The sequence below is a fragment of the Leopardus geoffroyi genome, chromosome D1 (genome assembly GCF_018350155.1).
Source record: "Leopardus geoffroyi isolate Oge1 chromosome D1, O.geoffroyi_Oge1_pat1.0, whole genome shotgun sequence".
In the NCBI taxonomy this organism is placed as follows: domain Eukaryota; kingdom Metazoa; phylum Chordata; class Mammalia; order Carnivora; family Felidae; genus Leopardus; species Leopardus geoffroyi.
The window spans coordinates 105239907-105380909 of NC_059329.1; the positions used below are offsets into that span (position 1 = coordinate 105239907).

The 141003-nt window shown below is 52.9% G+C and overlaps 2 protein-coding genes and 2 long non-coding RNA genes across 9 annotated transcripts; 3 read left to right on the plus strand and 1 right to left on the minus strand.

Annotated features, from left to right (window-relative positions):
• Positions 1–11758: 11758 nt before the first annotated feature.
• Positions 11759–52440, plus strand: CD6 (CD6 molecule). Of its 6 annotated transcripts, none has more exons than XM_045485422.1 (13): positions 11763–12025; positions 39545–39613; positions 40704–41051; positions 41845–42156; positions 42890–43192; positions 44379–44444; positions 46573–46713; positions 47052–47150; positions 48211–48333; positions 50000–50071; positions 50169–50423; positions 50727–50834; positions 51347–52440. In XM_045485422.1, exons 1-13 carry the CDS (start codon positions 11965–11967, stop codon positions 51409–51411), a joined length of 2022 nt encoding a protein of 673 aa, XP_045341378.1. In that variant the 5' UTR covers positions 11763–11964; the 3' UTR covers positions 51412–52440. The 6 variants fall into 6 exon arrangements, with proteins under 6 accessions (XP_045341381.1, XP_045341382.1, XP_045341380.1 ...); XM_045485423.1 differs by having other exon boundaries at positions 50727–50816; XM_045485424.1 differs by lacking the exon at positions 48211–48333 and having other exon boundaries at positions 11762–12025.
• Positions 52441–69769: 17329 nt separating this feature from the next.
• Positions 69770–117355, minus strand: LOC123601777. Its single transcript, XR_006714253.1, has 2 exons — positions 117259–117355; positions 69770–70323 (listed from the first exon to the last, which is right to left on the minus strand). It is a non-coding gene; the product is annotated as an uncharacterized LOC123601777 (long non-coding RNA).
• Positions 72692–77043, plus strand: LOC123601776. The gene is made up of 3 exons (XR_006714252.1): positions 72692–73133; positions 73349–73418; positions 76436–77043. It is a non-coding gene; the product is annotated as an uncharacterized LOC123601776 (long non-coding RNA).
• Positions 117356–119757: 2402 nt separating the features above from the next.
• On the plus strand, positions 119758–139129 carry CD5 (CD5 molecule). Its single transcript, XM_045485429.1, has 11 exons — positions 119758–119977; positions 129060–129098; positions 131336–131647; positions 132157–132219; positions 132473–132805; positions 134841–135131; positions 135779–135904; positions 136640–136693; positions 137598–137717; positions 138302–138393; positions 138731–139129. The coding sequence occupies exons 1-10, from the start codon at positions 119926–119928 to the stop codon at positions 138388–138390; spliced, it is 1479 nt and encodes a 492-aa protein (XP_045341385.1). The 5' UTR covers positions 119758–119925; the 3' UTR covers positions 138391–138393; positions 138731–139129.
• The last annotated feature ends 1874 nt before the right edge of the window (positions 139130–141003 follow it).

The following is a 141003-nucleotide window of genomic DNA, read 5'->3' on the forward strand; positions in this document are numbered from 1 at the left end:
GATCATGATCTGAGCCAAGTCGGACATTTAACTAACTGAGCCACCCAGGCACCCAAGGGACAGACTTTGTGAGGGCCTCTGGAGGGAGTGCGTCCCTACCAACGTCTTGATGTCAGACTCCTGGCCTCCTGAACCGTGAGAGCATACATTTCTGTTGGCTGTCACCTGATTTGTGGTCCTTTGTTAACAGTAGCCCCAGGAAACGAAAACAGAGGACATACATCATCAGTGAGTGTTTCTCAACATCTAATGTTCTAATCTAAGGTTCAAGTTGCCACATGGAGAATTTATGAAAGGGGTTGCTGATGTTGGATGAGGGTGATCTCATTTACAGGTCACCCGAAGCCGGAAAAATTAGTAAAAACTTTGGCCACTGGACTCCAGACCCCAGAAGATGTCCACGGGGCAGTGGACAGATCTGAAGGTCAGGCTGTCTTCATGGGACACTGCAGCCCCATGTGGAAAGGGCCAGGATGACGTGGCTTAGCTAGCAGGACAAAAAAAAAAAAAAAAAAAAAAAAAAAAACCTTGGGGATTTCATCAACAGATTCAGGATGAGTCAACATTTTTGGGGCCACGGTGTAACAGTGGCTGTCAAGGTAATGAGATTATAGGGCTTTGTTCTCTTTTCCTAAATTTCCGGGGTTCCTCTAATGTAGTTCTGAGGCTTTCTTTGATTGTGACACAAAGGTCAAATTTGGTATCACCTCTGCTCCAGGTTGGGTTCAGCAGAACATTGGGTCCAGTAGTTTCCACACTTAAAAATTCAATGGGGAGCGACCAGGAGGAGGAAGGGGCTTGAAATCCTGCCCACGGGAGACAAGAGACAACGGGGAGGAATGTCCCGGTTGCCGAATGTCTACAAGGCTGCCCCTCAAAGAAGGCTGACGTGTCTGGGGCAACACTTTAGCAAAGAGCTAGGATTTCATGGTGATAGGTTTCAGCTCTGAGCACCATGGCCCTTTCCTTAGAACCAGCAGTTTACAAAGTCAGGTCCATGGACGCCCCTATGGGTCCCCGAGGCCACTGCCAGGATCTAGAGGGTCAAAACGATTCTCATACTAACATTAAGACAACATTCGCTTCTTTACTGTCATAATCTGCCTCGTACAAAAGCCTTGATGGCTATAACTGCAGTGGCATAAAGTTGTCCTAGAAGTCACAGAATTCTCCAACCCCGTGCTCAGAGGACAAGCGGGAGACGCATTGCTAGCTTTACTTAAGAATGTCCTCAACGAAGCAGCTAAAATTACTAACGTTATCAAATCACAACTCTTGCGTGCACAATTTTTTAGTATTCTGGGTGACAAGAGGAGAATATATAAAGCCCTACTGCTGAATCCCACGGTGCAGTGGCCACTGCTGGGAAGAGTCTCGTGTCATCTGACTTGCCAGTGAGCTGGCTGGGTCGTCATTTTTTGGGGTTTGTTTTGTGGGTTTTTTTTTTTGTCATGGAATGCCATCTTTACTTGAAAACTCTGGTTATTCAGACTGGAGAATTTGGCAGATAATTTTTTGAAACTGAGCAAAGGAAGCCTGTCACTTCCAAAAAAAACAAATGGCAGTATTTGCTGCCAGTCGTGAATTTGGAGCTCTCAAGTGAAATTTCGTATTTGAGAGAAACTCTTATCTACCACTGCGCTCTTGACAGCTTCCCACTACTTAAAGTTTTCCGAGGAGATCAGAGACGACATTAACGGAGGCGACTTTTTCCTATCATATAATGCCACATGTCAACATTTGGAAGATCTGCATAACTTTTGTGAGCCAGCATGCTCCAGAATGATCGATGCATGTTATCACACAAACATGCATGCATGAAAGATCCACTCAAAGTGCCAGGTAGGTCAATGGATTTTAATTTAACAGCGGATTAAAGTTCATCAACACAATTTTAGATCCCATACTCCAGCTAACCTTTAGAAAACATCACTCGTCAAACTTTGTTGCAGTATCGGCGAAGGATATCTAAATTATCTTTAAAAGGTATAAAAATATTTTTAAAAAATAAAAGGTATAAAAGTACTCCTTCTTTTTCCAACTGCGTATTATGAGGCCAGATTTCTTTTTTCTTTTTTTATTATTTTTTTTTTAATTTTTTTTTCAACGTTTATTTATTTTTGGGACAGAGAGAGACAGAGCATGAACGGGGGAGGGGCAGAGAGAGAGGGAGACACAGAATCGGAAACAGGCTCCAGGCTCTGAGCCATCAGCCCAGAGCCTGACGCGGGGCTCGAACCCACGGACCGCGAGATCGTGACCTGACTGAAGTCGGACGCTTAACCGACTCCGCCACCCAGGCGCCCCTCTTTTTTCCATATACAGTGTGCTTCGACCAAAACAACACATTTCAACAGACTGAATGAAAAAGCTGATATGAGAGTCCAAACATCTTTTTTTTTTTTTTTTTCTCAACGTTTTTATTTATTTTTGGGACAGAGAGAGACAGAGCATGAACGGGGGAGGGGCAGAGAGAGAGGGAGACACAGAATCGGAAACAGGCTCCAGGCTCTGAGCCACCAGCCCAGAGCCCGATGCGGGGCTCGAACCCACGGACCGCGAGATCGTGACCTGGCTGAAGTCGGACGCTTAACCGACTGCGCCACCCAGGCGCCCCAAACATCTTCTATAAAGTCAGACATTAAAGAGATTTCAAAACTACTCTCCCCCCCCCCCAATTTTTTTTGGTTTGGAATATATGGTAATTTTTCATTGAAAGTATTATTTACATTGACATGTGATGAGCTCATTGTTGCTACTTTTAAGTGACTTAAATAAATGTTTAGAATTTGTCAGTTTAATTTCTTTTTTTTTTAATGTTTATTTATTTCTGAGACAGAGAGAGACAGAGCATGAGTGAGGGAGGGGCAGAGAGAGAGGGAGACACAGAATCAGAAGCAGGCTCCAGGCTCCGAGCCATCAGCACAGAGCCCGACGCGGGGCTCGAACTCACAAACCATGAGATCACGACCTGAGCTGAAGTCGGTCTCTCAACCAACTGAGCCACCCAGGCACCCCTATCAGTTTAATTTCTAATACGGTAAGTATCAATAGATACAACCCACGTAAACAAAAGTTCTTTGGGTCTTTGATAATTTTTAAGAATATAGAGGAGCCTGGAAGGGGAGCCTGGGTGGATCAGTCAGTTAACTGTCTGACTCTTGATTTTTGGCTCAGGTCATGATCTCACTGTTTGTGAGATTGAGCCCAGTGTTGGGCTCTGTGCTGACAGCGCGGAGCCCTCTTGGGATTCTCTCTCTCCCTCCCTCTCTGCCCTTCTCCCACCTCTCTTTCTCAAAAATAAATAAATAAACAAACAAACATTTAAAAAAAAATTGGAGGTGCCTGGATGGCTCAGTCTGTTAAGCATCTGATTCTTGGTCTCAGCTCAGGTTATGATCTCAGGGTCCTGAATTCAACCCCCTTATTGGGTTTCATGCTGGGCATGAAGCCCACATAAAAAAAAAAAAAAAAAAACAAAAAAAACCATAAAGGAGACTTGAGACCAACAAGGTTGAGAACTGTTGCCCCCTGTGTGCTAGAAGGTGGGAGACACGCGCCCCCCCCCCCCCCACCAAAGATTCAGGTGGCTGCCATATTAGGCAAGATTTTAGGTGTCCAAAGGTCTGGGGCATGCCGGGACACTGCCTCTATGGCAAAGACCAAGACTTTGCACCTGCAGCCCCTCCCACCAAGAACAGGGCCCAGTACGCAGTGGGCCTTTTGGGAACTTGGAACATAGACCATCCTTGGCAATTCTGTTCCCACCCGTTTATCATGTGACATGAGGGGCTTCCAGTTCTGAGTGGGGTCCAGAGCAAAAGAAGACTTTGTGGCAGTTACAGGCAGTGGCACAGGCTGCTGTGCCCCGCCCCGGCCCCCGGCTGTGAGACCTGAACAGTCCAATCATGCCAGAGACACCAAGATGGATACGGATGCTGTGTGTGTAGTCTCTGGAAGGCTATAAAGGGGGAGACCTTGCAACACAAGCCTCTAGAGCCCTGGAGAAAAGTGGTCTGACTCCAGCAGAGAACCACTTGTCATCTGAAAACCATCTCCTAGGGGCATCTGGGTGGTGCAGTCAGTTAAGCATCTGACTCTTGGCTTAGGATCAGGTCATGATCTCATGGTTCGTGGGTTCAAGCCCCGTGTCAGGCTCTGCATTGACAGTGCAAAGCTTCCTTGGGGTTCTCTCTCTCCCCCTCTCTCTGCCCTCCCCCTGCAAAATAAATAAACTTAAAAAAGAAAACAATAAAAAACCATCTCCTGCTGGGCTACCAGGCCCTGATAGAGACTTGTGTCTGATGATGGGTGGCCAATGACGAGGCGACCTAAGTGCTGGTCATCAGCTGGAGACTGTAAGATCTGTGGGGCGGGCAGCAGGGATTCACTGCACGCAACAGCTTCAGGCCCAAACAGGCCCAGAAGGTGCAATGATGTTCCAAGAACAGATGGCCCCGACCTCTGTGGCTTCCATGTTTCTCTTTGAACTCATACCTCTGGCCTGTATGGAGCTGCCATTGATGGAAGAGAAAAAGCTCAGCCCTGGTTCACAAACGGGACAGCAGAGCAGGCCGTTAGTGAGCAGAAATGGGAATCTTGCCGGTGGGCAGAGATATGAAAGTACCTTTGGTCATCCGCTGCCTGTGGAAGGAAGTGGCTGAAGGCATGGGTGTGCGTGAACCCCTGGGCAGGGCCTGTGGACAGGTCTGGGGGAGCGGGCGCCCGTGTCTTACGTGAATGCCCAGCACAGAAGGTCTACCCAAAGGAGGCTCCAGCAATCCGGTGGGCGTGATGCCTTTTCCGGGAGGTGTTAGCCAGCTTCTCCGCTTCTGTCCTTCAGCGCTGGTGCATTGGGAGGCGGGAATGGGGGCTGGACCTGGGGTGGACTGTTCTGAGAACCATCACAGAAGTCTGACATTCAGTACCACTCGCTATAGTGGGGCCAACCCACTTTTCCTTGACTTTCCCTTCTTCTCCTTTGTCATCCCTCCACATTCCTCTCTGTTCCCTGGGATCACATTCCCTAATAACCCATCTGCAACCAAGGCTCATCTGAGGAGGGGGGGGGGCAGGCTAAGCCCCTATTTACAACTATAACCCCTTCCTGGCTCTCCTAGTCCCCCTGATTCAGCTCGACTTCTTTTCTCCATATAATTGACTTATTTGCTATGTCCGTTGTCTATAATGGGACTCTCCCACCAAGAACAGCAATGTTTGCCCGTTTTGCTCAAGGCTGTGTCCCCAGTACCCAGAACACACGACATCCGTGCTGAATGCGTGACCAAGTGATGTGGGTTACTATGTGTACATTTAAGGACCGGATGTATGGACTGTGGTACAGAATGCTGGGCCTCAGAAAAGACGAGGACTGGCCGTGGACCTGCTTCGGGGATTGTCTCAGGACTCCGGAGACTGAGGAGGGGGCTTGCCTTGAGCTGGGGCAGGACTGGTCCAAATTCAGAGCCCCATAGAGCCAGAACCTTCCTGGCAGAGATGCTGTGTTTCAGCCAAAGCATTCATGCTTAGACCACTCCCCGCCCCCCCCCCCCTCCGCCCTCTCCATCGCAACAAGGCTGACCTGTCCAAGGCTAAGAGCTCAGGGTCTTGGGTTGGACAGACCTGAGTCGGGAGCCTAGCTCTACACCACTCCTTAACTGCGGGTCCTTGAGCAAACTGCCTAACTTCAGTTTCCTGATCTGCACAGGTGTATTAAGGACAGTACCCGTTTCATTGTGCTGCTGCGAGAACCGGGGTGTGTGTGGTGGGGGGTCCCATGTGAAACACTGGACACAAGACGATGAGCTCACTAAGTGCCCGTCAGCATGAGGCTTCCCCCCTGCGCCACATGGCGGGGATGAAGTTTGAGGGCCTCCCTTCCTTCGGGCCAGAAAGGCAGACTTACTTCCCTCAATAATGTTGCTTATTCTACTCTGTTGGGCCAAGGTCAGGAGAGAGACACAGTGTGGATGGAAGATGCCAGGGGCACTAGGTGTCCCTGCAAACGGAGTTCAAAGGGTCTTGGCTCCAGGGTGCCCGGCCCGCTCTGTCGGTAGAGCACGTGACTCTTGATCCCGGGGCCGTAAGTTCGAGCCCCGTGTTGGGCATGGACTTTACTTTAAATCAATACATCAATAAATCAATACATAAAATCTTAAAAAAAAAAAAAAAAGGTCTTGGCTCCAAGAGTTATAAATAAAAACGAACTCATTGAGCTGGGTATCCAGCTGGGTTCATTTCCTAGGGTTCTGTTCAGAGCTTCACGTCCGTGACACGTTCCTGAGGTACGTCACATCAATTCCCAGGGATGCTCCCACCACGACGTCCTGCCTCAACTTACCCCATGCCCTCTGCCAGGAAACCTGCCATCCTTCCGTTCGTCCTGCTTGTCTTATTTCGTTTCTTTTCCTTCCCTTTCCTGCACGTCTTTCTATCAGGCTCTTCAAGTCATTCCATGTTATTGTTCCGCTGGCTTAACATGCACGTTTAATTGAACAAAATCAAAAGCTAGTCGATGTTTTATGGGTCCGCCACATAACAGATCTTTCCAACTCTGCACACTCCTTCCTCGTTCATGCCATTATCTTCTGGTTCTCTGTTTTTATCTCGTGTTTCCTAACCCCACAAATTAGACGTTATTGTAATTGTTACATACCACCCATGCTTATTTAATTTGCCTCCGTGTTGACATATTTCTTTCCTCACCATTCTTACTTGAAACGTATACTTTCCTTCTCGGATTCTTTTCTTTTCTTTTCTTTTTTTTAATTAAAATTAAAAAAAAAATTGTTAATGTTTATTTTTGAGAGAGCAGGAGAGGGGGAGGAGCAGAGAGAGAGGGCGACACAGAATCCGAAGCAGGCTCCAGGTTCTGAGCTGTCAGCACAGAGCCGGATGCGGGGCTCAAACTCCCAAACCGCGAGATCATGTTTGAGGTGAAGTCGGATGCTTAACTGAGCCACCCGGGCACCCCTTGGACTATTCTCCTTGTTCTTGAAGATTGCCCTTTAAAATGTCCCTAGCTGGGGGTCTGTTAGTTGTAAATGCCCTCAAGGTTTATCTGAAAATGATTCTGTTCAGCCTCATTTTTGTTTGAGTCTGTAGCAAAGCCATTTTGGTCTTTTTTTTTTTTTTTAATTGAGGCATAATCGATCTACATCATATTGGTTTCAGGTGTACAAGGTAATGATCTGATGCTTGTATACACTGCAAAATGATCACCACAATAAGCCCTATCGCCATCTGCCACCATCACAAGCTACAAAAAAAAAAAAAAAGCTTTTGTGTTTTCCTTGAGATGAGACCATCCAAGATCCACCCTCCCGGCCACCTTCAAGCCTGCACCATGACACCCCTGCCGTGGTCGCCCTGCTGCACACATCCGGATGACCCGTTTGGTCCACACCTGGAGTCTGTACCTCCTGACCCCTTCATGCATTTGTGCACCTGCAACTGCAGCCCCTAGCAACCACCGCTCTGTTCTCTGCATCTATGAGTTTTGCTTTGTTGGTTTGGTTCGGTGTTTGGATTCCACATATAAGTGAGCTCATGCGGTATCTGTCTTTCCCTGTCTGACTTATTCCACTCAGCGTAATACCCTCGAGGTCCATTCGTTGTTGCAAATGGCAAGATCTCATTCTTTTGTATGGTCCAGTAATATTCCATGGCCTATACATAGTTTTTATTTTTGAGGGGGGTCGAGCAGGGGAGGGACAGAGAGAGAGGGAGAGACTGATGTTCGGAAGCAGGCTCCACTCTGACAGCAGAGAGCCTGATGCGAGGCTCGGACTCACAAACTGTGAGATCATGACCTGAGTTGAAGTAGGGTGCTTGACAGACTGAGCCACCCAGGGGCCCCTATCCCGTTGTGACTTTAATTTGCATCTCCCTGATGACTGGTGATGTTGGCACCTTTTCATGTGCCTGTCGTTCATTCGAATGTCTTCTTTGGAAAAATATCTATTCACATACCCTGCCCATTTTTTAATCAGATTTTTTTTTTTTTTTTGGCTATTGAGTTGTATGAGTTCTTTACATATTTTGGATATTAACCCCTCATCAGATAGATATGTGATCTGCAAATCTATTCTCCATTCAATCTCCTTCTTGAAACATAGTCAAAATCGACTGTTATTTTCTTAGCACTTAGAGATGTTATTCCATTGTCTTCTGGCTTCCATTGGTACCATGAAAAAGTTAGCAGTCAATCTACTTTGTAGATCATCTTTCTAGATTAATAATTTTGTTACCAGAAGTAATTGGTGTAGATTGATTGATTGATGTTGTGTATGAAAACATTTTCATTCTTTTAAAATTCTTTTTCCTCCTGGTTTTAATGAGAGAGATTTATTTTTATTTAACAGCTGGGGGTTGGAGGGAGCTTCTGGGATCAGAGGGCTATGTATTTCATCAATTCTGAATTCGAGCCATTCACCTTGTTCTGTCCTCTATGTTAACTTCTTTTTTAAAAATTTTTTAGGGGCGCCTGGGTGGCTCAGTCGGTTGAGCGTCCGACTTCAGCCCAGGTCATGATCTCGCGGTCCGTGGGTTCGAGCCCCACATCGGGCTCTGTGCTGACAGCTCGGAGCCCGGAGCCTGTTTCAGATTCTGTGTCTCCCTCTCTCTCTGACGCTCCCCTGTTCATGCTCTGTCTCTCTCTGTCTCAAAAATAAATAAACATTAAATTTTTTTTTTTTAATTTTTTTAATGTTTATTTTTGAGAGAGTGAGAGCGTGAGCAGGGGAGGAGGAGAGAGAGAGGGAGATACAGAATCCAAAGCAGGCTCCAGGCTCCAAGCTGTCACCACAGAGCCCGATGTGGGGCTTGAACTCACGAGCCGTGAGATCATGACTTGAGCTGAAATCGGACACTCAACCAAGCTACCCAGGTGCCCCTGTGTTCTTAACTTCTGTTTCATAATTTCCTTTTTTGTCTCTCTGGGTGGCATTCTCAGTAAGTTCTTCAGGTCTACTGTCTAGCTCACTTGTTCTCTCTTCAGCTATGTTAATCTGCTAGTTAATCTGTCTATTACATTGCTAGTTTTGAAGGTTACATTTTTCATTTATTGTATTTTTTTTTCTCCAAATCTTCCTGGTCACTTAGTGTCTTATCCATAGTCCTTTGTTCCTTCTCTATAGCCTCAATGATCAACTTTATTTTTCTTTAAGTATATGAAACAACCCTATTTGATATTATGTATACCATAATTCCAGCAGCTAAAGTGTTTGAAGGTCTGAGTTTACTGCTTCCTGCTTTGTGCAATTCTCACCTCAAGGGCCTTGTTGTGATGCTTACTTTTAGATGTCAGTTTGACTGATTCATAGGGTGCCCAGATATCTGGCTGACCATTATTCTGGGTGTGTTTGTGAGGGTGTTTCTAGATGAGATTAGCATTTGAATCAGTGCGCTGAGTAAAGCAGATTGCCCTCCCCACTGCGGATGGGCTTTATTCACTGAGGGCTTGAATAGAACAGGAAGGGATAATAGAGAATTGTCTCCCTCTGCCTGTCTTCAGATTAGGATGCCAGTGTTCCTTTGCCTTTCAGCTCAGGCTCCAACTGGAGCTCATACCAATGGCTCTCCTGAGTCTTGGGCCTTTGGACTTAGACTGCAATGGTACCACCAGCTCTCCTGAGTTTCCAGTTTTCCAGCTGAGATCTTGGGGCTTAGTTTCCAAAATCACTTGACACAATTCCTTATAATAAATCTCATATAAATTCCATTAATTCTATTTCTCTGGAAAACCATGACTAATACACTTGTGTCCTATGTTTTATGTCTTCTCTTCTCTTCTCTTCTCTTCTCTTCTCTTGTCTTCTCCTCTCTTCTCCCCTCCCCTCCCCTCCCCTCCCCTCCCCTCCCCTCCCCTTCCCTCCCTTCTCCCTTCCCTTCCTTTCTCTTTTCTTCTCTCTCAGACCCCATTGCAGGCGGCCTTGTGGTTAGGAACATTCAGGGTTAGCATTTCTTTTTCTTCCACTCAGAAGTCAGTGCTGAGCCAAGCACATTCTACGTCGGATCCTTTTGAGAGGTTTCTCTTTCCTGTTCCTCCTAAGTGGGTGTTGTTTTTCATTGTTTTGCTTTAGGTGGGAGATTTCTGATTTTGCTTTTCATTTGCTCAGGCGCTAGGTTTTGTCCCATTAAACTGAAGTTCTTGGCCACCTGGGGTCAGCGGGTACCTCAGGGCACCCTCTGCTTCTGTCGTCAATCATGTCTTTGGATTCGTGCTTTCTTGTCCTGTTGGTCTATCCTTACTTTCTTACCACCTCACCTTTGCATTTCTAAAGGCGTTTAAAAATAGTTCTTGTAGCAGGAGAACTTTCAGTACATGCTGCTTACCGTACTGTCAGAAATGGAAGTCTAGCCTCTCCTCCAGCCCGTTCAGACGTGTCTCTCTTAGGACACTACTCATCAGCAGGAGACCTCTCCTGTGTTCATCTCACCCTGGCCTGTGGTTTGGTCCTCTGGGCTTGTGAACTCTGTTCTCCTTGAAAGCAGGTTCTGCTTTCTTGCGTTCACCTTCCAGAGTTCCCCACACCAAAGTCTCCCTAAGTGTCCGTTAAAGGGAAGTGAACCCAGGAGGTAGAGGTCCCCGTCCCCTGCCTGTGCTACCAGTGACCCTCCACAAGAGGGCAGCGTCAGCTGGTGCCAGGGCCCTTGTCCACCCCGCAGGTCTGGGCCGGGTTTACAGTGGAGGGGCCTGGCTCCCCGTGGCTCCCATACCGGCAACATCAGAGGCGCCTTTGGACCGGGATCCAGTGAGGAAATCCTCCCCATTCCACAGACGGGGAAATGAAGTCAAGCAGGGAGGGGGGGAAGCGTCAGGCCAGGCCAGGTAAATCTGAGATGAGGTCACACGGGGAAGGGCCAAGATAAAACCAGTCTCCTCCGGACTCAGTTTCTTCAAGGGCTCTGCTTATACAACCAAATTAAATCGTCCATTCCTTCCTTCACTCAGCATTTATTCAGCGCCTACAGTATGCCCTGCAGGGAGTGCCCCACAGGGAGGGCAGTGGTGAATGAAACACACAGGTCCCTGCTTCCTTCCTACAGCGTTCACCATAGACCGACTGAACAACTCAGCACCTCCCAGCAGTCCTGGCCCTTTGCTCCTGCTGTTCCTTCTGGCCCTTCCAGACACTTTCCACCATCTCTGCCTGTTGAAATCCTGCTCATCCTTCTTGGACCAGCTCCCCTGCCTGACTCTCACCAGGGAATGAACACCCAGCCCCGTGCCCATAGGTGGGCGCGGGGCGGGGGGGGGGGGGCACTGGAGCCTCCTGTGCCATCTCGGGGGACAGGTCCAGCCTGGGAGGATGTGGGGGACTCCCCATCTCTCAGACCCTTCTCCATTTACAATTCTCCAAAGGGCATCTGGGGCTTTCCCCTCGCAAAAGTGCAGGACCCCACCCTCCTCCTGACCAGCCACAAACACACCCAAGGGAGAGGTAAATGTCGCGATTTTATCCCAGAAGAGCTGGGTTCCGTGGACCGGGACAGGGGGTGGGTCATGTGCTCACTCTTCCCACATGGACCGAGTGATCATCTACTGTGCTTCAGGTCTCCAGAAAGGAAGCGTGTCCGCATTTCCCTTTTCTTTGGGAGACACTTGGAGGAAGTGTGTGTGTGTGTGTCCCTCTCTAGGACTTCTGGGGTTCAGCAGGGCTGGGTGGGCTCACAGGCAGCTGGGCTCTCCCCCTCAGCCCCTGTGATACCAGCCTGGCTTCCTGGAGACCAAAACCACAAGTAGAGAGCACAGAGGTGTGAGAAACACACTCACAGGCTGGTTTGGTCGCATGCGTGCAAAGGAGCGCTCTCTCTTGCGGAGAGAAAGTTATACACAGGAGCAGCCAAGGTCCGAGCGAGCGAGCGAGCGAGCGAGCGGGTGTGAGGAGCACCCAGCAGCCACGTCCACCTCCTGGCCCGGGGATGGCGCTTCCCGCTGGCAGGCACGCATAGCAGCCAGAGATGGCCCCGGACATGTGGCTGTTCTCTGCCATCCTTGGATTGCTGTCGGCAGCCCTCTCAGGTAGGGCCCCTTTCCCACCTCCTGCCGCTCATGCTGGGCGACCTGGGTCCTGGCCTCTTGCCTGGCCCCCTTTCCGGTCATTTTCTCAGTCACCTTTCTAGAACCTTTTAGCCGAGACGGTACCAGGGAGGCCCCAGCTACGGCAACAGGGGCTGGGACCTGGAGAGGGCCCAGGATCCCCCTGGGGGAGCTGGGCTGTGCCTGGACGGTGCCAGAAGACTCAGCATGCGCGCGTGCTGTCTTGTCAGCGGGCTCCCAGGGTCTGAGGAGGGAGACGCCTCCCACCATAAGTTTGGGAACTCCCCCATCCCCATTTCTCGGCGGCTCTCAGGGAGAGAGAGAACGGTCCAGAGACAGAATTCAGGGAAGCCAATGGGAATTGAGGACAGCTGGGGGCTTGTGGCTCACATGCAACCAGTAAGGGGTAGTTTAGGGCACAAGTGAATAGGAGAGCTCTCGAGGGCCCCCTCCTGCCCCCTCCTGAGCTCCCCCAGGGTGCCAAGGCAGGGGCGTCAGGCAGGCAGTTTGGGGGCTGGCTGTGTTCATCAGACGCTGTTGGCCTCTGTCGAGTGCGGGGTCCAAGCTGGCGGGAGCTGGGCGGGGGCCCAGAGTTGCTAGAGATCCTGCTCCTGTTGGGACCTTTCGGGGGATGGGGAGACTCATGGAAACAGAATTCTGGGCCAGGGAGCCCGGGTCCGCCTGGCAGTGGAGATACCAAGTGCTTTCACTTTGCTTTCACAAGGGGACCCAGAGAGGCCCCATCAGGAGGGCCACCCAAGCCCAAGCCGACTCGGAGAGCTGAGAGAGGTGGGGAGTTATTTGGCATGGCGGACAACTCCTCTCTCGGCCTCCGTCTAGAGGCATGTGCTCCTGAACTCACCCCGGGTCGGGGAAAGCCATTTAGCTGGAACGCGTGTGCCTTCAGCTCCGTGTGGGGTCGTGTGGTCCCTCTCGCTCTGCCAGGAGCACCCGGAACTCAGCCACCTTCTGCCCCTGAGCTAAGAGCTAAGACCTAAGACGGACAGAGGGTCAGAGTAGGGGCCCCTCCTTGCCCATCTCCACTGTCGCCACCCTCCGTCCTTTTCCATGAGATCCGACCGCCCGCCTAGGCTCAGAATGAAATCTGGGACAGAGAGGGGTGGCTGGCCGGCCCCTGGGCCCCGGGGAACCGGCCTTGAGTGGTGCCAGAAGCAGGTGGGAACCCAGGGCCCCGGGAGAGCCCGGGAGGGTGAAATGAAGGGACTCCTGGAGCCAAGGTCCCTACACCCCAGCCCTTTTTGTCCCCTCCTGACACTCCCGCCCGCCTCACCCCACTCCCAGCACAGATATTTCACTCCGTGTTTCTAAAACCACATTCATATTCCATGGTCTCACTTGTTACTAATACCAGTTTAGTCTTGAAAGGAAACTTGATGTCACGATTCTAAGTGGAAAACCGACATCATGTGCCATAAATAAAAAATGAAGGTAAGCATAAAAATAAATGGGGGTGGAAACCAATGTCTATTACGTGCTAGCAAAAAGTTGAAAGGAGGCAAAGGGCCTTGAGCCTGAAGCCGACACCTGTCCCCCCTGTTAAAGGGGAGATGGGGTGGCGATAGAGATACCCTGGCTCCAAATTGTTACTTTCTTCTTGATCTTTCAGGGGGACTGATAGCACTTGGAATGGGGAATAATTTCCCTGCCGTGTGATTTAATGGCACTAAATGCTGCTTCCTGAAAGCCTCCTAAAGGGTCCCCAGAGGCATATGTCCTACTGCTGACAAATAGGGCCTGGCAGGAAGAACATTGCCGGCAGAAGGAAACGGTGTCCCCAGGAGTAAGGTGGGGAAGGCCAGAGCGAGCTGGTGTAGGGAGGCTGCTCCCCGGGCCTGCCAGAATGTTCTTCCCCGCTCCGCCCAGGTCCAGCAGGCCCAAATCCCAGCAGAGCTGAGCCCTAGGCGGGCAAGATGGACCCCGATCTGCCTGGGGGGGGTTCTCCTTGGCGACATCAGTGTGTTGGGCCGATCAGATTTGGGGAAAGGAAATGAGGGTCTCCAAGGAGAGAAAGAAAAAGAAAGAAAGGAAAACAACAGAGACGAGGGAGGAAAGGATCCTGGCGGAGCGAGTCCCAGGGCCTTCACTCTGACAGCTGCATGGAGCCCCGGAGGGGTTAGCAGGCTGCGTCTGGGGCCGCAGGAGGCCGGAGGCTGGCCCTCCTGGGCCCCAGAAGACCCAGCCATGGCTCTTTCGCGTTCAGCAGGCCTTCCCTCTCCTCTGTCCTCTGCAGTCCTAGCACCAGGCTCCATCCTGGGCCTCACACAGCCATTTCTCTGGCCAGGCTGGCCTGGGTTCTGGGCCCTTCTCTCCTCAGATCTGGGTGCGTGCCGTTCAATGACCAGGGCAGGGACCACGCTTTCCAGTTCTGCTGGTGCTCCCTGGAGGCCTGGGTCCAGGACCAGTTTGTCCACATACCCTCCAGTTTTGTGCCTCAGTTTCCTGATCAGTCATCTGGGGACAAAGAGGGAGAAGGAATGGACTGGAAGCCTTTTTACTGGGGAAGATTGGGTGGGGTCAGGAGGCCAGGGTATTGCCTGGGCCCCGTCTCTGACTCACCCTGTGTTCTTCTCTGATCTGGACTTGGGTTTCTGCGCCAGTGAAACGGGGTGCTTCGGGTGGACGATCCCTAAGGGCTCGGTCAGACCTGACATTTCTGTGTGCAGAGCGATAACATAGAACCAGGCCTCTCCCCCAAGGGCCGTGTCGAGGTTGGTGACTCTAATTCCATCTGGACGGTGGTGGGTTGAGGGCTTCTGTTGTGCATTAAAAAGGCTGTTTGTGGTTACTTTATAAAAAAAAAAAAAAAAAAAAAGTTTCTTAAATTAACAAATTTTTTAACATCGATTTTTTTTCCCTTCGCTTGTAAATTCAATATACAAAAATCACTTTATTTATAAGTCCAGTAATTTTCGACAATGACTCTCAGGGAGCCTTTGATGAATATTTCATCAAATCAGGTTGAACGGAGTAAGCGCCTTAAATAATAAATACCACTCACAAAGGTAGCTAATTAAATTCCCTTAGATCTGTAATGTCTAATATAGCGGCCAGCGGAAGTTGCATTCGAAACGCGGTAGTCTGAGTTGAGAAGGTTGGAAAGGTAACATACACAGCAGATGTCGAAGACGTGTTCAAAAAAAGAACACAAAATACCTCATTAGTACCTTTTATGTGAATTGTATGTTGAGATGATAATTTGCTGGATATGTTAGGTTACATACATTTTATCATTATAATTAGGTTGATCTATTCCTTTTTCACGTTTAAAAAATGTGGCTAATAGGACATTTTAAATGACCCAAGTAGCTTGCATGATGTTTATATCGGATAGCACTGCCTTACCTAATCTAAGCTGCATTTGCACATCTAACGAACTCGATTGTCTTATAAATGCTTCAAACAGCTCTAAGAAACACAACTGTTCCAAGGATTTCAGAGAATACTTACAGATCTAAAACCCTAACTTTTAAACAAAGTGAGTATTAAGTTCTCTGAAATATGCCAATAATGTTCACAGACATTACCAAACTCTCTTAAGTTTTTAACTCAAAATTTCAACTGAAGTCAATGACTCGGTCACACACACGAGAAATTCCAGTGGCCACGTGTTCTTAAACATCACAGGTAACAGGACTTCATGCAGCAACACACGGAAATTGATCCAACCGAAACTTAACGTAAATGTATAATTACTCGGGGTTTCCCCGTCTTTCCATCATCTTTATTTTTCAAATTCTAATCTTCTTGGGCTTCAAAGCCACTTACCAAGGAGAAAAGGATTGTCCCCTAGCAGATAACACGGATTATCCCCCGGAGACTGGAGGGTCTGTCTTAGTGCATTGAGAGGAGGTCAGCTTTCCTATTGTTTTGCTGAAATAGAAGATTAAGATTCTCCTGTGCTGCTGATGCGTGTGAGATGAGCTTTTGGATAGGCTGTGCCCTCCACTTGAGCCGGTCCCTTGACCTGTGACCTCTGGACCCAACTTCTGCAAGCCTAATTCTCTATGTGTCCTGGATCAGATTTAATCCAATCCACCCGATTGGATTAAATCAAACAAATGTGTTTGCTATTCTATTCTTCTTCTTTTTCTTCATTTCCGCCCCCCCCCCCCATTCTTCCCAGCTGGCAAGACAGATGTATAAATAATATATGACTGGCATCTGTGTATTTCCCCTGGCTTAGTCTGGCTCTCTGGTCACAGGTCAATGACCGGTGGGGGACGTTGGCATGACGGTCACCATCGTGGTGATGTGGGATGACGCGGCTCCTAGGGTAAAGTGGCTTATTACAGAGGCATCTAGAATGAGTAAGAAACACTGTCCACTGACTGCCTCACTCAGTCTGCGTTTATTGAGGCCTGCTGGGAGCCAGTCTCATTGCCTGATAGGGAAGCTCAGGCATCACATTGGGCCCCCAGCCGTTGGATTCAAAGGCTGAAGAATCAGCCCTATTCCTGGGGACAAGGGAGGGATTAAGCAGGTGGCCCCAATGGAGGCTTTGGGACAGGGGCTTGGAGGAAAAGACTAGGCCATGTGGATGGCTGTGAAACCTCCGACCCGTACCCATGTTGATGCTCAGCCCTGCACTGAACAGACCCTGGTGGGGGCTGGAATCCCCAAGCCCATCTCCTCTCTACTCACAGTGTCCTCAGACTCTCCATCCCAATCCCTGGCACTGCCTCCTACCCGCCCCCCCCCAAGCCTCCCCCAGAGTCAGGGCTACCAGAGTCCCTCAGAGCAGGACTTCCTGGGGGCCCTCATTCCTGTCCCTTCCCAGGGTTTTCGAAAGCTGCCAATTCACTGATAATTTACTTAATATTTTCAGTGGATATTTTATTTTTGTTTTTATTTTTCGACAGCAGAGATCCCAATGCAGGGCTCAAATTGTCTTTTTGAGATCATTTCCTGAGCTGAAGTTGGATGCTTAAACAACTGAGCCACCCCAGGCACCCCAAAGCTGATGTTTCAAGGTGTAAATACTTTCGTTTTTAGAAAAAAACTTTATCTTGCTCCCTTAAAGATAAAGCCATTGTAAATCACCTTAATGGTGGTAATGGTGAAAATAAACATCATGGAAACAAAATGTCACTAAATTCTAGCCAAATGTGTTGCTGCTTTCCTTGAGCTCAAATGGGAGGGTTTCTAGATGTCAGAGAGGCATTAGGGACTAGCGCCCTGAGAGATTTTCTCCTCCAAGTAGTCAGAAAAGCTGAAAGGGCATAACTGCCTTCATGTAATTTAACACCATGTCAGTGACCACCTAAATCATTTCTCAAGGCTTCAGCTATGGGCCTCACCCTGGTCCGGAGAAAGGACGATGGTGGTGGGCAATCTGTTCCCCTTACGGGACCGCTTACCTTCCTGGTGGACATCCTAGACATGGCGACCCCGTTTCAGGCTGTCCCCAGGCCCCCAGGACAGCCCCTAGACTCCTGGTGAGCCTTGCAGTTGCGAATGGTGCCCAGATTCACATCCCCCCAGTTTACCTCTGGGAACGAGCCCCTGTAGTGTGGGGACAAGGAACCAGGAAGACGGGTGAGCGTAGGATTTTAGAACTCACTCTGGCTCTCGATTGCGGGGGAATCTTGGGCAGGCCCATTCCTTCCTCTGGCCTTAGTTTCTTCAGTGGAAAAATGGGCAAATTGAACACTAAAAACCCAGCCTAAAAACCCTCGTACTCTGTGGCTTTACCGTTTGTGGAGCAGGGCAGCGGAGATCCAGCTGTTAGAAACCAACTGGAGTATGGGCACGACATGGTAACCCCGGCCGGCACCTGCCACGCGGAATCGTGGACCCTGGCCGGAGGCCGGCTTGGCTTCTCGGTCCCGGCTCTGGGTGACCTGGGTTATTTCTCAGCTTCCGTGTGCCGGCAGGCTACAAATAAAAACACCCACCTCACCACATTATGAAATTTAGATAATTGCATCGGAAAATGCCTGAACACAGTAGTGCTTAAAAATGTGAGTTATAAATGTTACACAGCCAGGAGAAGGGTCTTATAAATGCGAGTGCAGGGTTTAGCGGTTAACACGCTGTTTGCACAGTGAGCTCGTTTACCCACATGACAAGCCCAGCGTATAGATGAGGAAATCAGGGTTTATCGAGGCTGAGAGACCGGTCCAAAGTCTGTAGCTAGTAAGTGACAGGACTTGAGCTTAGGGGTCGCAGCTCTGGCTCTTTTCCAGGGAAGAGCGGCCTGGCTTGCCTCCTGGAGGGCTGTCCTCGGGGCTCCTTGCAAATATGAGGTTCTCCCCCAGCTCCCCCATCCCCCCCCCCAGCTTGCAGCCTGAGGGGCCTCTGAGGTTCCGGGGTCTCCTGGAAGGCTTCTCAGGGACAGATGGGGTCAAATGCGGCTGCGCCCTTGTGGGGTCCTGCTGTGCACCCACCCTGCCCGCCTAGGCCAGAAATGAATGAAGGGGAAGCTGAAGAGGCACCGCGAGCCTGGGGACGGTTTGTCTGGCGGGAGGTTCCATCTAGTCACATTTATTGGGCGCCTGCTGCGTGCCAGGCCCTGTACAACACCGAGATGTGAGATACGAAGGTTTGTCCTCGAACACTTTACGTGCTGTGAGGAAGATGATAAAACACACAGGGTCAGCCTGGGGTACGTGTGACAACAGATGCAATCCGTTGACAGCCATAACCACCATTCACTGCAGGGGACTTACTGTTCTGTAAGCATCGGCTGAGCGGATGCTGTCCCGCCCTGACACCGGGTCATTTTATGGTTGGGTCAACTAAGGCTCAGAAGTTTATGTATTTGGTCCCAGGCTGGGGGCGGATGCGGAGTTTAAATACAGGTCCGTAGGTCTCCAAAACCCACATTCTCCGTCACGGGGCTACACTGCCTTCCAGAGCTGGGAGTCTGAGAGGGGGAGGGCCCGAGCCTCCTGGAGACACTTGGTGGCTTCTCAGATGGGCGGTGGCGGTAGGGGCAGGGGGGTGGGGTGGAACCTGGCTGTCCCAAGGGGGCTGGACATACAGAGAAGGGTGGCCCAAACATCCTGGGCACAAAGTGTGCAAAAACTAATGAGGCCTGAGGAAAGCGTAAATGGTCTGTTGTGTTGTGGCAATGTCAGCTTCCTGGTTTTGGTAAGTTACTCTGGTTAGTTACATAATATGTCATCACTGGGGGGAAGCCCGGCGATGGATACACGAGACTCGTCTCCGTGCTATACTGGGTGGGAAACATTCCTTGCAGAAGGACCGATTTGAGCAGAAGCCTGGAGGTGAGGCAGTCAAGGTGAAAGCCCAGGACGGGCTGGCTGTGGGGGGTGGCTGACCAGCCGGCCCTGCTGGTCCTATAGGGAACGTTCTCTTCCTCCTGATTCATCTGGACTGCTGTGTGGTGGGGATTCGATGAGCTGATATTCATGAGAATGCCAAGCCAGCGAGTAGCCCACAGAAAGCACACACATAGACCGTATACACGTTTAAGGATGTTAGCTGGGCAGTCACAAGGGTAACGGCTTCCCAGACAGCACTCTGTAAATTCATAGATCTATTTCCTCATTGCAGCCCTATGAAATAGGAGTTATTACCCCCATTTTACCGATTAAGTGGCTGAGGCTCCGAGAGGCGAAGGGCCTTTTCCTAGATCACACAGCTAATAGATGCACAGCTAGTGGATCTTTAACTTGACCTTGTGACTCCTGATCCATGTTCTTTCCCAGCCCTGGAAAATAGGCAGGGTTTGGGCCACGGACCCCGTCCACTTCAAGATTTCTTCGGGAAAGGTCTCCCCATTCTCTGGAGACTTTTCATCTCACCCACTATCGGCTGGGCGGTCATGGAACCCGGTTAAAAAAAAAAAAAAAAAAAAAAACCTTGAAGCTACTCATGAGTCAGAAGCCACTTCCTGGCCAAGGAGCCACTCTGAGCCTCAGTTTCCCTGGCTGTAAAGCAGGGTCAATGTCAGCTTCCAGAACCCGGGTCTAGGATGAGGCTCCATGAGATGTTGGCTCTGGAGTACTTGGGAAAATATGGGGTTCGTGCGCATGCTGAAGAGTCCCATGGCCATAACTGCTGCTGGGCCAGGGGCCATGACAGGAGCTCATGGGGACGGCAGAAAAAGAAGAAGGAAGCCCCAGTTTCCGCCCACCATTTTGTAGAGTCCTGTGGCCCAACCGCCTTCTGCCAGAAAATGGCAGCTGAGAGAGCCTCTGAGATGCCAGCCTGGACAGGGAGAGAGGGCGGAGGGGTTGTAAGAAGAAGTTGCCAGGCCCTTGGGGGATGCTAGACTGGGATCCCATAAGAGGAAAGTGATCCCCTGGCTTTCCCCTGCGTCTCCACCTATGTTAGAAGGTAGTGGCACACGTTAGAAGGTCTACCCTCTATGTCTTCATGCCTCCCCTCCATCATGGCCAAGCTGAACTGGGCTCTCTAGGCAGTGCTCGCAGATGCCCAGGGGGTCTGTGCATGGGGCCGCAGGCTGTGTGAGTGAGGAAGGGCCTCAGCGCTGGGAGCTTCTCGAGATGTCTTGGGGATCCCACCTGAGCACCCCACTTCCAATCTGGAAGTCAACTGCTGAGGCCTGAGCGAGGGAGGGCACAGAGGTGAAGTCACCGTGTCGCCACAGCTATGTGCAAAGCCAAGCACAAGCTCTGGCCATTTGACAGAAGGACAAACTGATACTAAGAGAGCCCCAGCCATGCAGCCAGTCGCTGAGAGAACTGGGACCCTAGCTACCTTCTGGTCACCAACCCACCCCCACCAGCTGCCTCTTTCTAAGTGGAGCTTAGGGGAAAGGTTTTGATCTACGCTTTTTTTTAATTCTTTTTTGCTAGGGTGCTCACCTCATCTGGGAGGAGTGCGTGAGAGCTGGGCTGGGCGGGGGTGGGGGGTGGGGCAGAGGTGGGAAACCATCCCTGGACCGTGTCACCCCCCACCCCCTGCCGAGTCTGCTCAGGGAGATTCACTTTTCCCTACTTTCCTTGACTAGACTAAAGTCACTTGCCAAATGAATTCAACTCCTTGGAGAAATGTGCCACATTCTCCAGATAGGATTCTAGAAATATCATGACAGTATCTGGGCAGGAAGAAACCCCGGAGGGCTGCCAATCATGTACTCCTGTTTGTCAGAGGAGAAAACCAAGGCGCAGAGTGGCGGGGTGGGGGTGGGGGGGAGACGGGATCAAGGTCACGGAGCGGGAGTGGAAAGTGGGGCCTGCAGTGGGCATAGCGGGGGGTCCTGTGCTCTCCCCAGTTGACATCAATACGAAACTAACCCTCATCCACAGAACTTTTTCAGATTTTGCCAGTTGTGCCAATAACGTCCTTTAAGGCAAAAGAAAACTCCAGTTAGGGGACTGTGCGTTATTCTCATGTCTTTCTGTTCCTTCAACCTAGAATAATTTCTCAGATTTTCTTTCTCTTTCGTGACATTGATCCTTTGGAAGAGTATGGTCCAGTTATTCTGTGATCTGTATCCCAAGTCGTGGTTTGTCTGATGATTCCTTGTGATTAGCCATGCCTTCTATGGCAGAAATAGCACAGAAGTGCCGCGGTGTTATCGTCGGCCTCTCGTGTCAAGGGGCGCGCCCCATCGGCTTGTCCCATCTCGGTGTTCTAATTTTGCCTGCGTGGCTGAGGGGATGTCTGTAGGTAAGGTTGCTCTTTTCTGCTTTGTGACTCATGTGCGTCCTGGGGGCAGATTCTGTGAGAATGTGTAAACACGTTAGCTCCCCTCAAACTTCTACCCTCTAGTTGTGACATTAGTGATGACCTTGGCCTGAATCGGTTACCATCGCTACCGTTTCTCAATGGCGATGTTACGACGCCATCGTTCCCTCTGCAAGTTTAGTCACTGGCTTGGCTTTCTTGGCTCAGGTTCAGGGGGTAGGAGCCAACTGGTTCAGCGCCTCGAAGGCTGGAGCTGAAGAGGCCACGGTGTGGGTCCCTCTGGCTGGGCCTCTGGCGGTGGCCATCTTGCTCCGCCTCAGAGGTTAGAGCTTGGTTCAGTTCCTCTCTGCTTCCGGAGCCGCTTCCCTCCCCGCCTGCAAGTTTTGCCATTCATTTGTAGCTCCCGCTACATGTCGGGCACCGTTTTCAGCCACTGAGGATATAGGACACAGCCTTAGACTTCAAGGAGCTTATATTCTAGAGGGGGGAAAGCAGACAAATGAACAAGCACGTTTCAAAATCAGTATCACATCAGAAAGGAAGTACCTGCAACAAGGGAAATGAAGCAGAGTCCGAAAGACAGAGAGTGACTGGGGTCAGGGTCCAGGTAAGGCCTCTGGGGGCATTTGAGCAGAGATGTGACTCATGAGATTAACCTGGAATCGAGATGGAGAGATCAGGGAGCAGGACCTTCCGGGCGGAGGGAAGGCAGGTGCAAGGGCCCTGAGGTGGACCAGTTGAGGTGCTGGAGGAGATTGCTGAGGGAGTGGGGAGTAGAGAAGATAGAGACGGACAGGCTGCAGATGTCAGGGATCATCAGTCACGCAGGGGCTTGGAATAAACCCGTGGGAAATGGGAAATCTTCAGAGAGTCTTAGGTATAAAAAGACGTGACCTGATCTGCGTTTAGGCATATACAATTATTTAACAAATATGGTTTATGATCAACTCCACACTTAAACCTAAGTCAGTTTGTTTGGACCTTCTGTCACCATCATCCATTTCCAACAAATATTACTTCGGTAAACAGAATATGTCCGTATAAACAAAACACTGAAAACAAAGCGGCTTTAAAGAGCCTGCTATCCAAGCCTGAGTCACTCTCCCCTTGGTGCAAAGTGTTGGGTGTTCAAGGCTGGGCGGCACCAGCCAAGACTTGGAACCCCAAGCACCGAAGGACTGGAGAAGGACTAATTTCCTTTACTGTGGGATTCAGTCCTAGTTAGCACCCACTCTTAAATTGTCTGGGGACACTGGAGGGCCATGCCGTGAGGGAGGGAAGTGCCGTCTGCCGGGCACCCTCAAACCAGCCGTCAGAGGCAAGGGAGCCCCCTCCCTCCAGCGGTCTGGCCCGGTTGGCCCATTTTACCCTGGAGAAACTGAGCCCCCTCCCCACCCGCTGCCCCGTCCCACAGGGACTTCCCCAAGGTCATAATCCTGGCTGGTCTCACTTCTGCCAAATTCCGTTGTCACTTCCACCGGGTTCCAGCCGAAAATGCACACGCGCCGTAAACATTAGTCATCCTTATTGTAAAGATCGTTCTAACAACCGCATGAAAAGAACGGTCACCCCGGCACAAAACTCGGCCTTTCGTTCTTGAAGGAGGCAGGCTGCAAGTCCCTGGAGCGAGGCGCGTGTGTCGTCCCTCGTCAGCGTGACGGTGGGTGCGGGGGGCATCATGCTGCCTCTGGTCAGTGTTTGTCAGGACCGCTGTGAACACGTGGAATCTGGGGTCCGGGAGACGAGCGTTTGATTCCAGGCCCCACCACCTCCTCGGTGGCCCGGGGCGAGGTCCAGAACCTTCTGAGGGGACACGGGCCTATGCCCCAACGCCAGCTCCTCCATTCTTACCCTCGAGATGGACTTTCCACCTTCCCTGAAGATCTTTACGGACCATTTCTAGCCACCTGCACGTGCATGGATGGTCTCGGTTCCAGCCATGTCAACAGAAGCCGTGAAACAGTCCCGGGAGCACTTGCGGGTTTAGGGTCTGGCCCTCTGGAAGTGAAGGAGGGGGCACAACCATGCATCTTGCAAGTTCCCCCCTCCCACCCGCCTCCTGGAATTCCCTAGAAGTCCCAGGGGCCCTCCCCCCGCCCCCAGCCCCTGCCTCTGGAAGGCCACCTTTGTTGCAGGTATGTGTGACTTCGTTTTCTAGAGCTACCAGAAGGCAGCACCACGGATTGGTGCGTGAGCAACAGAAGTGTATCGTGTCACAGCTCGGGAGGCTGCAAGTTCAAGATCAGGGTCTCCTTCTCAGGCGGGGAGGGAGCATCTCTCCCAGGCCTCTCTCCTAGCTTCCGATGGTTCGCTTGGCGTTCTTCGCCATTCTTTGGCTTGTAGAAGCCGTGATCCGATCTCGGCCTTCATCTTAACGTGGCATTCTTCCTACGCGCATACACCCGTGTCCACACTTCCCCTTTTTATGAGGACCCCAGTCCTCCTGGACCAGCCGCCCCTCCCCTCCGCCCCCACCAATGACCTCGTTTTCACTTGACTATCTCTGTGAAGAGCCTATCTCCAAATAAGGTCACATTCTTAGGTACTGAGGTCAGCACTCCAACATATCTTTTTTGGTGAGACACAATTCCATCCATAGCCGTGTGTGCACGCGCGCGTGTGTGTGCGTGTGTGCGTGGGTGGGTGGGTGTGTGTGTGAGAGAGAGAGAGAGGGAGAGACAGAGAGAGAGAGAGTCAGGGGTAGAATTTCCGGGTCATGACCATGGAAATGTTTTTAAAGTCGTGTGGGCTCGGCTCCCGCCAGCGATCTACAGAGTCCCTGCTGACCCCCATTCTCAATACTCAGCATTACCCCACTTCTCAATTGTGGGTGTATGATACCGTTTCCCCGTGGCCTTACTTTGCATTTTTCTGATGACTCTGAGGCTGGATACTTCCCATGAGTTTATGGGTCCCGCGTGTTTCTGCTTCCGTGAAGTGCCTATCCAGGCCGCTTGCCCAGTGTCCCATCGCTTGCCTTTTCCTTATTGATTTATAGACAATCTCCTTTTCTAAGGAGGGTTTCCTTTAAGCGGAGGCGAGGAGAAGGGAAGGGGAGGGGGAGGCTAGGGCACCTTTTGTGGCCTTAGATGTGGAGGACTGACCTGCACAGTTACTCCTTCGGGAGAGAAACAGAAAACCGCTCTGGGTCCTCTGTCTCCTTCTGGAATCCGTGGGGCCGGGTGTGATTCAGAACCGAGACTGTTTGCATTTCTTCTCTACTTTGTCAGGTCTCAGGCAGGGCCCCGTCAGCCACTGGCATCGAATACATTAATATATCTGCAGCAACAATGTGTGATTGTCCACACCACACGGAATAAACAAAGACCTTGCTTCGGTAAAGGTCAGGTGCCACCACCAACAGAGTTACGAAAACACTTTCAGTTTGGGGGTCCCTGGGGCTCCCAGACCATGGTAAGGGAGTGTGCACACAAACCCCAAGCTGGGCCCTCTGGTGCCCCCTTTATCGGCTAATCCCCCTGACTGCTCCAGGGAGGTGACATGACCATCCCCATTCACGTTGGAGAAGCGTCGCCGAGGCGCGGAGAGGCTAAGAAATCCAGATCCTGGTATGAAGAGGAAGAGGGGGACTTGGACCCACATCGGTCTGACTCCAGGGCTCACAGACGTCCAACCCTCTGGTGGTGGCTTCTTGGTTTCTCCGTTCCCCAGGACTCGAGAGTTTAGAAACAAAGTCACAAGCCAGAGGAGTGGATTGGGAGGGCAGAGCACAGCTGGGGGTGAGCAGTGGCTCCGTTGGCTGAGCCAGACCCTCACCCCAAAGCAGTGGGTGCCGGTGGCCGGAGCTTGGGACGCCCACCCCAAAACTCTGCCGAACTTGCCAAGTGCCCATCGTACTCTGGTACTGACCAAACATTCAGCCGGGCCTCTGCGTATCCTGGTTTGAAGCCTAAAGGCTTGGGGAGAGGCGCTGATCAGAGATCTTAGCCGTCACTGGGAGCAGGGGCTTTGAAAGCAGCATGTCTTTCTGGTGTATGAATCGGGGCTGAAGCACCTTGGCAGAGAATGATGGGAAGGCCTGTGAGGCCAGGCCACTGGCCGGGAGAACGAGGCGGGTACAGACAGAGGAATGGGTCGTTGCTGCCCTTGGTGATCTCTCCTCCTGGCCCACTCACCTCTGGAAAGGTGCAGGTTGGGTCTCTCGAGTCCTTGGTCCAAGGCTTGGATGGCTCTCTCTCTCTCTCCCCACCACTTTCTCATCCCTGAGAACTCCTACACATCCTCTAAGACCCCTCCCGACGGTCCCCTGCTCTTTGGAGCCCAAGTTATTCCCTCCCACCTCTACTTCTCCTGGAGCACTTTGCTTTGACCCCTGGGACAGAAATTCTCCCCGACTGTACTGAGCCATGAGTACACGTGTGAGCCCTACCGCGATGTGTGCACAGCCTGGCCAACGGTGAGGAATGAACGAAGGACCGAAAGAATGCACCTTCTTGGCTAAGGGTTAAGATAGGCGGAACCGTGGAAGGACTTTGAACCCCCTCAAAAGCAAGCCTACGTGCGACTTGTGGAGGGAAGCGTGGGGTGACCGTGAGGCCTGGCGGCTAAGACTGTGGGCTCAGACTGGATCTGAAGTGATGTTCTGTCCCCCGCCCCCCGCTCCCCCCAAGACATTCCAGTCCCAGCCTGAAGTCACGTGCTCAGGAAGGGGCCCTGGTTCCTTCCTTAGAGGGATGCCGATGGCTTCCAGCAGCTCTGGGTGCCTGACATCCGGGGGGCCCTTCTCCTAAGGGGGCTTTAGGCCCCCTCAGAAAGGTGTTAGCACCGCCTCTAGGAGCTGGGGGGATTTTCATCCCGTGCCCACACTCAAGCTTCATTCACCCAGAAACTGCTGTTCCAGCCGCTCTCAGAGACTCAAACCAGAGTCCCTCTAGAGAGCCAGTGGGTGGGGACAGGCCCCCTGGAAAGCCCTGTGCAGCCCAGCAGGGTTTCGGCTTCCACTGAAACCCAGAAACCTAGCCCTGAGCTTTGCACAGGGGGCCATGCTCTGGAGGATTTTATTCTTGAATCTCATTCAGCCTTCACACACCAGTCCCTGACCTGCCCCGGGGCCTTGGCTCGTGCCGTACTCCCGACCCAGAATGCCCTTCTGCCTCCTCTCACTGGCTGATGCCGCATGAAGTCATGGAAAGAATAAGTATGGGGAGCAAACCTGCATTTGCATTCTGGGTCTGTCAACTCCAAGCTTTGTGACCTGGGGCTAGTAACTTAACTTCTCCGAGCCTCTTTGTCAGGAAGACGGGTTTCCTCACAGGGTTGTCATGAGGATTCTGTACAATAACGTATGGAAAGCACTCGGCACAGAGGAAGCCCTTGGTAAATGTGCATCTGCTCACCCGGTCCTAGTAAAACGCTCCTTGACCATCAAGGCCTCGCCCAAATCCTCCTCCCCTGCAGGAACTTTCTAGACTCACCCTCCTCAGGGTTCCTTGGGGACACCCTTTGTGCAGCCGGAGAGACAGGATCTAGCCAACTCTTGATGCCTGGGCCTCCCGGCTGGACTCCAAACTGCAGGCCGGCCTGGGGCTCCCTCTCCTCCACCTTTCTACAGTAGAGCCCAGAGAGGGCCTGGCCACGGGCATGACCCTGGAAACGTGGGCGGAGGTAAGGCGAGTTATACAGACTTCTATTAAAAATAACGGGGGGCGCCTGGGTGGCTCAGTGGGCTAAGCATCCGACTTCGGCTCAGGTCATGATCTCATGGTCCGTGAGTTCGAGACCCGTGTCGGGCTCTGTGCTGACAGCTCGGAGCCTGGAGTGTGCTTCGGATTCTGCATGCCCGCTACCCTCGTTTAAGAAATGTTTACATTTAAAAAAAAAAAAAAAAAAAAAACAAGAAATGTTTCCATTTTTGCTACATTTGGCAAAATGATCTGTATTAATAGGAAAGAAAACCAAATAGATACTGTTGAAATACGTATTATTCTTTTCCTTCCTTCCCCAGAGGATTCACACACTCCAAAGTGTGACGTGTATACCATTGTCTTCCATGCTTTCATATTCTTATTACACAAAAATGTATCAATACCCAATGGATGGGCATATGTGCCATATTTTATATAAGTGTTAGCATGCTGGACAGGCTGTTCTAACACTTACTTTTCTCATTCAATATATTATGTTTGCAAGATCTGTCCAAGCGGACAGATAAAGATCTAGTTCATGCTTCTAGCGAAATAATCCAGTCTATGAATATAACACAGTATCTTTAATTATTTCCTGCTGGTGGGCTGTTAGATTACTCCTAATTTTATTTTTTTTGTTTTAACTTTTTTTTATATTTATTTATTTTTTAAGAAATTGGGGCGCCTGGGTGGCGCAGTCGGTTAAGCGTCCGACTTCAGCCAGGTCACGATCTCGCGGTCCGTGAGTTCGAGCCCCGCGTCAGGCTCTGGGCTGATGGCTCAGAGCCTGGAGCCTGTTTCCGATTCTGTGTCTCCCTCTCTCTCTGCCCCTCCCCCGTTCATGCTCTGTCTCTCTCTGTCCCAAAAATAAATAAACGTTGAAAAAAAAAAAGTTTAAAAAAAAAAGAAATAGAGTGAGACAAAGCGTGAGTGGGGGAGGGGCAGAGAGAGAAGGAGACACAGGATCCGAAGCAGGCTCCAGGCTCTGAGCAAGCGGTCAGCACAGAGCCCGATGCGGGGCTCAAACCCACGAACTGTGAGATCATGACCTGAGCTGAAGTTGGACGCTCAACTGACTGAGCCACCCAGGCGCCCCACTCCTAATTTTCTTTCTGCAGTAAAAATCCCTGTGGATGTTTGCATGTGAACATGCCAGATAATTTTTTCTAGGATATGTATGGAAAGGAATAGGTTTGGGGGCCAAGGTCTGAACATCTTCAGCTTTTTGAGGTATTATTGGCCATTTTTCGATCCGTTACATGTGTAACGATGTGACCATCCTGCGTGATGTGTTTATAATCCGCTCTATCCACCTCCTATGCCCATGTGCACACACACACACACACACACATCTATCACATATACACGTTCATACTCGTTGACCCGGCAAGATCTTGAGTACTTAACCAGGGCTGGCGTTGGGTCTCTCTTGTGATCGTACGTCAGTCATACGAGACATTTACATCTGTGAGGTGGGGGAAGCAAGGCTGGCATATAATGAGATTGGCCCAACACGCCCATGGCGTGGAGGCAGCTGGGTTCCAAACCCGGGCAGGGTTGGTTCAAACACCCCTCCACCCGAGACCTACTAGAATCAGAATTCTAGAGGAGGGACCGGACGTCTGCCTCGCGCACTCAGTGGTCTGAATTCTTATGGGGGATCGAGCAGGTGGGACCTGTGAAAGGCCAGTCGGTGCCTCTGGCCTGCTGGGCTCTCTTGGAACCCCATCCCTTCTGTCACCCCTTGGGCTTAGTATGGAGCTGCTCATGACTCTCCATGGGTGGTGGTGTCTCGTCTCACCGGGCGGTGGCGGCCCAGAAGGTGGGGTCTGGCGGAGGCGCCTGTGGGGTCAGGACCACGGGAGCCTTTGGTTTTGGAGGAACTCCTGTTACCATGGCAACCGCAGGCCCCGTCTCGTCTCTAGGACCACCGGATGAACGTCTCTAGGACTTGCAGAGCCAGGGAAGGAGGCAGCAAAATGTGAGTGTGGGGCAGCTCTGCTGAGGTTCATAAGAGGGATGGGGAGGAAGGAGGAAATAACGAAGTCTTTGGGGCGCTGGAACTGTCCCTTTGCAGAGAAGGCTGAAGGGCCCTCAGAGCCATCTTCGTGCCTGGGACGGAACGTGTAATCGATGGCCAGATGCCCCCCCGTATCCACTCAGCACCGGACAAGAGAAAGTAGGCCAAAGCCTCAGGATGGGGGGTCATCACGACAGCTTCCAGATACCACATCCGAGGCATTTCACGTATGTTCTCCCCGCAGCCCTCGAGGCAACCCACGGACCTTCCCAGTGACACGCTCGTGTCCCTGACACCTACTCCCGTCCCGGCACGCGGCGAGCTCAATGGGCGTGAACGGAATTGAACACAGGCCAGCCACAGACTCATTTCTCAGCTCTCGGCACAGCGTCACTCACACAGCCTCGCTCTCTTGAGCAAGAGAGAGAACAGGGGACTTCCAGAAATCTAACGGGCCCCAAAGCGGGTGATGTTGCGTTGTTCCTATGGTTGAGCTTCCCTTTCGGTGGGAATTATGAGCAGCTGTTGGACGTGGCGATGGAGGGGACAGAAATTCCAGCTGGGCATGCAGGGAGGGGGTCACGCAGATGAACATCCTCTGTCGTGTGACGGGGTGACGCCAGAAAGCTAAAAAGGCTGGATGTTCTCTGCCCTGAGGGAGTGGAGTCCTCTGGAGCTCTGAACTCCCATCCATCCTGTGTTGTCTCAGCTTGGGCTGCTAGAGCCAAATGCCACAGACTGGATGGCCCAAAGTACCCACGTGGTCTCACAGTTCTGGAGGCTGGGAAGTCCAAGGTCAAGGTGCCTGCAGGCTCAGTGTCTGGTGAGGAACCTCTTCCTGGTTCATGGCTGCCCCCCCTTCCTGCTGCGTCCTCACGTGGCAGAGGGACAGAGTGCCTGTCTCCTGTTCTTTTTTCCATCAGGAGGTCCCCACCCTCATGACCTCATCTAACCCGAATTGCGTCCCAAGCACCCCACCTCCTGAACCATCACACTGGGGAGTAGGGCTTCAATATACAGATTTGGTGGGTTGGCGGGGGGGGGGGGGGACACAAAGGTCCAGTTCATAGCGTGTGCACTGAGTTTCCTCTGTGTCCCCAAGATTTTCCTAGGTAGAAGAGAAGAGAGTGAAATCAAACAAAAATGCCCGTCAAATAAAATAAAGCCAAAATCCCAAGTCATTGACTTCCCCTTACATTTTCTTTTTAATTAGAAAAATTTTTTCTTTCAGTTCATTTAGTTTGAGAGACAGAGAGACTGAGTGGGGGAGGGGCAGAGAGAGAGAGGGAGAGAGAGAGGGAATCCCAAGCAGACTCCGCACTGTCAGTGAGGAGTCCCATGCAGGACTCGAACCCACGAACCGTGAGATCACGACCTGAGCGGAAACCGAACGTCAGATGCTTAATCGACTGAGCCACCCAGGAGCGCCCTAACTTCTCTATAGGTTCCAAAGGGAGGAACGTCACCCCAACCTTCTTGGACTTAGAGATGCCCAGCGGGTACAGCCTGCTTCTGTTCACCACAGCCACCGACACCAGTGAGCGAGGGCCTCTCCAAGTGAGCCACCAAGCCCCTGGGCCAGCCTCGGTCTCCGTGACAAAGTAAACGCAGCCCGACTGGATGTCACAATCTCCCCCCAAGTCCCTTCGAAGACAGAACACAGCTACCGGCTCTGCCTCCGGTTGCAAGTTACTTGTGTAAACGGGCACCATGCTTCTTTCCAAATTTAATGGAATTGTAGCTTGTTCCTTTATTCTGTCCAGACGTTCGGCGGATCGCTGCCCAGTAACAACCTCCAGGGAATTTCTTGAAAGAGAACCAGTCGCCTAGTCCCGGCCCCCTCCCTCTCCTGGCTGCTTCCCCGATACCCGCCCCACCCCACCCCGGTTCCACTGGTGGTTGGTCTTCTAAGTGTCCCTTTCCTCCTCACAATAGAAACCGGGGTGGGGGTGGGGGGCAGACGGTACCGGACCCAGCCTGGGTCGGGGAGCTGGTGGGGAAGGGGCAGGGGCAGCTCGTGGCTCAGCCGGCAGACTTGTGTCCTCCGTGTTATGAGGGCAGTGGGACAAATGCCATCCCAGGAGCCTCTGCCCCAGGAAGGATGGTCTCTTCACGGTGGCAGCTCACCCTGGGAGTCAGGGCGCCTTTCGGAAATTAACCCCCGGAAGCTGTACCACCATTATGGGGAGAGATTTCATGTCTGAGTTCAGGGCTTGCTGAGCGGTGCAGAGGTGGAAAGAGTTTGGGAGATCCCCTGGCTTGTCAGAGCTCCCTGCCCCACCCCCACTCCACTCCCCCCCCACCACTCCCCTGCCCCCGGCACTGTCTCTGAAGCCGAAACCAGGACCCTGGGTTCCAACCAGTGGAGTAGAGCGGTTGAGAGTGTGGGCTCTGGAACCAGAGAGCCTCGGTCCAAATCCCAGCTCTGACATTTTCTCACTGTGTCATCTTGGGTAAATTACAAAACGTCTTTGTGCCTCAGTGTCCCCACTTTGTGGGCTTGCTGTGGGAATGAAATGAAATTAAATGAGTTCTTCTAAAGTATTGGAAGGGGCGCCTGGGTGGCTCAGTCAGTTAAGCATCTGATTCTTGGTTTTCGCTGGGGTCACGATCTCATGGTTCATGAGTTCAAGCCCCGAATCAGGCTCGGCGCTGACAGCACAGAGCCCTCCTAGGATTCGCTCTCTCTCCCCCTCTCTCTCTGCCCCTCTCCCACTTATGCACGCGTGCTCTCTCTCTCTCTCTCTCAAAATAAATAAATAAACTTAAAAAAAAATAGTTAGTAAGGGCAGGGCTGGGTCTCCTGTCCAAGCCTGTGGATACAAGGCCCATGTTCTCCCCCACATCGTGCTGTCTGATGCAAATAGGATGTGAGCCACATTGGTCATTTTAAATTCTCCTGTAGCCACATTTTAAAAAGTGAAAACAGATGAAGTTAACATAATGATATATTTTACTGAACCCATATGTCCCAAATATCATCTCAACATGCTGTCAATATAAAAAGTTATTAATGAGCTATTTCACAGTCTACTTTTTTTCTTACCAAGTCTTCGAAATATGGCGTATACTTGGCATTTAAAGCCCATCTCAGTCTGGACCCTAAAGTTTCATCAGCAGTACTTGATCTGTATTCAGATTTCATAAAATTCGTTATGGCAAAGGTCGATTCACGTATCTAAGCAGCTCGAACGGTTTTTGAAGTTTTCCAACGACTGGATCGAATATCAGTTTGTAAGATGACGTTTAAACGAATTGCATTAAATAAAATGAAAATTGCAACCATATCGGACAGTGCAGCAAAACACAGTTCTCCATTTTGGACAAAAGGATCTCTAACATCTCCAGATTTCTACTCCTCTTGCCGCATTTGTACATACGAACTCTTTGCATATGATGAACCGCCCCCTGTAATGATAGACTGAGAGCACAGGACACATTTTCCATTTATATCGATAGGATATTGGAAGTCGTACGATGTAGTGGTTTAAGAGTGGCTTCTCAAGCCAGACTGCCCAGGCTCTATGCTTGCCTCTAATGCTGACCAGCTGGGTGGCCGTGGGTGATTTGCTTAACCTCTCTGTGTTGCAGTTCTTTCTGTGATGACACAGGGAGGCTAATAGTTCCCACTTCATAGGATAGTTTCAGGATTCGAATAGGTACTACATGGGATTAAAGCGCATTGATAATACTCATCATCTCTGGGGCATACAGTGAGTGTTCATTAGAGTTGTCTTTGATTATATATTTTATCTAATTATAATGAAAGGATCGAAGGACTAGAAGAGACCAGAAAGCTATCAGTCTGTTGTCTTGCAAGTGAGAAAACAGGTCCGGGGAGTATAAAAGACCCATCCGAGGTGACACAGAAAGCTCATGATAGAAATCAGCCCGGACCCGCCTCCTCTAACACTCAGCCCCGGTGTGACCCCTCCACTCTGCCCCCAACAATCCTGACATTTACCAGAGAAGAAACGGCTTGACCCACGGAGCACACGAGCTCTTTGTTTCACCTCCAGGCGTGAGTGTGGCTCTGGCTGACACGGCCACACTGGCCACGTGGTCTGCCGGACCCTCTCCACAGGCTCGGGTGAGCGGAATGAGTGGACAGCTGGCTTCAAACTCATTGTGGGGGCACCTGGGTGGCTCCGTCGGTTAAGCGTCCAGCTTCAGCTCAGGTCATGATCTCGTGGTTCATGAGTTCAAGCCCCGCGTGTCGGGCTTTGTGCAGACAGCTCTGCCCCTCCCCCACTTGGGCTCACACTCTCTCTCTCTCTCAAAAATAAAGAAACACTAAAAAAACTCATTGTATTAGTACTGCAAGCCAACCACATGTTCTCCCCCCAAAAAAGGCCCGCTTGTTTCTTTGGAGACCTTTAATTTTTAATTTGTCTTAGAAGATTTTAAAAATTTAAAGCAACCGAAAGAGAGAGAAAACAACAAAACTCGCCGTATGGGCATATTTCCTGCTAGTGTTTTTATTTTTCCTATGCTTTTTTTTTTCTGTAGTAGAGATCACATTTCATTTATTTATATCCTTTTAGCATCTCTTCTGGGCAAGGCACTGTGCCAAGTGTCGGGGATATGGAACATCCCTGTCCCTGTGACCCTTAGAATCTAGCGGGCCTGATGGGAATCAACAGCACATCACTAAAACCACCGTAACTGCATGCAACTGGGGCCACGGAGGGGAAAAGTCCAGGGTTCAAGGAGAGGACAGAATGGGGGACCGAACTCAGGCTCCCTCTGGGTCTCAGAAGACCTTCAGAAGCTTAAAGCCGGGCTGGGTGGGGGCGGGGGCCAGAGGGGAGAGCCCAAAGTATTTGTAGTTTTCCCCGCATCATTAAAAACTCTTTGTGAATATCTTTTTGCAAATATTTTTATTGTTGATCCTCCTAACCGATCCGCCAGTTGCTTTTAGACAGTTCAGTTGTCCCCAGTTTGGAGGACTGTAAATTTTTTTCCTATTAGAAACAAGGGAAGGGAAGGCTTTGTCTAAAGTGTGTCGTATATTTCCATGTTCACGGTGAGCCTGCACTGGGGGGTCCTTCTTGCTCCCATCTTACAGAGGGAATTTCCGAGGCTCAGAGAAGTTAAATGATTTGCCTGAATCGCACAGTTAGCAAAGGCCTTGGGGGCACCTGGGTGGCTCGGTCAGTTAAGCCTCCGATTCTTGATTTAGGCTCAGGGCATGATCTCACGGTTCGTGAGTTTGAGCCCCGCATCGGGCTCTGCGCTGGCAGCACGGAGCCTGCCTGGGATTCTCTCTCTCCTTCCCTCTGCCCCTCCCCCACTCACACTCTCTTAAAAGGAAAAAAAAAAAACAACAGAAAAGGGCTCAGGTGGGGAAAGGAATCTAGAACTTTCCAATTCTGACACATGGCCTCTAATCTCTATGGAGTATTCCAGATTATTTCTTTAGGACAGGTTTCCAGAAATGAAATGACCGGATCAAAAGGGCTCTGCTGCTGTTGTTCTCAAGGCCGTTGACGTGGGCTCATGACACTTTGTACTGATGTTAAAAAGAAAACAATGTGCTTGTGGCAGGCGACTCATGCTGCCCTCTGCGCGCTGGTTCTCTCTGTGGGTCCCCTCCACGTACGTGGCTGTAGCCCTCTGCCTCCACCCTGCCTTCCCCCAAACCCCGGCCCTGCAGCATCATCCTCTCGGCAAGCACTTATTATGTCTATGCTTTTCTCGGCACATCTTTGGAGCCTTCAGCTGGTGTTTCTCTCACCCCGTGTGCCAGGCGTGCCCAGGGCAGTGTTCTGGTGACCCCAAAGGGGCCTGACAGCTCCCCTCCCCCACTTGCTCTGACACTGGGCCGGCCAGCTGGGCCTCGGCCTCTCCTTCAGTGTCTACGCCTCTTCCCTTTCCATGTCCCCCAGCTCTCCAAGCCCCGGGAAGTCCCACGGGCCTGGGTGACACAAGAGGAGGACAAGTGTCTCTCAGCCTCCAGGCAAGGTGACTCTTCATTTTTCCTGTCCTCGGTCGCCTACATTTCACGTTCCCTCGGCATCTTCCCCTGGCTACCCTGTCCAGGGTCCTGGCCCGTTCTGCTCGGGGCCGGCCGGAAAAGCTGCTGTCCATCGTCTTGCGCTGGAGGGGTAAGCTTTTCTCCCCCTCCCCGGTCGGAGCCCTCCCCTCCATCTCTCATCCCTGTGGGTCCATACTTTTGCAGAACGGGGAGGGGCGCACAACTCAAGATGATTTTGTGGGGCACACAGCATAACCGAGTTTAGTATCCAATAACACGGAGCCGCGTGGGAAGAAAAAGATTTAATTATTTTAATGATTTTCTCTTCGAGGCTCTGTCATTCTTTCTGAGCCTATCAAAGAGACCGTCTTTATTCGATGATGACGCGTCTTTTAATATTTCTTATGTGGCTTTCCTTTTAGTGCACTTAGTTTCACAGTTCGCTTCCATTTGGGGCACGCCGTACTAAAAGTCCATTTGTGCTCTATATTCGCTAATTGTGCACGTCTACCTCGGTACCTGATTTTATAGAAATGGATTCATACCACACATGGTTTTCTAAATACAGCCTTTTATCTCCTTCTTTCCTTGTTTGCTTTGTCTCTCTCTCCCTATCTTCTCCCACCAGCATAAGGCTCGGCCCCAGGACCAGTTACAAAATGTGAAGGGGCCCACCCAGTGCAATAGGAAAATGCAGAGCCCCTTGTTAAAAAACTGTTAAGAATTTCAAGATGAAGACAGCACTAAACCACATCCAGGGAACCTTCTGAGTTGGGGGCCTGTGAATGCACAGGTCACACGCCCATAAATCTGGCCCTCTCTGTCTTTCCCCCCACACTCTTCCCCATGTCCATATAATCGTACCAGTTCATAAAAGGTGTTTTTTTTTTCTTTTTGGCCATCGCTTTACCAAAGTTGTATCACATTACACCTCCTTCCCTGCATCTTGCTTCCTTACTCAACACAGGATGGAAACCCCTCCAACCGGTGTGTGTCCATTTCATTCTTTATAAAGGCGGCATCAGAGGACATGCTGTAAATGGGCCGTAATTCATTCCATTTCCCCCAACGAATGAGCATTCACTCTGTGTCCAGTGATTAGCCATCCAAGACACGCAATCAACACTTTTATAGTTGAGTATCTTAATGCTGTAGAGCAGATTCCCGGGAAAAGGTAACGGTTCCTTTTCAAATAAATTCACTCCAGCAAAAAGTGAATCAAATGCAAAGAAAAGTGTGAAACGCAGGACCAGACAAAGGCAACAATGATGCCTGGGACGCACCGGTGCTGCATGGGGCCCCGTGTGCCAGCCGAAGCCTGGATGCAAGGAGGGTGGGAGGGAAATTCTTCTTTTGTTCTTACAGGCACAGGACTCAGAGAACACAAAAGCCAGGATCCCTTCTTGGGATTGGGGGCAGGAAAATGCCTGGGACCAGGAAACAAACCCTTGAGAATGAATAAACTGCCTTGGTGACAGCTGTCCTTAAAGCTGGCAGGTCTAGGGGCGCCTGGGTGGCTTAGTCGGTTGAGCGTCCGACTTCTACACAGGTCATGACCTCATGGTTTGTGAGTTTGAGCCCCGCGTCGGGCTCTGTGCTGACAGCTCCGAGCCTGGAGCCTGCTTCGGATTCTGTGTCTCCTTCTCTCTCTGCCCCTCCCCCACGTGTGCTCTGTCTCTGTCTGTCTCTCAAAAATAAATAAATGTAAAAAAACAAAATAAAACCTGGCAGGTTTACTCACTCCTCCATCAGCCAGTCAATCAGCAACCACGGGGTTGGACAGCCTGGGACACAGGGCTGGTTCAGCTTTGAGCCCCGCCCTCCAGGGTTTTCTGGTCTAACAGAAAGCATGTGTGTTTTTGCACACGAGAGTGGTTTCCCAGACCCAGAGAGACACACACAGTCGATCTAGGGCCCTCCACACACACACACACACACACACACACACACAGACGCTTGCACACAAATGGTCACAACCACACACACACCCACCACAATCACAAGCACACACACGCCACAGCCAAGACCCCATTCCCCACCCCGGCCCTGGCACACGTATTGAAAACTGTTACTCTGTGGCACTGGGACCATTGCTGTGGGAACCGGGATTCTGCAGTCCTAACCTCGGGGCGTCTGGATCCTGGTTCTGAATATTCCATTAGCCACAGAGTTTGTGCTCTGAATTCTGAGTCCTTTCCCTCCCCGGGGGTCAGGCCGGGCAGCCAAGCAGGGAGCTGGCAAGGACAGGCAATTCTAGGCCTGATTACTTTCTGTCTGAGTGATGGAGTGGCTCACATGGGTGCCTACAGGAGAGCCGTGTCTGCAGGCCTGAGCGTTGGGTGCGCCTGCGCGCACGACTGGGTACGAGTCCGGAGAAGCTTCTCAGAATATGTAGCAGCCGTGCCTGAGTCTGCAGCCCCTAGATCAGTCAGGCCAGGCCAGGCTGGGCCGGGGTAACAAACATAGGGTGAAATCTTCATGGCTTACCCCAGCAGAGGTTCACTTCTGGGCTTTTTGTTTTTTTGGAGGGTTTGCGTATGTTTTTTCGGAGGGGGCACCAGGATGTGAACCGGAAAAAAGGTTTACTTCTTACACAAAATTCCAGTTGGGTCCGCATTTCCCTCCATCTTGTGGTTGCATCAGGGCCTCCAATACTGGGTCAAAAGAGAAGAAAGAGAAGGGACGAAGGAGGCTCGCTGCCTCTTCCCCACATCGGCCCATCAGCGAGCACACGTCCTTCTGAATGCAGGGGAGAGACCCTGAATGCAGGGGCGCTCCTTTGGGAGCACAGCGGCCCTGGCCACAGCCCTCCCTTTCTGCGTCTGCAAACTGGAATATCCCTGCCCAGCACGGAGCCCATTCCTGGGAGATTGTTCAAATCCAAGCTCTGCTTTGCTCAGCTGGGGTGGGGGTGCCTCGGGCCAATATCAGTCGGGGTCCCAACAGGAAACGGGAGGCGCTTTCAAAATAAGAGACTTTGAAGGGGCTTATTTACAAAAAGACTATTTACAGGGGCGCCTGGGTGGATCAGTTGGTTAAGCATCTTCAGCTCAGGTCACGATCTCAGTTTGTGGGTTCGAGTCCCGCGTCGGGCTCTGCACTGACCGTGTGGAGGCTGCCTGGGATTCTGTCTCCTTCCCTCTCTGCCCCTCCCCTGCTTGTGTGTTCTCTCTCTCTCTCTCTCTCTCTCTCTCAAAAATAAATAAACATTTAAAAACACACAGAAAAACAAAAAGACTATTTACAAAAGATAAGGTAAGCAAGAACCAGAAGTGGCTGAGCTGTTGCCACTCTGGACCCAAGGAGACAAGACCAGGGAGTGGTCAGCGAGACCGGGAAGGAGAGACTCAAGGACAGGAGGAGCCAGGGGAATAAGCACCTACCACTCCACGCTCCTCCCTCCCTCCTACTTCTGCTGGGGCTCCCCGTTGGCTGAGCCAGGCAAAAGCTAAAGGGCCCAGGGAGATGCTGATGTAGCCCAAACAGGTCAGCCCCCAGGGGGCCAAGAGGACAGGGCTCTGGAAGGACAAAGGGGTACCATCTGGGCCAGGCGATTGGTTTCTATTCTTTGGGCCTCCCTTTCCTAATTTGTAAAAAGCAAACGCTAATATCTACCTCACTGCCTGTTTGGAGGAAAATGGAATACTATCTGCGAGGACCTTGCATAACTTCAGCCTCTGGCAAATGTTAGTTTCTCCGCATCTGAAAGCTCTGCAATCTGATGGTCCCGCCCCCAGATGCAAGATTACCCAGAAGCCTGGTGTGAGTTTCTCAAACAGGTTTTCCAAACAACAATGTTCTTCCTGACAATAACTCCCATTTGAGCTTCTTCTGTAGGTCTAGTATTTTATAGGTACTGACTCCTTTTAGCCTCACAGTACCTGCCTAAGTGTTATTGCCAACAAACTGGGACTCTGACCCACAGAGGGTAGTAGCCCATCCACGGTCACTCAGCCAGGAAATGTGTCCCCAAAGCCCCCAGTCACTCCTCCCTGCTCTACTCTGATGTCTGAGCACGTTTGCACAATTCAAAGGGGAAGTGGAAAATGCCCCAGAAGAAAGCTTGAGAATTTCCCTACCCTGAATGGAGGCAACTATGCCCAAGGCCCAGGACCATGTCGTGTCAAGGTCCCCACGTAGCCACAGAAAGTGTCCCCTGTCCTTGAAGGCACCTCTGTGCTCACTCACCCACCATGGCCGCTACTGGTTAATTTCAGGTCACCCGACTCCAACCCCATACGGCCAGCCCAACACCAGCAGCACAGAGACCCAGCCCTTGGAGTCAGGTAAGGAAACAATCTTTCTGGGGTGCACAGCCAGCTTTCTGAGACAAAGCGGGGGATGTCCTGAGTGATGGGGAAAGGAAACAGACTTTTAGGGTATCGGAGAGGCTCCCTGACTTCCTGGCTTAGTGCCTGAGTCCCGCCATCACCTTCCCTCTGAGATCTTAGAACCGCCATCTTTGAAAGGCCACTGATAAAATGTCACATACGCTTGGGGCACCTGGGTGGCTCAGCCCATTAAGCATCCGACTCTCGATCTCAGCTCAGGTCTGGATCTCAAGGTCATGAGTTCAAGCCCCACGCTGGGCAAGGGGCTTACCTTAAAATAAAATGTCACGTATGGGTGGTCAAAATGTTCAGTAAGCATTTTAAGGAGACTTGCTGAGAACAAGCTGAAGAACTCTTAGTGGGGGGGGAGGGGGTTCTGCCAAGTGGGTCCTTGATTAACTCAACACATATTAAGCACCTACTCTGTGCAAAGCTGTGTGCTATCCTGAGGGTGTAGTCCTGGGCAAAAATAGGCAGGTGACTCCCCAAGGACAGTGTCTGGGTTACCACCATCCCAAGCAGCCCATCTTCAACCCCATCACCAACCCCATATCCATCCTCCAGGGCTTCAAGGTCATGATGGCGGCCTCGATGGTAGAACCCTCAGAACAGCAGAGGGGCCTAAGAGTGGAAGCATGGCACCCACAGTACAAGGGCAGGGCCTTGCACTCAGAACTCTGCCCTTCCTTCACACAAGGGTGCCCTGGAGACAGGGGCAACAGAGGGAGGTTTGTGGGGACTGGACCCCTGGTTCTCTGTCACCCTAGATGGAACAAAGACATCCTAACCTCTACAGTCACCCTCAGCCCCCGTCTCCTGACTCTAAGGAGAACCAGGTCAGGCCCCAAAGGGGGATTGGGGATGAACCAGCCCAGCCCCATTCTGCAGATGGGAAGGCTGAGGCCCAGAGCCCAGGAGGGTATAGTCTGAGGTAACACAACAGGTGAGCGGTGGAGCCCCTGGAAGCCGCTGCCCCCCACTGCCATCCCTGGGATCTGCAGAGTCCCAATCGGTGGAGGTCTCAGCTGGCGTCTGGCAATTCCAGGAGAGCCGCTCGGGATCCGCCTGGTGAATGGGAGCAGCCACTGCAGCGGGACGGTGGAGGTCTGGATCCGGCAGTCGTGGGAGCCCGCGTGCGGGGCGTTCTGGAACCACAATGCCACCGAGGCCGCGTGCCGCGCGCTGAGCTGCGGCGGGGCGGGGGCAGCCGTCCAGCCCACCCTGCCGCCCTCGGAGCTGCCGCCTGGTCCAGGCGCGGGGAACGCCAGCGAGGCCCCGAACGCCACACTGGCCCTGGCGCCCGCCGTCCTGTGCAGAGGGCCCGAGTGGCCACTCTGCGACGTGGTGGAGCGTCCGTGCGACAGCGACAGGCCAGCTGAGGTCACCTGCGCAGGTACAAGTAAACCGCCACCTTGGCCCTGCCTGCCCTACCCTCAGGCCTTCAAGCCATTGTCCCTCACTCCTGTCTCCAGCCCTGGCCACTGGACCCAAGGCCCGCCCGCCGGACCCTCCCTTCCCCCACCCTCCCCCACCCCCCGCCGCCCGCCACCGGCCACCCGCCACCAATACAAGCACAGCTGGTTCCCACACTGGAGGACTGAAGCACTGTCTCATTTCCAGTTCTGAGCAAGTCCTCAGATCTGGACTCCGGATCTCTCCCCCTACTGGATCTCCAGCTCCGCCACTGTGGTCCCCAACCTGACCCCTTGGCTCCCCAATCCTAACTGGATCTCTAGCCCTTACCTACTGGTCCCGCCTCTGCTTTCGCTCAGGACCTCTATCTCTGCCCCTACCTCCCATGTGCATAAATATGCCAGGTTCCCTGTGTCCCTTAGCAGCGCGGCTCTCCAGCCCCGACGACCGCCTGCTCTTCGGGCTTCGCCCACCAGGCCTCTAGCCCCACCCACCAGCCTGCAGCTCCGCCCACCCAGTCCGCAAGCCCAGAGATTTCCCCTGTCCCGCCCACCAGGTTACTAGCCCCTCCCACCGGCCCCATAGCCCACCCACAGGTCCTTAGTCCTGCGGAGTCCCCCACGTCTGCCCACTAGGTCCTCAGCCCTGACTGGGTTTTCCAGTCCTGCCCACCGAGCTACCAGCTCGTCTCATCGGATCCACCGCTAGGACCACCCTCCCCGCTCCCTCCCCCGCTCTTCCCAACCACCCACAAACCTCTTCTCCTTCCCCAGAGAACCGCGCGGTGCGGTTGGTGGGCGGCAGCGGTCCGTGCGCCGGCCGCGTGGAGATGCTAGAGAGCGGCCAGTGGGGGTCGGTGTGCGACGACACGTGGGACCTGAAGGACGCCCACGTGGTGTGCCGGCAGCTGAACTGCGGCTGGGCGGTCCAGGCCCTGCCCGGCCTGCACTTCGCGCCCGGCCAAGGACCCATCCACCGGGACCAGGTGAACTGCTCGGGGACCGAGGACCACCTGTGGGACTGCCGTGGGCTGCCAGGAAACGGCTACTGCGGTCACAAGGAGGACGCCGGCGTGCTGTGCTCAGGTGAGCCGGGGCTCATCTACCCGCACTTACTGGGAGCCGGGAGGGATGACCCCTGCCGGAGCGAGGTCGAGTCCTCGCAAATACGGGGACAAGCAAATAAGAGACAGGCAACATCGGAGGGAGAGAGTGACAAGCGCCCTAAGAAAGCAAGCCAGGTGGAGTTTAGAGGGAGCCAGGACTCCAGAGTTGGAGGGTAAGCCTGCCCACCTCCTGGAGGAAGCCACATCGGTGGTGAGACTCTTCCCCCGGGGCCAGCCGGTCACCGGGGAAGAGCAGCAAGGGGAGCCTTACGAAGGAGGCTGTCAGCCTTCCAGATGAGGCCACGAAGCTCTGGTCCAGCCAGTGTTTCTTTCTACTTGTGCGCGGGCATGGGGGCTGGGGAGAAGGGGTCTTGGTAAATAGGGATTCTGACTCAGTAGGTGCGGGCAGGGCTTGAGAGTCTGAGTTTCTGACCAGATCCCACGCCACGCCGATGCCGCAGATCCACAGATCACAGTTTGAGTAGCAGAGCAGCATGGGCCAGTGTAGATGCAGCAGATGACCCCCGGGGGATGTGTGGGCAGATATAGCCGAGGAAGGACGCGGATTCTGGAAACTGGTTGGCTGTAGGGTGTTTGCATCCATGAGCCAGGCCTGCTTGGGGGGGGGGGGGGGCGAGGGGGGTTCAGCCCAAAGGGTCCTGACCTGACTCTGCCCCCACCCCCACCCCACCCCCTGCACCTCTCCTCTGCAGAGCACCAGTCCTGGCGCCTGACTGGGGGCGCCGACTCCTGCGAGGGGCAGGTGGAAGTACATTTCCGTGGGGTCTGGAGCACAGTGTGTGACAGTGAGTGGTACTCCTCGGAGGCCCAGGTGCTCTGCCGGACCTTGGGCTGTGGGACCGTGGCCACAAGACTCCAGGGGCTGCCCCATTCCCTGTCGGGGAAAATGTACTACTCATGCAAAGGGGAGGAGCCCACCCCCTCCGATTGCTTCTGGAGGTTCAACAACCCCTATCTCTGCAGACAGTCGAGGGCAGCCAGAGTCCTCTGCTCAGGTATCCCTCCTCCCCACCCCTACCTCACCTACCCCCGGATGTAGACTAGGATTCCACCCGAATCTGAAGCCTGAGAACTGGCAGGCCAGGGACCACGGCTTGGACTAGGTCAGGAATGACAACTACTGGCCTTCCAGGGACCGTTGCCCTTACCATGCCCAGGGAGACACGGCTAATTAATCAGGGCACTCTTGCCCCCAGATTCCTCGATTCAGCCCCCAGATCGTGACGTCCAATATTTGGTGAGACATTCCTGCATGCTAAGCAATGGTCTCTGTTGACCGGAACTGGCTCAAGGACATGAAACCAACTGCTATCCCAGGGCTGATGGCATAGAAGGATAACAGTGGGAGACACTAACAGTAACATCAGCGACAGAGTCTGGGGCCCCGATCACGTGCCAGGCATTGGGGAGCACCCGGTGCCGCTTATTTCCGCTAAGCCTCATTTCCCCACGAAGAATCGGGCTCTGCCATATTTCGCCAAACCTAAGGCGGCATCGGGAGGTCACGCTTATTATTTTATGTACCATAAAGGACAACAATGCTGCCAAAATAAACTCGTGGCACGCCATCAGTTGTACCAATGGATGCCATCGCCCCAATTTCGGAGGTGTTAAACTGTGACAAAGCCAGAGCGTTAGACCCAGAGAAACATGGCATTAGGCGTCGCGAGAGAGCTCAGACACCTGTCTACGAAGCCTAGCTCCGCCATTTACCCACTGGGGCCGGGGGGGGGGGTTCAGTTCCATGACCGTGTGGTTGCCGATCCTTGCCCTTTCGCAGGGTAGCTGGGAAATCGGGTGATATCCACCGAGGGACTTTGTAAGCCCCATCCCTTACCTGTCAAGCGATTATGATAGTGATCGTAATGTCGGCTTCCCAGCTCCCGAGGCCAATGTGAAGAACGAACCCAGGACTTGACAGAAAAAGAGATTTGGGGTCTGTAGCAGATTTTACAGAAAGAAAGGATCATTCTTTTCTCATCAGCCTCTTACTCTAACCCAAGAAACTTCCCAGCATGAAGTTTCCTTAGTGTGGGGGGTGGGAAAGGCAGGTTTTCTTACCCATATGCACCCCCAAGTTCCAGGTCACTTGTCTGTCTTGCTCAGTTTCTAACACAAGGACTGGCACACGGTAGGTGCTTGGTAATACGTGCTGAGTAAGTGATCGGTGCTTTCTGACAGGCTCCCGAAGTCTGCTCAATCTGTCCACTTCTGAAGCCCCTGCAAGCGTTCAGCCGGTCGCTGTGGGTGAGTGTCGCTGGGTGTGCGGTTTCTCAGGGAGGTGGGTGCACGCCTCCCACGTCCCCTACCTCCAGCCGATGGACTTGCCGCTCCCTCCGCCCCCTCCCTGTCCCCGGGCTCCATTCTGTGGGTGCTTTTGCCCCTCTCCTCTCCCCTCCCTGCCATGTAAGCTCCCCAGCTTTCCCGAATCCTGGTATTTCATGGACAGGAGCTCACTCTCCTGTCGGGCAGGAGAACAGAGCTGGGGAGAGCCAGCGCTGACCTGGTCTGACACGGGCCAGTGGTAGCTCACAGTCAGTGGGTTGATAACATCCCGGGCACCGGTCCAGAGCTTTGCCATCATTAGTTCCCGGCCCTGTAATGCTCCTGGTGTCCCCATCGGGGAGGTCTCATTAGAGCCTTTACACGGAGAAAAAAGCTCGCGCTCACAGGATGAAGGCGCAGCCAGCCGGCGTTTGGCCGGAGTTTGCATCCAAGGCTCTGATCTGAACCAGGCTTGGTCTGCCCGCCAGCTGTGTGTAGCTTGGCTGACTTCCAGGAAGACTCCTGAGGCTCAAAGCCCAGCCGTGTCCCCTGCTAGCTGGGTAATGTTGGGCTGAGTCTCTCTGAGCCTCAGATCCCTTGACTATAAAGTGGGGATGATAATCGCCGTAGCTTTCTCCTGGCTTTGCTGTGAGTCTCCAGTGAATTCATTTTTCTAAAGCACTTAGAACAGGGCAGAGCACACGGTAAGCACTGTCGGAACATTAGGTGTTCTCATGATTATTTAGTTCGGGCACGGAGCCCCTTGGCAACCCCGGGATAGGCAGGGGGTTCACCGGCTGGGTGCTGTCCCCTGCTTCCACTGGAGGAAGGTGGACAGGGACCTGGGGACAGAGTGGAGGGGCACTAAGTCCTGACAGACAACTGGCAATGGATGAAGGCACAGAGAGGGAATGGTACGCTGGGAAGGGTACGGGCTGTAGGGTGAACTCCTGCCAGGACCCCAGACACCCACTCGCATACTCTCTCTCTCTCTCTCTGAGGTCAAGGTGGGAAGCCTCATCAGCCTTCAAAGAGCAAAGAAAGATCCACCTCCAAGGACCACACTCTAGCCCTTGGCCCCACAGTCCTGCCTTCAGCCTGTCCCTCTGGGCCCGAATTCACTGGTCTCTTCATGGCCCCCGCAGCCCAACCTCCCTCTTACATCCACTTCCTGCTGCTAAACCCACCTCCCACCCTGGTTCAAGTCAAGCCCTTTGCAGATGCAGGGGAGGGGAAAAAATGAGAACAGGGAGAGGGTAATTTCTTGGCAGTGGTGAGCAGTCACTATGCCCAGCCAGGGGGTCAGGATGCTCGCATCCCACCAGCCCCCTGTGGTGCTGTCACTACCCTTCATCCAGCCCTGTGGCCTAACACCGAGGAGGAGATGAGTCCCGTCTCTCCTCTCTCGAGGGCTCCAAGCACCTGCCTCATTATAGCCTCTTTGCAGGCTTTGGGTTCTTTTTTAGCAGGTGTGGTACCGAGAGAGGAGTGAAGACAGGAAGTCACATCAGGGCTGTGGAGCTGGGAGGTCCAGAATCACGGCCCTCACCTCTGCCCTCAGGGAGCACGTGTCTGATGGGAACGATGCATCCAGGGCACAGAAAGGACATCTCGCCCTCCTGATGGTCTGTTCGCTGCCAGAGGTGGCTCCACGTCACCTTCTCTGGAAAGCCAGCCTTGGTGTCCACCTCCCACCCTGCCCTACCAGAGAAGGCCCCTTGTAAGGCCTCATGCCTGCCCATACCTCCTTCCCAGTAAGCCTGGCGCCATATTGGATTGATTCAACGTGTTGATCTCCCCACTAGACAGTGGCCCTCAAGGCCTATGATGCCGATGTCGTATTTGTATCCCTAGAGCCTAGTGGGCACACAGTGGGCACTCAATGATTACTGAGCGGGTGGCCAGGGGAAAGGCTCACTCAGCTAATTGTTCATTCAACATTTCTTGGGCACCTCCCAATATAAAGTGTCTAAAAGCAGATGGAGACATTTGGAAAAAAGAAGAGAGGAGGAAGATAAGTCCAAAAGGGAAGTAGGTCGGCTGCAGAGATGCTGGAGAGGCAAGAAGTCTATGTCCGTTCCTCTTTCTGATTTGGGGTTCTTGCTTCCAGAACCTACTATGATCCAGAAAGCAGAAGCCTGGAAATCGCGAGAACTAATGCTTTTCATCCTCTGCATCATTCTGGGAATTCTCCTCCTTGGCTTACTCATCTCCACAGCCTTCATCTTCTTGAAAGTTAAAGGAAAATACGGTAGGTGCAGAGTTCTGGGAGCCACAGGAAAGGCCCAGAGAGGGAAAGCAGCAGGCCTGAGGTGTGGCCTTCTCAGGGGGATGGGGGGCTCAAGGGACTCAGCAGAATGGAGCACCATCCAGCAATGGCCACCCAGCCCAGACCCCTGGGAGCACCTCCCAATGGGCAGGATTTTCCCAGCATGCCTGGCAGAAGTGGTCCATGGGAGGACTAGACTGTGTGTGTGCGTGTGGATTTGAGGGAGAGGTGGGGAGAGAGGCATCTCCATGAGAACAGGACCAGCTAGACTGGGAGAGACCAAAAAGTGACTTATAGCATCTCTGCCTCTCCTCTCTCAGCCCTGCCCATTATGGTGAACGACCAGCACCCACCCACCACCACCCCAGAGGGTATCAATAGCTATCAAGATGTTCCCATCACCATTTCCAAAGAAGAAGGTACGATGTCCACCACCCTGGGAGTGAGGAAGGCTGGGGAGGACAGGAAAGGAATCCTTTTTTGGAGGGTCAGAACTGTGTAGGTCAAAGCAGCACCCCAGTTGGAGATGAGACCTCAGCCAGCCCACTGGTGCCCGTGGGACCTTGAGCATGTCGTGCCTCGATCTGGACAGAGGACCCTCCAAGGCAGTCATTCTAGACTAGGCTTTAGAGTTCTGGAATAATACAGGGCATTTCTCAGAGGAAAGTTCTGCCCTGCTAATTGGCTGGTAGGTTTGTGATGTTATCGCCTCTTTCAATAGCCTCAATCAGCCTTCCTGCAGAGCCCCACCCAGGTTTCCTGGAACATAATTTTATTTCATTTTTCTGAATGAAAAAAAAAAATCAGATCATTCATCCATCTTTTACAACATAGGGATTTATACCTCTTGAAAGTCTTGTAAAGGAACTCGAGTTTCATCGCATTGCATTATGACTGTATTAAATCACCTTTATTTGAAAGCATTCGGTGACCGGAAAAGCAATACAAAACTCAGCCAAATTATATACATATTCTCTCTGCACGGTATCCGTGTATTTGAGAAGAGACTATGAATACAGAACTTAGCACGCAAGTTGGGCCCAGAGCATTCGCTCCCTGAATGTTATGGTCTCGAGGTTAAGCGCCACACTGCCCGCTTCTCTGGGCAAGGTGAGAACCTCCCTGTGCCTCAGTTTCTTCGGCTGTAAAAGAGGGACCGTAATGCACCTACCTCACAGAGTTGTTCTGAGAATCCAGACGAGATCATGTTTTAAATGTTAGAACAGCGCCTGACATGTAGTGACTGCTCCGTGCTTGTGAAATAAACACGTGTTATTAGTTCCCCGTGTTTGAAGTGGGGGGGCGGGGGGGAGCTTGGAAAACCCAGGCTGGATGGGCTTGTACAAGATGGGCTACCCCGTGCTCTCCCTGCCACTCTGTCTCGGGTCCCCCCCCCCCCCCGCCACGCTCTCTGCTGCCTCTCCCTGTGCCTTTCTGCCCACCACTCCCCCGTGCCCCCCAACTCTGCTCTCTCCCCAGTTCCCAAGCTGCCCATCCAGGTCCAGGCCCTACCCCCCAAGGACTCGGACTCCAGCTCGGACTCAGACTATGAGCATTATGACTTCAGCGCCCAGCCTCCCGTGGCCCTGACCACCTTCTACAGTGAGTGCCTGGGCTCCCGAGGGCCCACCCGCCCCTACCAGGGAGAGGGCCCATGTGGCTGGGGACCCTCCGTAGGTTCCATCTGGTGACCCCTGCATGACATGGGTTGAATGCCCCTTCTTACCCACTGGATCCACTGCAGATGGTCCTACACTGAGGCTCCCACAATACTTTGTGACCCTAGAGACCTCTCCATGGCTCCAACTTCCTTCTTTCCCGCATTCGTCTCTGGCCACGTGGGGTCTTAAGACCCGCCCCTCGACATTCACCGGAAGGTGGCTGTGGCTGTGTTAGACAAGCAAGTCCAAGCAAGAGACATTCATTCAGATGGTTTCTCCCACACCCCTTCTGTGTCCCATTCTGCCCATCAACCTGGCACCCTCCCCTCCCTTCATGGGCAAGCCCAGCTTGAACCTCTCAGCCGGCTTTTCCAGCTTTCCTTCCCGCCTGCTGGGGATAGGATGAGGAAAGACAGTGCTTAAGGCAGGGCCCATGCAATGCTGGAGGTTAGAGCACAGAATCCCATGCCTGTTGTGAAGTCCCTTGGGAGCTTGTCAGACATTCCCCGGTTCTCCCCAGGACCCACCATATAAGCGAGGATGAGAGTTTGGCTGTGTGTGATGGAGGTCCCCAAATGACAGCGTCCTCTAAGAAGTCGGCAGGGGCCCAGGCTCCTCCTTTCTTGCCACTGTGCAATCCCTAAGCTGTTGCCCTTGTCCACATGGTCCAGCGTGGCTCACTACAACATCCACATTCTGGGCAGCAGGACGGGAAGGGAAGGTGGGGCATGCCCTACCCTAAAAGGCAGGATGCCAGAGATGCCCACATCACGGCCACCCACATCACCCCGGCTGGAACTTAAGCCCCCCCAGCTGTAAGAGAGGACGACAGACGAAACCTCTGTCCCAAGCAGCTGTGTGTCCAGATAAAGGCCAGAGGGGAGAATGGATATTGGGGACCACCAGTTGTCTGTGCCCCACCCGGCACACCAGGGCCTATGGGGTGGGAGGTGGGTGATTCCACTTCTGCTCTGTGCCACAAATCAGCATTTGGGAGCCACCGGGATGAGGCATCCTTAGAGCCCGGGATTCTGAGCCCAGGCACGTAAGAGGCAAGACCAGGAGTCCAAAATCCTGTGACATTGTGACGGAAATTCAGGGGTACCGGTTCTGAGAGAGCTGACGGCAAGGTTCCAGACCCTCAAGTCCTTAAGACCCAACAAATCCACATCTCTCCAGTTCTGAAACAGGGAACTGGATGTAAGCAAGGCTTCCACTCTGGAAAGTTCTAGGTGCTCCTAGAAGGCACCGCCTGCCCCTTTCCTGCCCACAGTCTCCAGGGCATGAGCGGAGGGCCCAGGACTCTTCCTGTTTCCTTAAGGAGGAGGAGGGGCAGCTGGCAGGCCAGAGAGGCGTGAGGCACTGGGGTCTCTGGCCAGACGCAGCCTGTCCCCGTGCTGGTTAGAGATTGAGGTTTGGGGTCTGGCTGGACAAGAGCCTGGGGTGTGATGGGAAATTCCAAGCCCCTCGGTACCCCTGGGCTTGTCTTCCTCCACTGTTCAGCCTCAGGGCCCCCTCCCAAGTCCCGAGGCCCACCCACCCCTCCTCCGGGCTCCCAGGACCAGGAGGTGGACCTTCACCCCTCCTCACCACCGCTCTGCTTGTAGATTCCCAGCGGCACCGGGTCACGGAGGAGGAGATCCAGCAGAGCAGGTTCCAGATGCCTCCCCTGGAGGAAGGTGAGTCGGTGATACGGGACGTCGGCCCCGACCGAGTTGAAAGCCCCCTTGATACATTGCCGCTTCTTTCCTCACCATCCTCCCTTTCCTGGCCCAGGACTTGAAGAGACGAGTGCCTCCCAGGTCCCATCCGCCAGGGCTGGACACTACGTCGCAGACACGCCCTCCCTGGGCTCTCAGCGCCACCCAGGAAGCAACAGGGGGTCCAGCACGTCCTCCGGGGAGGATTACTGCAACAGCCCCAGTAGCAGGCTACCTCTGTGGACCCCTCAGGTGTTTTCTCCAGAGAGGAGCCCCTTCTTGGAGCAGCCCCCGAACTTGGAGCTGGCTGGCTCCCAGGCTACCTTTTCAGGTAAGCTGGGCCCAGGAAGACTCTGCGTGTACCCCAGCCTCCCATCCCGTAGCCGGCCTGGCTGGAGGAAGCGTGCAGCCAGAAGCCCTGAGCCAGGCTGAGTTCGGGATCCCAGCCCCAGCCCTGCGGCCACTTGCTGCGTGACCTTGGGCAAGCCTCCACCCCTCTCCGGACCTTCATTTTCTTATTCGTGGTCAAGCCAGGGACTTCACTCTTGTGCGTCGGGAGGGCCTCCTAGCCCTGGCAGCTCGTGAGCTGGCTGTCCCCAGGCAGAGAGTGACCGGCTCTGGGGCTTTCCGGCAGGGCCCTCGGCTGACGACAGCTCCAGCACCTCCTCCGGGGAGTGGTACCAGAACTTCCAGCCTCCCTCGACGGACCAGTTTCAGTATCCAAGTGCCAGCGGCAGGGGAGGTGGGTCTCGGAAGGGGGGGGATGGTCAGGGGCAGCGGGTGCACACGTAGGGGGAACTCTGGATCCATCGGATCCATCGGCCCAAGGGGAAAAGAAAGGAAGTAAAATGAGGCGGTGGGGAACATGGATGGGGATGAGACAGAGAAAGACTCAAAGAGTGCCTTGAGAGGAAGTGAGCTCCCCATTAGCGGAGGCATTCAAACAGAAGCAGCCGATGGTCCCTTGGGGGGGACACTGAGGTGGCGGGCGTCTGCCAGCACTCAGTCGCCCAGCTCGTCCTGTGCAAACTTGGGGACTGTAGCCCTACACCGCACAGACGAGGCTCTGCCTTCTGGGCTGACAGGCCAGCAAGGGAGCTGGCCGCGACCAAGAACACACAACGGGAGTCTCGTCACTGCACACCGCCCGGCATCACAGGGGAGGGGGCGGACTCGGACCCGCTCGGCTCCGTCCCATGGGGCAGGAGGGGCGGTGACCAGCCTCCCACTAACCCGAGCCCCCTGGCCACACAGGATCCCCCAGGCCCCAGCCTGGTTCCACTGGCAATGAGGACTATGACGACATCGGGGCATCCTAGGCCGGGCCCACGAGAGGCTCCGGCGACTCCCTTCCGCTGGACTCCTGCTCTACCTGTCCCCGCTCTCCCACCCCGTCCTCCCAGCTCGCCACCCCCCCAGGGGGCTGAGAAGCCTCCCCGGGAGAGATGCAAGGAAAGCCCTCACCTTGCACCGCTCAGTCTCCGTCCATCAAACAGAAGCTGCTGGCCCAGCCCTCCCCCGGCCCCAAACAGCCACAAGGTGGAGGGTGCTGCCTCGGAGAGGTGGTGAGCTCTCCGTCTCAAGGATGAACGAGCCGCCTGGGCCACCTCTCAGCAGGCTGCAAGGAGGGGCTGAGCTGAATGACTCCTGAGGCCCCTTCGGGTCCTCGGGCGTCTACGATGCGTTTGCTTCCCCGGGTTCTCAGACAACTCCGGGCCCAGAGGTGCTGAGAGAACAGAAACAGGCCCCGTCCCAGCGCTGCCCAGGGACGCCCCATGTGCAGGGGCTGCTGGGCTGCTTCGGCAGGTGGATTCTAGGCCTGGGGGTGGCACACCCACTGGCCCAGGTTGGCAAGGACCCGGGCACGGAGTCCAGCCTTCCTGGGAACCGCCAGCTGACCGCGAGCGGGACGACTGCCCCTCCCCCACGACCAAGGTGCTGGCACCCGCAGCCAGCCCTGCCTCTAGAGACCCTCGGAGCCCACCGGGGCACAGCCCTGTTCTGCGGTGACCGTCCCTGGACAGAAGATCCTTATTCTAAGCTTCCCATGGCTTACGACGATGACCCTAGCCCAGCTCCCCCATAGACCCAGAGCTGGGCGCCAGTGCCCACGGCAACAGGAGGGGCCCAGAGGCTGTGCGAAGTACCTCGCGCCCATCTGTCTGCTTGGATTGCTGGGAGCTTCCCCGAGGAGCCCAGGAATACACAGTGTCGCACCCAGAGCCACAAACACGTCCCGGCAGCCTCCAGAGAAAGGCCCGAGGGCTCGGGGCCGGCTGCTGGTGTCCTGTTCCGAGTGTCCTGAGATTAAAGTAATTGCTGAATAAAAATGGGGCATTGAGTGACAAGTCCTTGAACTCTCGCGCGTGCGCACGCGTGTGTGTGTGTGTGTGTGTGTGTGTGGAGGGCGGGACAAGGTGGACACAGACATGCCCGTGAGGGAGGTCAGTGGCTGCGTCCCTCTCTTCTCTGCCCCACTCGGCCGGCGCTGGCTCAGTAGCTCCACGGGTTTCCACGGCAGGGTCATGTGATTGACGCTCAGAGCTGCCGCCCGGCAAAGAATCGCTCCCAGGCCCGGGGGAGTTGAAACGAGCCTGGCATATGCCCGGAGGGGACGGGTTGTGGCGTGGCTTCGTACAGAGGAATCCTTTTCCTCCGTCGGCCCAGAGGCAGCGATTTGGGCCCAGTGGCAAGGGCCAGCGGCTGGCTCTGCCCGGGGCTCAGGTTTCCTCCCAGAGCGGGCATATGGTACAGGAGGCTGGGCTGTGGGTCCTGCCCAGCGGGGCTGAGGGGGGCCTGTTTTCCGTTCACCTGTCCCAGACTTGGAGAGAAAGCGAGCTCTCCCCAGGGCAACTGTCACAGGATGTGGTTCCCGGTGATGGCCCCCTTCTGGCCCTCTGAACCCTCCCCAGCCTTCGGGTTGAGGTGGGGGGGGGGGATTTCTGGGGGAGGAGTCAGGGCCGGGGTGGGCCAGGACAGAGTCCCAGGGTGGTTTGTGAAAGTTTTTTGTTTTTTTGCAGCCTGGGTTCAAATCCCGTCTCCTCCCTGTGTGGCCTCTGGCAAGCCACTCGGCATCTCTGAGCCTTTGCTGTGAAGTTCATCTGGAAAGGGGGCATGGCAGTGATACCACACAGCTGGCGGCAAGGGTTAGAGGCTGAGTTCTTTCTCAGTGGAGGTGAGAGAGCTCCTTAAAAGGAGAGAGAGGGGGAGGAGAAGAGAAGACAGCCACCAATCCCTGGGTCTTAGCACCGTCTCGTTTTCCAGATGAGGATGCTGAGCGCCAGGAGGGAAAGGACTCGCCCAAGGTCACTCAGAGCATTAATAGTCAAGTCACAGTTCAGCCCTATCCCACCTACGCCCCCACCCGGCCCCCGCCGCCACCCAGGACTCAGACAGGGGGCTGTTGACGCCCTCTGAGTTCTGGCTCCTCTCTGACGAGAGCCACCTCCCCATCCCCGGCCCCTTCTCTGCCCACACACACCAGTCTAAGAGAAAGTGGGAAGCTCTGAGACGTGTCTCCCTTGCCCCCTTGTAGCCTGGTGGCACCAGGGTCACACGCATCAGGGGGACTTTCTGATGGCTAGGGTCCAGAACCACAAGGCCTCCTGCGCTGGGTGATGGGGGCTGCTCCCACAGCCGGCCTTCCGCAGCCATCTCCTTGCCTCCGGGGGATGTGGAGGGTTCCTTATGGAGCCAGACTGCGCCCGGAGTGGAGAGGCAGAGATCCAAATGGCATCCAGCTTCGATCCGAAGAGGGGAGGGGGTGGGAGCCTGGCAGGGAAGCGTCCCTAACATAAGCTGGTGTGCTCACCGTCCACTCTTCAGAGACCAACCATTACGATAAGCCTCAGGGATCTGGGAGAGGAAACACCAAGATGTTAAACGGATGTGGCAGCCGCATCCCAATTTCAGAAACGTCGATACAGCGGGAGGGGCTGTCTCCAAGCACGAAGGCACGGCAGGAATTCTTCGGCTCTGCAAGCCAGCGAGAGAATGAGCCCCGGGAATGTTCGGGGGGGGGCCCGGAGAGTCCCTGACCCAGCTGGAGGGAGGCCATCCGGAAAGACCTCGGCAGGGTGGGGATGGGGGTGGGGGGCGCTGCTGCCTGAGCTGGGCTGTAAAGGATGAGTAGGAGTTTGCTGTCTGGGAGAGGAGAGGAAAGGGCATTCCAAGTCAATGCAATGGCATGAGCAGAGACAGCACAGGAAACCAGGTCGCTCACAAGGTAAAGGGCGGTCCCGCCTGATCAGAGGCTGAGGACAGTCAACTCTCACACCAACTCAGTTTTGTTGGTAAGAAAACCGAGGCCCCGACGGGTTAAGTCAAATGCCGGAGTCACACAGCTAAAAAAGCGGCAGGTTTTACGGGCTGTCTAGCTTCAGAGTCTGAGCATTAACCATGGCACTTCCGGTGGAAACCTATTCTTGTCCCCGTGCCCCCTGGAGTCACCCTGCTGGGCGCAGCCAGAGCCCCGGCCCGGCTCTGAGATCTGGAAACCTGCTGGGTACTGGGACTCCGTGCTCATTCCCCGGGCACCTGTGTGGAACCAGGCACAGAGAGGAGGGAGACTGAGCCCTTCCCTTGCGGAGTTGAAGGTCTCTGCGGCAGACACACAGAGACCAGTAGCCACAGTATGTCACCATGGATACGGTGGCGATGGCGATGGCGGGGGGTGAGTGGCATTTGCTACGTGCGAGGCTTAAATCATTTCACGTAATCCTCCTACGAGCTCTTTGAGAAGGTGATATCCTCCCTAATTTACGAAGAAGGAAACAAGGTCCAGAGAGGTTAAGTGACAAGCCGGAGGTCACACAGCTCGGCAGGTAGTACGACTTTTCTACCTAACTCGAAAGCCCCAGTGTGAAACCAACCATTGCACTGCACAGTGAGGGCCCACCATGGCCATATTTAACCCACACAAACTTCAGTGTATCTGCCCGGCAGCAGAAGAGAAAGGAAAGGAACGATGGAGCCCACAGTCCCCCTCAGTGAACAAACACCCGGCGGGAAGGAGGGAGGCGGGAGGGAGGAGCCGGGGGGCCCTCTGTTCCCTCGGACCCTGAGAACAATTCATCACCTGGGCATCCTGCCACATCAGATAAGACTTTAGTTACTAACAACTAAACCTTCGTGCATAGTGGGCCCGAACACAACCCCCCACCCCCCCTTCATCTGGGTCAGCCAGCGCCGGAGGGGGAAACATCTAAATTGGAGACGATGCACGACAGACTCAAATACGGGAGAGCCTTCCTAACAGCGTTTACTTTTCCTCTCCCTTCTTCCAGCCCTCTTTCTTTTTCCCCTTCCTTCGTTTTCTTTCTTTTTTTAAAATTTTTAAATGTTTATTTATTTTTTGAGAGAGAGAGAGAGAGAGAGAGCACGAGCATGAGTGGGGGAGGGGCAGAGAGAAAGAGGGAGACACAGAATTCGAAGCAGGCTCCAGGCTCCGAGCCGGCAGCACAGAGCCCAACGCGGGGCTCGAACTCACGAACCAGGAGATCATGACCTGAGCCGAAGTCAGACGCTTAGCCGACTGAGCCATGCGGGTGCCCCTTCGTTTTCTTTCTTTTAAATAGTCACGTGGTTCAAAACTCCAAACAACATACACATGCATATCATTAAAATCTTGTTACCCACCCATCCGCCCTCCCCCTCCTCCTGCCCCCTTCCCAGGTGAACAGTACTGTTTCTGTGATACAAAGACAAGCAACTGTGAATACCTCTTGCTTCCCCCACGTCCCTGCTTATTAAAAACACAAACAAACAAACAAACAAAAACCAAAACCAAAAATGGCATTCTACCCACGGTCCTAGGCTCCTTGCTTCTTTTCACTTCTTTTTTTTTTTTTTTTTTTTTTTTTTTCAACGTTTATTTATTTATTTTTGGGACAGAGAGAGACAGAGCATGAACGGGGGAGGGGCAGAGAGAGAGGGAGACACAGAATCGGAAACAGGCTCCAGGCTCTGAGCCATCAGCCCAGAGCCTGACGCGGGGCTCGAACTCACGGACCGCGAGATCGTGACCTGGCTGAAGTCGGACGCTTAACCGACTGCGCCACCCAGGCGCCCCTCTTTTCACTTCTTAAAGCATGCGAGAGAATTCTCCCGAGGGATCTTTGAGAGTAACGTTGACCATATTTGAGTTTTGTCCCATGTGCTAGTCAAGCATACGATCTCTATTTCATGGGTGACTCCAACACAGTGCTCCAGGGGGCTGTGCAGACAGAGAGGAAGAAGCCAGTAACTTTGATGGAAAGCTGGGGAAAGCAGGACAGAGGAGAGAACAAATGAATTGGCCATTGAAGGATGAGTAGGAGTTGGATGGACAGAAAAGAGAGTGAAGGGTGTTCCCAGAGGCAACATGTGTGGAGCGTGTTGGCTGAAGTGTGGGGAGCAGGGAGTCTACTGCACATGGGAAGAAACACTGGGGAGCATCTCAGAGGGTCTATAACCTCAGCCAGGGGTTCAGTCGTGGTCATCCAGGCACTGGGGAGTCGTGAGTAGTTTCTAAGGCAGGGAAGTGACCAGATGAGACGGATGCTCTAGAAAGATCACCGTTGTGAGGTGGGGGTGGGTTGGAGGGAGACCAGCTGGGGGGTGGTCACTGAACACTGATGGCCAGGACTGGGGGCTGGAGAAGGGTCCCAGGACGTGGAGAGTGAGCACATACACGGGAGATGACTTTCTGACACCGTACCCCCAGCCACAGTGATAATTATGATGACAGTGACAATAAAACAGCCTCCACTCCTGGGATGCCTGGGTGGCTCAGTCGGTTGAGCAGCTGACTTCAGCTCAGGTCATGATCTCAAGGTTCAAGGGTTCGAGCCCCGCACCGGGGTCTGTGCTGATGGCTCAGAGCCTGCTTCAGATTTTGTGTCTCCCTCTTGATCCTTCCCCCTCTCATTCCCTCTCTCCCTCTCTTTCTCCTTCTCTCTCTCTCTCTCTTTTGTTCTTAAAAATGAATAAACATTAAAAAAAAATTTTTAAAACAGCTTCCATTCCTGAGTACTCTGTCAGGTGCTGTTCTGGGCATTTTCCAGGTACTAACACATTAATGTTCTGCAAGGTATTAATATTTATCTCCATCTCACGGCTAAGGAAACCAAGGCTCGGAAAGATCCAGAGTTTTCGCCAGAGCTGTCCGCTGGTCATGGTGTGGCCGGGCCGTGGCTCCCCCTCCACGTGGCCTCTTGAGGTGGGACGGGCCAAGCTAAAGGCTCATTTCTGTGCTTACTGATCTGAATGCCCAGCCAGAGAGCACCATACCACTTACTTTTCAGGCCTCGCAGCTCATTTGCATCCTCCAGGCATTTGGGGGACCCTGAGGGCTGAACCCAGAAGGAGGCCTGGGCTCGATTATCCTGCCAGAGGCCCGTCCCTGGGCTGCAGCATGTGGCTCTGAGGTCACTCCCAGGGACACGGGCTCTGGCTTCCCTGCCTTGCTGGGATCCGAACTTTTCCACTGGAAACCTCAGCCCCAGAGTGCATCTGCCAAGCCCTGCTCGGGCCCCCATCCTCCCCGCCGCCCCGTCTGCGGTCTCCCCTTCCACCCCTCCCCTGGAGGCGGGCAGAAGTGGCCAGGGCCCCGTGCGGCTGCTTGGCGTGGGCCTCTCTTGGCCGTGGCCCCAGACCCCCCGTCCTGGCTTTGCGAAGATGGGATGGAGTCTCCACAAGGCGGGGGGAGCAGGGGAGACCCATCGGGGAAGGGGTAAGTTCAAAGTCGCCCCAGTGGAAAGTTCATCTCCCACCACATCCTTCAGCTGTTTACCAGTTTGACGCGGTGCTGGCATCCTGACATGAAAAGAGGCTCACCCCTCACCAGCATCGTCGAGGAAGGACCGAAATAGCAACAGAGGAAGACAAAGAACAGAGAGACAAAGGCGGGGAGGAGGGAGAGAGTGCGTGATGAGACAGAGAGGAAAGTAATCCGGAGGCAACGTGGGTCGCAGCTGGCAGACAAAGCTGACTTTATCCACCCCCCCCTCTCCCCTGGAGCAGGGCACTGTCCTCTGTCCCTTAGCCTTGGGCGTCCCTTGGACCTCAAGGGCCTCTCAGGGCAGCAGGATATTTGAATCTCCATTGTCTTCCAGGTGAGAAAAGTGAAGCCCGGAGAAGTCATGGGACTTGTTTGAGGTCACCCAGCTAGGACCCGGATGGAGAAGCCAGTCAGTAGGCTGGAAGGAGAAAGGAAAGACGATGGAAGAGTGGAAGGCCTGGAGAATGAGACGGGACGGGTTGGAGGCCCAGGAAGGATCTCGAAGCATCTTCTCTTGGGGAGGGACTGCCCCCCACCAAGAGGACCCCAGCCCTATCCTGGCTGAAGGCAGGTGTCTCTTCCTGGCTTCTTCTCTCCAGGCTCACCCCCCGCCCCCCACCCCCACAAGTGCAGAAGGAGAGAGGAGGAGTCATCCTCCAGCCATCACTGCCTTCTGAGCAACCCCCTCTGCCTGTGGGGTCTCCTGCCCGCCCCGCCACGGCAGAGGGGGGCCAGGCCCTTCTCGACCCCCTCCAGTCTCTCACAGCGGGGAGAGAAAAATGATCCCCATCTGTACCCGCAAACACATTCTCCCTCATGGACCTGTGAGCCACACTCCACTCGAGCATGAACATGGGGTCCCACTCCCCTCCCCACCCCCCGCCGAGGCCTCCCCTCTGAGGTGTGGCCACCCCTCTCGTGGGCTTTGCTCGGCCCCCCGGGGCCTGGCGTGAAGGCAGGTGGAGGCCTGCTCTCCTCTGAGGAGATGCTAACATAACTGGAGTCAGTAACCCCCAGCTCTTCTGAGTGACTGAGATGTAGCGATACCTTTTGTCACACGTCCACGACAGCCACCCTCTTCTCTGCACCAGTGCCCCGACCTCCCAGGGCTTCCTCCATTTCCCTCACTCCTTCTCCTTCCCGGGAGCCTGCAGGACCACCCCAGCTCATACCCACACCCCTGCTCTGGCCAGAACAGCCTATCCCTGGAGAAGGTCCCTGTGGGGTCTCAGGTGACACAAGACCATCTTGGCCTTCTGTCCCCAGGCCACCTACTCTGGGGATAGTTAGTGCAGGACCCAAAGTAGGCAGGCCATCCTGCTCCTCCAACATCTGGGGAACACTCCAGAGTGTGGGGGAGGGGAGGGGGGTGCAATAGCTGTGAGTCTGAGGCTGCTGAGATACCTTCCTCTGCTTCCAGAAAACTCTCCTATCCACATTCAAGTCTTCCTGCTGCCTTGTTGGGCTGTTTCCTCCATTCTCCACGTTATGAACCATTCGTTCAGATCTGCGCAAGCCTTCCCCCCCACAGCCGCTGACCAGCACCCAGGAGGGAGCCCAATGCCCTCATGCCTGCCCCCCGAGGCTGAGTTTCCGCCCAGCGTGACCCACAGGCTCTAACCCAGCCCCCCAGGCCCGAACCCCCCCGGAGGGGACGAGGAGCCAGGGGCAGAAGGAAGTTGATCGAAACCATCAGCATTTCTTAAACCTCAGTTTTCCGTGGGTCTCCACGGTCTTGTTTTATCGGAGGACCATTTGTTCTCTGGTTGGTTAATGTGGGCGCGTCTCCTTTTATCGCCATTGGCTGCATCGCGCTCCGCAGATACGTCTCATTTGATTGCGATTCTCAGTATCGCGCTCCGCAGATAGTGCGTGTTTTACAGACTGAAGGTTTCCTGGCCGCCCAGCAACAATCAAGTTTCTTCATGTGCACACTTTTCCAAAAGCACTGGCTTCACTTCGTGTCTCTGGGTCACATACTGGTCGTGCTCAGAACATTTCGATTTTTTCATTATTGTTATAGTTGCTATGCTGGCCCGTGATCAGTGATCTTTGATGCGACTGTGGTACCTGGGGGCACCGTGACCCGCGCCGTGCAAGACAGCGAGCCTTATGGATAAATGTACGTGTTCTGACCCCTCCGCCCACCAGCCATTTCGGTCTCCCTCCCTCTCCTTGGGGCCTCCCTGTTCCTTGAGAGGCAACAAGAGTGAAATTTGGGAAATGACTAAGCCCACAACGGCCCAGAAACCTTCAGGTGAGGAAGACTCAGTGCAGCAAACCTGATGGTCTCATTTTAAGAAATTGCCTCCAGTCACCCCAGCCTTCAGCGAACCACCACCCTGATGGGTCAGCAGCCAGCAACATCCAGACAAGACCCTCCACCAGCAAAAAATGATAACTCGCTGGACTCACTGAAAGCTCAGGTGACAGGTAGCAATTTTTAGCAATAGTTTAAATTAAGGTATGTACATTGTTTTTATTTTTAGACATAAGGCCGTGGCACTCTTAATAGACTATAGTATAGTATGAACATAACCTTTATATACACTGGGAAACCAAAAAGTTCATTTGATTCGCTTTATTTCAGCGGTGGTCTGGAACGAACCTATGATATGTCCTACGCATGCCTGCAATTTTTCTATAGATGGATTCACAGTTTTGAAAACGTAAATGTAAAGGAAATAGCCGTTTTGCAAAACATCGACTGTGTGCTTCTCAAAAATACTAACATCACCCAATACAAAGTTCCAAGACATATTTCAGACCAAAGGAGCTGAGGAGAGAACAACTGAATTCAAGCTGTGATCTGGGATTTCCTTTCGCTATAAAGGACATTACTGGGGCAGACGGAGAAATAGGAATGATGTCTACAGTTTAGAAAATAGTGCTGTATCCAGGGACGCTTGGGTGGCTCAGTCGCTAAGCATCTGACTCTTAATTTCAGCTCAGGTCATGATTGCACAGTCATGAGATTGAGCCTCGCGTGGGGCTCTGTGCTGAGTGTGGAGCCTGCTTGAGATTCTCTCTCTCCCTCTGCCCCTGCCCCGCTTGTGTGCGCTCGTGCACCCACACACGCTCTCTCTCTCAAAAAATAAAAATAAAGGAAAACAAAGAGAATCAGCTCCTCTCTACCTTCAAAAAACAATAGTGTTGTATCAGTGTTAACTCCCTGATTTTGATATGTGAACTACGGTTAATGGAAGAAAATATTCTTGCTTTTAGGAAATACACACTAAAATATTGACGTATTTAGGAGTCAAGGGACAGCCTACTTTCAAGTGGTTCATAAAAAAAATTTTCTGTTTGGGAAAGGGGTTAGTTAGGGGGAGGGGGTAATTAAGTTGTAAAATATTAACATTAGGGGATATCCAGCAATGAGCAGTTTCCAGGAATTTCATATGTTTTTTTAAAAAATTTTTTTAATGTTTACTCATTTTTGAAAGACAGAGACAGAACACAAGCAGGGGTGGGGCGGAGAGAGAGGGGGACACAGAATCTGAAGCAGGCTCCAGGTTTCGAGCTGTCAGCACAGAGCCCGACATGGGGTTCGAACTCACAAACCGCGAGATCATGACCTGAGCTGAAGTCGGATGCTCAACCGACTGAGCCACCCAGGCACCCCTATATATATATATTTTTTTTAATGTTTATTTATTTATTTTTGAGAGAGAGAGAGCATATGCACGTGCACACAAGTGGGGGAGGGGCAGAGAGAGAGAGAGAGAGAGAGAGAGAGGGAAAGAGAGAATCCCGAGCAGGCTCCGTGCTGCCAGCACAGGGCCCAACGCAGGACTCGAACCCGTGAACCGTGAGATCGTGACCTGAGCCAAAATCAAGAGTCGGACACTTAACCGATTGAGCCACCCAGGCACCCCTCTTTATATTATTCTTGCAGCTTTTCTCTAAGTCTGAAATTGCTTTAAAATGTAAAACACATTTAAAGGAAGCATTGTGTTGCCAATGTGAGGGGGAAACCAGTATCACTCCCTACAAATTGAAGGTCATTCTTCAAGGGCAACGCCACTCCTCTTGCTAGATACATCAGTCAGCTGAGTCTGAGCCTAAGACCCGCCTGTTCTTGGTTACATGTGGGGATGGGCAACAGAGGGGAGGTGCAGGGACGTCCTCCCGCTGGCCTGAGGTGTTCCTGATGTCCGAGAAAAGCTGGCACAGGGCTGACAAGGGCATCGCTTTCTCAATCTGTGATCTGATGGTATTTAGAGTCCTGTCCTATGGCTATGAGCTCAGGGACACCCATTTCATGACAGTTTAATGGGCGCCCTCAGGGCCCTGGCCCTGAAAGAAGACAGGGTCCCTGCCCTCAGGAAGCTCACTGCGGGACAGAGACACTTATGGGCAGCACTAGAATGGAAAAGTGTCCGGGTAGGGCTCGCTTCTCTGAATCCAGTGCTCCTGAAGTTTCCAGAATCCAGAGGCGGTGACCCCGGGGCCAGCAGGTGCCAACGGAGCAGGCACACAGCAGCGGGCACTGGGAGCTGGAGAAGAAAAGAGAACATCGTCAGTGTGTGAGAAACGAGGTGGCAGGACCCAGCCTCACAGTCTGTCCCGCCCAGGAAGACAGAGCAGATGACGCCGACTCAGTCTTTAGTGTCTTGTTTTGATTCCCCCTCTTACTCCGCACCCACCCTGCTCCCTGCTCAGACGGCAAGTGAGGCTTTCCCCCCATTTTTCTTATGGCATATCTAATTTTTAGAAAGTCACTTTTTATTTTAGGGGCACCTGGGCGGCTCAGTCGGTTGAGCGACTTCGGCTCAGGTCACGATCTCACCGTTCGTGAGTTCGAGCCTCGCATCGGGCTCTGTGCTGACAGCTCGGAGCCTGGAGCCTGCTTCCGATTCTGTGTCCCCCTCTCTCTCTACCCCTCCCCCTTCACGCTCGCTCTCTCTCTCTCTCAAAAATAAAATAAATAGAGACAGACCGTGAGGGGAGAGGGGTAGAGAAAGAGGGAGACACAGAATCCGAAGCAGGCTCCAGGCTCCGAGCTGTCAGCACAGAGCCCGATGCGAGGCTCGAACTCACGAACGGTGAGATCGTGACCTGAGCCGAAGTCAGGCGCTCAACCGACTGAGCGACCCAGGCTTCCCCTAATATATTTGTTGAGTGTCCACTATGAACCATTTTCTCTGCTCATCTCTAGGGATGCGAAGACGAGCAGGATGTGACCCTGACTCTCTAATGGCTCCCACTGCCGATAAATCCTCCTTGAGCATTGAACGAAAGCTCTGGGCCCCTGCCTGGCGTGCCAAGATGGCCACATCACAAGAGGAGGGCCCCAGAAAAAGGAGACACAGACTGCCGCGTCAGCTCCGGGCAGGTAGTGAGTGTTGCCCCCTTTGTTTCCTGGGGTACCCGCAGGACCCAGAGCAGAGTCTGGCCGGACTCAGGACCCACGTCATGAGTTCTCCCCGGGGGCTGGGAAAGGATGGAAAGACGAGGCGCTCCCTGGAGTGTTTGTCAGGCACAACAGGGTCACCTGCCTTTTGAGGAATAGACTCAACAGCTCTTACGGGGCCTCGGCAGGTCTTTGGTTAATTGTCTCTCTGTTTGAAAAGTGGGCTTGCTCGTTCCTTGGACGTGTTTCTATAAATAGATGATGCTGCAACCTGAACATCTGTGTCCCCAAAAGGGTTGTTTTTTTTTTTTAAGTTGTGAATGGTTCGTCACTGTCATCCCTCATTTCTGCCCCAATTTAAAACAATAAAGGGGCTGAGCCTCGCTCCTCTCTCACTCCCTCCGCCCCTCCTGCCCGCCCGCTCCTGCTGTGCACCCCTCCATCATCCTGCCCTCTGGGGACACACCGGTTTCCTGAAGGTCCCAGACCCACGCCGGGGTTGTTCTTCACTGTCACTGAGCCCCATGCTGTAGGAGCCCAGGCCCCACCTGAGGGAGCTAGAAGACCCCCTCCTGCAGGCACGGAGCCCCGCGCGAGCTGGGAGTGATGCCTCTCAACACCAAAGTCGCCTGGGTACCACCCTTCTTTTTATTTTAAAAAAATTTTTTTAACGTTTATTTATTAAAAAAATGTTTTTTTAAATATTTATTTTTGAGAGAGAGACAGAGCCCAAGCAGGGGAGGGGGAGAGAGAGACAGAAACACAGAAACGGAAGCAGGCTCCAGGCTCCGAGCTGCGCGCACAGAGCCCGACGCGGGGCTAGAACCAACGAACCGCAAGATCGTGACCTGAGCCGAAGTCAGACGCTTAACCGACTGAGCCACCCTATAGTAACTTCTTAATTAGGCTTAAAGTAGGCTTAATTAGGCTTAATTAAATTAGGCTTAATTTAGTTAGGCTTAATTGGGCTTAAAAAGACGAAAAGATGCAACGGAATTAGAGAACAAGCCTTTGGGGCGTGGCGATGGGGATCGAACGCACTCCCAAAGCAGAGGGAAGTCATTCTTGCGCCATCCGGGGTTTACAGCAAACGTTCCTCCTCACTCATCCGTTCGGTGCCATCCCCATTCATCCTGCTCCTCCTCCAGCGGCCCTCCCTCTGCACGCTGTTCTGCGGGCGGGATTCAAACCCGGGTCCCCCAGCACCTGCCCGGGCCCCCTGACCCGGCCGCACTCGGGGCTGCGCCCCATGAGGATGGCCTCGTGCGGTCACCATCACGGTCAAGGCACCTGCAGCAGGGAAAACATGGTGGACCCACCTCTAATCTTCCTCTAAGGGGAAAACGCCCACACGAAAACCGGAAAAGAGTCACCCTCGCTGCAAAACACTTATCAGGGCCATCTCAGCAGCTCCCCCCTCCCCAGGGTGGTGATCAGTGGGATCTAAGCATCTCCCGTCTGACAGGCTTCCTCGGGTGGGTGGAGGTGCCTCAAGGCAGTGCCTGAGAGGGCAAGACGAGACAGTTACCCAGGTAAGTCCCGCCCGCCCTTCCAGAAGCATCCAGAAATGGAGCGGTGGGCAGCACAGCAAACCCACCCTACAACCGGCCCCGACTTCATTTCTCTTGTCATCAGGAGACATGGCCAGTTTCCGAGTCAGGAGAGGAGGGACGCTCATGAGGACGCCCGTGAGGACGATCATCCCACCTTGGAAGTGAGGAAATCGATGCTCTGGGGGCCTCAGTCGACCACACTGGCAGAGCTGAGGCCCACCTGGGCTCCCAAGTCCAGAGCTTAGGCTTTGCCCCCTCACAGGCCTTGATCTTGCAGCCTGGAGCCTAACTTTGACCTATAGATGTGCTTTCCTGAGAGACCAGCTCGGTTTTTTAATGTTTTTGAAACGAACTGCCAACATTTGGAAATCAGATTTCCCATTGAATTCCAGATTTCCGGTTTCTTTAGAAAATTTGGAAATGCTGGCAACCCCAGACCTGGAATTTCAACAATCGGCTACAGTCAGCTGAGACTAGAGCCAGAGAGGTGCCCCTTTGAGATGGGACAAGGCTGCCTGTCACCCAGACTAGGACCCTGTTGGCACTGGGTTCGTCACCCCTCCCCCACCCCACTGGCCTTCCACAAAAGCCAGCAGGGCCACCTTTGACCCATGGGGGAGCAGGGCATGCTGGCACCTTGGCTGGGGAAGCCGGGGGAGTCAGAGGGAGATCCTGAACGCCCAGCCCTCCCTTCCTTCTGTGGGAGACCCCAGTGCACAGCCCGCTGGAGTGGGTGGGGCCTGCACAGCATGGCCTGCCTCACTCAGTGTGGCCTGCCCCTGGTCTGCCTGTAACCTCGCCCTCCCTGCAAGCCCAGCATGAAACAAGAGCTCTCCATAGACAGAGACAGAGGGCGTGAAAAGCGCCCACTCTGTCCTGCATGTGCCCGGCCTTCCTGAGGCCTCTACAGGAAGTCGGTGGGCTGGGAACGAACCAGGAGTGGCCTCTAGGGGATGTTGGTGGATGCTCGTCACTGGACAGATCGATTTGTTCAAACCTTTGTTCACCACAAACACTGCAAATGGACGATGCTGGAAAGAACCCCTTCACCAAAATGGCGGCCACCAACCCATGGTGGGGTAGCACCCCACCTCTTTGGGTTAAGAAGCTGCCTCTTCCGGGGTCACTGTCAAAGGTGAGTACTCCTGGGAGGTATTGGCCATTAATACCTGAGTGTGCATTGCTTTCCCAAGCTTGCCAAGTTTTTAGAGATGGTAGAGAACTCAAACACGACTTTGTCCAAATGGCACGTTTTTTTTCAGATGAGAGGCCCGAGTCTCAGAGCCCTGGAGTGGTTTGTCCACGGTTGGGAGCAGAGCCGGAACCACTTCCCCGATTTCCTTCGTCTGTGGTAGGCAAACACCTTCTGCAAATGGCCACATAGTAAATATTCCAGGCTTTGCGGGCCATATGGTCTGTGTCACAACTACTCAACTCTTCCTTCGTGCTGGGAAAGCAGCCAGAGACGAGACGTAGATGAATGAGATTAACTGCGTTCCAATCGAAGTCTATTTATGGGCCCTGAAATTTGAATTTCATACCATTTTTATGTGTCACAAACTATTCTTCTTTTTACTTCTTTTCCATCACATAAAAACGCAGGAGCCCTTCTTAATTTGCAGGCCATGCAAAACCAAGCCCCGGGCCCCGACCGCCCAAGGGCGAGAGTTTGCTTACTCTCCGGTCTCGTGAAAGGTTTCGAGAGAACTGCATCAGACATCCTGGGACCTTTTTTGCTTGTTTTCTAAAACGTTGCATCAAGAGTCTGATGAGGCAGGATGTGATTCATATTTCATATTCAATGTCACATTTTAAATACTGACATGTTAAAAAAAAAAAAAAAACAGTTACCATTCTCCTTTTCAACGAACCTAGTGGAATAGAATGCTGACACCCACCATGCTCCTTTTCTCTTTCCAAATATTTTTATTTTGGTAAAATACACACAAGGCAAGTTTTACCATCTTCTCCATATTTAAGTGCACAGTTCAGTGTATTAAATACATTCAGAACGTGGCACGGCCGTCCCCACCCGCCATGCCCATAGCCTGTGTCATCTTGGAAAACCGAAACTCTGTCCCCCTGAATCACTGGCTCCCCTCGCCCTCTCCAGCCCCAGGCAGCCTCCATTCTACTCTCTGTCTTTATGATTTTGACCACTTCCAGTCCCTCACGGGAGTGGAACATGCAGTAGGATTTGTTTTTTTGCCACTGGCTCATTTCACTTCGCATAATGTCCTCAAGGTCCATCCGGGTCATAGCAGGTGTCAGAAATTCCTTCCTTTGGGGCCACCTGGGTGGCTCAGTTGGTTGAACGTCTGACTTCGGCTCAGGTCACCATCTCACAGTTCGTGGGTTCGAGCCCCGTGTTGGGGCTCTGTGCTGACAGCTCAGAGCCTGGAACCTACTTCAGAGTCTGTGTCTCCCTCTCTTTTGACCCGACCTCCTCACCTGTCTCTCTCTCTCTCTCTCTCTCTCTCTCTCAAAAATAAATAAACATTAAACATTTTTTTTTTTTTAAAGAAAGAAAGAAAAATTCCTTCCTTTGTACTCAGCCTTTTGGGCCAAAATAATATTGTAAGTATAGGCCACATTTTGCTTATCCATTCACATCTGTCAAAGGGTTGCTTTTACACTTTAGCTGTTGTGAACGGTGATGCCAAGAACATGGGTGTTGGAGTACGGCAGAATATACCACCCTAAAATACACCACTTTGGCATAAGGATTATTTTGAGTTAAAGCCACTTGGAAAACAGCGAATGCAAGAAAAACACTCTGGCCTTCTTTCCTTTTCTTGAAAGCAGGAGATGAAATCTCCATGTGAAAGACGTCTTCCTTATAAGACCAGAAGGAAAGTAACTTTCTTATCATCGAGGACCAGAAGTTGAGATGGAGAAAATTCTGTCTGAACAGAATCTGTTAAAATAATTCTCATCTCCCTTTAGCCTCTCGTCTGGTTTAGTTTCTTTCCCACAATTGCCGCTCTTTGTTTAACCTGTTACAAAAGCACGCAGGCTTTTATCCTGTCTTTGGGTCTTCATTCATCACAAGGCCTCCAGTGCTTTTCTCCTGCTAATTAATCCATTTTAAGTCAGTTTCTCAAGCCCCGCCAGAAACCTAACAGAGTTGGAGGTGAAACTTTGCCTCCCCCGGGGCCCCCTGGCTGGCTCAGTCCACAGAATGTGTGACTTTTGATCTTGGGGTTGTAGGTTCCAGCCCCACGTTGGGTGCACAGATTAATAAAAAATAAAATCCTAAAAACACATTCGCCTCCCCCCAGTGTACAGCCATCATCTATTTAAAAACTACAGTTGATGGGGCGCCTGGATGGCTCAGTGGGTTAAGCGTCCGACTTTGGCTCAGGTCATGATCTCACAGTCCATAAGTTCGAGCCCCACATCGGGCTCTGTGCAGACAGCTCAGAGCCTGGAGCCTGCTTCAGATTCTGTGTCTCCCTCTCTCTCTCACCCTCCCCCATTCATGCTCTGTGTCTCTCTGTCTCAAAAATAAATTTGAAAACATTAAGAAAAATAAAAATGAAAAAATAAAAACTACAGTTGACTCTTGAACAATGCGGGGGGCTAGGGGGGCCAAGCCCCCTCCCCACATAGTCAAAAATCCGCATATAACCTTGGACTCCCCCCAAATTTAACTAGTAATAGCTACCGTTGACCAGAAGCTTTGCCAGTAACAGAAATAGCCGATCAACACATATTTTGCATGGTATATGCATTACATACTGTATTCTTATAATAAGGCAAGCTAGAAAACAGAAAATATTACTAAGAAAATCGTAAGAAAGGGAAAATACATCGATAGTACTATTCATATAGCGATAGAAAAAAAATCCGCATATTCGTGGACCCACACTCAGGTCAAACCCGTGTCGTGCCTGAAAGGAGCAATCCAAATGACAGCCCTACCTTAGTTTAAAGCTAGGTTCTCTTTTCTGCTTATTATGGATTTTTGATAAAAAATACAATTGCTGAGAAGTCTGTTTTGCTTGCTGTTTGCTATGAGCATTGTGAGACCTTTCCTGGATGTAACCCGCTGTGTAGTAGAATGGGTTGTAAACCTTCCTAAATGAATATAGTCTGATATGTAATAAAATGAGTAATCGTAGTAATTGTACACAAACTAACTGGCGTCCTTCGCTTCTGTAATCTTGCTTGCTTAACACATTCCTCCCCTTCCCCCTTCCCTCTCCCGCCGAAGGACACAGAGCCTTCCCGCCGAAGGACAGATAAAGGATGCCCAGTCAGAAAACAACAAATGTCCTTGATTTGAAACCTCACCTATGCTGTTTATCCCTGTCTATAAAAACGCTATACCAACCCTGATCGAGGCCTCTTTGCGTCACCGGCAACGAGTGCGCAGAGGTCCAGGTTCGAATCTGTAATAAACGACCCTTGCCGCTTGGCTTTGACTCACGACTCTGGTGGTCTTTTGTGGGAGGTTTTAGAACATCGGGCATTACAGTGCCAGCATCAGTTGTATGCGAGTAAAGCCTCATAATAATCCTCCGACCATGTTTTAAAACAACGATATAGGGGCGCCTGGGTGGCTCAGTCGGTTAAGCGGCCGACTTCGGCTCAGGTCATGATCTCGCGGTCCGTGAGTTCGAGCCCCGCGTCGGGCTCTGTGCTGACGGCTCAGAGCCTGGAGCCTGTTTCAGATTCTGTGTCTCCCTCTCTCTCTGACCCTCCCCCACCCATGTTCTGTCTCTCTCTGTCTCAAAAATAAATAAACGTTAAAAAAAAAAAACGAGGGGCGCCTGGGTGGCGCAGTCGGTTAAGCGTCCGACTTCAGCCAGGTCACGATCTCGCAGTCCGTGAGTTCGAGCCCCGCGTCGGGCTCTGGGCTGATGGCTCAGAGCCTGGAGCCTGTTTCCGATTCTGTGTCTCCCTCTCTCTCTGCCCCTCCCCCGTTCATGCTCTGTCTCTCTCTGTCCCAAAAATAAATAAACATTGAAAAAAAAAATTAAAAAAAAAAAAACGATATACATAAATTAAAACATTAAAACTTTACCACTTCCGCGGTCATGAGGCTCTGATCAAATGTCCCCCCCTCCACCAGGTGGTCATTACAATTATTCTTAGCACACAAATCACAGTAATGTGGGTATTACAATTTTGATAAATGATGATTAGCCACAAAAGGCTAAATGTTATTAGAAAGGCATCTCTCTCGTAATGAGGTGTTTAGATATTTTCTCCTCCTCATTGAGTCGATGCACCCACGGATGGATGTTGTTTATTGCTAAAACCAGACAGACACCAGCATCCCGTTTTTCATTTTTACAGGATGTGCACGCTGGCTGGATGACACTGGAAGGGATTTTTTTTTTTTTTTTTTCTAGTGAGGCCCGTCCATTTTTTCAACTGTGTCCAGCTTAGATGCCAAACATCACAAAGTAATCCAGCGTCAAATTCGTTTTTAATTTTTCGGATTCTGTTGAGGATAAAAACACGAGAACCCAACCTTCTTGCGAAATGATTTATTCTCTCGGGGTCACTTCATTCCTTGTGCTGTTTGCTCTGGCCGACACCCGAGGATGGCTTCCTTTCCACGGAGCATTTATTGGAGGAAAAAAAAAAAAAGCTTAGAATCGTAAACATTTCTCTGTCCCTCCGAGATGTACCCACATCTCCCACCACCCAGGGCTGTCTTTCTCAAGGACCCGAGGACCATCCCTTTGAATGTAATGGTCAGGAAGGACGGGGCCTCTGCCTCCCTGCCTCAGAGTAGAATCCGGGCTTTGATAAAAGCCAGTTAGCAGACTCCGGCTGACCTGATCAGTTGACATTCACCAACCCCCCTACCTGCTCTTGGGAATCTGTCGCTCCCCTGACTCCGGCCCCCTCTCACTGCACCCTCACCCTCTCTCCGGACTCCGCAGTCACGCTGTGTGACTGGCACCTGAGCTCGGTTGATGCTCTGGACTGCCCTCGTTAATGCAGCAGTTAGCATCTCCCTTCCCCCCAGCAAAACTACTGATGCTCTTTGCCAAGGGATCTGAGGCCACATGGGGCCTGAGAACCCTTCCCAGGAGTGCTCAACACCCTCGCGGACACTGGACCCCCATCAGCCCGTCCGGCCAAGTTAAAACAACGGGCTTCGAACCCCCCAACCTCCCACCCTAGGGCAGACTCCCTAGAGAACATGCTGCTGTCCTTCTAAGCTGAGGAAAGTGCGTCCCGTCTGGAGGGGGCAGACAGGACCCTCACACTTGGGGCCTGGAAAGAAACCCGAAAGATGCTTCCAGGTCGTCTGGTGCCAAGATCGCATTGTCCAGCAAAAGTGGAAGCTGGGGGGACCAGGTGACTTTCCTGGGGCTGCAGAGCTAGTCACAGGCCATCACTCTCTTCCCTTTCAAACAAGCCTGGCGGTGGCAAACGGTGCTGCGTGGCCTGGCACGTGACATGTGCCAAATTAATGCTTGCCTAACTGACAGAGGGCGGCTCCGGGCGCCTCACACGCCTCCGTTAACCTCGGCCCATTCTGCAGCCAGCGGCGGGAGGCCTCCGAGACTGTGCTGGGCGTGGAAAGCCCACACCGAGCTGTATATGGTAAAAATGTAAGTTGACACTTCCCTTCTTTTGAAATGTGGCAGTGTCTCTCCCCTGTGGGGATATAAAGCCGTCCTCTCACCGCAGGTTCTGGAAGCCCTGAGGCTCAGTACACATCCCAGGGCCCGGCAGGGCTGAGGGAAATTCAGGGAACATTTAGGGATGATCCTGCCGGCAGGAGCACAGGCTGCTTGGCCCTGAGGAACCCCGGTTGTACAGCTTCTAGCCTTGTGGCCCTCCTTCGGGGCCTCTGGAGTGACAGGCATAATCTGGGCACAGTGAGGGGTCAGGGGCCAGGGTTCCCTGGAGGGGGAACAGTGGCAGAAGCTTCCAAGCTAAAGAAAGTTGATTGGAGAGACCTACTCACTCTGTTTAAAGCTCAAGAAAAAGAAAGAAGAAAGAAAGAAAGAAAGAAAGAAAGCAAGCAAGCAAGCGGGAAGGGAAATATGAAAAGCAAACAACCTTTAGGCACATCAGAGATAATGCCTTGGCGGGGAGGGGCCCCGGCTTCTGGGAAAGGGCCTAGAAATTTCTGTGCACAGAGCCCCATACAGTGGGGGTGGGTGCCAGTTCTGGTGAAAACAGAAAACACCCTCAACACTATCACGAGGAGATGGCTTACTCAGTTACGGCACACCCCACCGTGGAATGTTCTCTGAAGAACAACGTGCAGCTGGATTTACTGGTTTAGAGAGGAGACCTCAGCATATTTTTGAGGGAAAAAAATAAATTTACAAACAGCGTTCTCAGTGAGATCCCATTTATGTAAAGTAGTGTCACACACACACACACACACACACGGGTGTCTGAGAGTTCCTGAAAAATCAGAAAACAGAACCAGGGTCGGCCTCATGTGCAGGACCTGTGCAGGGTCCCACACCCAGAGGGGCGCTAGGCATGCTTTACTGGTCTGCTGCCCCCTTCTTAATTATGTAGCTGGCTCTGCATAGAATAAACTCACTTTTTAAACAATCAACCTTGCGGGGGTATAATTTACATACCACAGAATGCATGCATTTGAAGCGGACAGGTGAACAAATGTTCACAAACGTATTCACGTAACCACGACCACAGGCAAGACAGAGAACATCTCCATCACCCCCAGAAAGTTGCCTCCTGGGGCACTTGTCGGGATGAGCACTGGGTGTTGTATGTTACCGATGAATGCCTGGATTCTACTTCTGAAAGCAAGACTGCACTGTATGTTAACTAATTTGAGAATAAATAAAATAAATAATAAAGAAGGAAAGAAGAAGGAAAGAAAGAAAGAAAGAAAGAAAGAAAGAGGGAGGGAGGGAAGGAAGGAGAAAGAAAGAAAGAAAGAAAGAAAGAGAAAAAGAAAGAAAGAAAGAGAAAAAGAAAGGAAGAAAGAAAGAAAGAAAGAAAGAAAGAAAGAAAGAAAGAAACATCCCTCCTGCCCTGCCTGGTCACGCCCTCCATCCCAGACCCAGGCAACCACCCAGAGGCTTTCTTTCCCTCTGGCTGACTTTGTCATTTCCAGACTCCTATAAAAATAGAATTGTACAATATGCACTCCCGCGTCTGCTTTTCTCCCTCAATGCCATGTTCTGAGGTCCATCCTGCCATAGTGTTATCGCTGTCTGTCCTTTTTATTGTTACAATGACGTGTGGATATATACCAGTTCTGTCCCTCTACCTGTTGATGGGCACGTGGGCAGTTTCCAGCTTGGAGCCGTGATGAGCGGTGCTGCTGGGAACATTCATGGGCAAGCCGTGTCTGGACATAGCTTTCATTTCTCTCGTGTAAACACCCAGAAGCGGAATTATTGTGCTGTCTGTCACGTGAGTGTTTAACTGTATGCAACACCATCAAACTGTCTTCCAAAGTGTGTATTTCCATGTGTATAGTTCCACCAGCGAAAGTCGTTTGTAAACAGCATGTCAAATTTTCAAATACTCTGCTAGATGTCCTCAGGTGCTACAGAGGGTCCAGAAAGTCTCGAAAGCGATTATTTATTGCACTTTTTTTTCACACTGATTGGACACATTGTTTCAAGTTTACAGGCATTTCAGGAGAAAAAGCATCTAGAGGTTGAAGATTGGAAATGTAACTAACAATGTTTTAAAGTAAGTTTATACTGTTTCCTGGGATTGTGAACATCCTGAGCATGCAAAAATCACTAGGGGCCGGCGGGCGGGGGGGGGGGGGGGGGGGTCACCTAGACGTTCTAGACATTCTATAATACCAGCTGTGGTTCACTTCCTGGCCATGAAAGCTACACTCATTTTATAGAAAATTCAGAAAATATAAAAAAGAACAAAAATATAGCCCAAAATCCTCATCATCGACATGCCAGAATTACTTCCTGCGTGTTTTGCTAGACGGCTGTGTGGGCGTTCGATGATGCTAACTGTGCTTTGTTAACTTCCTAAAACAGCTCCTTATTTACAAAAGCATTACCTCCTGCTAGCAAAAATTCAAAAACAAAATACTGGTTGTAAAAGAGAGAGAAGAGGTCTCCCCCAAAGCCAACAACCGGCTGTGCATCTTGCCCACATGTATCACTTCTGTCCAGCCCTTTGCATACACACACGTATAGGAACACTGCGTGCTTTTAAAGACGTATAATTTAAAAATTCATAGGATTTTGGGGCGCCTGGGTGGCGCAGTCGGTTAAGCGTCCGACTTCAGCCAGGTCACGATCTCGCGGTCCGTGAGTTCGAGCCCCGCGTCGGGCTCTGGGCTGATGGCTCAGAGCCTGGAGCCTGTTTCCGATTCTGTGTCTCCCTCTCTCTCTGCCCCTCCCCCGTTCATACTCTGTCTCTCTCTGTCCCAAAAATAAATAAATGTTGAAAAAAAAATTAAAAAAAATAAAAATAAAAATAAAAATTCATAGGATTTTTACATCCTAATGTTTTCTTCACCTAGTAATATGTCATTAAAATTCCTTAGAAAACAAAGTTTTTAATGTCTACTTAAAGTCCACATACAGATGCACCTTAATTTATTCAACTATTATTCAAATGTTGAGCACTTTGGATGAGACCCTTGCTGTGTGTGTGTGTGTGTGTTGTGTGTGTGTGTGTGTGTGTGTGTGTGTGTGTGTGTGTGACAGAGAGAGAGAGAGAGAGAGAGAAAGAGAGAGAGAATGCCATAATAATCATCCTTTTCAGTAAATCTTGCCTGCATCTCTGATTTATTCATCTTGCTTAAGATAAAGTCTCAGAGTTAGAATTTCTAGAATTTCACATATTTTTTAATAATTAAAAAAACCCTATCATCTCTAAAATGTTTTCACCAGTCTCCTCTTCAACAGATCACAACTCAATTGAATTGTTCTAAAACATGTAAACTATTTTTAGAGTGCAAAGTTATGCCTCCTTGTTGACTTAACTTGCAGGTTCACGATGCTCAGGCTGGGTGTTTAAAATCTGCTGATCGTCCGTTACTATCTTTTCCTTTGCAAATCGCTTTTTTGTTCACTTACTTTTCCGTTAAAGTCTCACCTTTTTCTTATGGAACTATGAAAGTATTTCATGTATTTGTGAATCTCCAGCATTTATAACAATGCCTCAACCATCATAAGCACTCAGTAAATGTGAAGCAAATGAATAAATCCCAGGGATATTAGTCTTTTTTCCTACATGTTGCAAATATGTGCTCTCAGTTATCAGCTTAAATTTTTGCTCACGATGCTTTTTGGTTGGGCTTTTTGTTTATATTACCTCTCTTATTTTGAAATAGATTGACTCGTTAGCTATTGCCCAAGTAGAGTCCCTGTGGGCCCTTCAAGCTCTCCCCAGTAATAGTCTCTTAGATAACCAGGATACGTTGTCAACAGTGGGAAAATATCGGTGCAATATCATTAACTTCAATACAGTGTATGACTACTTTTTATTATCATTGTACAATGTCTGACACATAATTAGCTCCACATCGACATTTTAAAATATTGATCGGATGAGAATATGGAGGAATCCTATTTTAATCTAAATGTCTTCGTCTGTGAAAGTCCAAGACTGTTGGACAAAATGCCTCCACTGGTATTTTTCTTTTTTTGATTCCCGTCACCCGTTTCGCCCACCCCCACCCTCACCCCACCCCACCCCACCCCCTCCTCTGGCAACTGTTCTCTGTGTTTATGATCTTGGGGGGGGGTTCTCTTTTTTTTAGATTCCACCTATAAGTGAGATCATACAGTATTTGTCTTTTTCTGCCTGACTCATGTCACTTAGCATAGTGCCCTTAAGGTCCATCCATGTGGTCACAAATGGCCAGATTTCATTCTTTCTTATGGCTGAATAATATTCCATTAGATATATATTCCATTAGATATATAGATATAGATATAGATATATTCAGTATATAATGTATATATATTGAGTACATATATATTCAGTGTATATATATATTCAGTATATATATATATTCAGTATATATATATATATAATTCAGTATATATATATATATATATATATATATATATATACACCATCATTTCTTTATGTTTTCATCCATTGATGACACTTAGATTTTTTCCACATCCTGGCTGTTATAAATAATTCTGCAATACACATACATGGTGGTGCAGGTGCCTTATGACACATAGTGTTTTCATTTTCTTTGGATGTATACCCTACAGCGGGATTTCTGGATCATGGGGTATTTCTATTGTTAATTCTTTGAAGAACCTCCATAGCAGCAGTTTGCCTTCCCATTACATGTTGCAAATACGTGCTTAGTTATCAGATGGCTTACATTTTTGTCCACAATGCGTATTTATTTACAGAACTTTAAAATCTATTTCTATTTTCCCTTTGTGTGTTTTCTTTTTCATTATTGGGTGTTTAGCAAGTCTTTCCTTTGTCCTTAAATCAGATAAACATTGCCCTGTATCACCTTCTTCTTCTCTTTTTGTGGAATACTAAAAGCTTAAGAATTAGAAAGGCGAGCTTTCTTTCACCACTCTCATTCTTGAAAAATGTCCCTGGTAACTCTCATCAGTTTATCCTTTACGTGAACTTGAAAACGAGTTAAGTCCACCCTCCCTCCCATCACACACACATCAGTATTGTTTGGGTTTGGGGAGAATTGCCTTGAGCCTGTAAGTTATGACCCTCGGTCTTTCCATCCAATATTTCAGGATGCCTTTGTGACAACCCTCCCTTCATGTCCTTTGATGTTTGTTGGATCAAACTGGAAGGGATGCAGGAGGTCGTGAAGCCAACTGTAGGTGACGCCCACAGCACCCAGGAGCTCTGCCCTGGCCTCCCGATTTTCAGCCTGTGCAAAGATGACTAATTTAGCAAATATTTTTCAAAGACGGCTCGCAAGTTGGAATGTAAATTGATAGGCGGCTTTTTAAAGCAATTGGGAAATACTTGCCGAGAGTAGAAATGCCCGTGCTTCTGCGCAGGAGACCCACGTGTAGGAGCCGCTAAGAACACCGTGTGGATGAACGTATATGCACAAGCATGTCCTTTAGCATCTGTATCGCAAGAAAAAACTAGAACCAGGTGCCCGCCTTCTAGGAGAACCATTCAGTCAACTCCGGTATGCAGATCAGATAGAATTTGAGGCCGCTTTCAGAAGTGATTCTTTTTATAAATTCCAGCAAATGATGGACAGCAAACAAGGATTACCCATGATACTCTGGGTGGTAGGGCTGGCTGGGATTCTTGTTTCTTTCTATTTAAAAAAAACAAAGTTTTGGGGGCGCCTGGGTGGCTCAGTTGGTTAAGCATCGAACTTCGGCTCTGGTTATGATCTCACGGTTCGTGAGTTCGAGCCCTGCATCGGGCTCTGTGTTGACAGCTCCGAGCCTGGAGCCTGCTTCGGATTCTGTGTCTCCTTCTCTCTCTGCTCCTCCCTGGCTCACGCTCTGTCTCTCTCTCTCTCTCTCTCTCTCTCAAAAATAAAATAAAAACATTTAAAAAAGCCAAAAAACAGTTTTCCAGGGCACCTGGGTGGTTCAGTCAGTTAAGCATCCAACTTGATTTCGACTCAGGTCATGATTTCACAGATCGTGGGTTCAAGCCCCATGTCTGGCTTTGCTCTGACAGTGCAGAGCCTGCTTGGATCCCTCTGTCTCCCTCTCTCTCTCCCTAGCCTGGCTTATACTCTCTTCCTCACTCCCTTAAAATAAATAAATAAACTTAAAAAAAAAATAGTTTTCCACGATGTATTTCTTTCATGATTTTTAAAACCTTTTATTTTTTTTTTGAAGTTTATTCATTTTTGAGAGAGAGAGAGAGGGAGAGACAGAGTGTGAGCAGGGGAGGGGCAGAGAGAGGGAAACACGAATCTGAAGCAGGCTCCAGGCTCCGAGCTGTCAGCACAGAGCCCAACGAGGGGCTTGAACTCATGAACCGTGAGATCGTGACCTGAGCCAAAGTTGGACACTTAACCAACTGAGCCACCCAGGCATCCCTCAAGCCTATTTTAAATGAGCCATTAACGGTTTTCAAAATTAATACACTTCTATCATAACAAATCTATACATGGGGTATCTGGGTGGCTCAGTTGGTTAAGCATCCTAATTCGGCTCAGGTCATGATCTCACAGTTTGTGAGTTGGAGCCCCATGTCGGGCTCTGTGCTGACGGCTCAGAGCCTGGAGCCTGCTTTGGATTCTGTGTCTCCCTCTCTCTCTGCTCCTCTCCTCGCGCTCTGTCTCTCTCTCAAAAAATAAATAAACATTTAAAAAAATCTATACTCATTGAAAGGAAAAAGGCTAAATGCTGCACAAAACTTATAGAAGAAAATGAAAATAATCTAGAATCTTACCGCGGGGAGAGACTCACTTCTAACATTTTGTTGTACAATAACAGAGACATACAGACAGATGGATAGATAAATAAATAGATAGACAAATAGATAGACAGGGGTGTCTGGGTGGCTCAGCAGGGGAGCCTGCTTCGGATTCTGTGTCTCCCTCTCTGTCTGCCCCTCCCCCGCTCACATTCTGTCTCTCTCAAGAATAAGAAACATTAAAATTTTTTTTAAATAGATAGATATTACACACACACACACACACACACACACATACTGTTTTGCAAACTGCTTCTTCCATTCATCAATACATCATGGACATCCTTCCACATCCATAAACGTCAATCTACTTCATTCTTTTTTTAATGGTCTGCATTAAACTGTTCCCACCCAGGCATCTTGTTGGTGAACATGCCATTATTTATCTCACTAATGCCCCTACTGATGCACATGCAGGTTGTTGGCAACGTTTCCCTTAGCAATTAGCGTATCAGTAAGTGAGCTGGACCGGGAGTCAGCCTCCGGGCTAGTTTGTCACATCTACTGCGAATTCACTATCCCCCATCATGTCCTCAGTCTCCTCCTTGGCAACCCGAGGATGTGGAGGACATCAGATGAGTTCTGAGACGCCTCAGCTGCAGCCGTCTGATTTCTTGGGATGGCAGCTGATTTTTCAAGAACACACAGTGCTCAGTGTAATCTCGAATAAATGGCACAACTCAAAATAGGGTTCCTCTCTCAGATGATACTGTGAAGGGCCCCAGATCCCTGCCAGGCTCACTTCCTGATCCAGAGAGTGACTGGAAAGTGACTTCCAAAGCCCATCTTGGGCCACAAACCCTCGGGAATGCAGCCCTGTCTTCAACCAGGCAGAAGCCGTGCGACGGCGATACAGCCCCGTGCTGCCCGCCCCGTCACCCGCAGACCCCTCTCAGCCCCCCTCTTCTTCCCTGCCATCTTTCCCTGAACCTCAAAAACGCACGCATTAGGGTGCCTTGAGTTTGGTGTTTGCAGCAAATCTCTCAATAATCCCCCTGCCAGCATCACCAGACCCTCTCCAGACGCTCTCGAAATGAGCCTCTCCTTTGCAAAGAGCTTCTGATGTTGCGTAGCAAGCACGAGAGTGCGCTTCGACTGGGCACGACCGCGCTGGCCCAACGGCAACAGCGGAACAGCCTAACTGAGCACCTACTACGCGCCAGACACTGTTCTAAGCACAGCTCATGCGTCACTTTATTTCTGAGGCCTGGGCAGTTCCTGAGACCCTTAGGGAAAACCCTCGCCAAGAATCCCAGCTTTACACAGTGTCTCTGACCCTCAAAACCAGGCCTTGACGATAATTAAGGCCTCTTCCGGGAGCATGTGTTTGCTTTGGCCCCTGATGAATTGCTTTCGCCGAATTGTGCTTTGGGGCAGACCTTTCGGCCTTGAGGGAGTTCATGAGAAAGAGCCCCATGAAACTTCCTGTCCACTGCTCATGTTGGCTATGAGAACTTCTTTAAAGGCAGTAGAGATGGCCCTCAGGCCACTGGGTTTACCTCTTTGCTTTGGCCACCAGGAAACTCAGAAGCAAACAAATGGTTCCCCACCTGTCAGATGGACAGACCTTTCAGCACTGGTGGATCATGGGGACAAATTCATCTAATGTTCTAGCCTTCTTTTCCTATCATGCAGGTTTTTCTTTTTCTTTTTTTTTTTTTTTTTTTTTAATTTTTTTTTTCAACGTTTATTTATTTTTGGGACAGAGAGAGACAGAGCATGAACGGGGGAGGGGCAGAGAGAGAGGGAGACACAGAATCGGAAACAGGCTCCAGGCTCTGAGCCATCAGCCCAGAGCCTGACGCGGGGCTCGAACTCACGGACCGTGAGATCGTGACCTGGCTGAAGTCGGACGCTTAACCGACTGCGCCACCCAGGCACCCCTCTTTTTCTTTTTAAAGTTTTTTTTAATGTTTTTATTTATTTTTGAGACAGAGAGAGACAGAGCATGAGCAGGGGATGGACAGAGAGAGAGGGAGACACAGAATCCGAAGCAGGCTCCAGGCTCCGAGCTGTCGGCACAGAGCCCGACGTGGGGCTCGAACTCACAGACTGTGAGATCATGACCTGAGCCGAAGTCGGACGCTCAACCGACTGAGCCACCCAGGCGCCCCATGCAGGTTTTTCTAATTTTTCATCCCATTCCCTTTTATCCACTGCTGCCTCATATTCTTGGGGGAACGAGAAGGGAAGTAACTGAATGTCAGAAGTCAGGGGCAGGACAGAGGACCGGTCACCCGATCATTGACTCAATGATTGGGTCACCCAAGGAGGAGGTCATACGCTGATCGGAGTCACAACTAGTCGATAACTTCAGAACAAAGGGCGTCACCGGCCCTTTCTACGGTTTCTTCAGCCATCCAAACAGACCTGTTCTCCTCGCCCACCAGGTAAAACCACAAAGCCAGGCAATCAAAATTGCCCTTGAAAGGCCACCTGTGGATCCAGAACTCTAAACCAGTGACCTACCTGGTTCTAAGGTGGCTGAGAAAAAAGTCTCAGTTAAAAACACAAAACAGGGGCACCTGGGTGGCTCGGTCGGTTGAGCGTCCGACTTCGGCTCAGGTCGTGATCTCACCGTTCGTGGGTTCGAGCCCCACGTCGGGCTCTGTGCTCACAGCTCGGAGCCTGGAGCCTGCTTCAGATTCTGTCTCCCTCTCTCTCTGCCCCTCCCCGACTCACTCTCTCTCTCTCTCTCTCTCAAAATAAATACACATTAAAAATTCTTTTAAATAAATAAAAAATAAAAATAAAAGCACAAAACAAAAGGAACAACACCCTTTCCCCTCTAAAGCTCCCGCACTTCTGCAGAACAGCAAGTAAGACACTCAACTCAGGGTGCACGTCTGCCCGGCCCCGAACAAACAGCCCCCTCCTGGCGCCCGTTAAGCTGTCCTGCTGGCTGTCTCCCGAACCTGGCATGCCCTCCCTCGGGCCCAGCCACCAGATGAGGCCCCAGAGTGCGCCCCTCCTCGCCCACGAAGCCTCCCCGACCCCTCCAGGCCCCGTGGGCCCTCTCTTTTTCCTTCCATCATCTTTCCACCTATTGTAGGCTCAGCTCAGTTGGGCAGGTCATTGCTTCCAACTCCCAACCTCGAACTCCAGGCAGCCGGGGGCTGGTGGGGGCGGGGGGGGGGGGGTCGCTTTTTTCTGGAACCCAGCAGCAGCTGCCTGATCTTAAAATGCTAGCATGGCTTGAAGTGACTTCATAGAAAGCTACCTGCCTGGCTCATTGCCACCTGTTCTTTGTATCTAAATCTCAAAGCTGTCCTTAAGCCCTGGCCTCGGCAAAGAGGGAGTCGATGCTCCACACTGCAGGGTCTGTCGGGGTCGAGGCTGGGACGAACCCCAACACGCAGCCAAGCATCACAGAACAGCGCTTCTAAAGAAACGCTCCGAACTACCACGTGTCCCCGGCCGCACACTCATTCACTCACGCCACCGACGGGACAGCTGGTGCACCTCTGACCTTGAGCTATGGCTTTGCCCGCTTGGGCTTCTAACTTCTCACCCAGTGAAACGTGGGTAATCATGGCACCCACCTCACATGACTAACTGGCAGTTTACTTCCCTTCTCGGTCTGTTTCCTCAGCTCCCTGGGAGGTGGTGCTTCTAAGTGAGCTGGGGCGTGAGAGGCCCTCAAGGACAGCGCTTGCATCCAGCAATGACGGTGACGGCGGCCATCTGGGACAATGTGGCAGCTCAGTGCCCGGCAGATAGTAAGTGCTCAATAAATCCTAGCTGTTGGTGCTCGGCGGTTATTACTACTTCTAAGTTTTCAAAGCCCTTGAAATGTGTTTTTCACACACTCTCACAGCCCGTTCAGCTGAATTCTGTTTTCTTTGAATAACCAACCCACCGCAGTTTCACCCCCGGGGGAAGAGGATGCTTTTCTTCACTAGTCTTTTATATTTGGTAATGAAACAGGGCTTTGTGATGGAAAATCATTCCTTTAATTTGATTTTCTTTGTTGTCCTTTTTAAAAATGAACTGACGGAGGCTCTTCCGAGTTTTATAGCCACAGTGAGGCCTGCACCGCAGGAGTCCAAAGCAGAGAGAAGCCACCAAAGCCCGCTCTGTGTCCCCCAGAGGCCACTTTGCCCTGAGCCTGGTCCCTCTGGCGCTGCTCCGTGGAACTCTGTTTCCCCACACGGCCCCACTGGGTTCTGCCTCATGTCGCATCCTGTCACATCCCAGGACCTTCCCCGGCTGCCTTACCACCACCCAGCTGTCTTGTTCTTGTTAATTTTTTAAATGTTTCTTTATTTTTTGAGAGAGAGACAGAGCACCCACAGGGAAGGGGCAGAGACACACACACACACACACAGAATCCCAAGCAGGGTCCAGGCTCTGAACTGTCAGCACAGAGCCCGACGTGGGGCTCGAACTCACGAACCGTGAGACCATGACCTGAGCTGAAGTCAGACGCTTAACCGACTGAGCCACCCAGGCGCCCCGAGAGAGAGAATCTTAAGCAGGCTCCACACACAGCACAGAGCCCGACTCTGGGCTTGATCTCACGACCCTGGGCTCATGACCTGAGCTGAAATCAAGAATCAGGCGCTTAACCGACTGAGCCACCCAGCACCCCAGCCTGTCGTTTTTAATGGCTGCTTAATCTGAGCGGCTTTTCAGGCCTTCCATTAGTCACATGTCAGGGGGCACGTTGGTTTTCCTACCCGGTAGGCAAGTCCATTGTGGACATTTAAACACATGGATCTTTCTCTTTTGGATCGCGTCCTTGGATCGCGTCCTTAAAGTTAGCACATTTATTTATTTTTTTTTTTTTTTAATTTTTTTTTTCAACGTTTATTTATTTTTGGAACAGAGAGAGACAGAGCATGAACGGGGGAGGGGCAGAGAGAGAGGGAGACACAGAATCGGAAACAGGCTCCAGGCTCCGAGCCATCAGCCCAGAGCCCGACGCGGGGCTCGAACTCACGGACCGCGAGATCGCGACCTGGCTGAAGTCGGAGGCTTAACCGACTGCGCCACCCAGGCGCCCCTAAAGTTAGCACATTTAAAACAAGAAAGGTAACCACATGTATCCTGATTTAAAGGTAATATAGGGGCACGTGGATGGCTCAGTCGGTTAAGCATCCCACTTTGGCTCAGGTCACGATCTCATGGTCTGTGGGTTCGAGTTCCACGTCGGGCTCTGTACAGACAGCTCAGAGCCTGGAGCCTACTTTGGATTCTGTGTCTCCCTCTCTCTGCCCCTCCCCTGCTTGTACTCTATCTCTCTCTCAAAAGTAAACATTTTTAAAATTTTTTAAAAATAAAGGTCATATACGGTAAAGGGAGATCGGAGCATACCTCCCCAAAGTAAGCCACTTTGGCGTAAGGATCGTTTTGAGCTGAAAGCAATTGTCTCCCCGCCCTGCACTTTTCTGTCTGAAAGCAGGGCATACATTTCCTGTTGTAGAGGTAACATAAATTCCCACCTGTAAAGGTGTCTCCCTCTCCCATACAGGGAAGAGGACGGTGACTCTTAATCACCAGAGACGGGTCTTATCAACGACAAAGCCACCAACTTGACCCCGGATTACAAACCTTACTAAGTAATCCTTATCTTCCATTAGTTTCCCTCATATACTTACCTTCCCATAGCTAACCTCCTTAGAAGACCTTCCTTTTGTCTAGTTACTTCTCCGCAGTTTATCACCTTTTGTCAAAATGGTGTATAAGCTCCTGAGTCTAACTTCTGTGGGTTTTCACCTCTTTCCTGTGAAGCCCTCAGATCCATGCAAAATAAACCTTCTCTCCTATTAATCTTTCTTTTCTCCTGATTCACATGCCCCCGGGACAGAACCTAAGAGGGTAAAGGAAAGTTTTTGTTGTTTTTTTTTTGTTTTTTTTTTTTTACCTCCCCTGCATAGTCTTATGTTGACATTTAGAAGGTGCACAAACATCTAAAAACCAAAACCAAAATTGCCCATAAGGAACCTCTCCACCGCTGAGACAATGAGTGCTCCCACATAGACATCGCTTTTTCTAGCCTTCCCACCCCCTTTCTGCATCAATACACATGAAGTGTGTGTCTATAGAACAGCGTCAACATCAGGGGAGCTGGAGTCGCAGAGACCCGGGCACTACTGCTCCCGTGACATCACCTCCTAGACGTGCGACCTTGGGCGTCTCATCTCACCTTCTTAAAGCTCATGTTCTCATCCGTGAGATGGGGCAGAGAAGATTTGCCTCACAAGGTTGTGAGGATGGTACAAGACAGGACACAGCTTCAAGGGCTGATTAACAGTGCCTGGCACACGGTGAGGGCCCCCTACGAAGGCTGTTTCCCACCCAGGCTCCCTTCAGCCTCATTAAAGTCTTGACGAAAGTGGTTTTGCGCGCATTTGGGCCCTTGATTTATAATCACCAGCTAAAATGAACAAACCATCCCCTAGAGGAAATAACACAAATTTCAGCACCAACTGCTTACACAGAACTGTCCTCCTCCTCTTCTTCCTCCGGGCCCTGCAGGCACCCACAGTTACCATTTCCTGGGGCCTGGGATAGAACCCCCCCAAAACGAGAGGCCCAGGCAGGCCACACTGCAATCATGAAATGTCTCAGGCTCGAGCGGCCGGGTGCTCGAAACTCTCTGGGGCGTTGGTTCCCATTCTACAGGTGTGGACACTGAGGTTCAGAAGGGTGAACTACTTCGACCCGGGTCACGAGGGCAGCGACAGAGCCAGGATTCCACGAGATCTGGCCAGGCACCCTGTCCAATGCCCTCCCCTACCCCACAAAGAGATGAATATCCTCCCAGGAGAGCTTTGAGACAGGAGCTCGGTACAGCCAGTGCACAGAGGTCAGGGCTTGAGAACCCTCATCAACACCCACACTGCCGATCCGGACCGGGGCCCTCCCTGCCAAGACCACAAAAGCCAACACTCAAACACCAGGTCGAACCGCACGTTGGACCGTATCTCATCTTGGGGTGGCTCCAGGCAGGCCCTTGTTCCCACCCAATCCTGCCTCCCTGGAACAGATCTTCCAACCCTGGGGGGATGAGGCGAGGCTAGGCTTTGCTCCCCAGGGATCTGGGCCGAATGGCGGACCCACAGATGGGGACCCCTACTCTGTCCCATCTCCCCAGCCGTGGCCTGATCCCTGGACCCTGGAAGGGTCCTGCCCTGGGGGGCCAGAGACCTGGGTAGGTAGATGCCCTGGGCGCAGTGCTGGCACGAGCAGTCAGTCCCCAGCATGGCCAGCACGACGTCCCCAACACCGTGGAAGGGGAAACAGAAGGGAAAATGCCGTCCGTATGCCCTAAAGCGGCTCGCTTCTGGGTTTAGTTTCTCAGCACCTGAGAGCTTTACAGATGAACACCAAAGAGCCGCAGTGTCTCGTGCGCTTCTCGCTCTCCTACCTGGGGGAGCTGGGTCAAGCCCCAGCCACACATCACCGTCCCCCTTCCCGCTGCAGGAAATGAGCTCTGTCTCTCTACAGGGAGGGAACCACTATTCAATTGAAATTGATTTCCAGGCCTCAGCAACCTCAGGAAATGGCTGGCCTGGCCGTGGCCGCCCCTGGTGGCAAAGTTAGGGGGGGAGGAGGAGGGGAAGGGGGGGAGGAGGGGGAGGAGGGGGAGGAGGGGGAGGGGAGGAGGGGGAGAGGGAAGAGGGGAAGAGGGAGGAGGGGAGAGGAGGAGAGGGAAGGGAGGAGGGAGAGGAGGAGGGGGAGAGGGAAGAGGGGGAGAGGGAGGAGCGGGAGAGGAGGAGAGGGAGGGGAGGAGGGGGAGAGAGAGGAGGGGGAGGAGGAAGGAGAGGAGAGGGAGAGGAGGAGGGGGAGGAAAGGAGGGGGAGGAGAGGAGGAGGAGGAGGAGAGGGAGGGGAGGAGGGGGAAGAGGAGGGAGGAGGGGGAGAGGGAGGAGGGGGAGAGGAGGAGAGGGAGGGGAGGAGGGAGAGGAGGAGGGAGAGAGGGAAGAGGGGGAGAGGGAGGAGCGGGAGAGGAGGAGAGGGAGGGGAGGAGGGGGAGAGGGAGGAGGGGGAAGAGGAAGAAGAGGAGAGGGAGGGGAAGAGGGGGAGGAGAGGAGGGGGAGGGGGAGGAGGAGGGAGAGGAGAGGGAGGGGAGGAGGGGGAGGCGGGGGAGGGGAGGAGGAGGAGGGAGAGGGGGAGGAGGGAGAAGAGGAAGGAGAGGAGGAGGAGGAGGAGGGGGAGGGGAGGAGGGAGGGGAGGAGGGGGAGAGGGGAAAGGACTTTGAAAACCAAATGGGAAAACAGCTGCGAGGCTTGCTGCTGGAGCGAGGGGTTTTCGGAACGGGTTCAGCACTGGGCTGACAGATTTCGAGTCCGGCTCTGACACTTCTACCAGGTTAGCCAGCAAGACTTCAGCTGTACAATTGGGGCAGTCACAACTCTTGGCCCTCAGCTTCCTCTGCGGTGAAATGTCACGGTGACAGCGAGGGAAGCTGGTGGCAAGATTGGATCGGTGGCGGCCTGGAGCCGGTGGGCACAAGGGGTCTTCTGGGGGTGACGGAGACACCGTGAACCTGGATCGTGGCGATGGCGGCACAGCCTTGCAAGTTTGCTGAAGTTTATTGAATTGTGCAGGTAACACAAGTGGGTTCTGTACCACACTCGCCAGACCTCAAAAGAGCGGTTTTTAAAAAGCACCCGGGGATAGAGCGTCCGAAGGTAAGGATTCAGTTCGGAGACCGCGTTCAGAAGTGCCTTGAGACTGTACCGTGCCGTGGAGACGCCGGTCCTGTTGTGGCAATAAGACCGCAGCAGAGTGAGTCTAACCACAGCAGGCCGGGACCCCGCGCGGGGGCTTACGAGCCGGGCCTCCGCTCCTTCGTGTCTAGAACGAGGACAGGAGCAGTTTCGGGGGCTGATGTGCCGATGAAATGAGCGCAAGGTGAAATGAGCGGCTGGCAAATGGCCACGTGCTCAGGAGCTGGCAGCTCGTGACCACCTCATCCTCGCTCTTAGGATCCCAGCCGCTCAGAGGAGGCCCCCCCAGGACCAGGGCTCGAGACAAGTTCCCTTCCTCGCGGTGTCCCTCCTGGAGCTCATGGCCACTTGCCCCGTCCCTTGGGCTTGGGATTAGACTCGGTCCTTCATCCCGAACTTCCTCACGGCCACACATCAGCCCAGAGCCAGGCTCTGCCCACCACAGTACTGTTCCCCAAGGGCTGGCCATGTGGGGTCTCCGGGGGGGGGGGGAGGGGGGTCCCTGGGAGGGGCGGAGGCTGGCTCTGACACCAGGGAGAAGCCTCAGGCCGAGTGGCCTAGAGCCCAGGTAGGCACACAGAAATGTCCCCGTACCTGAGCAGTCGCCCTACAGTCAAGAAAACCGGGGTTCAGAGGGATAGGACACCTGTGAGACAGCGGTAAGCACGGGTCACACCTGCTCTGTTTACACCAAAGCCCAAGTACCCACGCCCAAAAGAGATGGAAAACACGAAGGGAAGGAAAGGAGGGAGTGGGGGCTCCACTCGCCTCCCCCCCATACACTGAGCTGTAGAAATCATTCAGAGAACACTCGTGCGAATGCAGGTTCCCGGGCCCCACCCCCACCGCCACCCCCAGCTAACTGAAACACAGAACTGGCATTTTAAAAAGCATCCCCGGGCAATTCGGATGAAGGTAGAGAACCACCAGCCGCAAATAATACAGGAAAACAGAAATGCAAATAGAGAAAGATCCAGAAGTCAGCAGAGCGCGAGTTCTGTGTGGCAACGGTCATAAAGGCTTTAGAGGCAGGCAGCTGAGATGCTGCAAAGTGCATGGCCGAGCAGAAGCCTTGCACCGGCCCCTCACGCTGGCAGGCGCGCAGATCCCCAAGCGCAAAGGAGGAAACTGAGGCCTGGACTGGGGAAGCCACATGGCTGGCGGCCGACAGCCCTGAGCCGTGGGCCACGTGAAGCCAGTCACCACACCCTTGGGCTGCAAGTTCGAGCCAGTGCAAACCCCAAACCCCAGAGCAGCATCACGAAGACCCCAAAAGTGCTTTTCCTCATCTCGTCGAGGTTTCATTACCCCCACGTGTGACCGGACGCAGGGGAGCAAATACACGATGAGTAAACACCATGCGCCCGGTTAGGCTCATTTGTCAAACGAGCGCTGCCCTGAGGTCCTGGAGGCTGCATGGACGGACTGACCTCATGCCTGCACGGCCCCTGGTGGCTCACACCGTGCTTTTCCAGCGTTAGCCGCATGTGCTCGCAATAAGAATTCACAGTCCCGGTGACAAATGGGGTTGGACCCTAATTTGCAGAATGGGGGCTGAGCTCCTAGCCCCCCCCGGACCCTGATGTCTGTGGTCACGCAGAAATGCTGACTTGGCTGGTCTAGGGTGCAGCCTGGACAGAGGGATTTTTAAGCTCTTGGCAGGGTTCTGGGTACTTGGCCCTGGGCTGCTTGGAGAACACCCTCAACACGCATGTCCCATGGGCCCTGAGGCCCTGGCAAGCCCCCCTGCTCCCGCCCTTCCTTGCCCCCCGCCCCTCCTGTCCTGTCTGTGCCCTGACCACGACAGCGGTCCTTGGGGAAACACATCATCGCTGGATCCCAAAGTGTGCCCCAGTCAATTCTCCGTCTCCTGCTGCAACAATGAAAGTCGAAACCTGCCTCCTCAGGGAGACAAGCAGCATCACAAAGATCTGCGTGGGCCTCTCCCCTCCCCCACTGCACCCAGCGCCCAAGGATGTGGGGCAGCGCAGGGCTTCAGGCCCCGAAAGCAGGTCAGGCCGTCACTCCTCACCACCGGGCGGTGATGGATTTGGCCATGAACTGCCCCAAACACTGGTCGACAGCCCCGTAGTAATTAATGATGTCACCACAAGCCACGTGCTGAACGGTTTCCATGCATTCTGTCAGTTAATCTCCAGCTCGAGGCTGTGAAATAGCCGTCATTGTCAGCCCCCTTTTACAGATGTGGAAACTGAGGCTTGTGCAGGTAAGTGGCAGAATCTGGATTCGAACCCGGGTCAGACAGGCGCCAGGGTGGGCGCTGTTCTTAACAGCTGCACTGCCCCGCCTCTCCCCAGGGTTCCTATCAGCACCCACATCACTGTCCCCCTGCTGAGGAGACGGCAGAGGAGAGAGCTCCAGACAGGAATCAGGACTGCTTGGCCAGGTGCTGGCCGTGTTGTCTCAGAAGGTCAAGGAAAATGACCAAGTCCGTAGCCCACGGGGACCTTACGGCTAGTGCGTGATTAATCCCCTGAGTCAGGGCACTTCGTGGAGTAAAAGGGGCTATTCATGACGACAGTGGGACAATAACGATGGTCAGGACTGTCCAGTGCAAGCAGGGCTTAACGGTCACCCAACATGGAACCGAAGTTGGCTACTCCGCACTTCAGTCCCCTCACAATTAAAGTGAGGATGTTACGGGGCGTCTGGGTGGCTCAGACGGTTAGGCGTCCGACCTTGGCTCAGGTCATGATCTCACAGCTCTTGAGTTCCAGCCCCACGTCGGGCTCTGTGCTGACAGCTCCGAGCCTGGAGCCTGCTTCGGATTCTGTCTCCCCCTCTCTCTCTGCCCCTCCCCTGCTCATGCTGTCTCTCTCCCTCTCTCAAAAATAAATAAACACTAGGGGCGCCTGGGTGGCTCAGTTGGTTAAGCGTCCAACTTCGGCTCAGGTCACGATCTCATGGTCCGTGGGTTCGAGCCCCACGTTGGGCTCTGTGCTGACAGTCCAGAGCCTGGAGCCTGCTTCAGATTCTGTGTCTCCCTCTCTCTCTCTGCTCTTCCCCTGTTCATGCTCTGTCTCTCTCTGTCTCAAAAATAAATAAACATTTAAAAAAAATAAACACTAAAAATGTTGTAAAAAAATAAAGTGAGGATATTATGAGGACCCATTAAAATAATTTGTGTGACCACACTCAATACATTCTAAAACCCTATGTGCAGTGAAGGTGTTTTGTTTTGTTTTGTTTTGTTTTAGTTTGCAAGACAACGCTTGTGTTCGTGAATTTATTGGTGGTCTGCCCGGACGGTGGGAAATCACTGCCCCTAAAGACCTCCCTCCCCCTGGTGGTGTAGTGAAGAGGTCTGGCCACATTCGAGCTGTGGACCAATGACACATGAGCCAAATGTGCTCCGTGTGACAAGTTTTGTTCGGTCAGCGCAAGGTACTGACGTTTTTGAATTTGAACCCCACAGCCCTGCCAGTCCCTGTTGGCTTATTCCTGGCCTGATTCCTGTGGCGTGGCCACCTGCCCAGCCCCTGTGGGCATTTGAGTTTGCCAGCCTGGGACTGGACACATCCAGAAGCCCCTTCCGGTCCTGACGTTCTAGGTCCTTCCTCACCTGGGTCTCTAGCACGGATATAAACTCTAACGGACGCTCTGTAGGTAGGCTGATTGCCGCTGACATCCGACATTACCCTATTGGACAGGCAATGTGCAGCATTAATCAGAATATAAGAAGATCACCCCTCACACCATGCCAAGGGCTTAAGCCAACCGTCAACTGGGAAAAAGAGAATCGCAAAATCAAAGGGTCAGTCATCACATCTCATGTGGGCAGTTTGGTTTTCCACCACTTGAACCACTGCCAACCTCTTCGGGTTAACCGTGAGCCAGACAATGGCGGAGAGAGGGGGAGGGGAGGGGAGCGCCCCTGAGTTCAGTCTCCTGTTTCCCCCCCTGGAGAGTAATGGGCTCCCGGGTGGGCTGAGAGGACGTGGTGACCCCACCGGGCACGGAGCGCGGCACACGAGCCCCCACAGTAGGTAGTTAAGCGGGGTCACTCTCTAGAAAGAGCAGATCCTGGTCAGCAAATCCTCCCCGGTCTTTCGTCGGTGCAGCTTCCTGGAGAAGCAACAAGGCAGCAGGTGAAAACCCTGTATTTGGAGTTTCGATAACGCATTTCAATGTTGCTATGCTTCTTAGCGGCAGCGTGACCTTGAAAGAGCTCCTTGACCCCTTTTGGTGTGTTTGTGCACCTGCTAAAAGGGAATAATGGCCCCTGTCCTGCCCACCTCACGGCCCCCTGAAACCCTACCTGTGAGGTCTGTCACTGGGCCCCGTGTGTGTTAATAGTCACTGTCAGCAGACAAACTCCTCAGGGAGAACCAGACCCTGCACACCTCCTACCCTCTCCACCACTGAGCTAGAGGAGTATCATGTCCAACCTCTCACTTTCCAGCCAGGACTGTCCGCCATTATTATCGACACAGGTTGGCTGGTCCCCGGGGCTCTGATTCTCCTTTGGGGTATTAAGTAAGTACTTTTCATAACAACCACAGACAAGATGCACAAAGAGGTCAGTAGCTGTATCCCTATCTACAGATGAGGCCAAGATTCTAACACAGAGCCAAAAGACACCATCCTTCGTTATTCGTGTCCCGGGATCAGGGATGGACCCAGGGGTTCTTGGGCCTGAAGTTTACACAGTTTGGGAGGGCCCTCTTTGAAAAGGATCCAACAGCACACAAATAAAATTAGGTAAAAGGCCGTGGAAGAATCGGGAGCCAGCCCCGAGGCTGACCTTCCCCAGCTTCTATGGGCTGAGCTGCCTGGAGCGTGGGGAGGGACTCAAGGGCATCAGTGATGGCAACCACACTTCACCCTCTCCGTCCCAGAACCATCTGCACATCGGCCCTCTAATTTCTTCCCACTGGTCCTGTATCACACGCGCATGATTATTTTTTTTATAAAATGTTTTTAACGTTTATTTATTTTTGAGAGACAGAGCACCAGCCGGGGAGGGACAGAGAAAGAGGGAGACACACACAGGATCCAAAGCAGACTCCAGGCTCTGAGCTGGAGCACAGAGCCCGATGTGGGGCTTGAACCCACAAAGTGGGAGATCATGACCCGAGCCGAGGTCGGACGCTTAACCCACTGAGCCACCCAGGCGCCCCTACACGTGCATTATTAAAGATACAGACTCAAGCTCGGGGAGGTCGTCCAGGAAGAACCAGACCCCACATCCCATGTTCTTTCAGCCACACCACACAGCTCCGGAACACATATTTCCCACGTGGTGTGGGTAACAGGCCACGATGAATGGAACACAAAATTTGGGGCAAGTTTCAAGTTCAGCCCATCCATCCCTCACCCGACTCCTACCAGAACTCCTGAATATCACAGACATTCAGCCAGCAACCCCCCCCCCCCACCCCCCACAAAAAAAAGTCCCGGGTCATAACCGTATCAGAGTCATGGAAAATGAGACAATGGAAAACCTCCATCATTCCCAGCAAAGACCTGACCGTGCCCTCACAGGGCTCCACCTCGTCCCCACTGAGGCAGCTTCCGGCAAGTGCCTGTTTGTACGAGCAGCGAGAAACAGAACTTGTGCTGATCTGAATGTCTTACCCCCACTCGCTTGGCTCTCCTGTGACAGACAGCTCGGCTGAGTTTCGCAGCATCCCCGAAACGTGCCAGAGTGGGCTGGGCGAGACTCTCGGAGCTCAGAGTCTGTCATCACATCTTGGTTGCGACCACAGAGGGCTTTTTGTTTTTTGTTGTTTTTTTTTTTTTTTTTTCTTTTAGACGCCAGCTCAAGGGCAGAAGAATTAGTCACGGCTCAGAGGTTGAGGAACGCTACTGTATGGGACCATAACATCACCGTCAGGCCCCACAGCTGGGAGCCCAGAAAACTCCCAGGTACTTTACCAGACCCAGATAGCAACGTCCTGTTTGGGACACAGTCATCTGGTGCTGAAAGTTCTCAACCCATGGTAACAGTGCTTCACACTTTTGAAACTGAAAGATGCATCCAAAAAATCTCGATGGCATACCATGACTCCCCATGCACCCCCCCCCCCCCCACCTGGAGGGGGGTGCTCAGTCCCTTTCATTCACGAAGTGAAACCAAGTTGGTCAGCGTCTGTCAATTTCACTTCCTGTTTCCTGGCTTCCACCAGCGAGTGAGGGGAGGGGGGTACTGGGGGGATGGGTGTCACATCACCCAGGGGCCACACAAGCCCACCTGCCGTGCCCCCAGAAGAAGCACATCCTTGGCCCAGCACTCAAGGACGACCTTCCCTCAGGGGAAGACGGAGAAGGCAGAGAGGCCGACAGACCGTCAGTGCAGCGAGATGGGATGGGGTGGGGGCCACGGGCGCTACAGGATCCAGGCGGGTGGGGAAGTCTGTCCCTGGGGAGTCCGCGAAGAGGTCTCCGACAAGACCGCCAAAAGAAGGATGGCCGATCAATGACGATGACAATGTTAGCGGACACTGGCTTAGCACCTATAACACGCCAAGCACTTTCTAACACGTGGCGTTCATCAGCTCACACAGGCTTCCTTCCCAGGGAGCCTTTGAGACAGCTCCCATGATACGTTTACCTTATGGAGGAGGGAACAGAGGCACCAAGATGTTAAGTCACTGGCCCAAAGTCCCACCTCTGGCATGAGGACAAGTTGACCTGCCAGACAGAGCAGGGATCGGGACGTGGGAAGTCGCAGAGATGAAAGAACATGACATTTAGGGAGCACCACTGACATCTTGTGAATGTGTGCCGATAGGGCAAAGGTCACAACACATGGGTATCCGGCCCACAGAAAATGCTTTGTGAGTGGCCTACGTGGCACTTTTTAAAAAGTATAGGGGCGCCTGGGTGACTCAGTCGGTTAAGCGTCTGTTCCGGTCATGATCTCACGGTTCGTGGGTTCGAGTCCCACGTTGGGCTCGGTACAGTTCAGAGCCCGGAGCCTGCTTCGGATTTCTCTCTGCCCCTCCCCAGCTCAAGCTCTGTCTCTCTCTCTCTCCTTCAAAAATAAATAAAAACATTAAAAAAATTAAAAAGTGTAAAGCAACCTTTGAAAATTGGGAGATTTCACATAAACACCCAGATTTCCCAGGCTGTGTTGAGAAATTGGGACCTGGGAACACGGAGCCCGTATTCTTCTATGACAATGGAGTTGGGATGGTCCCCCTTAGATGGGGTGCGGCCACCCTCCTCCAACCAGTTCACTGCAGCCCCCCCACACACACCCCCTTGTGTCTCCCCTGCCCGGCATTACCTGCGTGCTGACCAAGGGGCTCAAGATCTGGGGAATAAAGATCTGGGAATAAGTCGGGGGGAAGGCAGGGTGCCTGGGTGGCTCAGTCGGTTGAGCATCCGATTTCAGCTCAGGGCATGATCTCACAGTTTGTGGGTTTGAGGAGCCAGCTTTGGATTCTGTGTCTCTCTCTCTCTTTCTCTCTCTGCCCCTCCCCCACTTGTGCTCTCTCTCCCTCTCTCTCTTTCTCCCCCCCCCCCCGTCTCTCTCTCTGCCCCTCCCCCACTTGTGCATGCACGCTCTCTCTCTCTCTCTCTGTCTCTCTCTCTCCTTCCCTCTCTCTCTCAAAAATAAACATTAAATATTTAATGTAAATAAACATTAAATATTCCATGTAAATAAACATTAAAAAAAGTTTAAGTTGGGGGAGACTTAAACCAGATTTCTGACCAGATTTCTGTCATCCAGGGAGCACTCCAGCGGCTCTGGGGAAAAGGGATTGGTCGAGCACCTGATGGGAGGTAAGCAGAGGATTGGTGAGCCTAGTGCTGCCCACGCAGGATCCAGATCGGGAGAGGTGTTAATAGAGGTCCTGCCCCTCCGCTGAACTCCTCCGGGGAGAACCTCTGCAGAGAACCTTTTCTCTGTCTTCTCCCTGGGGGCTCAGGATGTAAGTCTCATTTCGAAAGCAATGTATTCCCATATGGAAGCCTGAGGTCCACAGAGTACCTACCAAAATAACTCAAAGTCAAATGGAGAAATAAGGAAGGTGCTCTGGGGAGCTAAGCCCAAGGGAACTGCAGCATTTAATAAGGTGACTGTCCCCAGGGCTAAAGCAAACCAGCGGCAGAGGCCAGGTCAACTGCATGCTTCACTCCCAAGCCCGAACACCTCTGCTGCCTATGTTTTCAACTCGAAGCAGCATGCAACCAGGGAGCAGGGTCTGGAAAGCCAGGTGTAAACGGAGGAGAGGACCCCAAGTCACTTCCCACAAGGAGGAGGGATGCGGCCGAACCCCACAGTGAGAAAGACAGATTCCGTCCCCGTTTTATAGACACCGTTAATGAGCTCGGTTCCAGGCAGACACGCCGACGGCAGGGTCAGGTAAGAGGTAGAAAAGGAATTCGAGAACTGGGGGATCGATGAGGACATCTTGCTTGGCAGAGGGAAGGTGGTGGCCACTGGGGTCCCATGACAATGTGGGCCATTCTTAGCTGGGTGGCACTGTGTGTAGCATTGAACTTCTCTGTCTCTGTTTCCTCACCTTTAAAAGAAGGACGATGAGAGGTGCCGGGGAGGGGGGGGGGGGCGGCGCTCAGTCGGTCAAGTGTCTGACTTCGGCTCAGGTCACGATCTCATGGTTTGTGAGTTTGAGCCCCATGTCGGGCTATCTGCTGTCAGCGCAAAGCCCGCTTTGGATCCTCTGTCCCCCTCTCTCTCTCTGCCCTTCCTCTGCTCATGCTCTCTCTCTCTCTCTCTCTCTCTCTCCCTCAAAAATAAACAAAATAAAACAAAATGAGGATAGTGATACTTTTCGGGGTGGATGGAGTTAGTGTCCGGGAGAGCCCTTCGTGACTATAAAGTGACCTACAGACCCGAAAGGCACACGGCCCTTGTGACGTACGTCATCGTTGGTACCTGTGGGTTCGTGAATCCCCAGCTCGCTCCGACTCAAGGGAAGGATGCCAAGACAGTCAAGCCCTCCGCCTTTCTTCCTCTCCCTTCCCAAAGTCCCCACCTCTGATGTCCCAAGACCCTAGATCCCCCCCCCCCCCTTTCTGGAGCGGTCCTGTGTGTGCTGTGCATTTGCTACCAGTGTAGACGGAATACGTAACCTCTTCATTGGGACTCACCCAGATGTTCAGACCGCGTCGAGCCAGCCTCGGTGCATAAAGGCAGAAGGTCTGGGGCCTGTGGGAAGAACCCTCCCCTGCACAGAGGGCCTGGTTGTAACAACCCGCCGAACATTTACTCCATCATCCACCGCGCTTTGTTTTCTATTGAAAGCACCCTGTCATCTTTTATGTTTCCACCCAGGAAACAGCGACCACGGAGCAGAAAATCGAGATCCCATTCACCTTGATGGATTCATTTCGATACAACTTCACTCAACAGCTAGCCGCTTCCTGATTTCACATTTCACCATCAAAGACGACAGCCAGGGCCGGGCGGGGAGGGGGGTGGGGGGCGCGGTCTTATCGGCAGCACACCCTGGCCGAACGACAGCTTCCCGCCTGGAGGATTCCGGGACGGCGGCTTTGGACCCCAGCGGCCAACAGAAGCTGAAACGTCCCCACTTGTCCCACCCTGCAGGCTGCCACAGCCAAGCGGGGCAGCAGTGGACGGAGGTCCCGAGAGAACCCAGAATGAGGCACAGTCAGACTGCCCGTTCAAATGAAGGAAGCAAGGCCCAGAGAGGGTACTGGTGTGGCTGCGGTCACACAGCAAGGCCTCAGCAGCCAGTCTCCTCACACTGGCTTAGGTATGTCACCGGGGCAGCACGCATTGCCTCGGGGATGTAGGGATGGGTCTCCACCCCCCACCTTGGGGACCAAGGGATCACATCAGGGGCTCACGCGACCCCAGAACCAGGATCGGAATGAGGTGGTGGTCTGCTATGGGCTTGATGGAGAGGACATGCCCTCCATAGCGTAGTGGGGGGAGGGACGACGACTGTGGACTCTGGGTCCTCCCCAGAGGTTTTCCTGAGCAACTACTTGGCCCCTGATAGGTAACCCAGCACGGCTGAGAGACCGTCCACGGCGGTGGCGACCACGCACTATGTGGCTCGCGTCCAGACCTGTCTAACGTCCCCCGAAGAGAATAGTGATCCGTGCGCTTATCGGACTAACTCGGTGCCGGGCTGTGTGGCTAGGAGGCTGAAACGGACACAGCATCTAGGGCCTCACGCTGCTTAGAGCAAAACCATCGACCCGAAACAAAATCGGTATTCGTGCGGCGGAATGCAACGCGGCAACACAAAGGCACAACCGGCTGCTGCGCTCAGGCCCGTGGATGGATTTCACGGGCAGAACGATGAGTGAAAGAGACCAGACACACTCGGATTCCGTTTACGTGACGCCCCAGGGGAGGCAGAGCTAATTGCTAGTGATGCAAGTCAGGACCGGGCTTGGTTCTTGCTGGGAGGCAGCTGCTGTGGGCAAGAGGCACCGAGCAGCCTTCCAGGGCGGAGGGAAACGCTCCACATCCTGAGCTGGGCAGCGGCCACATGGGCGCGTGCGCGCGCGTGGGTGGGTGTCGTGCCTCACCGTACGTTTTTTTTCAAATGTCTGTTTAGCCATCTGTTTCAGAGCTAACCCGCTATATGCTATATGCTTGATCAAAAGGGAAAAGGCTCAGCCAAAGGCAGTCTTGCCTGAGCCTGGATCCTTCCTGTGAAATAGGACACCAGGGACTCTGCGATGTATGTCCCGGCGGTCAGGGGCGCAGCCGCCCTCCTGCTCCTTCCGGGGAGCAAGTCTGGCGGCGGAACTGCAATGAACACAAGGCCCCTTCCCACGGCAGACGTTTGGAACCTGCCTTCTGAGCTCCAGTGAGGCGACCCGAGCCCAGACGGCACTTGCTGGGAGCCGGGCCACACGAGTCTCGGATCGCTGACAGATCTGGGCCCCCGGGCTCCACGGTGACCTCGTTTTGGAGCGAGCTGGGTCTGGCATTGATGTCCTCGGAAGCTCTTTGCTCTGTGCGGTGGGGGTGGAGGGAGCCCAAAATAGCAACCCCCTCCACAACCCACACAGAGACAGCAGGTGCTTGAAAAAAGAAGTGTCGGGTGAGGAGTGGCTGATGGGCACGGCCAGGGGGGCACCAGGTGGGACTTCGGGCTCCCTTCTCTGAGGCACAAATGAGGGGTAGAGGAGGGCTGGGCAATGGCTTCACATGACCCCTGCCCTCCCCCTCACAACCACGGTGATGACACAGGTACGTCCCCAGCCTGGACCTCTCTTAGGCCCCACATTCAAACCTCCCACGTCCCACTTCCCACTCAGCAACCCCATGTAGGGGCTCGACGCCATCTCCAAAGCAAACCCCTGAGAGTCCCCAGCTCAGAACAGGACTCCTCCAGCCTTCCGGAAGCCCTGGCCAAAACCCCACGGTGTCACTCCTGGCTCCTCTTTCTCTCACGTCCTACGTGCAAGCCACCCAGAAATCCTGCTGATTCCACCTGCAACGAGGAGGCAAACCCTGACCACTTCTATTACCCCCGAGGCGACCAGCCTGGGCCACGCCCCCATCATGTCTCACCTCCTACCCTGCTCCCTGCCTTTACGACCTTCAGGGCATTCTCCCGGCGCCCCAATACCCTGGCCTTTTAACTGTACATCCCTGTGGCCCCATAATCCCACACCTAGAGATCTACCTCGAGGACATCACACTGGGACCGCACAGGGGTACAGTGCCGGAAAATGGGAACCGTCTGAGTGTCCCCGGCAGGGGATGGGAGCAATAAATCATGACTTCCTGAAAACAGTCAGTGGGATCTACGTCTCCTGACTGGGAGAGACAGCCGTGCCACGAAGCGCGAAACCATGTGTTACAAGAGCCCCTTCTTGTTTTCTAAAACGGACACACGTTTGCACAGAAAAGTATCTAGAAAGACGTGTCTCAAGAGCAACAACAGCTGTGGTCTCTAGGTAGCGAGCCCAGGGGTAGCCTACTCTTTTTTTAATTCTCTTCTGTATTCTATGAATAATTTACAATTAGCACATATCAATATCCTTACTAGGTAAGACAGGAAAAAGTGCATCCATTTTAGGGAACCTCCAAAGGCTTCCCCCAAGTGCCCAGCACATCGGCGTCACCTCTGCGGCTGGACCTGGGCACCCACCGGTGCAGGGCGATCCGAGCAGAGACCCTGTCCCGCTGGCCCCCGCTTCTGCTCCCCATGGCGCTAAGCCCCTGCGTGTGACTGAAGAGGGGGAAGCAGAGAGAAAAGAACCACTTCCTGCAGAGCTGGTGGTGGGAGCAGCTCTGGGGGGGTGGGGGGGAGGAGAGTTGTCCACCTTAGGTGAGAACCAGAAGCTCGCTTAGGAAATGCTGAACATGACCCTGGGGGCCGCCCTGATTCACCAGGGCAGTGCAGCTCTCCGGGGATGACCACAGGCCGAGCAGATCATAGGTAAGATGTGGCCGGCAGCACTGTGGGTCCCATGGAGACACTGCGCCCGGCCGTGCCGTAGGGAATATGGTCTGAAGCCAGTGCGAGCCCAAGGCCACAGGCAATGGAAGCCCCCACTGGTCTCCAGAGCCTCCGGATGGGATGCTGTCTGACTCCAAAGAGCACTTGGGCTTGTCCCAGGCAGCCTGGGGGGAAGCTGACCAAACCCCCTCCTGCCACCAGCAAGGGGAAAGCATTCATTCAGGTCGGATCCGAATTGGTGAATTTGACTGTGTTCCATCCACCTTCATAGACAGGGTGCCCAGCCCAGGCCAGGTGCTTGGTGCATACTTATTCAATGAAGGTATGAATGAATGAATGAATGAATGAATAGAATGAGCCATCCACAAAGACATCACTGCTTGGAAAATAAACATCTCAGTTCACGAGCTTCTCAGGGTTGGAAGTGCATCTATGCCGTGAAGAAAAAAGCTGCCTTTAAAGAGGGAGAAGATTAAAAAGAACCCAGACCTGGAGTCACGGGGCCCGGTTACAGGAATGGGGCCAGAGGACTTCACCTACCTCACCGTGGAGGGGGAGTGGGAGTCGGCTTCTGGGAAAAAATGGGGCCTCACCTGGGGCAGTCCCACAGGAGGGAGGTGATGATGACAGAGCAAGGCCCCAGCTTCCTGCCTTTAGCGGGTGAGGGACAGTCCACGGGGCTTCAGGATAATTAAGCCCAAGCCCCATTCTCCGTACGCCATCCACCCAGCATCCAGCCCAGCAGACTCTGGGCTCCTCTGCCTAGACTTGGGAGTGGGGGCTTTCAGGCTTTCTGTGAGCCCTTGCCCGGGGCGGAAGGGGCAGCGATTGAACTCAGGTGGTCCTTCCCTGCGTTGGGAATCAGAGAGGCAGATTCCAGAGAGCTTGGTGCCGTCGGGGAGATGGGCCACCTGGTGCATCGAGATGGCCTCTCCGTGACCGTGAGTGTGCGGCTGTCACAACCCTCCCGCCCCCAACTGTCATCAAGACACCAGTACCTACTTTGGTCACTGCCCCCCACCATCCCCCAGCACACACAGCCTGACCGCGGTCACACTCAGGCCAGCAGGATGGGTACACAGAGTCGCGGACCCCAGCTATGGTAGAGACGCAGAAGAATACAGAAAAGCCAGCCCCAGGCCCCCGAGGGAAACCCACAGAGCCTTCCCCGAATTCTCCTGGCTCCGGTTAACTGTGGGACTCCGGGCGAGTCCCTTCCCCTCTCTGGGACTTTTCCTGGTCAACGCGATCAAGATGTTGGTCTCTGAGGTCCCATCTGATTCTGAGAAGCTGTGAGTGTCCGAGCCTGGACACATGCTTCCTGTGTCCGAGCAAAACAGCCCGTCACAAACTAGCTGGTTACTAAAAGCAGAAAGGTACCTAAACAGGTAGGCAGGTGCCTGGAAACTTAGATACAGGCACTACTGTTAAATTTTTTTTTTTTTTTTTGCCTGAAATATCGCTAAAAATAGTGGACATTTGTGCCATAGGCAAAACATTCCCAAGGGGGTTATCGACCAGTGGAGTCCACAGCTCCCTCCATCCGTTTATTTTTTTTTCTTTTATTGCCTTTTGTCCGTAAATCTAGAATGCATTAATTTTGCCTCCTGCCCGTAATTTCTTGTGCCTGCTGAACCTCCCCTTCGGTGAAAAGCCCGTGGAGGAACAGGATTTTGTCCCCTCCATCTGTGTGGGCCCTGGTGCCCAGCGTGACACTTTAGGCTCTAAAAATGCTATTATTACTGTTGCTGTTTCCAGTTACAGAACATGAAGAAAACTTCACCTCCAACCCAATCTTCTCTCTACAAACGGACAGCCTGAGGACCAGCGCATAAATTTTACTTAGTCTAACACCAGAGCCTCGACAGGGCGAGGACCACGTTATTCGTGCTAATTCTACTTCAATCAATGCGTACGTTCACTGAAATTTAAGCCTAGTGGGATTTTTCAGGGGTGGGAGACTTGACACGTGTATTTGAAAATGAGGGAGGATAAGAAATGTTTGAGAAGAAGAACGTCCTTCCACATACCGAGAGAATGTGTACCTACAGATTTGCAGGCATTAAAACTGTGTGTATCATTTTGGGAAATAGATCAATTGATGGGAAATAAGAAAGAACTCCCCCCTCCCTCAAAAGACCCAAATTTATAAGGAAATTCAAGAACACAGTAGTGTTTCTCATCAGTTGGGGGGAACATGCAGTTTTCTTTTTTAATTTTTTTTTTTATGTTTTTATTTTGTTATTGACAGAGAGAGAGAGAGCAAGCAGGGGAGGGGCAGAGAGAGAGGGAGACACAGACTCGGAAGCAGGCTCCAGGCTCCGAGCTGTCAGCACAGAGCCCCATGCGGGGCTTGAACACACGAACCCGAGAGATCATGACCTGAGCCGAAATCGGACGCTTCACCGACTGAGCCACCCCGGGGCCCCTGTAGTTTTCAAACAGTAGTGGCAACAACTGCTTTTCTTTGGGGGGGGGGGGGGGTGGGAATAAAATGTAAAACCTTTCAAGATGATTTTGAATAATTAAAACCAAACTCAAAACCAATGCAGGTGGGCTAAAGGTGTCGGCATAATAAAACAAAACAATACCGGAAGGAAATATAGAGGAAAATTTTTATAACTTCAGTGTGGAAAAAGTTCTTTCTCGGCACGACCTAAAAACCAGACGCCATAAAGAGAAAGAAAAAGAGTTTTGACCACATAAAAACTTAAAGTTATGAATAGTCTAAGATAGCATAGAACTAAATTGTTGCAAACAAAAGAGCAGGCTGGGACACAATACTTGCCACATGTGTAACAAACAAAGAATTAGTAGCCATTATATTAAAGAGCTCCTAGGAATCAACCGGGAAAAGGCAGACAGCCCAAAAGAAAACCAGGCCAAGCATATGAATAGATAAATAAGCAATGAAGAAATATAAATGTTCACAAAACATATGAAAAAGGGTTCACTTTCCCTGATAATTAAAGACATCAAACTGTAAAACCCAGTAAGACATTTTATACCTGTCATCGCCGTAAGAGTTAAAACAGTCAATAGCATCCAGAGCTGAGGATGTCAGGGGTGATGAGAGTTCCTACCTTGACAGTAATCGTGTATGTTCACCTGTTCTGCTGTCTTAAAGGAACCACTTGGGCATTGTCTTTCAAAATTGTAAATGTTCGGGGCGCCTGGGTGGCGCAGTCGGTTAAGCGTCCGACTTCAGCCAGGTCACGATCTCACGGTCCGTGAGTTCGAGCCCCGCGTCGGGCTCTGGGCTGATGGCTCAGAGCCTGGAGCCTGTTTCCGATTCTGTATCTCCCTCTCTCTCTGCCCCTCCCCCGTTCATGCTCTGTCTCTCTCTGTCCCAAAAATAAATACACGTTGAAAAAAAAAAAATTAAAAAAAAAATTGTAAATGTTCATGTGCACGAAGGAATGTCGCCTCTGGAAATCCATCCTAAAAAATAACTAACACCCGCCTAAAGATGTGTTTGCTGTGCTCTCCTTGTAGCAGGGGACCAGACAGATGTTGATGGAGAGAAGGATAAGAGAAATCATGGCACTTTCCGATGGCAGAGGACCGAGCAGATGTTACTGAGAATGACACAATCCGCGTGTCCTGTCATGGAAAGTCACTCACAATTTATTGGGGAGGAAAAGGAAGCAATTTTATAGTCGTAAGTAGATTGTGACCCCATTTGGTAAAATAAACAAATGAATAAAGATTCAGACCAAACTTCTAGCCCTGGTGACACATGGGCAGCGGGCTTGGTGGAAAATGATAGAGCTGACCATGAATGTTGCTTTTTAAAAATTTAGGGGCTCCTGGGTGGCTCAGCTGAGTGTCCGACTTCAGCTCAGGTCATGATCTCACAGCTTGTGAGTTCGAGCCCCGCATCAGGCTCTGTGCTGACAGCTCAGAGCCTGGAGCCTGCTTCGGATTCTGGGTCTCCCTCTTTCTCTCTGCCCCTCCCCTGCTTGCACTCTGTCTCTCTCTGTCTCTCAAATATAAATAAACACTAAAACAAATTTTTTTTTAAGAAAAATTATGTTGGTGCTCTTTGAATGTGTTTCAGTGGTACGTGTGACTTTGCACATATGTGTACTGTGTGTGTGTGTGTATGTGTGCATGTGTGTGTGAGAGAGAGAGAGAGACAGAGAGAAAGACAGGGCTTATTTATTTATTTTGAGAGAGAAAGCAAGCACAAACGGGGGAGGTGCCGAGAGAAGGAGAGACAGAATCCCAAGCAGGCTCCTCGCCACCAGTGCCGAGCCCGATGGGTGGCTCAGACTCACCAACTGTGAAATCATGACCTGAGCCCAGATCAAGAGTTGGATGCTTAACCGACTGAGCCACTTAGGCGCCCCCAGTTTTTATTTTAGAGATGAGAAAACAGCTCTGGGCTATGTCACAAGCTACGAATGCTATAAAGGAGTTCGCTCCCAGCTTGCGTGAACCAACAGCCAGGGAGGACCCTTTCCCCACAAGTGCCCATCCATCCTCAACCAGACCATGTGAAGTTTGTCTTGGCAGACGGAGGCTGCGGTAGCTAGAGGCGGCAAATGGTGGCACATTGTTTCTTCAAGTGTTGTAGTTAACGTTTCTTTTAAAAAAATTTTTTTTTAATATTTATTTCTGAGACAGAGAGAGACAGAGCATAGTGGGGGAGGGGCAGAGTGAGAGGGAGACACAGAATCCGAAGCAGGCTCCAGGCTCCGAGCTGTCAGCACAGAGCCCGACGTGGGGCTCGAACTCACGGACCCTGAGATTATGACCTGAGCCGAAGTTGGTCGCTCAACCGACGGAGCCACCCAGGCGCCCCTGTATGTAACATTTCTGATCATTCAAGTATTGGAGTCAGTACTTGGTATAGAAATGTTAAGAAGCAGAAAACAAAACAAAACAAAACAAAACAAAAAAAAACAAAAAGCAACCACCAGTAATTACTATCAATATTTTGTAATATTTCTTCCAAAACGTTCACCCTACCTTTTAAAAACATAGTTGATATTACATTGTAGGTTATGATTTTGCATCTTTCCTAGAAAATAACATTGTATCAGAGGCATTTTCTTATGTCATTAAGATCTTCATAAACATCACAATCTGAAAACATATCAATGTTTTAAATAGCGGTGTTTTACCCACTATTTAATTTCACCCTGCTAAAACCTAACCCCCACCCACCCAACCTAACCTACAGGCACCAGAGTGCCTCATCTGAGATAAAATGTATTGAGTATATATTCTACGCCAGGCACAGAGATGACTAAAACACACCATACCACATAACACACAGGCAAAATTATTCTGGGTGGATTAAAGAGCTAAAGGAAAAAAAATCACAGAAAGACTTGAATAAATTTGATGAGAGAATTTATCAAACCTTCGTGAGGGGGAGGACTTTCAAAGCCTAAAGCTATGGAGAAACCACAAAAGAAAAAGATCACGAGATTTGGCTACCTAACATTTTGATACTCTGTAAACAATATGAACAAAAAAGTAAATGTCAGGTAGCAACCTGGGGAAATTATCTGTAACAAAAACAACAAAAGATTAATAGCCGTAATATATAAAGAGCTCATACAAATCAATGCAAAACATCCACTGAGACTCCAGTATATAACTAGGGAAAGGCTTAGATCTGTGCTATCCAATATGGTAGCCACTAACCACATGTGGTTATTTAAATTTAGATTTAAAGTAATTTAGATTTAAATGAAGTCCTTAAGCTAAATTAAATCTAGATTTCGATTGCATTAAATTAAAAACTCAGCTTCTCAGTCAAGGTAGCCACACGTCAAGGGCTCAGTACCCACTTTCGGCTAGTGGCTATCCCACTGGACACTGCAGATAATGTCCATGTCTATCCTCACGCAAAAAAAGTTCGATGGCAAAGCACTTAGACAATTCACAAAAGAAGACATAACAAGTGGCCAACCAACACATGAAAAAAATTCAACTTCGTCAGGAAGAAAAGGAAAGCAAAGTAAACAAAAGTAGTATTTTATGTCATTTGTCTAGAAGTGGAAGCTGTTAATTGAAGAGAAACCATCTGTAAAATAATTTGGTATAGACATTAGGAGTGATAAAAACGCTCACGCCCAGTAATTCAGTTTCCGGGACCGTATCCTAAAAACATAGAAATGCAGGAACCATTTTATGCAGAAAGTTAGTTATCTCTGGGCTCTAGGTAAATTCAGAAAGAGAACCCAACCTGTAAGTCCAGCTTCCAGGAAGTGATTACATCCACTAAAGCCCTCACTCAAGGGGCACCTGGGTGGCTCAGTCGGTTGAACGTTTGACTCTTGATTTCAGCTCAGGTCATGATCTAACGATCACGATCACGATCACGATCACGGGGCTCTGCGCTGACAGCAGGGCGCCTGCCTGGGATTGTTTCGCTTCCTCTCTCTCTCTCCCCCTCCCTGCTCACACACACACACACTCTCTCTCTCTCTCAAAATAAATAAATTAATAAACTTTAAAAGACCCCCACTCGATGGACTGATAGGCATCAATAAAATTTTGCTTTTTTCAAGAGGGTCTGATGACTTGGGAAACACAAGATTTTTTTTTTTTTTAATCCTTCAAAACTGGCCAGCTAGGATAATATCTGTTATAAAAATACAGGGACTATATAGGCACCAAATGCTGACAGATGTCAGAAGTAAACATTACAGTGCGATGGGATTCTGAATATTTTTTATGCTGTTCAGAAATTTCTGACTCGTTAACGAGGATCATTTGCTGCTTTTCTATAGAACTAGAAACATTATTAAAAATCTAGAGGAAGAGACAGAATGTAGTGATTAAGAACACGAACCTCGGGGGGCAGGGGGGCTAGCTCTCCAGCCTCAGACAAGGTCACCTCAGTCTCCTCCTCTGAAATTAACAACAGCCCCTGCCTCAAAAGGTCATGAGAAAATTAAGCGAGCTGTTGCCTGCACGTGCTGGGCAAAGTCTGAGCACACAACAGAACACATAAGCCACTGCTTTTATTAACATGAGAAACGGTTATTCGCACTGCTGCAGGACAGACCAGGACCTAAAATCTTCTATATAACATGCTCTCAGCTGCAGAAACATACACTTTCAACACATGCTTTTACAAATATCCAAAAAGATGAGAAGGAGCTATTCCAGACGAATAGCGGTCACGTCGGGGTGGTGGGATTATGAGTTTTCTTTCTTTGCTAAAGAAGCAAAAAAAAAAAAAATATATATATATATATATATGTGTGTGTGTGTGTGTGTGTGTGTGTGTGTATATATATATATATATATTTACTTTCTGTGCTTCTCAGATTTTCCTCAATGAGCATGCAAATTTTACAATAATAAAAATGCTCTAAGAACAAAGAGCAACACTGAAATAAATACGTTTAACTAGCTATGCTAAGGGGGTCAGATTTAAGATTTAAGCTGGGGGTGGTCAAGTGCACAGAAATGACAGCCTGGGCCAGGGGGCATGGGGGGGGGTCTGCTGCCACTGGAGGGGACCATGGGGGTCTCTGAGTGATGGGATTCTGGGAGGTGATTTAAAGTTGCTTTCTATGTATTTCATGCGTCTTCCAATCTTTGTAGAAGGGGTCTTGAATGTAGGAAGTTTTCTGATCACATAAAAAGCTAGTTAAAAAAAGAAAACCAAGTTCTCTGACCTCAACTGGGGAAGGAAACTGAGTCAGAAAGAGACTGGTGCTGAGGGGTGGGGCTTGAGTGTTAGGAGGGAGGGTGGCACAGGGACCGGGGACACTCGAGAGGGTCCCACGCTGCTGGGTCTGCGGCTGGGGGCTGGACCCTGGACCCTGGAACACCGCACAGCTGCAAACACGCCCAGGTGGTGTCCCCGGGTTACAAGGACTGGGAGATGATCCCTTTTTATTTCCGAAGCTCCCCATAAAACGTCTGTGAGTTTTTCTACTGCGTGAGTTTTTCACTGCATAGGAAAGGAACGTGCATTTCGCAGTCCCGGTAGCTGATCACAGATCTATCACATTTCTGTCACTTAGCCTTCCCGCCCCACCCCCAGCACCTGGGAGTGGCCGTCCCCACCTTGCCCCCATGACCCCTCCAGAGCTGGACCTAGTCATCCCAAAGGCTGCCAAACGCACCCACACGTCCCAGGCCACACACACAGGTGAAGAGTTAAAAAAAAAAAAAAAAAAAAAAACACTTTTAACTTCCAAAAGGGCCACTACTGGAACAGGGTCAAACTCCTTCTCCCGACGTGGGGTCCGGCCGCTCCCTGTTGTGTGAGTCCCTCTCCTGATCCCCGAGCTCCCCAAATTCCACAGGGCCTCCTGCAAAGTGTGGGAGGGCTCTTTGTCAACCACGAGTGGGGACCACCCGGCTTGGTGTCGAATCTGCTGGGCCTGCATGCTTCTGAGACACTGAAGGTAGAATTTGGCTTAAGATGAGTGGGCGGAGAAGCCTGTGCTGGTGCAGAACAAGGTCACAAAAATGCAAGGCAGCCGCACGGTTTTGTGGGACACGCAGGGGCTCCGGGCTCAGAGAATGGCACCGAAGCCTGGTTACCCATCCACGCTGAGCAGTGACCATAAAGTGGAGACGAGATCCGGGCTTGCAGGACTGTGGTGAGCAGAGGATGCCTGGAAAGTGCTCGTAAATATTAACTCCCTCCGCCACTGGTCTCCTGTTGTCATGGCAACGTGGAAGGCAGCGAGGTTGGGAAATAATGGGATGAAAGGGCCCGGGACAACATCAAGTCCCAGATGCCATGTTGCACCGGCTGTGCGGGCCTGTGCTGGCCGCTTGACCTTGGGGGCCTTCTCTGTACAAGGGGGTTCATTTCTCCTCCAAGCCCCAGCGGCTTCTAGAACCATGCCGGGGCTCCTCAGCGCAGGACTCAGGGAGGCGACAGAAATGCAGTCGAGCTGAGCTATCCTCTCTGGCGGAAAGATCGATGCACACAGAGCCCAGCAATAGAGACAGAGCACACAAAGCCTGGGTCCCCAGGCGGTGGTTTGCCAGGTGGGGGAGAAGGTACGTTCTCTGCAGCAAAACCCAGCAAATCAACAAAACACGAAACCACACTTCCATGTTGCAAGGCTTGTCCTGCGCTAGAGGTTCTAGGACCTTATGAGGTGCAAGGGAGGCATCAAGACTCAGACTAAATGTATGGCCTTTTGCTCCGAAAAAGGCGCAAATGCATGCACGTGACATCCAGCAGCTGGTGGGACCCAGAAACGCAAGCCCGGGCCCCGTGGTCAGGACCCTTGCCCCACCCTGGGCTCAGGGTGCCCTAGACAGTCTCCCCAGCCTGGGGCAGCCCCTGGAGGAGGCAGAAACTAGGCGGGAGGCCCAGCAGCTCTCAGTGATACGCCTGGGCAGGGAGCTTCATCCCCTGGCCGCCCTGACCGGGGCCCTGACCGCCCATCCTGAGGCGTCCCTGTCCCAGGACCACCCAAACCCCAGGCAGAGCAAAGACAGATCCTCAGCTGGGCCCCAAAGGCCCCCTCTTTAGATTCACTTACCACTAGAAATCAGTGGGTAGCAGGATCCCGAAAAGCTCGGGCTGAAAGACCCCGCCTCTAGCTGTGTGTCCTACCCCATTCTGGACCTCAGCGTGCTGGGCAAGCCCCCTCTGCTCCCTGATGACCCCAGCAGGCAGCCTCCCTCTTCAGAGACCCAGGCACCAGGAGGAAACGCAGCTGACCCTGGAGCTCTTGTGAAAAATGCTCCTCTGTGTTTTAAATACGCCACTGTCTCCACAAATCCTGCTATCCGATTTGACCCCAGAACTCCATACATCCTATGCCTTTCCCAGAGCCTGCAAAGAAATGAGCTCTCAGGATCACAGAATGTGACTTTTAGCTTTCTTTTATCAAAGAGGGGAAGTCGGAAGGGAGCTGAGAGGAGAAAAGAAGACGGAGGGAGATGAGGCAGGCCAAGTGGGAACCAAGGAGGGCTTCCTGGAGGAGGCAGCCTTGGGCCCAGGCCTGGCTGAGAGGGAGCGTAGGAGGCAGGACCAGCTCCAGCTTCCTTCCGCCCCCGCACACTCCTTCCCGCGCCCCGCCCAGACCTCACCCCTGGGTGCGTGGCCCCGGCAGCGAGCCCCTTTGTGCCTGTCTGGTCAAGGGCTTGGCCAGCCCTGTGCATGGATCAGACCAACCTCCCAGGGGCACAGAGCAGCCCCCTCAAGGGCAGGACCCAGTCCCCAGAGACGCACGCAGCCCAGACAAGGGTCTTCCCTGAAGCCACCACCCCCCAGTGCAAGCCCACAGCCGGGGTCCGGTTTATATGCCACGAGAGCCCATTTTACGTTCCAGCCTAGTGGAGTGGCCCCGTCACAGAATCAGGGAGAAGCACTTCCTGGTCACAGTTCGTGCGCCGGCTCGGTCTGTCCCTGACACTCACAGACACCTTCCCTGTTGGAATATTGGGGGGGGGGGTGGGGGGGGGCGGTGTGCCATCCTGAGCCACCCTCATCAGCGGAGTCGGGGCAGGTGGGGGAGGGGGGCACCGTGCCCGGAGCTTTGCCTCATTTAATCCTCCAGACAATCCAGAAAATACTTTTATTATTCTCACCTTACGGAGGCTACTCAGCTGGCTACTCTATCTTGGGGTTCTCTGTGACCCTCACGTCCCAGGCTTTCCACCCCGGCCCCATCCTGCAGGCGGTGGGGTGCAGATGGGCTCTCTTCGGGCCTGATCCTTCTCGTAGTGTATCCCGAGGCAGCCCCCTACCCTCACTGGGCCCCTACGTCCCTGTGTTTCAGGCCCCAAGGCCCCCAGTGTGGGCTATGAACTAAAAGCAGGGCTCCCCTAGAGACAAGGCCCAGTACAGCAGGGAAGGGAGTATCCCCTTGGGCCCTGGGTCCCTGTAAATTCTTCACTCGGCCCTGTGACTGTGGGTGAGTCACCGCACCTCTCTGAAAAATGGGGCAAATGTTGTATGTGCTGCCTTCCTCCCAGGGTGGTTATGAGATCCACCACGACAATGAATGTGAAAGTTCACCGCTCTGCTCTGTGAGGGCGGCAGTCGGGCGTTGTGGGTCACGGCGCCCACGGCCCTCCCCGGGGAGGGGGCAGGGACCCTCCCCCTGTTTTGCAAACAAAATAAAATCAGGCTCAAAGGAAGGCAGCTTCTCACTCCACGAAGCCAGGGACCTGTTTTGGCTCGGAATCCTTCTCGGGTCTCTATGGGCTCACCAGCTCCCCCCGGCACCCCTCCCTTCCTCATTTCCTCACTGATAGCATGGGGGCGAGCCCCCCCCCCGCCCCCGCCGCTCCCCGCCCTGCCTGACAGGACTGTGAGATGCTGCTGGGAACAGCATGTTATAAAGTGCAATGCCACAAGACAAGCATTAATGTCGTCCAAACCGCTCACCACACCGGCCACCTCAAGGCCACTCTGCACTGAAGAAAGCCTCAGCTCTGTAATAGTGGGCTGGTGTGTTTCACCCCTTCCTTGGTCTCTAGCTCCTCAGAGAAAGGCCTGCTTGCTGGGTGTTGTGCAGGTATCTGTGGGGGGCAGCAGAGCATCAAGCTTTGCGCAACCCAAATGGCCATCCTGGTAGGATGGGTCAATAAATTGTGATATCAGCACGCAGTGGAATACTATACTGCAATGAAGAACACACAGTTGCTATACATGCGCCATAACGTGGATGAATCTCCCAAGCACGATGTTGACTGAAAAAAAAAAAAAGTCGGACACGAACAAGTACACGCTGTGTGATACCGTTGAGATAAAGTTCAGGCACAGGCAAATGCGGTCTGTGATGATAGAAGTCAGGATGGTGGGTGTCTGGGGAGCAGGTGGTGGGGAGCTGGAAGGAGGCACAAGAGGAGGCCTTCTGGATCCTGGTGGGGGTCCGTTTGTTGGCCTGGGTGCTGGTTACCACCCAATGAACAATGCCTGTGTTCAATTTGTAAAGTCACTGAAGCTATGCATTTATGATACATGCACCTTTCTGTGTGTATCCTGTATTTAAATAAAACCTTTTCGAAATTTGACATCTGGGCCCAAGACCTAGCTCTATCATTTGCATATTGTGTGAGCTCTCGCCAGTTAAACTCTCTCTACTCTGACCTCTGCAAAATAGGGATAATGATGGCATCTGCCTCTAATGGTCCCAAATGTCAACTATGTAAACTCCACCTTCATGGTGACCTTATCCAAGCACCAAGTATTAATATTTTTTGTTTAAATCAACTCAACAGTGTCACCTAACTAATTTAAAAGTAAGATTTTATATCACTCTCATAAATCATGGATTTGGTATGCTAATTATCGACTTTCTAGTATATTCTAGTTTATGCTAAACACCTAACTATTAAGATAGTGATGGTCATCTGTGGGCCACCTCAAATCGCCTTCCATATCTAGTGATGGTTGCTTACCCACATCGGAAAAAACCGAGATAATGAGTTATGCAGAGCTCCTAGCACGGGGCAGGCCCTTGGTAAGTGGTAGCCATCATCACCAACATCACCAGCACCAGCACCATTAGGATCACAGGCAGAAGCAGCGAACACCCGCTTCCAGACCCTCTCCTAAGGCCAACTCAACACGGCCCTGACCTCAGCAGAGCTTAAAGAGCTCAGGACATGGAATCCATTCTGAAGTTTGGGGACCTGCTGGGTTGCACGTCCAGGTAAAGGTTCCACGTGGGTACAGAGGGGATGGAGGGCACCCTCCCTCCCTCCCCACCCAGACCAGAACCAGTCTCTCTCCAGAGGCCTGTGTTGACCTGCCTCTTCCTGAAGGCCAAGGCTGAGCACCCCCACACCCCATCCCTCGTCTCTACAACACAGCCAGCTCCTCAGAGCCTCCCACCAATGGGGCCCAGATCACTAGACAAGCAGAAGTCGTCATAGGAGAGCTCTGGATACTCAGCAAGTCATCAAAAATGTGTCAGTGTTATTTCACGTTTGCCCTCCCGGGTGCGCCTGGGACGCGCTCCTTCACGGACTGTCAGAGGGCACCCAGAGTGGCCACCCTCACCCCAAAAGTGGTTGACTACCTATTTGGGTATGCCTCTTGGTAAGCAAAGTCAGCTGATCAGCATTCAGATTTACTAAGCTGGCGTGGAGGTCACCAATTCAATTTTTTTTTAAGTTTTTTTCTATGTTTATTTATTTTTGAGAGAGAGAGAGAGAGCGTGAGTGAGGGAGGGGCAGAGAGAGAGGGAAACACAGAATCCGAAGCAGGCTCCAGGCTGTCAGCACAGAGCCCCACTCGGGGCTCGAACTCATGGACTGTGAGATCATGACCTGAGCAGAAGTCGGACGCTTAACCGACTGAGCCACCCAGATGCCCCACTAATTCGATTTTTTCAAAGGCTTTTGGTATTTAAAATGGCCAGGGGCACCTGGGTGGCTCAGTCGGTTAAGCCCCTGACTTCCACTCAGGTCATGATCTCAGGGTGAGTCTGAGCCGCTCATTAGGCTTTCTGCTGTCAGCACAGAGCTAACTTTGGATCCTCTGTCTACCTCTCTCTCTGCCCCTCCCCTGTGTGTGCACGTTCCTGTTCTCTCTCTCTCTCTCCCTGTCTCTCTCTCTCTCAAAAATAAATAAACATTAAAAAAAAATTAAATAGGGGCGCCTGGGTGGCGCAGTCGGTTAAGCGTCCGACTTCAGCCAGGTCACGATCTCGCGGTCCGTGAGTTCGAGCCCCGCGTCGGGCTCTGGGCTGATGGCTCAGAGCCTGGAGCCTGTTTCCGATTCTGTGTCTCCCTCTCTCTCTGCCCCTCCCCCGTTCATGCTCTGTCTCTCTCTGTCCCAAAAATAAATAAACGTTAAAAAAAAAAATTAAATAAAAAATTAAATAAAAAATAAGATAACATAAAATGGCCATGGGGCGCCTGCTTGATAGGCCAACTCTTGCTTTCAGCTCAGTTCATGATCCCAGGGTCGTGGAATTGAACCCCAAGTCAGGCTCCACACAGAGCCTGCTTGGGATTCTCTCTCTCCCTCAGCCCCTCTCCCCCACTCACACATTCTCTCTCTAAAATAAAAAAATTTTTTTAATTTAAATAAATAAATTGGCCATAATCTTTGATTCAAATAATTCTACTTAAAGGGAGTAAGGATATTTTTTAGAGATGCTTGCACAGAAATGTTCATCACATAGTTACTTTTAATAGTAAACAGAAAAAAATGGCAAACAACGCAAATGTCCAGTTAATAGAGATTAAACACGTATCAAGACTTTTATATCTTGGTTATTATAGGCCATTTCAAAAAATCATGTTATATAAGTCTATGACAAAGGAAGATACTCAAGAAGAGAAACTATATACTAGAAGAGAAAAAACAGGTTACAAATATAAACCTACGTGTGCATGTGTGTGTGTGTGTATCTATTTATCTATCTATATATCTATATATCTTTATGTGCTTGTGTTCATATATATCTTAATATATAGACATATACATATTTTTATAATACAAAAATATTTATCATATATATGATATTAATTTTGAAACAGAGTATAATTATTATTATAATAAAAATAATGTAAATATATGTTCTAATACATTAACAGTGGCATATTAGATGGCAAAATTATGGGCGGTTTTCGTTTTTCTTTATACTCTGTGGTACTTGCTGACTTTTCTCAATAAGCACCCATTGTTTTTATTATTAAGGAAAATGGAAAATGATATTAAAATGTTATATGTGATATACAACCCTACATGGGACTTTCCTCTTTAAAAGTTTTTCTGCAAATCCCTCTTACGTTATTTTTTAATTTGTCACAAAATCATAATACACATCCTTCAATAATAGCTGAACTACACAGAAGTGCATAAAATGAAAACGAAAGCCCAATCCAACCCCCCGCCCCCGTCTCCATTGAATCCCGTCCCCAACAATTAACCTCGGTTCGCATTACTTCGATGAATATTCTGCAAAACCTTTTTCTGGTAGCGTAGAAACATTCTGTCCGGCTATTGAACTCACTCATATTTTTTATCTTATGAAAATAAGATGGCAAGACGCAGATTGTCCTGAAATGAGCGTTTTCACTGAGCAGAATGGCCGTCTCTGCGAGTCATATGCTGTGGTCTAGGTCCCCTTTCTTGCTGGCCGTATCACATTCCAGACTGGAGTTGGGTGGAACTTAGGTGCCCTCGGCCCTGTCTTCCCACGTTTTCATTATCCCTAGGGGACCTAAACACCCTTGTGTATATTGCCTTCCATCCTGGGGAGTGTAGGAGAGCTCTCTAAAAATAACACTGCGTATGAGGTGTTTTTTTTAATGTTGTGGCTTTTGCAACTCTGTCTTTCAAAAAAAAAGGGGGGGGGGCCAGTATCGGTTTTTTTAGGTTCTCGTGAATGACAACCTTTACACAAGATCTCAAGCCTTAACTCACAGCTTAAGAAATCTTGGGGACCATCTGGTGCAGCCCCTTTATGTCATAAATAAACTGAGGCCTGGGGGGAGACAATCCACCCCGGGCACAGAGCCAGTGAGGGGCTGAGTCGGGACTGGCCCCCAGGACCCCCAACTTCGAGACTCTTCTTACTTGTAGTTATGGTAGTTAGTATGCTAACAGGACCCAGAAGCTTCCGTCCTCAGCCTGAAAAACTGATCCCACTGCCAAACTGGCAAACTCCTACTCGCCCTTCAGGTCTCAGCCTGGATGTCACCCCCTCCGGGGAGCCTTCTTTGACTTCCCCAGAGATTGGACTAGGGATATCACCTCCTGCATGCCCCCTCGGGCCAGGCCTTCTGGTGTTCTGTCCCAGCTGCCTGTCGGGTCATGGCCCCACTAGACTAGAAGCTCAGGGCTGAGGGTTGTCAGTCTGTTTCATGCACCCATGCTGAAAGCCCCCCTGTCGTTCTTTCATTCACTTGTTCAAGAAATAGCTTGGTGTCGGGTGCTTGATGCTGAGGAGAGAAGGCTTGGGTTGGAGAATTAAAAAAAAGAGAGACGGGAGAGTTTCCTACAGGTGCCAGAAACTTGAGAAGGCTGAGTGTTGCTTCTCGGGGCCGGAGAGTCGGGTGCTCTAAAGCCGACGACCCTGTGTGCCTTTTCCACGAATGCCCTCAGCCAGTCCTCAACAACCCTCCGGGCAGCTTCTGATCCAACATTTCACGGAAGGGAGGCTCTGAGAGCAGAGGCTGCGGGCCAAGGACACACAGCTGGTCTGCCGGCCTCCTGTGCCCCCCACAATCTCCACTGTAACACAGCAAAACCCTCACAGGGCAGGGGAAGTCCAAGATTCAAGAGAGGCTGTGCCAGGAAAGAGTGGCTCATAGGCCAGGAGACCCGGGGGTCGGGTCCAAACCTCACTGCCAGTTGGCTGTGTGCCTCGGGGAATTCACCGTGCCTCTCTGATCCTCAGTTACTTCATCTGAAAAATGGGCTTGGTTAACACTTGCCCTACTCTCTGTACTCGGTGGTCTTATTTTCTTCAGCAAAACGACGCCCCGTGGTCGAACAAATCCAATCTTACTTACAGGAGCAACAGAAGAGAAACCATGAACGCTGAGTCCCCGAGATATGTGATTCACACCCGCCAGGGGGCCGGGGACTGGGGATGTGTCTCTTGCACACACACCACTGGAACGCCTGCAGCAGACTCGCGTGGGGGTAGGGGGTCAGAGAGAAAGGGGAGGTCGGTTCATTCAAGGTCATCTTCTGGGCCTGCGTGCACAGAGCCCCAGCAAGGAAGTATGAAGAGTCCCTGGGGTCCGCTGGGGTAGACAAGGCCTCAGCTGACCAGCCCTCACACCCAAGAGATTGCACTAGAGTTGGCAAACCCTTCGTGTCTTTGTGATGGAAACTTCTAGAAGCCCTGCCACGTAGGGATCATCCCCTACTCCATCTTAAAAAGGAAGTCTCGAAAGAGGGAAATAAGTTGCCCAAAGATCATTCACCTGGTCAGAAGGGAAAGTCAGCTTCCAGACCCCCAAACCTTCTAGTCCCCACCCTGATATGTTCGTCACGATATAATCAAGGTTCCCGGAGCCACGATTGTGTTTTGCCCTTTACACAGATGATTCTGTTTCATCTTCAAGCCATCATGATGTATAGATGAGGAGTCTAGGTAACTTGCTTGAGTCATACACCCAAGATTTCACTACCAGGAAATGAGCCCAGGAATGTCAGGGAGCAAAACTCAGCTCCCAGGAGAGGCTGGGAAAGATTTGGGGGGAAGGTGCCCTGACCTGTCCCTGCAGGCTGGACAGGCCCTCAAGGGCAGCCCCACCTCCCTGGGACTCAGGGAAGTGCACACACCGAGCCACCTCACAGAGCCAGCACACCCCTCTCCAGCATAACCTCCAATCTTCTGCCCTCTGCCTTTTTGCCAAAAACTCAGCATTTGACACCTTGTCACACAAAAGAAAGAGTCAAACCCTTCAGGTCCCGGGACAGAAAACCAACTGACGCAGCCTGGGGAGTTCCTAGAACAAGAGAACCGGCCTCAGGATCATCGAACCCCATATTTTACAGATAAGTCATCCGAGGCCCTCAGCACCCACCTGGCAATCTGGGGCAATCTGCACGCTGGCACCTGCCCGGGCCAGGGCCCCTTCACCATACCTGCGTGCCCCTCAGTTGCCCATCCAGAACCAGAATCTGATGTTATCATGCCCCACTTTCTCCCTCCTCCAGCCCCAACCCCCCACCAATGATCTGACTGAGCAGGAGCAAAGCCGGCGGGAAAGGATGTACTTCCTGGTGTGGGGGGCGGGGTGTCCTTCTGCAAAGCCTGATCCTCTCAGTGGGACCCCCTTCTCCAAGCTGCCAACTACAGGTTTTCAAGGATTCAGGTCACCGAGTCATTTCACAAATAAATGCTTGGAGAGCTCGTCCCACCATCACCGGGCAGAGGCATCTCCCCTGGCCACCAGGCCATCCCAAGGCCTTTGGCGACCATTGCACAGATTCATTCATTCATTCATTCATTCAACAAACACTGAGGTCCTACTAGGTACCAGGCACATTCCTGGGCCTCCTTCCTCTCCTCCAGCCACCCCTCTCTGCCTCCCAGGGCTCAGCTCCTCCCCCTTCCCCAGGCGACCCCAGTGGCCCCTTTGCACTGGCAAGAGGGCAAATCCTGGGGGCGCTGGGGAGTCACAGAGCCCGGCTGACAGACGCATGCGCACCCCCGGGGGTTACCTGGTGTGGGCCAGGACGGCACAGGCAGGCGCCTCTCTGGCAGAGGCCGAGGAGGTACTGATACCGGGCCCTGAGGGCTGCTAACCCCCTCCCTGCCCCTTCGGCCTCCACGCCCGCCCGCCTGGCTGGGCTGCTTGGAAAACCCAGCCCCAGCTCAGGTGACTTCCTCTTGTGTCATGGAAAGTTCGATGCTGAGAACAGGAAACTCCCACCTGGGATCTGGGGTCTGATGGGGGACTGTGAGCCTGGGAGGCAGGAGGGGCAACTCTCGGGGGCTGGGCACCCAGAGGGAGGGCGAGAGGGGGGCAGGGGAGGTGGCCCACTGGGCTGGGTGGAGGTGCCCTTTCACTGGGATGGGTCAGGAACCGAGCCTCAGGGGCCCCGGAGTTGCCTCCAACTTTCCAGAAACCAACAGAAGGGATTAGAACCCACGGACTTGTCTGTAATGAAGACTCAGGGATCACGTAAAAAGTCAAATTTTCTGTTTGTTTTCTTTGCTTTTGGTACGTGGGGGTGGCGGGGAGTAGCAAAAGTTGTGAAGACGGAGAAACGTGGGTTCAGATCTTAAGTGTGACCTCCTGAGGCCAAGTGCATTGCTTTCTGAGCCTCAGTTTCCTCCTCTGTGAAATGGAAAACTCCACCCACTTCCCCGTGAAGGCCGGGAAGACTAAAAGAGACCACACCCGGGCTCACTTAGATGCTCAGTAAAATCCCTTGTCCCTTTCAAAGTGCAGTTATGTAAGCGGAGTGTGGTAACCCAGGGTGTGAAGGGCCACTTAAGACGTGAAGCCAGTGTGACCAATAAAAACTTTTTCTTTTTCTTTCTTTCTTTTCTTTCTTTCTTTCTTTCTTTCTTTCTTTCTTTCTTTCTTTCAGTTTTATTTTTGAGAGAGAGAGAGCAAGCACAAGCAGGAGAGGGGCAGAGAAAGAGGGAGAGAATCCCAAGCAGACTCCGAGCCATCAGCACAGAGCCCGATGCGGGGCCCAAACTCACGAACCGTGAGATCGTGACCTGAGCCGACACCAAGAGTCGGACGCTCGACTGAGCTCCCCCAGGCGCCCCACCAATAAAAGCTTTCTAAACATGGAGTCTTTAAGAGAAAACTTCTCCAGAGGGGCCCTCAGACTCCTCGGTGGGCAGAGTGGGGCCCATCTCTGTCTCCTTCACCTCTGCGTCCCTGGTGGGGACAAATGAATGAATACAAGTTCTGGGATTTCCAGAGTCACAGGACAGGAAGGAAGGATGTGAGGGCAGGGGGCAGGCCCTGGAAGGGTTAGCTGATGCTAATGCAGAGTCACCTCTGAGGAGAGGAAGGGGTCCCTCTGAATCCTGTATGAGGTGGTCAGTGTGTCCCCCACATCACGACACTCTTGGGGGGTCCTCAGCCTTTGACCCGGACCTCAATTCTTGCCTCCGATGAGCGGATACAAAGCACCTGAAATGCTCCGAGAGGAGACAAGGACGGTGTTGAATGAGGGACGGTGGGGGCGGGGTGGGGGGGGAGCAGGCAGGTGCGGAGCAGCTGCTGGAGCAATCTTAGGGCGCAGAAGGAGGGGGCCCAGCAGGAGCAGGGTGGGACGGGTGTGGAGGGGAGGCCACACTTCTTCACGGTCAACCGTGTTGTGTCTCTGAACCTTGTCAGAGGGCTCAGGTACAAGAAGCCCCAAGGAGCCTGGGTCTGGGTCTACCCCGCCCTGGAGTGCAGAGGGACTGAACCCGGCCCAGGCCCCTGGGGTTGGGGTGGGGGGGGGGGGTGCTGCGGCCCTTCCCTTGCGCCCGGTCCCGCCGCCCCCCTCTCCCCTCCCCCCCAACCCAGATAATTTGCAGAAACCCAGCCACCCTGCCTCTTCCCCAACAGGCCAAAGGTTGACTCCAGCCCTTGCGGGACCCACCTCGCAACATGGAAATGACGCGTACTGACCTAGCGACCGCACACGCACGCACACGCACGCACGCACGCTGACGTGGAGATCACACGCACCGACACGGCGGTCACTCACAGGCACACCCGCGCAGCCTGACGCGAGCCCAGCATCCGTGGAGGGACCCGCTTCTTGCGGGGGAGTCACCTCAAATTCCCACCTCATCCCCAGGAAGGGGAGGCCGAGGGCCTCCTCTGGTTTTTCACCGCTGTGCCTGCGGTCGGAACCGATGTGGGCCCCCCCCTTCCCACCTCCCCTGCTCACCACCTAGCGCAGCTCAGTGCCATTTCAGTGCGACCCCTGCCTCGGGGACTGGTCCCCCGCCCCCTTAGTCCCCCCTCGGGCCTCCCCTCTGTGGGGGCCAGGCCTCCTCCCTCTCCGCAGCCCGGGCCGAGAGCTCCCCAACGCCGTGGCACCCCCGCCAGGCGGTGTGGCCCGCAGCCTGGCCCGGCGTCCTGCGGTCGGGTGGGGGGACGCGGCCCCAGCCCGGCGCGCCTCAGGCAGGAAGCTGGCAGGGGCCAGGGCCGCCATTCGAACTGGGGCAGATGGTTTTGCCAGGAGGAAGTTGACAGTTCAACTTCAAACACGGATGACGCAGGCCCCACGCTGCCTGCTCCCCTGTCCCACCCCTGCCCGCGCCGGCCCGCCCCACCCCTCCTCCCTGAGAGGGAGACCCGGGAACCAGACACCCTTCGCCCACAGGTGCCGAGCTTGGCGAGGCTGAGGCAGGAGGAGGCCGCGCCCATGGGGTCTCAGCAACCACCACTGGCCGCCCTGTACCTGCTGGGGGTGCTGGGTGAGTACCCCGCCTGGGGCATGTACCGGGTACTGGGACTCAGGGGTGCAAGGGAGAAGATGCCGGTTGTTGCTCTGGTCTGACTCAGGCCCACATGGCACCTCTGTGGAGCATCAGGGAGGGCTGAGGCCGCGCTGCTGGTCCCCCCCACCCCATCCCTTCACCGCACGTCCCCCATTCTGCTTCGCTCCCGCACCCTTTCAGGTGGGACCCGTGCCCCATCAGACTCTCAGCCCAGAAATCAAGTCGTCCAGCCCCCATCTGGCCCGAGCGTCCTCTGCAGCTGGACCGCCACCCCCCCCCCCCCAACCTTGAGTGCCCACCTTTTACCTGGATGCACCAGGGACGGGGACTCACGGTTTCCTGGGCAGTTTTGATGATGCTCCGAGCACAGTGGGCCCAGGCAGGGTGGGGGCCGCCTCTGAGAACACAGCTGGGCGTGTGTCAGACATGCACCCTTAGGTGCCAGTCTCCCTCGCTCTGTCCCAGGGGAGCCCCAGCCAGGCCCACCAGCCAGGGCGTGAGCACGCGCTTGGGCCCGCTCTTGGGCCACTGTGAAAGCCCCCCGGGGCCTCTGAGGAGCTGAGGGGTGGGTGAGTCTGGGGCCTCCAGTTTGCTGGGAAGGAGTGGGTGGAAGCTGGTGGTCTCCCCATTTATGAAAAGCAGGGGGTAAACTGGACGAGGTCTGTCCCCCTTCTCAAGGTTTGGGGGTTACCGTGGGGCGAGAGAGATGCTTGCCTACGGGACAGGTGGGAACTGGAGGGGGCTGCGGTTTCCCAGTTTGGAGGGAAAGGACGCGGGGACCGTGGCCTGCCTGAGCAGGGAGCCTCAGGCCCTCCCAGACAGGCTGGGGCGTAGCGTTTGAGTATATGTGTGTGAGTAGGTATGAATGTGTGTATGTGTAAGTAGGGGTGTGTGTGTGTGTGTGTGTGTGTCTTCACGGGCCAGACATGGTCTCCAAATGTAGGTTTACCTCCCCCCGCACACGGACGATGGCCCATGTGCACACACACAGGCTCACATGGCACTTTTTAACATGAAACTGCAAGAGATTCATCCCTTCTGTCCCCAGGGCAGATGTCCCCAGGGAGGTGGGACCCTCCTGAGGAGCTGCTGGGGCTTCCTTGGCCCTGAGGATTCCTAGGATGGACCCCGAGGTCCCTCAGCTGTCCCTGACCTGTGGCCTCTGACCCGACTGGAGCAGGGAGGCTGGCCAGGCTCCCAGCTGGGGCTGGGGGAGGGACCCTGCTCCATGGGTCTCCCATCCGAATGCCATCAAGGGGCCAGGTCCTGGCAGGATCGGGCAGCTCCCTGAGCCCAGTGGAGCCCAGTGGAGCCCAGAGCCAGGGAGACGTAGAGGCAGCCCCATCACAGGGAGTATGGGAACCATCTGGAACCCCAGGAGCTCATGGTTCCCGGTGTGTGTTTGTGTGAACTGGTGGGTAATAAACATTCCCATCGTTTGGTGGGTCACAGCGTACAAAAGACGCGTAAAGCCGTTTTCTTCTGTAAGCTTCACAACAGCCTGTGAGGTAGGCGAGCCCATTGCCCCCATTCTACAGTCAGGAAAACTGAGTTCCGGAAAAGCCGAGAGGCAGGCCTAGGGCACGGCGCTAGTGAGCAGCAGAGCCGACCCCAGCCCAGCGCTCCTGCTGTCACGGAGGCTCCCTGTCCCCGAAGAGCACAGACACCCCAAAGCCACTCCCACAAGTAGGAAAATGGCGGCAAAACACAACTGCCACCTGCGGATATGAGCACCAAGGGCAGGGGACCCCGAGGGCCAGAGCTGGGGCTGGGGGCAAGCAGCACGCATCCCCTTTGAGCCATTCCAGGAGGAGACGCCCCACCACCAGACCCCTGGGGGTGCTGCGTCTCCTGGCTGGCCTTCAAGGTTGTGCCAGCAACTTGGGGACCTTTGGGGCACGAAGATGCCCGCGGTACACCTGGGGTGACAGTGACAGCCGCTCCCTCCTGTCGTTGCCCTTAACCCCAAACTGCCTGGGGCTCACCTAGAAGGGAGAGAAGGGTGGAGGCAGCCCTGAGAGTCCGGCCCAGCCACTAGCACTGAAGCATGGCAAGGTCACGGGCTCTGCCGTTTGAATTCTGGTCCGCCACTTGCCAGCTGGGCGGCCTCGGACCACTCTGTCAGCTTCAGTTTCCTCCTCTGCAAAATGGGAATAATAAAAGAGCAGGGGTCCCATAGAGACTTATCAGGATTAAACAAATCAATGAACGTAGGGCTTTTGGTAGGAAGGTCGGTTAGAGGGTAGTAGGTGCTCAGCAAGCACTGATGGTCGTAGTAATCATGACCATCATCATCATCAGGGTCGAGTCAGCAGGAAACAAGGTGACGGAGGACCTGGGGAAGCAGAGTCTTGCCAGACGCTAGCCTGGCCATCGATCTTTCTCTTCCCCAGTCCCTTTGCACAGACTATTCACGCCTTCGTTTCTCCATCTACGAATATTCATGGAGCATCCAGCATGTATCCAGCTCTGTGTAAACGCACTAGGGACAGCCAGCCCTGGACAAGAGCACCCAAACACTCCCGAGTTTCTAGAGCTCATGCTAACTACAACGAAGGAAACAACAGCTGAGACTCAGTGGCCAAGCAGATGCAGGAAAGAGCCAGCCGGGCCGAGAAAAGAGGGAAGTGTGCCCAGGGGGTGGCAAGGGCACAGGCAATAGTCAGGACAGGCCCAAGAGGGGCTGGGCATCCATGGGAGAGGAGGGGAGAGGGGCTCTAGCTGCGAGCAGGCTGCCCGGTCTGCGGTTCCACGATGTGGAGGCTGAGGGTCTTGCTGGTTCTGGGAGCAAAGAAAACGGCCAGCTTCTTTTCCCAGGGAATAGAGGGACCTGGGGGCTCAGGGGCTGTCCCTGGCCCTTCCGGTCACTCTGCCCAGCGCCAACACCTCAGCAGGGTTTTCCCCACAGGGACCGAGGAGGGACCTCAACTCCGCCTGATAAAATTGATGGGTCACCTACTCCGTGTGTGCGCACGCATTGTGGGTGCGTGTATGAACCCGTGCGAGCGTGCTGTGTGCGTCCTTGTGTGCATATGGGTTGTGTGCACACGCGCGTGTGTGAAGGCCTGTGGGACTTTGGAATAACGCGGACTGGAGTTTGATTTCTATCGGGCCACTCACAGATGACAAGAACACGAGAATCTTAGCCTCCTCATCTCAAAATTGGGGATGACGACCATGCCCACCTTAAGAGACAATGCAATTGTTAAAGTTGGCTCATCCGTTCATTTAGACAGCAAGGATTTATTGAGCACCTACTATATGCCGGCCACTATTCTAAGTGCTGTGGACACAACTGAACAATCGAGATCCCTCCCCTGGTGGATCCAAGATAGTAGTCGGGGTGTGATGGGAAGACCAGTGATGGCCCGGGTGCTGGGAGGTCATGCGTGGGGTGGGGCTGGGGGATTAGGAGTGCTGCGGGGTGGTTGGGGGGGGGGGGGTTGTGCTTACCCAGGGAGGGGGCAGTGCATCTCACAAGGAGATAATATTTGGGCAAATGCTTGTAGGAAGTGAGTGTTCACACTGGGTGGGACTGGTGAGGACGATCCAGGCAGACGGGCCTGTGGGCACCCAGCCTGGTGGGGAGGGGCCGTGCAGGCAGAGAAGAGGAAGTGGGATAAGTACCCTCGAAAGGAATGGTCCCCCTCACCTTCCCAGGTCCGCACACCCTTATCCCGAGCCTCGGGCCAGATCATTTGGGAACTCAGAATCTTCCAGATTGCAGGTCATACCGTGTATGTGCTGGGCACTCGTGGCACGCCAATGAGGTCTCGGGCAACACCCATGTTCCCGTTCAGTGAAACACGAATTCGCACTAAGAGAGACCCATAAAGGCTGCAAATGCCTTCCCGCCAAATGCACCAGAAAAAGACTTCTGGTTTGGGGTTTTGAGGGATGATGAGGGATGATGGCCCTGAATCACTTCCTCCCTAGCTACCACCACCACCATCAACATCACATCCGGTTCCCACAGGGACGCGGAGACACCCTTTTCCCTTGGGGTACAGCTGGGACAGGTGCGGTGGGACAGGGTAGGGAACTGGTGGTGGTTGGCAGAGGCTAAAAGGGTCCTGCACCACCACAGACTCCTATGGAGGTATCTAGAGTGAGCCCTTCCCTCACTGGCCTCAGTTTCCCCTATCTGTACGCCAGGGGTAAGCAGGCTCCCGGTTCTCCCGGTGGCAGATTCCCATAGGGCCTTATCAAGCGAAGATGATGGTATTTCTTGTCCTGACCCCACCATCAGCAAGCCTTGTGCCCTTGGGCAAGTCGCTCGACCTCTCTGAACCTCAGTTTCCCGATCTGAAAAAAAAATGAGAATGAGCATGGGCCCGTCCTCACGGGGCTGTGGGTACAAAAAAACTTTGGGATGTGCGAAGCTCTGAACAAAACGGAGGGCTTGTCGCTGTCACCTTGGAGACGCACGTGTGGCATGAAATTCAGGCAAATTCAGTCGGACAGAGCAGGCCACCAGCGAGAGAGCGATCACAGTGTAGACCGTGCCCGTCGTCCTGCCGGCGATCGGCCGGCATCTGCCGGGTGGGACGGCGCAGGCCCCTTGCGCGGGATTAGAGGCCCGAATCTGCTGTCTCTTCTGCGGGAAGCGTCCCTCAGGCTTCTTCTGGCACAAACCGTGTGACTCTCCACATTCTGCACATAAAAAGACTCCTGATCAAAAACCAACCACTTGGTCTGGTGCTCGATGGAGAAACGGAATTGGGGGCCTTTGTGATCTCTGTTTCCCTGAAGCCTTGATACAGACTCGGGTTAGACACGGCTCCGCTGATTAGCGTCATTTCAGAAAAGGGGGGCTTCTGACCTTCCAAGTCAGCCTCTCATCAGAGGACAAAAGGAAGAAAAATCCAGAACGCCCCCAGAAGGCAGCCCAACGTGTGGTGTTTGCTGTAAATCGGTGAGACGTGTGTGGACTATTCGAGGGAATCATTGTTTATGGCAAAATGGAGCATCGGACCTCCAAGCCCCACGAAGCCCGTCCGCTGGCTGATCCGGGAAACCGGGTGGTGACGGCCCCCTTCAGTGAGGCTGTGGAGAGGAGGTGGGGTCTGCCATGAAGAAAGCTCGCCCTGGGGTCTGCTCGAGGTCAGAGCTCCGTCGACGTTCGCTGTCACTGTGACTATCCATGGTGTCCCAGCCCCTCCCTGGGACCCTGCCGCCATGCCTCCACTGCTTTGCCAGCGTATGGTGGCTGCAAAGACAAATGTGCGTGGGTCCCGGCAGGGCCTGGGAGTGAGCCTGGGGCTGGCCAGCCTGGGCCCAGTCTCAGCTCTGCTGAGTACTGCCGAGTGGAACCGCTAACACGGGCCCACGAACACGCATCTGCAATTCCAACCCCTCCAAAAAAACATTTGTAGATTTCTGGAAAACGCCCTTGGGGCAAATCCTGACCTGAACAAACCGGGGGGCTATTTATAATCTCGCGCGTCCCACCTAGTGTGAAAATTCATGTGCTTTGCTGCAGAGCCCATCATGTGTTTGAAGCGGGGGCCCTCCAGACACGAGGTGACAGTAGGGTGCCTCGCTCTGCAAATGCGGAGATGAAGAGAGGGGCCGGGAGAGCGAAAATGCAGCCTCTCTCTCTCTCTCTCTCTCTCTCTCCGGCTTTCTCAGCCTTGCGCTCTGCCTGGGCTCGGCCACTCCAAGCCCGAAATAGTGGGGCTCCGAGGGAAGGCTGACAGGGGAGGGAAGGGGCCTCTGGAGAATTCTCAGTCCTGGCCCCAGCTGCTCGGCCGTAGTTGTGGATGGCGGATTAGGAAATGACACCACGCATCCATGCCTCCCGTCCCTCATGGTCTCCCGGGGCTCCAGGCTTCTGTTTACAGATTCTGCAGCCATAGAGCCTTGGGCCTTAGGCTGCAGGCGGGGGGCCGGCTAAGCCGCAGCCCCAGAGGGTCTCAGAGAGAACCTGAGCGCAGTCTGCAGGGTCCCAGGGAAGGAGGTTGTTGGTCGGACCCCTGTGGGAAGCAGCTAAAAGAATGAAAAAAAATGTCACGGACAATGATAAACCTGAACCTGTCTCTGGACACACAGAATCTCCGCGTCCGCTTCTGCCTGGCCCCCTGCCAGCCACTGAGATACACCAGGAACTAAAGATTATAGATCAGAGAGGTGTGAACCGAGAGGAAGGTGAGGGATCGTGGAGTCTAACTTCCTCATTTTACAGTGAGGAAGCCAAGTCCAGAGAGGCTGGCCAAGGTCACAGAGCAAGTTCGTGGACAAGCCTCCCCATGGCACGTTTCACTAACTGAACGGAATGTCAAGTCCATTCCCTCTCATCAGGTTTGCACATCCCGAAGCATGCAGGATGTTGGTGAAACATGGGGCAGGCTGTCACAGCCTTCCCTCTGAAGGGAGGGGAGGCAGAGTGGCCCAGCAGTCAAGAGCGCAGAGTCTGTGACAGATGGCCTGGCTTGGAGAACCGGCCCCAACAGTCATCAGCGGCTTGGCAAGTTGGCCAATCTTTCTCCATTTCTTCACGCATAAGATGGGGATCAAAATGATAACGCCTACTGCATAGAGCTATGGTGAAGTTTGAGAGAATTAATGTATACAGATGCCCGGATGAGGGACGAGCCAGGAAATGCTGCCCTACTGAGAACATCAGGCACCCAGAGAGAGACAAAGCCCTGGGCTACCTAGACGCCCTTCCTCAACAGAGCATTTAGGGACTTTACTTGGTTCTCTAGCTTGTTCAGTCTTGCCCAAGAATGTTCTCTAAGCAGGGCCTGGGCCATTCTGTGTGAGATCTGCAAGAATGGTCTGGTCCACCCCCTGCCCGCAGAGGATTCAATGTCTGAGGGTTCCAGCACCTCGGGGTCAGGGGCTCGGGCATGTTCATCTCCGCATCCCCAAATGTGGCACTTCGGAGACACAACTAGGTGACAGAGAGCATGGGTTCGGAAGGCAAACTCACAGTTTGAATCCAGTTGTTGGCAGTGTCTGCCTGGACAGAGCATTTTCCCCTCTCCCAGTATCTACACCATGATTGGATTCAACTCACATCATGGAGCCCGTATGGGAGATTAATAATGACGTCCGTAAGGAACCACCCTGAGTGCTGAGTACACAGTAGGTGCTCAATAATTGTTCGCTTCTGTTAATAATGAATGTTGACTGTGGTGACCTTGGGGATATGACAGTGTCCAGTGGGAGAGAGAAGTGGTGAGACCCCTTTTCTCTGGCTCTCCAAGCATCCCAGACAGGCAGCCATTCCTCCCCGGCAGGCCCGCCGTCCTCCCCAGGCCTGACCAGCTCCACCAACGGTGACACCAGCCCTGAGCATCACGGTGCTGTGACGGCTTTATCACAAGGGGTCTTGCTTGCGGGGAGAGGGCTGGCTGGCTGGGGCATGTCTTCCGTTAAAATGCTACCACCGCCTCCAGAACACTCAGGCAAAAACAGGCTTTTTTAAACACACCTATGTTTCTTTTTCATCTTGACTTATTTTTGAGAAAGAGAGAAAGGATCTGCGGGGAGGGGCGGAGAGAGGAGGACAGAGGATCTCAAGCAGGCTCTGCACCGACAAAGCAGTGAGCCCGACATGGGGCTCAAACTCACAACCGTGAGATCGCGACCTGAGCCCAAGTCAAGAGTCAGACGGTTAACCGACTGAGCCACCCAGGCGCCCAAAACACATTTTTAACACCCGACAGTAATTTCCCCAAAGCAACTTAAACGGAACTATTTGCTCTGTAAAGTGGTGACCCTGGTTCCCAGTCGAGAAAGCAAGTCCGGGAGTCAGGCAGATGGAAATCAAAACACCTACTTCATGCCTGACAAACCTGAGTGGCAAACCCGGGGAGTGGGCTCTGAGGCCACACGAGCGTGCCCCCCGCCCTGTCCCTTGCCGGCCCAAATCAAACCTCCACGGCAGCCACAGATGAACTGGCCACAGGCTGCTCCGTGAGCTTCCCACTCTGCAGTCAGAAGGGGCTGGGAGAAGGCCCGACGTCCCAACTGGCCCACATTACCGTCGAACGTGCCTGGGCAGGAGCCACGCCAGAGGGGAGGCCAGATCCCTAAGACCCGTGTTCGCTGGGACAGTGGCCCTGACCCCTTTGTGCCTTACGTTGAGCCAGCCCCAATCTCTCTGAGCTTCGACTTCCTCCTCTAGAAGCTGGGAGCTGTTAAAAATAAATCACTGTCATTCCTATCCCGCCATGGGGAGACTTAAGAAGTAACAAATGTTGCCCAGGTTGCCCATTCTGGGTCATTTCTCTGGTTCTCTACAACCAGGAAGTTCAAGCTTTTTTTTTTTAATTATTTTTTAACGGCTTTATTTACTTTTGAGAGAGAGAGAGCACGTACGCGAGCGAGCACCAACAGGGGAGGGGCAGAGAGAGAGGGAGAGAGTCCCAAGCAGGCTCCACACTGTCAGCACAGAGCCCGATGCAGGGCCTGAACCCACGAACTGTGAGACCACGACCTGAGCCGAAACTGAGTCGGACGCCTAACCGACTGAGCCGCCCAGGCGCCCCTGAATTTCGAACATTTTTTTTTTTAGATTGAAAGCAACGCCCGCGATAGTTTTACGTTGCAGCCGAATGCACTAAGAAGTGATCCCTATCTTCACAGCCATTCTCTGTTCTAGTTCATTTCAGTTTGTCAAGATTTGATGGTTGCTATTACTAATTTTTAAGAGATTAATGGTTGTAAGCCTGCACGTCACTACAAGGGGATAGCCCGCGGAAACGTTGGGAGGCGATGGAAATATTACCTTGACCAGGAGGGTGATAAGACAGATCTATGTATGTGTTAACATTTATAGATCTGTGCGCTAAAGGCAAATCAATGTTACTGACGTTCGTTTTAAAAGAAAAGTTTAAAAACAGGAAAAAAAAATTGACCGTTGCAACCCACGAAATTGGTTTCACGACCCTCCTAGGGGTTCTGACGTGTAGTATGAAACTCCCTGCCTCTGAACCCCATATTGGGGGGGCACAGAAGAGGCCACTGCTCAGGCTGTGTGCTCAGGGTGTAAGGGGGGGGTGGCAGGAAGGAGGTTCCACTTCCTGATCTTCCTCTCTCCTTTCTGCAGTCACTTCCTGCCTGGGAGGGCCCAACTTGGAGAACTCAGGTAAGGAAGGGCCATACAGAGGCCTGGAGCAGGGGGTGATGGGGGGTGGGGCGGGGCTGTGATTCTGTCAGGCTGTAGGGGGACCTGCCAGGGTGAACCCCACCCCACAGAGGGAGCGAGCCCACACACACACACACACACACACACACACACACACACTTAGACGCCCATGTGCGGATGGATGCCCTCGATGGCCGTAAGGCACCATACAAAATGCCAGTCCTCATGATAATTATCATTATAACCCACTCACCATGCAGAGAAAACATACTGGCCCATAAATGCACCCTGCAGAGTCCTGTTTCCTTCTCAGTCCTGCCGGATCTCCCTGGTCAAAGGTATTTGCAGCCGAGGCCGCACAGAAAGGCAGCACAAGATTGTAAAGTAGATCGAATGCCCTGCCTTGGAGGTTGGACTTTAAGAGGCTAGTGTATCCCAAACAAGGTTCCATGCAACATGTTGGATGCAAGGTAGGCAACATCATGTCACTCACTGGAGACTGAACCAGTGTGCCGGCTAGGAAAGCCCCTGAGAAGTCCTGCAGGGAAGAAACCTGTTAAATGTTTTTGTTTTTGTTTTTTAACTCAGCAGTTCTCAGATTCACTTCACCCCAGACCTCGCGCTTTCACATTTCCTAAGATAACATCATGCTGAATGTATTTTGGGAGAAACGTGGCTAGAGTCTCACGAAGCCATATGCAACCAGAAGGGGCCGCAGGGGCCTTGGCGGGACTACAGAGGCATCCTAGCTGTGAGCTCTGGCAAGTGACTTGTCCTCTATAAGCCCCAATTTCCCCACCTATAAAATGGGGAGAAAAATCTGTTCCCTGGTGGAGATTCAGTTAGTCTGCTCGCTGGAGGGAAAGCTTCAGAATATCTTGCCAATGTCAGGTGTTGGAACAAGTCCCCTTCGTCTCTAACTAGTCTAGTGACCTTGGCAAGCCCTAGCGAGCCCCGTGCTCCCCAAGCCTAGAAGAAAAAAGCAGCCTGACCAGAAGTTTCCAGCCAGGGAAAATCTCTACCTCCCAATCACTTGAAAAATCTTTTTACATTAAAAAAAAAAAAAAAAAAAAAAAAAAAAAAAAAAAAAGTCTTGAATAGGGTAATACAGTTGCCTGGCTTAAAACTTTAAAAATATAAAAAGACTTACAGTGAAGAATCTCATTTCCATTTCTGTTTCCCATCTGCCCAGTCCTTCCCTCACCCTAACACCCCAGGTGACGGCCACATGGATTCCTTTCTTGTCTCCCTTTTCAGAATCTACGCAGAAGCAAATATATACCCTTATTCCCCCTCTCACGGAGCTTTATAAAATCACACCCTCCGTGTTCCTACCTATCATCCAATGATTCCACTCCTAGGTATTCACCCAAGAGAAACGGAACACGTGCCCCTACAGACAGACATCAGTTCAGGAATGTTCCGTGCGGCTTTGTTCACCGCAACCAAATGGCAGCTCGATGCACAGACAGTGTGGCCTGGCCACACAGTGAGACACTATTCCACAACAGAAAGGAAGGTGAGACAGGTCAGGATGCAGAGAAACCGCAAACACGGAGAGAAAGAAGCCAGACAAAAAACACAGAACGGCAAAAGCAAACACACACGGTAACGAGTCCACTTACATAACGTCTGAGAAGAGGCAAAACTCCTCTTTCACGACAGAAAGCAGATCGGTGGTCGCCTGAGGCGGGATTCAGGGAAACTGACTGCACGAGGGACACCAGGGAACTTTCCGGGTGACGGAAACGGGCTGCAACTCGAGCGTGGTGGTGCTTACACGCGGCTGTACATCTGTCAGATTCCATTGAGCAAGTGCCCTTAAAATGAGTGCATTTCACTGTGTATAAGTCGTGTTCACAAAATTGATTTAAAAGAAAAATCAAAACGGGTGCCAGGCCCTATTTCTATGGAAACAGAATTTGCAGGAGTGGGGCGATCCTGCTGGAGAACGGGGGCTGAGAACCTGCCATTCCGAGCTCCCGTCGGCTCCGAGGTCTCGAGCCCCATCCTCTGGGGTCCGGTTTCGGGGGACCGCCCCAGTGTGTGGGAAGTCCCCGCAGCGCCCCAGAGGACGGAGCTCCCAGGATCGAGGCAGGCAGCCCTGGGGGGGGAGGGGGTGGTCAGAAGACAGCCTGGCTGGGCATGGGAACCCGGTGGAGTGAAGGCCGTGAGGGGTCCCCCACGGAGGGCCCTTCCCATCCTGACCCACCCGCATACACCTCTTTGACCCCCAGGGCTCCGGGTGAGACTGACAAGCTCCAACTCCCACTGCCAGGGCCAGCTGGAGGTCTCCTTCAAGAACAACAAACCGTGGCACACGGTGTCTAGCCGGAGCTGGGGGAAGAACCCGAACCACTGGGAGGACCCCAAGCAGGCCTCGAATCTCTGCCGCCTGCTGTCCTGCGGAGAGGCCGTGGCCTTTGCCCACTTCCCTGACTTCAACAGTCCCAAGAACCAGATCATCTGCCACGGACTCGTGGGGTCCTTCTCCAACTGCAGCTTCAGCATCGCAAACCAGAGGGACCCTCTGGGCCTGATCTGCCTGGGTGGGTAACTAGCCGGCCACACAGTGTGCTCGGCCTGCGTACCAGCCCCGAGGAGGCTGCCCCGGGGCCTGGGATCTGGGGCCTGAGCAGGCAGGTGGAAGGGAGCTCCTGATTGACAATAACCTCCCCCCCCCAAAGAAACACACACCATTGGGGAACTGGAGGGGGAGGGCTTGGGGGAGGGAGCACCTGTCTGGTGGGAGGGAAGAGGCCCAAAAGCGGATTCTGCCGATTGCTAACATTAAGGTCTCCTCTTAACCTTCATTGTACCCACCGTGAAATGGGCTGGTGCTGCCCGCCCCACAGGAGGCCTAGCGACAACGTGTGGGGCAAGTGGGCTTAACGGGGCCAGTGGCACTTGAATCTTGACTTCCAGATCTTTCTCAAAACTGCCAGGGGCTCCCAGCGCTACCCCCCCCGCCCCAGATCCCACATTCTCTCCCTGAAACCTCCAGTCCTCCCTCCCCAGGGCTCTTGTCCCTCCTTCACCAGAGTGTGTTTTATTGCAGAGCCGCCCAGGACAGCACCTCCTCCCACGACCCCCCCACCCACAACCACTCCGCAGCCCACAGGTAAGAGGATTCTGAGGTCCCTGGGGGCAGGGTGCTGTATTTAGCCAATGAAAACACAGGATGCCCAGTTGCCTTTGAGTTTCAGACAAACGTGGAAAGGCTTCGTGTTTGTCCCGTGCAATACGGGGCCTCACCACCTCCCACGGCTGTCGGCCAGTCTTCCCTGTGTTAGAGCCAAAGGGCCGGGAGCAAGGAAGCCCCCACTGCCAGCCCCGCCGAGCTCAGGCCTGCTGCCCTCTGTCTCCCCCCGCAGCCCCTCCCAGGCTGCAGCTGGTGGCAGGGCCCAGGGGCCTGCGGTGTGCCGGCGTCGTGGAGTTCTACTGGGGCAGCCGGGGTGGTGCCATCAGCTACGAGGCGCAGGACAAGACCCAGGACCTGGAGAACCGTATCTGTGAGGCCCTCCAGTGTGGCTCCTTCCTGAAGCATCTGCCAGAGGAGGACACCGCCAGGGCCCAAGACCCAGAGGAGAGCAGGCCCTTGCCAATTCGATGGAAGATCCAGAACACGAGCTGTGCCTCCCTGGAGCAGTGCTTCAGTAAAGTCCAGCCCCGTGAGGGCGGCCAAGCTCTGGCCATCGTCTGTTCTGGTGAGTGAGTCCCGGTGAGGACCGGACGGGGCGCCCCCAGACGGTCAGTCAACGCCTGTGTCTGGAAACCCCTGCAGGTAGCACAGGGCACTGGGCACTATGAACGGGGGGAAACAGAGGCCCGGGTGGGGAGGCTGCAACTCAACACCCAGCGCCTGGGGAGTCCCTGCAAAGTGACACCGAACAAGCCCAATGCATTGCTGGCATGGCGGCCGCTCAGGAAGGTGGGGTCAGCAGGACTTCCAGGACGAAGGCAGGTCTCCCTTAGGTTTGGAAGGAGGAGAGGAGCATGGGTTTGGGGGGAGCAGAGCACAGAGGGCGTTTTAGGTGGGAGCTGTGACTTGTGCCAAGGACCAGAGCAGACGGGGCGCTTGGAGGGGAAGCAGCCTTGCCGGAGGGGAGTTTGTAAATCCCAGAGACCAAAGAGGGTGGAGCGGTGGTGACAAGCGGGAGGTCCCCGAGGCACGGCAGGCCGAGAGAGACCAGAGCAGGTCCTCCGAGAGCTTCCTGCGGAGGCTCCTGCACGGAGGGCAACCAGAAGCCTGGGTATCCCACGTGGCTGAGGGGAGGAGGCCAAAGAGGGAGGCCTAGGGGACCCCAAAACCAGGACCGCAGGTCAGATTGAGAATAATCCTAGCACGCCTTGGGAGGCAGTGGGTTCCCATCCCCGGAGGGTTCTAGTGGAGTCCAGACTGTAAGAAGTCATACCTCCCCGGCACTCACATGGGGCCAGGGACGCTCCCAGGACATTCGTTCATTTTCACAACAACCCAAGGAAGTGGCTGCTATTATGCCCACGTTACAGATGAGGAAGCTGAGGCTCAGAGAAGTTAAATGTCTTGCCCAGCATCCCAGAGCACCAGCTGGGATTTCTACTCCAGCGGTGTCACTCCAGGCCCCCACCTGTCTCAGCCTTGGCTGCCTAAAGTGCAGTCCTGGACTGACCCGGATCTGCATTTCAGCAGGGTCCTTGGGCGGGGCGGGAGGTGCATGCATGAATCTAGGAAGCTTTGCCCTGGACCACTGGGCTATCCCGTTAGCAGACCTGCTCCCACCCCCACCCCTCCCCTCCCCATCCGCCAACCTCCCCACCCCCAGCCCAGGTGGATACTTATGGTGAAAGAGTGAAAACACTGCCCCTCTAGGTAGAAGCAGCCCCCTCCACGCCCCCCACCCCCACCCCAGGCCCAGGGTTTCCTGGCCTAATGAGGGAAAAAATGGTCTGGCTCTCAGCCCCACCCACCCCTGCCCTCCAGCAGGCTACAGCCTGCAAAACAGACCCAGAGGCCTTGCCTTTGAATGGCTTTTCTAAATAGAACACTTACTGGGGCCTTGAAGACCCATGTTGCTATGGAAACTGGCCAAGCCGGTGAGATCACAAGTCACTCTACCCTGAGCCTCGGCTCAGGGGGGCCTCGGCTGAGGACCCCGGCAGTGGACCCCAGGCCCCACCCTGACAAGCAGAAATGGATTCGGTGTCTCTCTCTGAAAGGACCAGGCCCTTTCATGAAAGCCCACCCCTCGAGGCTGGGCAGAGGATTCCTGGGTTCTGTCCCATCCCGGGCCTCAGTTTCTCCTTTCGGGAAAAGCACTCCCACCCGGCCCCCTCCCCCAAGGAGCAGCAGGAAAATGAGAATGGTTCCCAGAGGGAAGTGGACCCAGGAGGAGCCTGTTTCTGGCTGTTCCTCTCTTACCTCCACCTGCTCGGGCGCCGACTCCCTCCCGCGGTTGCCGCAGGCGTCTCCCCTCCGCCAGATTCTCCCCTGAAAGCGCCGGTGCCCGCACGCCTCCAGATAGCTACCGGCCGCTGCCCAGAGGTGCCAGGGAAAGAGCTTGATGGGGGAAATGCCAGAAGATGCAAGAAGGGGGGAAGGACAGGAAGAAAGGTGCTCCCAGCCGCCCATGAGCTGGGCTCTGCCGGGGGGCCCCCCTCTTGGCCGCTGACCTGGGGCCCCCGTGGCCGGGCATGTAGGCCAGGGGCCGAGGGAGCTCCCTCCAAACCTCCCACCTGACCTCCATTGCGTCCCCTCTCCAGATTTCCAGCCCAAGGTGCAGAGCCGCCTGGTGGGACGCCGCAGCCTGTGTGAGGGGTCCGTGGAGGTGCGCCAGGGCAAGCAGTGGGAAGTCCTGTGCGACAGCCCCCGGCCCAAGGGCACGGCGCGGTGGGAGGAGGTGTGCCAGGAGCTGCAGTGCGGCAGCGTCGACTCCTACCGGGTGCTGGATGCCATCGAGACCTCCCATGGGCTCTTCTGTCCCCAGGAGAAGCTGTCCCAGTGCTATCAGCTTCAAGAGAAAAAAGCCTACTGTAGGAGGGTGTTTGTCACATGTGAGTTGGCCACAGCCCACGGTGGGTTTTCTCTCTAGAACCTAGTCAGTGAGCATGTTTCTGAAGGACAGGATCCAGGAGCCCTGGAGCCCTAGAAAAGGATGGAGAGGTGGCAAATGGGGGAGAAGGGGCGACTGTGCTCAGACAGCAGTGAACGTGAACGGCACATAGGAGACTGACCACAATGAACTAGGGAATTTTCATCCTATCTTCTACTCTTCCGGGATGGAAGAGAGAAAAGCAAGAGAGAAATGGTAATAGAATAACGCGTGAAAGAGAGGGAGGGATGGATGGATGGATGGATGGATGGCAATTAGAATATGACGGCAAGGTGATCACTTATAAGCAATGGGCAAGGGTAGGAAGTTAAATAGTTGATAACAAGAGTGGCAAATGATAGCTGGATGATGAATTCCTGGATGACAGATGGGGGACAGATGAATGGGTAACAGAGAATTCGAGAAAGGGGGGAGAGGAGGAGGAGTAGATAACTGCCTTCCGGACAAGCTGGTGAATTACTGCAAGGAGCAAGAGGGAAGGGCAGGGGTACAGATGGGGCGGGGGAGCCAACTGGCCAGTAGCTTCTCTCTGAGCCTACAGTTCCGATACCCCGGGCAGGACCACCCTGACGTCTCTGTCTCCCCCAGGCCATGACCCAAACCCAGCAGGCCCGGGCGCAGGCACCGTGATGAGCATCATCCTGGGCCTTGTGCTCCTGGCCGTGGTGCTGGTCGTGTGCGGCCCTCATGCCTACCGAAAACTGGTGAAGAAATGTAGGTGCGGGTGCCCCAAACGCCCTCCCTTTCAAGCCCCTTTAGGAGGAGCCGGGTGGGCGGGAGGGCACCTCTGCTTCGCCACCCAGCCCCGCCCAGCCCCACCCCTCTCCTGCCCATAGGAACAGAAAGAGAAAGTCAGGAACACGGTAAGAAGTACTGATTGGCGCACACCGGGGGAGGGCGTGGCCATTCTTCAGACGGGGGCACGCCCCCAGCCTCGGGTGCTACGTCCCAGGCCTGGCTCCACCCCCTAGCGGCCACAGGATGCTGATCGTGCCGCTTCCTCTCTGAGCCTCAGTTTGTTCATCCATCTAATGGGCGATTGTCGTGAATATAGGGGGCTGTTATCCTAGCCTTGCAGAACTCTGGAGAAAATTCTTCAGGGGCAGGAAGCGAGATTAGAGAGGCTGAAAAGAGAAGGCCTGGAGGGGTACAGTGTTGGCCAGGTCCCCAGCGCCCTCCTAGGTTCTGGTTCTAAAGCCCTGTGGTTGTTTCTCTTGGAGAAGCAGCCCCTAGACAAGCTCCTTCAGCATGAAATTGGCCCAGGTACCCTCCTGAGCAAGTCAGAAAACTGAGACCCTGAAAGACTCCAGGGGGCAAAGTTCAGCAGTCCTGCCTTCAGCCGCACCTGCCTCCCTTCTCCACTCCCTCGCCCCCTACTCCCCCCATCCTTCCCTCCCACGATCCCTGCCCAGCCCTTGTCCTCACGTGCCTTTCCTGTCTGTCGCCCAGTCCGCCAGAAGAAGCAGCGCCAGTGGATTGGCCCGACAGGAATGAACCAGAACAGTAAGTGTCCCCAGAGGCAAGGTCCTCCCTCAGCCCCAGCCGGTGTCCACAGGGGTCACGGCTCACTGCTGACCACAGATGGAGGAGCCAGCAGCTACTTGAGGCCTCTGACCTCCACCGTGCTCACCTAAGGCGGGGCTGTGGTCACCAGGTGTCCTAAGGTGGGGCTGTGGTCACCAGGTGTCCTAAGGTGGGGCTGTGGTCACCAGGTGTCCCAAGGTGGTGCTCCGAAAGGAGGACTCCATGATCACATAGGTTTAGAAGTGGAGGAGTTAAGCAAAATTAGAGTTGGTTCTTTATTTCAGGACTTATCAGAACCTTAACGGGCATTTCTGCAAGAAAGGTTGGCCAAGCTAGCTTTATCACGGAACAACTTTAAAAGGCCAGTGTTAAAACATTTTGAAGCAGCTAGCCCATCCTCTACCCCCGTTCTTCATCCTCTCTCCTAGACCGCCCTAACGGATGGAATTATGGCCCCCGTCCCATTTTCCACTCCACGTTCTTCCTTCCCTTTTGCAAGTCGAGGGTCAGATCCTTCAAGAAGGCTCCGTGTTGTGGAGGGTTTTTGTTCTGTTCTGTTTTGTTTTACAAGACAAAGCCCTCAGTTCCAGGAGAGGAGGGACTGCATCTGCCCCTATCACTTGTGTTCCAATTCTCTGCTTAATACATGTTTGATGAATGACTAACTGACCAGCTGAAGGCCCATCCCACCAATCAGATTGCTGGTCAACCCCCAGCTGCCCTAAAAGTCTGACCCCTGCAAGCGTGAGCCTGCCCTGGAAGAAAGGAGTAGAGGGATGCATCCCAGGAGCTGTGGGTGCCATGGAAATTCCGGGCCCCTGTGGGGAAGGAGGAAGAGGACAGAGCAGCCAGGCTAATGACACCATCTCCTGCACCTGTTCAGTGTCTTTCCATCGCAACCACACGGCCACCGTCCGGTCCCAGGTTGAGAACCCCGCAGTGTCACACGTGGAGAATGAATACAGTCACCCTCCTAGGAACTCCCACATCTCTGCTTGCCCAGGTGAGCAGCGGCCGATGCTTCCGGGGATGAAGGCAGGTGGGAGCACAGGTCATGCGAAGGCCCAGAGAAGCGATGCCCCCGGGGGCAGGAGGTGGGGGGCACTCGGATTGCCCTTTGACAGCGGTCACAGCAGGGTACGGAAGGGATACGGCCTTAACAGGCCTGAGCTGTCCCCCCGGAGACCATGAGCCACTCAACTAGAGAGAAGAAGAAGCTGGGGATGCCATTAACCGCGGCACCGCTGTGACCTAACAGGCCTGTTTCTCTGCGGGGCCTTGAGGGCCGGATGGTAAACGAGGCCCCTCGGATTGCTTCGAGGCAGAACAGAGCTATCTGCGGCCTGCCGGAGCCCTGTATCGAATGCTCCCTGACTGGCACTAACAATTAAGCCCCAGGGAGCCTGGAGTTCAGTATCATTAGTGAATGCTGGCTGATTTGATCAAAACAGATCCGGGACCGTCCAGCCACCAGCTCATAAAGCCCCTGTGATCTTCAAACCCCCACGGGCTTCTGGGCTTTCTCTCTTTCTCTCTGTGGCCTGGGGGGATAGAGCCTGCTGCAAATGGCCTCTGTTCTTTCTGCAGCTCTGGAAGGGGCCTTGCATCGTGTTTCCACCCAGCCCGATAACTCCTCCGACAGTGACTACGATTTGCACGGGGCTCAGAGGCTGTGAAAGGTGAGCCCGGCTCCCCGGCCCTCCGTTCCTCCCCTCCTGCCCACCCTGCCCGTCCAGAGCGGGGGACTCGGCACATCTTGACTCCTGTGGAGAGAGAGGATAACGTTAACAATTTAGGGGATGGGCGCTGATTTGGCAATTATGGCAGAAGGATCGTCGACCATAACACCTCCTCCTAAAGTCCATCTGAGAAGGCCACCCAAAGGAGCCCCTGTGAACTTCCTGATGGACCTACACCCCTCTGTCCCTGCCATCAGATCGGGGGCTTGGGGCCCGTCCCCCCACCTCCCTGAACCATCTCCAGGGTGTGAGGTTTCCTTCCCTTCTCACCCCACAGAACCAGCACCAGGCACAGAGCGGCAAGAGCCCGACCTTTTTCCGGAACACTCTGCATTCGCCCCTTGGAAATTATTTCTGCCCCAAACCAGGAAATGGACCGAGGCAAAGGTGCCTTCAGACATGTCCTACGTCCCTGCCGCCGAATGCCGCGGGAGCCTGGCCCAGTGAGGACCCCCAAAACAGCTCGGCTGCGCCTCTGAGTGCGGGGGCCGTGAAAGGCAGAGCCCAGAGACAGACACGCGGGGAGCAGCGCCGAGAGGAATCAGTTCTGTCCTCAGACTCTGCCCCAGTGAGGACAAACAAGGAAGCGCCTCTCTGCCGTGGGGGTGGGGGCTCAGTTCTCCAGTGGATGTTTAATATGTTCTTTGTAAATAACAGCTTTTCTACTTCCTGAGAACTAGGGGGCCTCACATCCTCTGTCCAGGGTCCGGCCCCCGGACCCCTCTGGGGACATCGGTGTGGCTGTTGTGGTCAGAGGACTTCACACCCTAAACGAAGCCACTGTGTGGCCGGCAACTGCCACCTGCCTCGGAGCCCATCGCCACCCTCCCTCTGCGGCCACCCTTCGCCCCCCCGCTTCTCCCCCCACCCCCGCTCCGAGACGTCTTCCCTAACAGAGAACACTAGACCTCTGGGCCGCTGGCTGCCACGCCCAAAGTGCCACCTCACTGCCTGGCACAAAGGGGGCACCTAGGAAATCCCTAGCCAATTTGGGGTTTTATTTCCAACAGCAGTTTGAAGTTCAAAGCTGTAGTGATTTCAGCCAATCACAGTTAACTTTTTTTTTTAATCTTTTATGTATTTATTTTTTAATGTTTATTTTTGAGAGAGAGAGAGAGAGAGCATGAGCCAGGGAGGGGCAGAGAGAGAGAGAGAGAGAGAGAGAGACAGAATCCAAAGCAGGCTCCAGGCTCTGAGCTGTCAGCACAGAGCCTGACGCGGGGCTTGAACCCACAAACTGCTAGGTCATAAATTGAGCCGAAGTCAGACGCCTAACCAACTGAGCCACCCAGATGCCCTAACTTCTTTTTTTAAGTGTATTTATTTGAGAGAGAGAGAGAGATCATGCTTGCACACACACACACGCACACGTATTACTCTGCAGTGAGTGCCTGGGTTTCCTTAGCAAAAGGAAGGAAGGATGAGCGAGAGTGGGGGCATCTCACTGGGAACTTGAAGATCCAGTAAAGGCAGAGGCCGCTCGGGGCCCCGCTAAGCCCTTGGGCACCGGTCCCCTAAGAAGGCATCTTGGATCTGGGACCTTCCTCCACGCGATCTGTCACTGTATTCACTGGGTGCAAAAGCTCTTTACGGTCCAAGCTGCAGACGCCAACTCTGAAAAGGCGACAGGAAGTTACTAGAAGGATATGGGGGAGGGGCGCCCACAGAATCAGGGGAGCCAGGGGTACTGGCCTTCCAGAAGAATCTAGTCAGCGCCCTGCCAACACCTTCCACCCAGGCCTCCCGTCCTCCCCTGCCCAGGGCCCAGAGTCCTGTGAGAGAGAGCCCAGTGGCCAAGCCCAGCTCTCTGATCTGCCCCCAAACATGCTGGGGATCCACAACCAGGGGCACGCAGTCACCTTCCTACACTTGGCAGGGGGGGAGGGGTTCCTCAAAAGGGACCGGAGAGCCTTCTTCGGGAGGGCTGTCGGGGAACAAGAATTCCTGTCTCTTCAGAGGTCCTTCGAGCTGGACCCGGAACCAAATTGACATGAGCCCGATCAACGGGAGAAAACCAAACGTAATCGGCATCCGTACGGGGCATCCACGCAGACATGGAAATCCCAAATGTGGACCACATGAGGTCTCTGTGTCATTCTGAACTCAGGAGAAGGGGCAGGGCTCTGGGACTTCAAGGGAAGGAACGCACTGCACCTCGCGGGACGATAAAAAGAGCAGATGTTTGGGAATCGGGTGTTTGCCCCGCCGTACAGATGGGTCGCTCAGATAACATTTATCTCTGGCAAGAACACTTATTAATCTGGAAAGACCTCCAATTTAGATTCTTCCATGTAGTAGAGGGTGGGGCAAAAGCTTCTCTGGAGCCCTCAGAGTCTGATGGCCTTCAGCTCAAAATAGCCCGCAAGCCAAAGTGGCCCGTCTTGGGGCAGCCCACCCCCAGTCCCTCCAGGGCGACCAGCACCTTTCGCGATAAAAGCTCTTTACTCTCTAGCTTGGCCACTGTGCACGGCCTCAACACAACCATGGCCTGCTTAAACCCCACCCAACCCCCCCCTTCCCCCCCACCAAAGGAGCTGCATTGAAGTATAA

Excerpts from the sequence above, each read along its gene's own strand:
- CD5 (XM_045485429.1), top strand. The coding sequence starts at position 119,926 with ATGGGGTCTCAGCAACCACCACTGGCCGCCCTGTACCTGCTGGGGGTG. Across the intron at positions 119,978-129,059 it reads GTACCTGCTGGGGGTGCTGG|TCACTTCCTGCCTGGGAGGG; the intron begins GTGAGTACCCCG and ends TCCTTTCTGCAG. Across the intron at positions 132,220-132,472 it reads AACCACTCCGCAGCCCACAG|CCCCTCCCAGGCTGCAGCTG; the intron begins GTAAGAGGATTC and ends CTCCCCCCGCAG.
- CD6 (XM_045485422.1), top strand. The coding sequence starts at position 11,965 with ATGGCCCCGGACATGTGGCTGTTCTCTGCCATCCTTGGATTGCTGTCG. Across the intron at positions 44,445-46,572 it reads CGTTCAGCCGGTCGCTGTGG|AACCTACTATGATCCAGAAA; the intron begins GTGAGTGTCGCT and ends TCTTGCTTCCAG. Across the intron at positions 50,835-51,346 it reads AAGTGCCAGCGGCAGGGGAG|GATCCCCCAGGCCCCAGCCT; the intron begins GTGGGTCTCGGA and ends CTGGCCACACAG.